Source organism: Oncorhynchus keta, chromosome 10 (genome assembly GCF_023373465.1).
Source record: "Oncorhynchus keta strain PuntledgeMale-10-30-2019 chromosome 10, Oket_V2, whole genome shotgun sequence".
Classification (NCBI taxonomy): Eukaryota; Metazoa; Chordata; class Actinopteri; order Salmoniformes; family Salmonidae; genus Oncorhynchus; species Oncorhynchus keta.
The window spans coordinates 48,072,787-48,210,559 of NC_068430.1; the positions used below are offsets into that span (position 1 = coordinate 48,072,787).

Sequence of the window (137,773 nt, forward strand, 5' to 3'; positions counted from 1 at the left end):
TTGAATACATTCCGTTGATTAACTTCTGTGTTTTGGGTCGTTGTCCTGTTGCGTCACCCAACTGTTGAGCTTCAATCGGCAGACAGCCTAACATTCTCCTGCAAAATATATTGGAAAAATGTATTCCCAAGTTTATCGTTGTCCAGGCCCGAGGCAGCAGAGCTGCCCCAAACCATGATGCTCCCTCCACCATACTTTACAGTTGGGATGAGGTTTTGATGTTGGCATGCGGTGACTTTTTTTCTCCACACAGTGTCGTATGTTCCTTCCAAATAACTCAACTGTAGTTTCATCTGGCCACAGAATAGCCAGTAGCGCTGTGGAACATCCAGGTGCACTTTCGCAAACTTCAGACGTGCAGCAATGTTTTTATGGACAGCAGTGGCTTCTTCTATGGTGTACTCCCATGAACACCATTCTTGTTTAGTGTTTTGCGTATCGTAGACTCATCAACAGAGATGTTACTCTCGGATTCTTCTTAACCTCATTGAGCATTCTGCACTGTGCTCTTGCAGTCATCTTTGCAGGACGGCCACTCCTAGGGAGAGTAGCAACAGTGCTGAATTTTCTCCATTTATAGACTTGGGACCTGTAACAAGTATCTCTGCTTTGTCTGAGTTTAAAAGAAGAACATTTTCAGCCATCCACTTCCTTAAGTCTGAAACACAGGCTTTCAAGCGAGGGCAATTTTTGGGCTTCACATGTTTCATCGAAATGTACAGCTGTTTGTCATCCGCATAGCAGTGAAAGTTAACATTATGTTTCCGAATGACTTCACCAAGAGGTAAAATATATAGTGAAAACAATAGTGGTCCTAAAACAGAACATTGAGGAACACCGGAATTTACAGTTTATTTGTCAGAGGACAAACCATCCAGAGACAAACTGATATCTTTCCGACAGATAAGATCTTAACCAGGCCAGAACCGTGTAGACCAATTTGGGTTTCCAATCGCTCCAAAAAGAATGTGGTGAGCGATGATATCAAAAGCAGCACTAAGGTCTAGGAGCACGAGGACCGATGCAGAGCCTCGGTCTGACGCCATTCAAAGGTCATTCACCACCTTCACAAGTGCAGTCTCAGTGCTGTAAAACCAGACTGAAGCTTTTCGTATACATTGTTTGTCTTCAGGAAGGCAGTGAGTTGCTGCGCAACAGATTTTTCAAACATTTGAGAGGAATGGGAGATTCGATATAGGCCGATAGTTTTTTATATTTTCTGGGTAAAGGTTTGACTTTTTCAAGAGAGGCTTTAGTGAGTTTGGTACACACCCGGTGGATAGAGAGCAGTTTATCACAGTTGAAGTCGGAAGTTTACATACACCTCAGCCAAATGCATTTAAACTCAGTTTTTCACAATTCCTGACATTTAATCCTAGTAAAAATTCCCTGTCTTAGGTCAGTTATGATCACCACTTTATTTTAAGAATGTGAGATGTCAGAATAATAGAGATAATTATTTATTTCAGCTTTTATTTCTTTCATCACATTCCCAGTGGGTCAGAAGTTCACACACTCAATTAGTATTTGGTAGCATTGCCTTTAAATTGTTTAACTTGGGTCAAATGTTTTGGGTAGCCTTCCACAAGCTTCCCACAATAAGTTGGGTGAATTTTGGCCCATTCCTCCTGACAGATGTGGTGTAACTGAGTCAGGATTTGTAGGCCTCTATGCTCACACACACTTTTTCAGTTCTGCCCACAAATTTTCTATTGGATTGAGGTCAGGGCTTTGTGATGACCACTCCAATACCTTGACTTTGATGTCCTTAAGCTATTTTGCCAGAAATGTGGAAGTATGCTTGGGGTCATTGTCCATTTGGAATACCCATTTGCAACCAAGCTTTAACTTCCTGACTGATGTCATGAGATGTTGCTTCAATATATACACACATCATTTTTTCCCTCATGGTGCCATCTATTTTGTGAAGTGCACCAGTCCCTCTTGCAGCAAAGCACCGCCACAACATGATGCTGCCACCCCCGTGCTTCACGGTTGGGATGGGATTCTTCGGCTTACAAGCCTCCCCCTTTTTCCTCCAAACATAACGATGGTCATTATGGCCAAACAGTTCCATTTTTTTTCATTAGACCAGAGAACATTTATCCAAAAAGTACGATCTTTGTCCCCATGTGCAGTCGCTAAGTCTGGCTTTTTTTAATGGCGGTTTTGGAGCAGTGTCTTCTTACTTGCTGAGCAGCCTTTCAGGTTATGTCGATATAGGACTTGTTTTACTGTGGATATAGACACTTTTGAACCTGTTTCCTCCAGCATCTTCACAAGGTCCTTTGCTGTTGTTCTGGGATTGGTTTGCACTTTTCATACCTGAGTGGTATGACGGCTGCGTGGTCCTATGGTGTTTCTACTTGCATACTATTGTTTGTACAGATGAATGTGGTACCTTCAGGCATTTTGAAATTGCTCTCAAGGATGATCCAGACTTGTGGAGGTCCGCAATTTTTTTTCTGAGGTCTTGGCTGATTTCTTTTGATTTTCCCAGGATGTCAAGAAAGGAGGACTGATTTTGAAGGTACGCCTCGAAATACATCCACAGATACACCCCCAATTGACTCAAATTATGTCAATTAGCCTATCATAAGCTTCTAAAGCCGTGACATCATTTTCTGGATTTTTCCAAGCTGTTTAAAGGCCCAGTCAACTTAGTGTATGTAAACTTCTGACCCACTGGAATTGTGATACAGTGAGTTATGATTTCACTTATAAGTCTGTAAACAATTGTTGGAAACATTATTTGTGTCATGCACACAGTAGATGTCCTAACCGACTTTCCAAAACTATAGTTTGTTTAACAAGAAATTTGTGGAGTGGTTGAAAAACGAGTTTTAATGACTCCAACCTAAGTGTATGTAAACTTCCGACTTCAACTGTATGTTCAACATAGGAGGGCCAAGCACAGGAAGCAGCTCTTTCAGAAGTTTAGTTGGAATAGGGTCCAGTATGCAGCTTGAAGGTTTAGAGGCCATGATTATTTTCAACATTTCTTTTTTTTCACCTTTATTTAACCAGGTAGGCAAGTTGAGAACAAGTTCTCATTTACAATTGCGACCTGGCCAAGATAAAGCAAAGCAGTTCGACAGATACAATGACACAGAGTTACACATGGAGTAAAACAAACATACAGTCAATAATACACTATAAACAAGTCTATATACAATGTGAGCAAATTAGGTGAGAAGGGAGGTAAAGGCAAAAAAGGCCATGGTGGCAAAGTAAATACAATATAGCAAGTAAAACACTGGAATGGTATTTGTGTCAAGAGATATAGTACTAAAGCACTTGAGTGTCTCCCTTGATCCTAGGTCCTGGCAGAGTTGTGCAGACTCAGGACAACTGAATTTAGGAGGAATACGCAGATTTAAAGAGGAGTCCATAATTTGCTTTCTAATGATCATGATCTTTTCCTCAAAGAACTTAATGAATGTATCACTGCTGAATAACACATGTGCCTAGTGAATTATCCTTGGAACTAATAAGCATATGAACTCACCAGCAGCACATAAACGCCACAATTGTAGATGTCTCTTTGCTTGGTGTGTGGTATTGTTGTCGCCTGCCAGGGAACATTGCTGAACACAAGATTGTGTGCCGGTTCTGTGGGTTCGTTCCTCAAACCAGTATCTGTTTGGGTAGGAAAACATGAATGGTTTATACATAGGCTATGACATGCTCTCCTCACAACATTCATTCATGCACCTGCATAGTGTCGCATAACACATGAATGGCTAGTCACGATTGAGACGGCATGCTTGAACGGAAATCAATAATGCTTCATAATTATCTCTTCATAGCCTACAACATATATAACATGAACACATAGGCTAATTAAGTCATGAATATGCAACTGGACTATAAAATTGACAATAGTGTCAACATTGACAGGTCAACTTAACATTATGAATAGTATGCCGGACATTGAAGAAATGGTTGAAGAATATTTTTGCCAGACCATACAATAGATGTACCCAGTGGTGGAAAAAGTACCCAATTGTCATACTTGACTACAAGTAAATGCATTAATAGAAAATTACTGAAGTAAAAGTGATAGTCACCCAGTAAAATACTACTTGAGTAAATGTCTAAAAGTGTTTGATTTTAAATATACTTAAGTAGTAGTGGTTAAGGGCGCTGTACTGCAGCGCCAGCTGTGCCACCAGAGACTCTAGGTTCGCGCCCAGGCTCTGTCATAACCGGCCACGACCGGGAGGTCCGTGGGGCAACGAACAATTGGCCTAGCATTGTCCGGGTTAGGGAGGGTTTGGCCGGTAGGGAAATCCTTGTCTCATCTCGCAGTGCGCACTAACCAAGGTTGCCAGGTGCACGGTGTTTCCTCCGACACATTGGTGCAGCTGGTTTCCAGGTTGGATGGTGCTGTGGTAAGCAGTGCGGCTTGGTTGGGTTGTGTATCGGAGGACGCATGACTTTCAACCTTCGTCTCGTACGGGAGTTGTTGCGATGAGACAAGATAGTAGCTAGATAGCAGCTAGTAAACAATTGGATACCACGAAATTGGGGAGAAAAAGGGGTCAAAATTTTAAATAAATGTTTAAAAAACTGGCAGAGGAATAAACAAAAATACTTAGTTTTATTTGAGGACCAGAGTTACGAATCCCTTTTTGGCCCGGCAGTCTAGGGGGGTAACGAGACCCGTAATATAACACATGCAAATTATAATAGTGACAAAGTAAAAGTGCAAATGAAAAACCACAGACAACTCAATTACCGTCAAACACACGGTAAAGGGGCTGAGCTGGACCTAAGACAAGAAACAAATATCCAAAAACACCCCTAGGCTAGATGAGCTAACTAACTAGACTACTAACTAACTATACAGCTATAACTAACTAAAAATACAGTGGGTGGTCCGCCCAGTTCTACCTAGTGTTCTTAGACAAAGTAGTCATTGTCTTGGTTCCCCCTTTTCCCACCAGCTAAAACAAACAAGAGAACTACCGAGAGATTGTATGACAGATATTGACAGAGAGATTGAGCTCCTGAGAAAACAACTGATTGGGGTTTTAAACCAAGGGAAAGGAAATGTGATAGGGTAAGGGAAAAGGAGGAGGTGTGTCTTAATTGATGACTGCATGTTGCCTGATTGGGGAATGATGATTGCCACCTGTGAGGGGAGAAGGAGAGAAAAGAAATACACACACACACACACACACACACACACACACACACACACACACACACACACAGGATACACACACAGAATACCTGTATCGTAACAACCAGGATGTTGACAACTGTGCCATACAGATTGCAAAATAGTTGGGAAGAGATTTTTGTTGTACTGATTCCATGGTACAGGGTGTATGAGTTGATATATAAAACAACAAAATTCAAGACTGTGCTTTACAGCTAAAATTATATAGAATTCTTGCCACCAACAAAATGTTGAATATTTGGGGCATAAAATCATCGAAGCTCTGCAGATTTTGTTGTGAGGATACAGAATCAGTAAAGACATGGGTAAATGCCAGAAGGTCCAGACCATATATTATTGGAGTGGGCTGGTAAATAAATAAATATATACAGTGCATTCGGAAAGTGTTCTGACCCCTTCCCCTTTTCCACATTTTGTTACGTTAAAAATAAAAAATAAAAATTCAATCCTCAATCTACACACAATACAACATAATGACAAAGCGAAAAAAAATGGGTTCTTAGACATTTCTGAAAATGAATAAAAATCCCTAAACCTTATTTACATAAGTATTCAGACCCTTTTCTATGAGACGTGAAATTCAGCTCAGGTGCATCCGGTTTCCATTGATAATCCTTGATGTTTCTACAGCTTGATTGGAGTCCACCTGTGGTAAATTCAATTGATTGGACATGATTTGGAAACACACACACACACACACACACACACACACACACATTAGCCAAATATCCTCTGTCAGGAGGAATGGGCCAAAATTCACCCAACTTATTGCAAGAAGCTTGTGGAAGGCTACCCAAAATATTTGACCCAAATTAAACAATTTAAAGGCAATGGTGCCAAATAGTAATTGTGTGTACGTAAACTTCTGACCCACTGGGAATGTGATGAAAAAAATAAAAGCTGAAAAATATTCTCTATTATTCTGACATTTCACATTCTTAAAATAAAGTGGTTATCCTAACTGACCTAAGACATGGCATTTTTACTAGGATTAAATGTGAGGAATTGTAAATATATTTGGCTAAAGTGTATGTAAACTTCCGACTACAACTGTAGGTATATGCATACAATCAGAGGTAAAGTGGCTGAGCAGCAGGATACAAAATAAATAAAATAGTAGCAGCAACGTTGTTAGGAGAGAGTGAACTGCTCAGTCTGAACCATGCATGAACAAAGGAATCTACAGTACCAGTCAAAAGTTTGGACACCAACTCATTCAAGGGTTTTTCTTTTCACTATTTTATACATTGTAGAATAAATAGTGAAGACATCAAAACTATGAAATAACACATATGGAATCACGTAGTAACCAAAAAAGTTTAACAAATCAAAATATATTTGAGATTCTTCAAAGTAGCCAGCCTTTGTTTGCCTTGATGACAGATTTGGACACTCTTGGCATTCTCTCAGCCAGCTTCACTTGGAATGCTAATCCATGCTTATACAGTACCAGCCAAACTTCACAGAGTCTGTTTCTGTCATGCACTTGACTTTGGTGCAGGGCATCTGATGTCCATAGCCTCTGTCGCAAAGCTCCCTGGTCTTTAAAAAAACTATACCTTTGTCTATCTGTGTCCTGTCCAGGTTGTGCTTGTATAGGCAGACCATCTATGGGAGGAAGGATGTAAGCGTTGCTCAGCAGCTGAAACCTGGTCCCGACTAAGTCTGAATGCTCCTTGGTGACAACACCAGGCTCCAGAGCATTGAAGCTGTAAAAGAGGAAATAACAATAGTTGAAGACATTACAACCTTGCATAACATCAATTCACCTCCCAAGTTTAGATAATAAGAATAACCCCATACAATGCAATAAATTATATTCACCTGAAGTGCTGTTACTGCTGCTTGATGAGGCCGACGCACCAGTCAGGGCAAACTTGGTGTGGCCTGTGATCAGAAAGTGAAGGTCCAGACTGGTGGAGCTTGTGCAGGGTCCGCCAGGTACGATACCAGAGCACAAACTTGTTCTTCTTTTGGCCACTACAGTTATCACAATTCAGGTCCACATGTTTCCCCAACTCCATAGTTGGTGAAGAAATGATGCATGGACTTGATGAATGCGCTGCTGCCTTTGTTGGATGACATGACTTCATCAATCAAGTAGTTGACTTGTGGTATTCCTTTACAGCAGACACCAAACAAGCCACACTTGCGAGGAGTTAAAAAGTAGATGGGACCTGGCTGCATAGAAGGACAGTGCACCTGCAAACAACATTAAGACAATTCATTTGAATTTGTCTCACCCCTGTCAGTCTGTCTTTACACAGCTCGGTGAAAGCCATTTGCCTGCTTCCCATATATTTCTTAATAAAGGAGGAAATGTTTCTTACGGGTTGAACAAAATCAAAGCTGACTGGTGGAGGAGAGTGAGGCTTGTTCGACTGTTGCTGAAAGACAAATTCCAGATGCATTATCATAGCCGTAATAACTGTCAGACACACCTAGCTGGCGAAGTGGAGTCTTGTTTAGACATAGCTAACTAGCAAGCTCGCCAAACAATAAACCATAATCCCAAGCCATGGCATACTAGCAATTAACCGATTTTGTCATAGCTAGCTAAAGTTAACCAAATAGGTTCAATGATAGCTAGCTAACTAGCTATAACTTGCAATGAAAACGACTTTCTGACAAATTTAGAAACGTATAATATCTGAAACTATAGCTAGACTCTTACCCGTATACAGTGGCTTGCGAAAGTATTCACCCCCTTGGCATTTTTCCTATTTTGTTGCCTTACCTGGAATTAAAATAGACTTTGTGTGGGTTTGTATCATTTGATTTACACAAAACTTTGAAGATCGAGAATATTTTTTATTAAGAAAACAAGAAATAAGACAAAGAAAACTGAACTTGAGCGTGCATAACTATTCACCACCCCAAAGTCAATAATTTGTAGAGCCACCTTCTGCAGCAATTACAGCTGCAAATCTCTTGAGGTATGTCTCTAAAAGCTTGGCACATCTAGCCACTGGGATTGTTTGCCCATTCTTCAAGGCAAAACCGCTTCAGCTTCTTCAAGTTTGCATGGGTTCTACTGGTGTACAGCAACTTTAAGTCATACCACAGGTTCTCAATTGGATTGAGGTCTGGGCTTTGACTAGGCCATTCCAAGACATTTAAATGTTTCCCCTTAAACCACTTGAGTGTTGCTTTAGCAGTATGCTTAGGGTCATTATCCTGCTGGAAGGTGAACCTCCGTCCCAGTCTCAAATCTCTGGAACACTGAAACAGCTTTCCCTCAAGAATGTCCCTGTATTTAGTGCCATCCATCATTCCTTCCATTCTGACCAGTTTCTCAGTCCCTGCCAATGATGTTCTCGGGGTGATGGGAGGTGTTGGGTTTGCGCCAGACATAGCGTTTTTCTTGATGGCCAAAAACCTAAATTTGAGTCTCATCTGACCAGAGACCCTCCTTCCATATGCTTGGGGAGTCTCCCACATGCCTTTTGGTGAACACCAAATGTGTTTGCTCATTTTCTTCTTTAAGCAATGGCTTTTCTTCTGGCCACTCTTCCATAAAGCCCAGCTCTGTGGAGTGTACGGCTTAAAGTAGTCCTAAAGACAGATACTCCAATCTCTGCTGTGGCACGGCAGAGATGCCCTCCTTGCCTGGTCCGGGAGAGCTCCTTGGTCTTCATGATGCTGCTTGCTTGGTGGTGTTGCATACTCTGGGGCCTTTCAGAACAGGTGTATATACAGTGGGGAGAACAAGTATTTGATGCACTGCCGAATTTGCAGGTTTTTCTACTTACAAAGCATGTAGAGGTCTGTAATTTTTTATCATAGTTACACTTCAACTGTGAAAGACGGAATCGAAAACAAAAATCCAGAAAATCACATTGTATGATTTTTAAGTAATTAATTAGCATTTTATTGCATGACATAAGTATTTGATACATCAGAAAAGCAGAACTTAATATTTGGTACAGAAACCTTTGTTTGCAATTACAGAGATCATACCTTTCCTGTTGTTCTTGACCAGGTTTGCACACACTGCAGCTGGGATTTTGGCCCACTCCTCCATACAGACCTTCTCCAGATCCTTCAGGTTTCGGGGCTGTCGCTGTGCAATACGGACTTTCAGCTCCCTCCAAAGATTTTCTATTGGGTTCAGATCTGGAGACTGGCTAGGCCACTCCAGGACCTTGAGATGCTTCTTACGGAGCCACTCCTTAGTTGCCCTGGCTGTGTGTTTCGGGTCGTTGTCATGCTGGAAGACCCAGCCACGACCCATCTTCAATGCTCTTACTGAGGGAAGGAGGTTGTTGGCCAAGATCTCGCGATACATGGCCCCATCCATCCTCCCCTCAATACGGTGCAGTCGTCCTGTCCCCTTTGCAGAAAAGCATCCCCAAATAATTTTGTTTCCACCTCCATGCTTCACGGGTTGGGATGGTGTTCTTGCGGTTGTACTCATCCTTCTTCTTCCTCCAAACACGGCGTGTGGAGTTTAGACCAAAAAGCTCTATTTTTGTCTCATCAGACCACATGACCTTCTCCCATTCCTCCTCTGGATCATCCAGATGGTCATTGGCAAAATTCAGACGGGCCTGGACATGCGCTGGCTTGAGCAGGGGGACCTTGCGTGCGCTGCAGGATTTTAATCCATGACGGCGTAGTGTGTTACTAATGGTTTTCTTTGAGACGGTGGTCCCAACTCTCTTCAGATCATTGACCGAGTAGTTCTGACCAGTGTAGTTCTGGGCTGATCCCTCACCTTCCTCATGATCATTGATGCCCCACGAGGTGAGATCTTGCATGGAGCCCCAGACCGAGGGTCATTGACCGTCATCTTGAACTTCTTAAATTTTCTAATAATTGCACCAACAGTTGTTGCCTTCTCACCAAGCTGCTTGCCTATTGTCCTGTAGCCCATCCCAGCCTTGTGCAGGTCTACAATTTTATCCCTGATGTCCTTACACAGCTCTCTGGTCTTGGCCATTTTGAGAGGTTGGAGTCTGTTTGATTGTGTGTGTGGTCAGGTGTCTTTTATACAGGTAACGAGTTCAAACAGGTGCAGTTAATACAGGTAATGAGTGGAGAACAGGGGGGCTTCTTAAAGAAAAACTAACAGGTCTGTGAGAGCTGGAATTTTACTGGTTGGTAGGTGATCAAATACTTATATCATGCAATAAAATGCAAATGAATTACTTAAAAATCATACAATATTATTTTCTGGATTTTTGTTTTAGATTCCGTCTCTCAAATTTGAAGAGTACCTATGATACAAATTACTGACCTCTACATGCTTTGTAAGTAGGAAAACCTGCAAAATCAGCAGTGTATCAAATACTTGTTCTCCCCACTGTATACTGAGATCATGTGACAGTTCATGTTATACTTAGATTGCATACAGGTGGACTTTATGTAACTAATTATGTGACTTCTGAAGGTAATTGGTTGCACCAGATCCTATTTAGGAGCTTCATAGTAAAGGGGGTGAATACATATGCACATTTTATTTGTATTTTTTTTAGCATTTTTTTAAACAAGTTTTTTTTCTTCACTTCACCATTTAGACTATTTTGTGTATGTCCCTGGCATGAAATCCAAATATAAATCCATTTAAATGACAGGTTGTAATGCAAAAAAATATGAAAAAACGCCAAGGGGGATGAATACTTTTGCAAGGCACTGTACATGGATGAATGCTTCCCGGCAGACTGCAACCCCTTTCATTAGTCCTGTGTCATTCCATTTTTATTGTTTCGCTTGCTTGGCCCACTGTGTCAAAGTCACTCTGATTGAGAGCAGTAGCAACGCATTTGCAGTTCTCCATGGCTAACATTATATCTTTAGAAAATACTGCAGTAGAAAGGATTATCTACACATAACGAGCAGCTCCATTTTATAGACAGATGCTACACAGCAGACCAATCCGAAACTCATCTCTCGGAATGTCCAGCCCATTCATTATCTCAGCTAATCATGGCTAGCGTGAAGGTTCCTGACTTTTTCTGTGGCTAAACCAACCAGGCTAGGAATTTAACGATTTTATTCGTATTTACAGATGGCATACAAGTTTGTTTTGTAAGCACATGAAAGTTCACATTTGGCAATTCTGCCAAAAATGTTTTTTTGATAAATAATAATAAATGTTCAAATGCCTCTCCTGTGAAGTCGTGACTCTAGTGTGACTCTAGTTTCCTGAAACGAGTCACAATTTGACAAGCACTTGATAATGCCTTGAATTTCCCAGCGGCAAACACATCATTCACAAGTCATAGGCTAATATTGTCACCATCAGACTATTTTTGATTTAATCTCGTCTTTACATATACTAAATAATATAATGACAAAGCAAAAAAACGTTTTTTTTAGAAATATTCAGACCCTTTTCTCAGTACTTTGTTGAAGCACCTTTGGAAGCAATTTCAGCCACAAGTCTTATTGGGTATGACACTACAACCTTGGCACAACTGTATTTGGGCAGTTTCTCCCATTCTTCTCTTGCAGATCCTCTCAAGCTCTGTCAGGTTGGATGGAGAGCTTCGCTGCACAGCTATTTCCAGGTTTCTCCAGAGATGTTAGAAAAGGTTCATGTCCAGGCTCTGGCTGGGCCACTCAAGGACATTCAGAGCCACTCCTGCGTTGTCTTGGCTGTGTGCTTAGGGTTGTTGTCCTGTTGGAAGGTGAACCTTCTCCCCAGTCTGTCCTGAGTGCTCTGGAGCAGGTTATCATCAAGGATTGCTGTACTTTTCTCCGTTCATCTTTCCTTCAAACCTGACTAGCCTCCCAGTCCCTGCCGCTGAAAAACATTCCCACAGCATAATGCTGCCACCACCATGTTTCACCGTAGGCATGGTGGCAAGTTTCCTCCAGACATGACACTTGCCATTTAGGCCAAAGATTTCAATCTTGGTTTCATCCGATCAGAGAATCTTGTTTCATGGCTTTGTTTTTGCTCTGACATGCTCTGTCAACTGTGGGACCGTATAGAAAGGTGTGTGTGCCTTTCCAAATCATGTCCAATCAGTTGAATTTACCACAGCTGGACTCCAATCAGGGTGTAGAAACAACTCAAGGATGATCAATGTAAACAGGATTTACCTGAGCTCAATTTCGAGTCTCAGAGTGCAGGGTCTGAATACTTACATAAATAAGGCATTTCTGTTTTTATTTGTAATAAATTCACAAATTCTAAAAACCTGTTTTTGCTTTGTCATTATTGGGTATTGTGTGTAGATTGATGAGAATTTTTATTTATTTAATCATTTTAGAATAAGGCTGTAACGTAACAAAATGTGGAAAGAGTGAAGGGGTCTGAATACTTTCCGAATGCACTGTATGTGTGAAATTGGGTTGGATTTAAAATGGACCATTATCATGCACCTGTCTCCAGGCACGGGAAAAAAATGTCATCTATGCACTTAAATAGCGACTGGAGGAAGCTATTCCTTTACTTAATTTGCATTGCCCTCCTGTTGTAAAGAGATGCATTGTACTTAATATTAGGAAAGTTGATAAATAAATATAATAGGCCTAGCATATAGAAAGCCGATGGGATCCTCTTTTTCATGGAGGCAATCACTCTGTTTTCTCACAATCTTTTATTTAAGCTTTATTTAACTAGTCAAGTCAGTTAAGAACAAATTCTTATTTATGGCCTACCCTGGCCAAGCCCTAACCCAGATGACTCTGGGCCAATTGTGCGCTGCCCTATGGGACTCCCAATCACAGCCGGTTGTGAAACAGCCTGGAATCGAACTAGGTCTGTAGTGACGCCTCTAGCACTGAGATGCGGTGCCTTAGACCGCTGTGCCATATCCTATAGAAATTTTGTGCAACATGGGCTCTCATGAAGTGTTTGATTTAGATTTCCGAAACATTTGCATTGATATCAGAGTGATTAGAGGGACAATGGAGTGCTGAGTACCAGGCAGTTAGCAAGTTTGGTAGGCTACTAATGACCATCCGCTGGCTGCATCAGCGCTTGGAGAAGCCTAATTACCATGACTAAACGGTCACGCGGAAGTTGACTGCCATCATGACTCGTGACCGCTGGTGTGGTGGTCATACGGTCACCGTAACAGCCCTACCCATAACATAATGCAGACACCACTAAGCTTGAAAATATGGAGAGTGATACTAAGTAATGTGTTCTATTGGATTTTTATTTTTATTTATTTCACCTTTATTTAACCAGGTAGGCTAGTTGAGAACAAGTTCTCATTTGCAACTGCGACCTGGCCAAGATAAAGCATAGCAGTGTGAGCAGACAACACAGAGTTACACATGGAGTAAACAATTAGCAAGTCAATAACACAGTAGAAAAAAATGGGCAGTCTATATACAATGTGTGCAAAAGGCATGAGGAGGTAGGCGAATAATACAATTTTGCAGATTAACACTGGAGTGATAAATGATCAGATGGGCATGTACAGGTAGAGATATTGGTGTGCAAAAGAGCAGAAAAGTAAATAAATAAAAACAGTATAAAAACAGTATGGGAATGAGGTAGGTGAAAAAGGGTGAGCTATTTACCTATAGACTATGTACAGCTGCAGCGATCGGTTAGCTGCTCGGATAGCTGATGTTTGAAGTTGGTGAGGGAGATAAAAGTCTCCAACTTCAGCGATTTTTGCAATTCGTTCCAGTCACAGGCAGCAGAGTACTGGAACGAAAGGCGGCCAAATGAGGTGTTGGCTTTAGGGATGATCAGTGAGATACACCTGCTGGAGCGCGTGCTACGGATGGGTGTTGCCATCGTGACCAGTGAACTGAGATAAGGCGGAGCTTTACCTAGCATGGACTTGTAGATGACCTGGAGCCAGTGGGTCTGGCGACGAATATGTAGCGAGGGCCAGCCGACTAGAGCATACAAGTCGCAGTGGTGGGTGGTATAAGGTGCTTTAGTGACAAAACGGATGGCACTGTGATAGACTGCATCCAGTTTGCTGAGTAGAGTGTTGGAAGCCATTTTGTAGATGACATCGCCGAAGTCGAGGATCGGTAGGATAGTCAGTTTTACTAGGGTAAGCTTGGCAGCGTGAGTGAAGGAGGCTTTGTTGCGGAATAGAAAGCCGACTCTGGATTTGATTTTTGATTGGAGATGTTTGATGTGAGTCTGGAAGGAGAGTTTGCAGTCTAACCAGACACCTAGGTACTTATAGATGTCCACATATTCAAGGTTGGAACCATCCAGGGTGGTGATGCTAGTCGGGCATGCGGGTGCAGGCAGCGATCGGTTGAAAAGCATGCGTTTGGTTTTACTCGCGTTTAAGAGCAGTTGGAGGCCACGGAAGGAGTGCTGTATGGCATTGAAGCTCGTTTGGAGGTTTGATAGCACAGTGTCCAATGACGGGCCGAAAGTATATAGAATGGTGGCGTCTGCGTAGAGGTGGATCAGGGAATCGCCCGCAGCAAGAGCAACATCATTGATATATACAGAGAAAAGAGTCGGCCCGAGAATTGAACCCTGTGGCACCCCCATAGAGACTGCCAGAGGACCGGACAGCATGCCCTCTGATTTGACACACTGAACTCTGTCTGCAAAGTAATTGGTGAACCAGGCAAGGCAGTCATCCGAAAAACCGAGGCTGTTGAGTCTGCCGATAAGAATTTGGTGATTGACAGAGTCGAAAGCCTTGGCGAGGTCGATGAAGACGGCTGCACAGTACTGTCTTTTATCGATGGCGGTTATGATATCATTTAGTACCTTGAGTGTGGCTGAGGTGCACCCGTGACCGGCTCGGAAACCAGATTGCACAGCGGAGAAGGTACGGTGGGATTCGAGATGGTCAGTGACCTGTTTGTTGACTTGGCTTTCGAAGACCTTAGATAGGCAGGGCAGGATGGATATAGGTCTATAGCAGTTTGGGTCCAGGGTGTCTCCCCTTTGAAGAGGGGATGACTGCGGCAGCTTTCAATCCTTGGGGATCTCAGACGATATGAAAGAGAGGTTGAACAGGCTGGTAATAGGGGTTGCGACAATGGCGGCAGATAGTTTCAGAAATAGCGTGTCCAGATTGTCAAGCCCAGCTGATTTTTTACGGGTCCAGGTTTTGCAGCTCTTTCAGAACATCTGCTATCTGGATTTGGGTAAAGGAGAACCTGGAGAGGCTTGGGTGAGGAACTACCGGGGGGGGGGCGGAGCTGTTGGCCGAGGTTGGAGTAGCCAGGCGGAAGGCATGGCCAGCCGTTGAGAAGTGCTTATTGAAGTTTTCGATAATCATGGATTTATCGGTGGAGACCGTGTTTCCTAGCCTCAGTGCAGTGGGCAGCTGGGAGGAGGTGCTCTTGTTCTCCATGGACTTCACAGTGTCCCAGAACTTTTTGGAGTTGGAGCTACAGGATGCAAACTTCTGCCTGAAGAAGCTGGCCTTAGCTTTCCTGACTGACTGCGTGTATTGGTTCCTGACTTCCCTGAACAGTTGCATATCACGGGGCTATTCGATGCTATTGCAGTCCGCCACAGGATGTTTTTGTGCTGGTCGAGGCCAGTCAGGTCTGGAGTGAACCAAGGGCTGTATCTATTCTTGGTTCTGCATTTTTTGAACGGAGCATGCTTATCCAAAATGGTGAGGAAGTTACTTTTAAAGAATGACCAGGCATCCTCAACTGACGGGATGAGGTCAATGTCCTTCCAGGATACACGGGCCAGGTCGATTAGAAAGGCCTGCTCACAGAAGTGTTTTAGGGAGCGTTTGACAGTGATGAGGGGTGGTCGTTTGACTGCGGCTCCGTGGCGGATACAGGCGATGAGGCAGTGATCGCTGAGATCCTGGTTGAAGACAGCGGAGGTATATTTGGAGGGCCAGTTGGTCAGGATGACGTCTATGAGGGTGCCCTTGTTTACAGAGTTAGGGTTGTACCTGGTGGGTTCCTTGATGATTTGAGTGAGATTGAGGGCATCTAGCTTAGATTGTAGGACTGCCGGGGTGTTAAGCATATCCCAGTTTAGGTCACCTAACAGAACAAACTCTGAAGCTAGATGGGGGCCGATCAATTCACAAATGGTGTCCAGGGCACAGCTGGGAGCTGACGGGGGTCGGTAAGCAGGCGGCAACAGTGAGAGACTTGTTTCTGGAGAGAGTAATTTTCAAAATTAGTAGTTCAAACTGTTTGGGTATGGACCTGGAAAGTATGACATTACTTTGCAGGCTATCTCTGCAGTAGACTGCGACTCCGCCCCCTTTGGCAGTTCTATCTTGACGGAAGATGTTATAGTTGGGTATGGAAATCTCAGAATTTTTGGTGGCCTTCCTGAGCCAGGATTCAGACACGGCAAGGACATCAGGGTTAGCAGAGTGTGCTAAAGCAGTGAGTAAAACAAACTTAGGGAGGAGGCTTCTGATGTTGACATGCATAAAACCAAGACTTTTTCGATCACAGAAGTCAACAAATGAGTTGTACCTGGGGACATGCAGGGCCTGGGTTTACCTCCACATCACCCGCGGAACATAGAAGGAGTAGTATGAGGGTGCGGCTAAAGGCTATCAAAACTGGTCGCCTAGAGCGTTGGGGGCAGAGGATAAGAGGAGCAGGTTTCTGGGCATGGTAGAATATATTCAGGGCATAATGCGCGTATGGTGGGGTGCGGGTACAGCGGAGGTAAGCCCAGGCACTGGGTGATGATGAGAGAGGTTGTATCTCTGGACATGCTGGTTGTAATGGGTGAGGTCACCGCATGTGTGGGGGGTGGGACAAAGGAAGTAACAGGGGTATGCAGAGTGGATCTAGGGGCTCCATTGTGAACTAAAACAATGATAACTAACCTGAACAACAGTATACAAGGCATATTGACATTTGGGAGAGACATACAGCGAGGCATACAGTAATCACAGGTGTTGAATTGGGAAAGCTAGCTAAAAACAGTAGGCGAGGCTAATCAGCTAGCACAACAAACAGCAGGTAAAATGGCGTTGACTAGGCAACTGGGCCGACAGATAAAACAAACAAGCAGAATGGAGTACCGTGATTAATGGACAGTCCAGCGTGCGTCAGCTATGTAGCCAAGAGATCAGTGTCCAGGGGGCAGCGGTGGATGGGCAGGGAAGCTGGGCTGGCGAGTGTTATCCAGGTTTTTTAAATTTTTTTATTTTAATTTTAAACTAACAATGACTAAATAGCTTGTAGCTAGTTAGCTGGTTAGCGTCTGGAGGTTCTTGAGTGTGTCATAAAAATAAAATAAAAATTAAAAGTGATAGCGATTCCGTATCACAGTGGGTGAGGCAGGTTTCCGGAAGGTATAAACAAAATAAAAATCAAAGAGAGATAGAAAGTAAATGGGTTCAGAGTGTTTGGGATGCAGTGAGTCAGATGGTTAGCAGGCCTGTGCTAACAAGCTAACAGTTCGTAGGCCCGGGCTAGACAAGCTAGCCGTTAGCAGGCCGAATTAGCAAGCAGGGAGATAGCGAGGGCTAGAGAGCTAACCTTTGGGGGACGTCGCGATGGGGTGAGTCTGTTTATTCCTCTTCTTGCAGTGATATCGACAGACCGGTCGTGGGCCCGGGTAATTGTAGCCCAGGAGTATGCTACAGGAGCTCTAGTACACTGGGTGAGCTGGAGACACAGCGTTTCAGAAAGCTTGCGGGCCTTGGCCAGCAGATGGATCTTTGGCGATGTCGCAACGAAAAAGCCTGTTGAAACCACCTCGGACGATTATGTCAGCGGACCAGTCGTGATGGATCGGCGGGGCTCCGTGTCGGCAGTAAAGGGTCCAGGCCAATTGGCAAAAGAGGTATTGTTGGGCCTCTTCGGCTAGTCGGGAGATGGGCTTAGCTCAAGGCTGATTTGCTCCATACATTGTGCTTTGTATTCAGGATAAAATGTTAATTGCTTAGCCAAAGTTTTGACAGTATTACTTTAGTACCTTGTTGCAAATAGGATGCATGTTTTTGAATATTTTTATTCTGTACGGCCTTCCTTTTCACTCTGTCAATTATGTTAGTATTGTGTAATAACTAATACTGTTAATCCATCCTCAGCTTTCTCCTATCACAGCCATTAATAACAGGCTATAAGTAACATAAAACAATCCCCATCAAAAACCTGTCAATTTACGGCTGTCCGCATCTGCGTTGGAAGGTCGCCGAGCGACAGTGGTGTTTTTGTCAGACCATGAGATATCCTGAAAATCAGCCTTCTTATGAAAACGTCTTGTAGCGTTCGAATCCTTTGGGCTACAAACTAATATGACCCCACGTTGGAAAGGGGAGACTCTCACAAACATGATAATGGTTGGTCTACGACACCAAACAGTGCCACTGGACTCTCTGACTTTAAACCATACAAATGAATGGAAGGATGGAGGTAGTTTTGTGCCAACAAAAATATATACACTGCTGAAAAAAATAAAGGGAACACTAAAATAACACATCCTAGATCTGAATGAATGAAATATACTTATTAAATACTTTTTTCTTTACATAGTTGAATGTGCTGACAACAAAATCACACAAAAATTATCAATGGAAATCAAATTTCTCAACCAATGGAGGTCTGGATTTGGAGTCACACTCAAAATTAAAGTGGAAAACCACACTACAGGCTGATCCAACTTTGATGTAATGTCCATAAAACAAGTCAAAATGAGGCTTAGTAGTGTGTGTGGCCTCCACGTGCCTGTATGACCTCCCTACAACGCCTGGGCATGCTCCTGATGAGGTGGCGGGTGGTCTCCTGAGGGATCTCCTCCCAGACCTGGACTAAAGCATCCGCCAACTCCTGGACAGTCTGTGGTGGATGGAGCGAGACATGATGTCCCAGATGTGCTCAATTGGATTCAGGTCTGGGAAACGGGTGGGCCAGTCCATAGCACCAATGCCTTCCTCTTGCAGGAACTGCTGACACACTCCAGCCACATGAGGTCTAGCATTGTCTTGCATTAGGAGGAACCCAGGGCCAACCGCACCAGCATATGGTCTCACAAGGGGTCTGAGGATCTCATCTCGGTACCTAATGGCAGTCCGGCTACCTCTGGCGAGCACATGGAGGGCTGTGCGGCCCCCCAAAGAAATGCCACCCCACACCATGACTGACCCCCCGCCAAACTGGTCATGCTGGAGGATGTTGCAGGCAGCAGAACGTTCTCCACGGCGTCTCCAGACTGTCACGTCTGTCACATGTGCTCAGTGTGAACCTGCTTTCATCTGTGAAGAGCACAAGGCGCCAGTGGCGAATTTACCAATCCTGGTGTTCTCTGGCAAATGCCAAACGTCCTGCACGGTGTTGAGCTGTAAGCACAATCCCCACCTGTGGACATCGGGCCTTCATATCACCATCATGGAGTCTTTTTCTGACCATTTGAGCAGACACATGCACATTTGTGGCCTGCTGGAGGTAATTTTGCAGGGCTCTGGCAGTGCTCCTCCTGCTCCTCCTTGCACAAAGGCGGAGGTAGCGGTCCTGCTGCTGGGTTGTTGCCCTCCTACGGCCTCCTCCACGTCTCCTGGTGTACTGGCCTGTCTCCTGGTAGCACCTCCATGCTCTGGACACTACGCTGACAGACACAGCAAACCTTCTTGCCACAGCTCGCATTGATGTGCCATCCTGGATGAGCTGCACTACCTGAGACACTTGTGTGGGTTGTAGACTCCGTCTCATTCTACCACTAGAGTGAACGCATCGCCAGCATTCAAAAGTGACCAAAACATCAGCCAAGAAGCATAGGAACTGAGAAGTGGTCTGGTCACCACCTGCAGAACCACTCCTTTATTGGGGGTGTCTTGCTAAATGCCTATAATTTCCACCTGTTGTCTATTCCATTTGCACAACAGCATGTGAAATTTATTGTCAATCAGTGTTGCTTCCTAAGTGGACAATCTGATTTCACTGAAGTGTGATTGACTTGGAGTTACATTGTGTTGTTTAAGTGTTCCCTTTATTTTTTTGAGCAGTGTATTTTCCTGAGCTTTCTTATATCTCCTAGACATAGGACATGCATTTTAAAACATTATGATTTATTTTGTAAATGTATGAATGTGTTATTCAGTATATTTCTATGGGCTGTAGTAGTAAAGGCCAAATAAAATATTTTATCAAATAACTTGCATTTTATTGTACACCCAAAGGGGTCCTAAAATTCAAAATCAAATAGCTAAATGATCCATGGTATGGCTACCTTAAAACAATTCCATATTTTAGCTTAGTAGAATTTTTACCCATCTACCAATAGGTGCCCTTGGCGAGGCATTGGAAAAGCTCTTTGGTCTTTGTGGTTGAACCTGTGCTTGAAATTCACTGCTTGACTGTGGAACCTTACAGATAATTGTATGTGATGGGTACAAAGATGGTGTAGTCATTCAACAATCCTATTAAACACTATTATTCCATGTCCATGCTTTTTATGTGACTTGTTAAGAATTTTTTTACTCCTGAACTTATTTAGGCTTGCCGTAAACATAAGAATACTTATTGACTCAATACATTTCAGCTTTTTATTTTTTACATTTTTATTTTTTATCAGTGACACAATCAAAACATTTTTAAAGCCATTTTAAATTCAGAATAACACAACAAAATGTGGAAGAAAAAGTCAAGGGGTGTGAACTTTCTGAAGGCACTGGTGTGTATACATGCATACATTCTGAGTGTACAAAACATTAAGGACACCTTCCTAATGTTGAGTTAGAGCCCCCCTTTTGCCCTCAGAACAGTCTCAATTCGTCAACAGCATTCTACAGGGATGCCTGCCAATGTTGACTCCAATGCTTCCCACAGTTGTCAAGTTGGCTGGATGTCATTTGGGTGGTGGGCCATTCTTAATACACACAGGAAACTGTTAAGCATTAAGAACCTAGCAGCATTGCAGTTGACACAAACCGGTGTGCCTGGCACTTTACTACCATACCCCGTTCAAAGGCACTTAAATCTTTTGTCTTGCCCATTCACCCTCTGAATGGCACACAGACAATCCATGTCTCAATTGTCTCAAAGCTTACAAATTCTTCTTTAATCTGTTTCCTCCCTTTATCTACAATGAAGGGGATTTAACAAGTGACATCAATAAGGGATCATAGCTTTCATCTGGATTCACCTGGTCAGTCTCATGGAAAGAGCAGGTGTCCTTAATGGTTTTTTTTTACACTCAGTGGATAGATAGATATTGAATTACACATTTTTTCTTCCACATTTTCATTACAATTCAGCTTGCTGCCATAATTATTTGGTGAAGAACAATAAAACCCTTTATCTCTCTATATATATATTTATATATATATACACACACAAACATATATATATATACATATATTTATATATATCGTGAGAAAATGAATTTACTTACACACCTTTCAAAATAAACCACTGAAAATATAGAGTATATACACATGGAGAAGAATTATCATGCTATGTGATCTATAAAGACCTTTTCCCTTGGCTGGTGGTGTTTGAGAGGGACACATTTTGAGGATAAATGCTCATTCACCCGACACAGGTACCTCTTCAGATACTTACAAAAGGTCTGATCTCTAAGCCCATAAACTATTGGACTAATAAGCCTGGGCAAAATATGAACAATTACATAGCTAGTAAACCGGATCTCCAGCGCATGTGTGGAAAATATATATAGCATCAGGCTGTCAATCAAAGGGCCTATGTAGGTGAACATGCACATTAACAACTGTACAGCATGAAGCAAGATGGTGTTGCGAGCCTTCCTGGCATCCGCATTAGCCGCCTTGGCAGTGAACATGATCCTGAAATACGTATAGAAAAGAGTGAACCAAACAACAGTCAGATACACAGCGTGGGAAATGTTTTTCTTCTCTATCAGGTACGGGTTGCGGAAAAGTGAGTCTCGGCTACAGAATATTTTGGAGTGGAAGAACTGAAGTGGTTCTGTGGCCAAGAGAATGAAAAGGTCAGGTAAAATTGGAATCGTGGCCATGATCCAAATGATGCCAATGAGAATGTAGGTCCTGCGCACTGTACATATCTGAGAATGGCGCAGCGGTATACATATAGCTATATAGCGCTCTATGGCCATGGTAGCCAGGTTCACAGGAGTATTCAAAGTGGTAAAAATGGCGATCATCAAAAGAAAGCAGCATAAAGACACATTGATTGTGAACAGGATGTAACTTATGACATGCAGGAAGACAGCAATGGTCAATTGGATCATGTCATTGATCACCAGGTGGATGAAGAGGATGTAGCGAGGGTTGACATTGAAGGTCTCGTGTTTCAAGAAGGTGTGGACAAATGTGCCATTGATGTAGTTGATGGAGATCCACAGCGCCACCACAATAATGTTCTTTGTCAAAGCCGTGACAAACGTGTCTCTGACGTTGAGAGAGACGTGTGTGACGTTGCCATCGACTGAGAAATTCATCGCTCAATAGTTGCAACCTGTAATGCAGTAGGTTAGCAATATTTGGGCTGAAATATAAGGTAAATCAGAGAGTGCTTTGTCATTTACATCCTCAAAAGTTCAGATATTTACCTCATCATCCATGAGTTTTATCATACTGCTGCTATTTCTAAATCTTGCTGTAATAATGACTTGGTTAGGTACAGTAATGTACCATCTACTCACCTTTCTAGATGTCCTCTAATCTCAAGATAAACCTGACATAATATGTGAGTCTTCATCTCTGGCATGAGTTTATATAGTATAATTTGTGTCCTGGGACTAACTTCTGACAAGGAGGGTCATTCCCTTAACACGGGCCATATTGCTCACACATACAGCTTTCCACATGAGGGTGTTGGAAAAAAAACATGATTACATGATATGGTTTAAGTGATGTTTAACTCATAATCTAATGTAACACCTTTTTCCCACTTACTTTGGCTGTCATCGATTGCCCAAGACAGATTCTTTTGATATTTTCTAGCTAAATACATTCCTTTAATTGTTTTGTTTTCTGCTGCTTGCGATTTGATAAATGATTTGATTTAATATTTGTCATTCTCACATTCAATTTCAAATCAGCATCCCTTTGAAAATAATCGGATCCCCAAATGGACACATTAGAATAGATCATTCACAGCTTGTGCATAATCAAGGGAAGGCTACAAAGCCCACACCCAAATACATTTTCATATATTCATGCTTATTGACATAGTCTAAACAAATACACTGTCTATATTCAATCTCCAATCTCCACAGTTGGATCTGTGGAGAGCCTATGCCTCTCTCGCTCAGATTTCTGGCTCACAGCCTATGAGTACATTAGATGTACATTATGTACTTATTGACCTCTGAAGAAGTCGAAGTGGGTTTAAGTTGACTCCAAATGCCACTTTAACACTATGGTTTAAACAGGTGTTATCCCTGTTACCACCAAAGTTCATCAAAATCACAATTGACATATGTTGAACATTTTGTTACATTTATTTCACCAGTTTCTTGTGGTTCCTGAATGGGGAAACATCACTGTTAATGTGTTAGTTGCTAAAGGGTGGTGACTCAAAAATATGAACTTCTGTAATAAAATTGCCAAAGTTGTATATCATCAGTGCTTTCGACTCCAAATAACACTGTGCAAGTCTGTTTACTACCTTAATTAAAGGCATTTTGATACTGTAGACCATGCACTGCTTTTATAAAGGTTACACAATATTCAGCTATGTACAACTGCTATTGTTTTGTTCAACTGTCTTTCCATACATTGCTGACATTGTTTACCGAGTGCTTAATTGCAACATGCATGTTTGCCTATGGGTTCTCTTTTCCTATTTCATTTTAAAGAGTGGAATATATTCTGTCCACTCATCTATGATTTATCACTTGATGTGATTATTAAAACAGGTATTTTTCATCCAAAATTAACCAAAACAAACTCAACCATGATGCACTTAACACCCGGTGAATATACACTGTTACACTGGTTAGCATTGAAGGTGTAGTGGGCCCCACTTCAGGACCCACAGGAGGGTCATAGTTAGGCTGATATGTGCCTGGGCTTGTGCCATCATGGCCATTGAGGCCAAAATAAATTATTTGATTGGCTGAACATTGTGCTCTTCAGCTCAAATTTCTGTAATCAAACCCAGTAAACCAACACATAACACATGGTATGAAGAGCAGCTGAATCAATACAGGTGTCTCAGGAAGTGGTTTTACTTTTAGACAGCTATATGGTATCCCCAACTTCCTTGTCTGAGCTCCTCTGTTTCTTCCGTTCACTTGGCAATATTAGACCAGACTGAGAAATTTTTAAAGGCCGATTGTTGTTGAAAAGCATTTGCATATGTTTTTCCACAGCTCCTTGTGAGAGTTGAAGGCCAGACTACCTATTGGGACAATTAACATGTCTTTTACCAAGGCTTGGGGGACCATCTGACATTTCACATTCTCCAGTCTTGGCTGGGAGTCGGCAAACACGGCAATGGAAAGGGGAGCTCCGTCCCATTAGCCTTAATTAGAAGCTACTGACAAAGGTCATCCAGGTCGGGACACTTGTGGAACGACAACATGGCATCCCAGGGACTGATTAGAACATCTATGGAGATAAGAACTGAAAAGTAAAGTATGTCTCTGTTTGCAAACAATAATGAAGGAAGATCCCACTACACATTACTTGTCAATTTAGTCCCTCGGGGGTACACCCTCAACACTTCTCAGTCCAATTACAGGGTGACTGCTCTCTGGTTGCAATGATTCTATGAGCCGGTTCAGAGTTATGAAGAAACAACACCGAGAACAGTTCAGTCTTTATTACCATCTGTGCCAGAATAGAGTCTTCAACCATTACAGAAAAAGGTTTTTCGAAAAAATACAAAAAGTACAGGTAACCAAATATAGGAGTATAAATCTTTCCTATCACATGGTCGTTTAATACAAGACTAAATAAAGAAACTAAAAGGCCCTCTTGTTCATTTACATCGCTCAGTGATATTCTCAGTCTCAAGAAAATGCAGTAAAATGCTTCAAAGATAGGGCAAATCAGTTCAACCGTAAAAGCTCACTCCATTTAAAATAAATGATAAACAGGGTGGTTCGAGCCCTGAACGCTGATTGGCTGACAGCTGTGGTATATCATACCATTTACCACGGGTATGACAAAACATGTAGTTTTACTTCTCTAATTACATTGGCAACCAGTTCATAATAGCAGTAAGGCACCTTGTGGGTTTGTGATATATGGCCAATATACCACGGCTAAGGGCTGTGTCCAGTCACCCCGCGTTGTGTCATGCGTAAGAACATATACCACACCTCCTCGGGGCTTATTGCTTAAGTAAACCACAGCAAAAGTTGGGCGTAAACTTCCCTTCCTTTGTGGTGGTATTTTGATTTCACATAATATACCAGTATATTCATGACCTCATTCAACTTCATATATAGTTACAAAGTAAGACAATCAATGTGATCTTAATTACTCATTTAGGATGTCTTTTTGGAGCTCAAATTCATACAGAACTTTCTCATCCTCTTGACAGTAATGTTTTGCTGTGATCTAGGTAATTTTGTGATGCTTGGTTTCACTTTTGTGAATCCAGGAACCCTCATTTTGTTTTCTTTACGACTCTATCATTTAGTCCTCTAAAAATATTGGATTATATTACTTTCTATGAGAAAATGCGTCTGAATTTGAAGTGGTAATAATACTTATTAATATTTTTTCCCCCCAGTTATTTACTGCTGGTATCAAACTTGCTATAAACACATTACATTAACAAACCATATAAAACATATTAAGGATAAATGGAGCACAAATAAAAACCGTCTGGTGTGACAATGGAAAAATACTGTGTATTTAAGACGCACTATGGAGACATCGCACCGGCATTTCCTGGTTGCTAAAATTCTAATAGCCTAATTTAAGTTCATAGTGACATTATAGTGTAGAGCATCATTGTACCATGTAAACCGTTGTGAAATATATTTTCCATAACCAATATTTTATTTTCAGCTGTTTGAAGATGTACAAAAATGAAAGTAAAAAGACACAAACAAAACTTTAAAACGGGAAGCATAGAACCGATCTACCAGCTTCTTAGACTTTCAATGACAGATCTATAACTCATATTTCTATGTGAATTTGGTTGGGTGCCCAAAAAGTTGCATATTGGAGCTTTATAAGCAATGGCTGTGTTTTCTAGTTGCCTGTGCTTATGTCTACATTAAGTATGGATGTGCTTGACATAACTTAAGTCCATTGCATGTCCACATTCATGCACTGAAATAAGATACTCTACATAAAATATTGTTTTGGGTCATTTACATCATGGAAAGTCGACATTGATAGGACTTTTGTTTTTACTGTTACATTCTTGACAGGAAAATTATTCTATGCTCAAAGAATCTCCTTATTCTTGTTGGGTTACTTGAATGACATCCCTCATTTTTGTGACAGCAGCTGGTTCTCCATGTCCTCCAATTGTGCAGCCATACCCGCCAGTATAAATGGGTTAAGGAAATAAACACATCATTCAATTTTATTGTCAAATGGCCTGTATGAAAAAAGTTGGGCTGAGTTTAATGATATTGTGGTGGGTAGTAGTAGAATGGGATGGCATTATCGGATTGATGTTGGGCTGAATCCTAACTTGAAAAGTTTGCACAAGATTTCGACTTTGGTATAAATTATGCATTGATGTCAGAAGATCTCTACAACAACTTGAGTTACAAACACACACACGCACACACGCACACACACACAGAGGCATTAGGATTTGGGCCTACAGTATATCACTTATGGGGCGGCAGCGTAGCCTAGTGGTTAGAGCGTTGGACTAGTAACCGGAAGGACTAGTAACCGGAAGGTTGCGAGTTCAAACCCCTGAGCTGACAAGGTACAAATCTGTCGTTCTGCCCCTGAACAGGCAGTTAACCCACTGTTCCCAGGCCGTCATTGAAAATAAGAATATGTTCTTAACTGACTTGCCTGGTTAAATAAAGGTAAAATTAAAAAAATAAATTATATGCATATTTATAAAGTATCTAAGGTAATGATAAAAATATATATATGCAGTACCAGTCAAAATTTTTGGCACACTTCAAGGGTTTTTCTTGATATTTACTATTTCCTACATTGTAGAATAATAGTGAAGACATAAAAAATATGAAATAACACATATGGAATCATGTAGTAACCAAAAAAAGTGTTCAACGAATCAAAATATATTTTATATTTGAGATTCTTCAAGGCTGCCTTGATGACGGCTTAGCACACTCTTGGGAACTGGGAACTTGGAAAAATACGAGAACTTGGGAAAAATACAAGGTCAAATCATGATGTCAGTGATCTTCAGCTCAGAAAGTCGGGGCTCTAGAAACAGGCCCGAGTTCCTGAGTTGGAATTCCGAGTTCAATGACCGTTCAAAACGATTTTTCCCAGTCGGAGCTCGTTTTTTTCCTCTAGAGTTCCCAATTGTTTTGAACGCAGCAATAATCCCAACCCATACTGATTGTCATAGCTATCCACCATGCATGTAACGGTTTTCTGGGTGTGGTGAAGAAGAGTCGGACCAAAACGCAGCGTGTAGATTGCGATCCATATTTAATCAAACAAACGTAAACACGAAATAACACAAACACTACAAAACAATAAACGTAACGAAAAACGAAACAGCCTATACTTGTCAACTAATACAGCGACAGGAACAAAGACACTAAGGACAATCACCCACGACAAACTCAAAGAATATGGCTGCCTAAATATGGTTCCCAATCAGAGACAACGATAAACACCTGCCTCTGATTGAGAACCACTCCAGACAGCCATAGACTTTGCTAGATCACCCCACTAGCTACAATCCCAATACATACACACCAAAACCCCAAGACAAAACACCCCACAATACAAAAACCCATGCCACACCCTGGCCTGACCAAATACATGAAGATAAACACAAAATACTTCAACCAGGGCGTGACAGAACCCCCTATGGTGCGGACTCCTGAACGCACCTCAAAACAATAGGGAGGGTCCGGGTGGGCGTCTGTCCATGGTGGCGGCTCCGGCGCGGGACGTGGACCCCACTCAGTTAATGTCTTAGTCCCCTCTCCTTGCGTCCCTGGATAGTCCACCCTCGCCGCCAGGCTTTTGAAAAAGTGGCGAATCGCATCTCTGCATGTCTGGCAGACATATCAGTGTGGATGACGGATCACCACCTCAAGCTGAACCTCGGCAAGACGGAGCTGCTCTTCCTCCCGGGGAAGGACTGCCCGTTCCATGATCTCGCCATCACGGTTGACAACTCCATTGTGTCCTCCTCCCAGAGCGCTAAGAACCTTGGCGTGATCCTGGACAACACCCTGTCGTTCTAAACTAACATCAAGGAGGTGGCCCGTTCCTGTAGGTTCATGCTCTACAACATCTGCAGAGTACGACCCTGCCTCACATAGGAAACGGCGCAGGTCCTAATCCAGGCACTTGTCATCTCCCGTCTGGATTACTGCAACTCGCTGTTGGCTGGGCTCCCTGCCTGTGCCATTAAACCCCTACAACTCATCCAGAACGCCTGCATCAGGGTTCATTCAGCCATCCATTTCACCAGTCTCCTTGTTTATTTTTGTGAAGAAAAAGGATGGCGGTTTACGCCCGTGCATTGAATATCGAGGTCTTAATAAAATCACAGTGAAATATAGCTACCCGCTACCTCTGATCAATACGGTTATTGAGTTAAGTCGCTCTGGATGCAGGGGCACGTTTTTTCACAAAATTGGATCTCAGGAGTGCGTACAATCTGGTGCGTATTAAGAAGGGTGATGAGTGGAAGACGGCATTTAGCACTACCTCAGGTCATTATGAGTACCTGGTCATGCCATATGGGTTGATGAATGCTCCATCAGTTTTCCAATCATTTGTAGATGAGATCTTCAGGGACCTGCACGGGCAGGGTGTAGTGGTGTATATCGATGATATTCTGATATACTCTGCTACACGCGCCGAGCATGTGTCCCTGGTGCGCAGGGTGCTTGGTCGCCTGTTGGAGCATGATCTATATGTCAAGGCTGAGAAATGCTTGTTTTTCCAACAATCCATCTCCTTCCTAGGGCATCGGATTTCCACTTCAGGAGTGGAGATGGAGAGCGACCGCATTACAGCCGTGCGTAATTGGCCGACTCCAACCACGGTAAAGGAGTTGCAGCGTTTTTTGGGGTTTTCCAATTACTACCGGAGGTTTATCCTGGGTTTTGGTCAGGTGGCAGCTCCCATTACCTCACTGCTAAAGGGGGGGGGGGTACTGTCACGACTTCTGCCGAAGTCGTTGCCTCTCCTTGTTCGGGCGGTGCTCGGCGTTCGACGTCACCGGTCTTCTAGACATCATTGATCCTTTTTTCATTTTCCATTGGTTTTGTCTTGTCTTCCCACACACCTGTTTTCAATCCCATTCATTACCTGTTGTGTATTTAACCCTCTGTTTCCCCTCATGTCTTTGTCAGAGATTGATTTGTTGTCAGTGTAGTGTTATTGTTTGTATAGGTGCGCGTCGGGTCTTCGTACCCATGTTTTGTTTGTTTGTACATTTATTGTTATGGAGCATACTTGTGGAACTTTATTAAAAGACTCCATATTTACACTCCATTTGACTCTCCTGCGCCTGACTTCCCTGCCACCTATTACACCTATGCTTGACACTTCCGTGACAACAACACTGTTGATCTCCATTTCAGAAGACTCTATAATGTCTGATTCATTGAAAATGTTTTTACGTAAATCAGGGATTTTGTCATGTTCTGATTCATTTTCAGTCAGAGAGAGTCAGCATGGCACGATTGTCCTCCAGAAAGTGGAGGGCATTTGCAACACTTTTGCACTTCTTCATGATATCTTTCACAAAAAGCCACGGTAGAAAGGATTACCTGCACATGCTACATGGCAGCACATGCTACATGGCAGACGAATCCGAACTCATCTCTCGGTATGTCCAGCTGATCCATTATCTCAGCCAATTATGGCTAGCGGAAAGGGTCCCCTTTTTTCGGGGCTAAACCAACTAGGTTAGTAATTTAACAATTGTATTCGTATTTACAGATGACATACAAGTTTGTTATTAAGGCACATTGAAAGTTCACATTTTCCGGAAGGCATTTCTGCCAAAAACGCATTTTGATCTAAAATAAATGTTTCAGTTAAAATAGTTATCCTGTGAAGTTATGACGTGCGACACGCCTATTTTCCTGAAACGAGTCACATATACAGTAATTGGTCATGCTACTACAACAGGGAAAAGACAAGCTACAAAGTGCACCTTTAATGAACAAGTGCAGCATATAGAAGGATATGTTTTGTTTTCAGCTGCTCCAGAGTGGACATTGTTGCTTGCTGGAACTCAACCAGACTCTCACAGGCACATGGGTCTTTCACCTCAATCTCTCCCTGGCTCTCCTCTGAAACACACACCATTTTTTTTACTATCTTTGTGGGGTCCATGGCAGGCAGGCAGGCAGGCAGGCAGGCAGGCAGACAGACAGACAGACATTGCCTGACTGTAGATTGTGTTCTAAAATAACATGTTCTAATGTGCTGTGATTTGTGATTAGCTTTGATCAAAGAATACAGTACCTGCACAGACATTGAGCTTGAGGTTCTCAGCTATCTGGTTGATGAAAGTGAAGTCAGTGGTATAGAAGAAGTGCTTGTCTAGTGGCTCTGAGGCAATCTCACGCAGCTCATCCTCCACGGCCTTCCCAACACCAACAGCATACATGGTGATACCTGACAAGGAGGACAACACACTATGTCACAAAAATGTTGGATGAAGTCCTAAATTGTATTTAATTGCAAGAACTGTTTTGTTGAAACAGCCAGTAACACACCAAAGTAGCGAATGGCAGCCGATTTGGACACATTTATTGTCTGTAAGTAGTATGTATTACACTTTAAAGAAAAAGTTATTAAACTGTTTTCATGTATGAACCAATTGATTCCATATTTCCTAATCATGTTATATGAGCTCTTATCAAAGCAAGATATTCTTATTTTAATGCAATCTTTGTCATTCCCTTGGTTTATGTAAACATTACTGCAGGTGCTTTATAAGTTTATGTCACTGACCTTCTTTGGCCTTCTTGGCCCACTCAGTGATGTCGTCCTGAGAGCGGCCGTCAGTGAAGACCAGGCCCACGCGAGGGATGTTCTTGCGGGCACCCTCGGCCTCCGAGAAACTGTTCTCCATCATGTGCTTGAGGGCCAGGCCCGTCATGGTGCCCTTCTCCATGTACTCCACGTTCATCACTGCCTTCTTGATGTCATCTGCCTTCTCGTACATTTTGAGGGCGAACTCTGTGCGCACGTGGCTGGAGTACTGCACTAGGCCCACTTGAGTCCCATGGGCGGAGACATCCAGGGAGTCCACCACCTGGTTGACAAACTGCTTGACTAGCTCAAAGTTCTGGGGACGCACGCTCTTGGAGCCATCAATGAGGAGGACCAGGTCAATGTTGGCCGATCTGCAGGCTGGGTGGGACATTGGGGTAATCAGGGCCCTTTTCATACAGTAACATGCCCCTTTCATTTACCATGCATGGATTGTAGGTCTTCCATAAAGCACTGTGGGATGTGCAGTTATTATTATGCATTTTACCAGATCGGCATTGTAAAAGAGAATTTGTTCTCAATGACTTACCTGGCTTAATATTTTTATTTTGCAAGAGCTGGATTTATTTGTAGGTTAAATCATTTCAGTTGCAAGGCTCAAGCCACGCCCACCTGACAATACAGCTCAGTTCAGCTTTCATTTGATTTTGTTTGAGAAGTGGATTATCGATTTGTCAAGTAATTGTCACGTCACCGATTGAACTGACAATATTCATACGATTACCTGTGCAAACCACATTTTCTCTTGGGCTTTACTATCTTGGAGAAGTGTGTAACTATGTCTCAAAAGGATGGGGGTATTGTCAGAAATCGTAGACATGGGGGTTCTATTTTTACAAAGCTAGCGCAATGATAAATCTTAGCGCTGGCGGTATGGCTATAGGTCCGGGGGTCTATCAAAAATATTTGAGCTATTATCACAGGGAATTGAGTGCAATAGCTGGCAGTGGCACGAAAGGGTTGGGTTTAACTCATTATAGGTGTGAAGAGGGCTTAAAACTCACAGGCCAATCAATGCTGTTCACTGCTTAATACGGCATGCCGTTGTCTCAAGTTCTGTAGGTTACTGACGGTCTTTGTGTTGTCTTAATTCGGCCGGGGGCATGGAATAGTCTCTTCATAGTCCATTGTGGATTGATATAGTTTAATAAATAGCAGCATACCACCCTGCATCCCACTCCTGGCTTGCCTTTGAAGCTAAGCAGGGTGGATCTGGGCCAGTCCCTGGATGGGAGACCAGATGCTGCTGGATCTGGTGCTGGAGGACTAGTACGGGGCACTCTTCCCTCCGGTCTAAGGAAATCCCAATTCCCAAGAGCAGTGAAGGGGACATTGCCCTGCGTAGGGTGCTGACTTTCAGATGTGACATTAAACAGGTGTCCCTGACTCTTTGTGATCATTTAAAAATCCCATGGCACTTATTGTAAGATTAGTGGTGTTAACCCTGGTGTCATGTCTAAATTCCCAACCTGGTCCCATTCCATCATGGCCACCTAATCATCCCACTCATTCCAAACCGGCATATATCACTTCTAAACTGATGTGTGATGAGTGTTCTGGCACAAAAATGGTTGCTGTGCATCACCCAGGTGGGTGCTATACATTGGTACATTGGTTTCCCTCTACTATGCAAAGTGCTTTGAGTACCTCAGTTGGTAGAAAATAGCTATATTAATTATTACAATAACCAGTAATAGCAACACTGAAAAACATGGTTTTATATGATTGAATATGTTTGGCGTGTATTTGGTAATCGGACAAGAGTCGCTCTTTGGAAATGGGGATGGATACAAGCCGACTGGAGTAGCCTATGCACTGCAGGTATGCCTATGTGAAATGTAAATAATATATAAGGATAATATTGATGGGGATTCTAAATCTGACAGTGAAGGACATGTTTTGTTTCCAAGGCAACTCGTTGGAGGGAGCATACGACGTGGCACTATATACAGAGGAGAAACACGATGATATCCTGAGAAGGGCAAGAGCAGTGGGAGGTGAGAGGCCGATGAGCCACTATGAAATAACAAGCCTGGTGAAGAACAACTTTAGGGTTGTAACTGTCAACATTTACAACCCATATGTTAAGGACGAAGAGGTGAGGGCCTTTCTGGGGAGATACATGGATAACGTCTCCTCAGCAAGGCACCTCAAAGACTCCCTTGGGTTTTGGAATGGGAGGAGAGGCTTCCAGGCACTCCTCAGGGAGGACCCAAAGGGACATGGTGGCTACCTCCATCCTCCTGCTATGTTCTCCCTAGGGGCTGACAGGGGGACGTTGTTTTATGCACGTCAGCCCCCATTTTGCAGGCTCTGTATGGCCTACGGCCACATATTCGCTTCATGCAGCACAAGAAAATGCAGATTTTGTGGATCTGAGGAACACGAGGCGAGGGATTGTGACAAGCCTAAGACGTGCCATGGGTGTGGCTCGTCAGCACACCTGTCGCGGGGGTGTTATCACCGGTAGATATGGAGCAGGGGAGCATCGGGTGAGTCTCCTGGTTGTTTTTTTTCTGTCTGGGTTTAGAATTTGAGTGTATTACATGTTTTTATTTGATTCTTTCATGGGGTCTAATTTTACTTTTGTTAGTTTAAATGTAAGGGGTTTAAGGGATTTTGTTAAGAGGAGGGCGGTTTTTAGTTATTTGGAGGGTGTGGGGTTTGATTTTTGTTTTTTACAGGAGGTTCACCTGAGTGATGGAGGGGATGTTAGTAGGTTGAAGAGGGAGGGGGGTGCACTCATCGGGGGTAGGGATTTTGTGTGGGCACAGGGAGGTAAAAGTGGAGGATTCTTTTGTGGTAATGCAGGGGAGGGTTATAGGGGTGGATGTCACGATAAGGGATTGTACATTTAGATTAGTGGTGGTGTATGGGCCACAGGTGGTGGCAGACAGGAGGGAGATGGTGGACTGTCTGACGCCCCTGTGTGTCACAAATAGGAAATTAGTGATAGGGGGGATTTTAATACAGATTTAGGAATAGGGGGGGATAGCGGTGCAGGCGCCATTGCCGGGCTAATGGCTTGCCATGGTCTGGTAGATGGTGGTCTGCACACTACTCCGAAAATGGCCGGTCCTACATGGCGCAACTCCAGGGGGGTTGAATGGAGGCTCGACTATATTTTTGTACCCAGGTCTTTGGGTAAGTTGTCTGGGCGGCTGTTGCCTGTTTTCTTTTCGGATTACGACGGGGTGCTCCTGCAGGTGGGGTCGCCAGTCTGCCTCTTTGGTAGGGGGTACTGAAAGTTAGATCGGGATGTGCTGGAGGAGCAGGCTTTTGTTGACGGGTTTTATGGTTTCTTTTGGAGGCTTGAAGGCCTTAATTAATAATTAGTTTAATTGAACTCGAATACGAGGCAGGCAACCTCGGCGGGTCGTTTGACTGGGAGAGATCCACAACCCTAAAGGCGCAGCTCAGGGAGTTGCAGGAGCGGAAGGCTCGAGCTTTCCTGGAGCGTGCGCATAGTGGCTTTCTAGAACATAATGAGACTTGTTCTGCTATGTTCTTTAAGTCGGTTAGGGCCAGACAGAGTAGGAAGGTAATGCATGGCGTTAGGGAAGAAAATGGTAGTATAGTTAGAGAACCAGAGGATATGGTCAGGGTGACAACTGATCATTTCCAAGGTTTATTTAAGGAAAGGGAAATAGATGTAGAGCAGGGAAATGTGTTTTTAGAACATTTGTCCAGGCGGTTGCCGGAGGACAACAGAGAAGTGATGGAGGCCCAGATCTCACTAGAAGAGGTTGAGAGCGCTCTTAGGAGGATGGGAAAAGGGAACGTGCCTGGGATGGATGGGCTGCCGGCTGAGTTTTATCTCAAGTTTTGGGGTATACTTGGACCAGTGGTCCTCGAAGTCTTGAAGGCCATCCTTGAGACGGGGGTCCCGGGGGATCAATGGCTGTTGGTGTGCTGTCACTTTTACATAAGAAGGGAGAAGTAACAGACCTTGGCAACTGGCGGATATTCCATATTCCAAAGGGATATTCCATGTCTGCTTTTTTTCATTTTCACCAATAGGTGAAATGAGTTATTTAAAACTTAATTATTCTGTCAATATAATAATAAACATACAATAACAGTCTAAGGTTTGGAAACACCTACTCATTCAAAGGGTTTTTCTTTATTTGGACTATTTTCTACATTGTAGAATAATAGTGAATACATCAAAACTATGAAATAACACATATGGAATCATGTAGTAATTAAAAAAGTGCTAAACAAGTTTACATACACCTTAGCCAAATATATGTAAACTCAGTTTTTCACCATTCCTGACATTTAACTCATAGGGAGGCTGCGAATTTTCGCAGCTTTTTGTTAAAAATCGTGCAACATTTCAAAGTCCTGCTACTCATGCCAGGAATATAGTATATGCATATGATAAGTATGTGTGTATAGAAAACACTCTGAAGTCTCTACAACTGGTTAAATCGTGGCTGTGGCTATAACAGAACGTGTTTAGGAGTAAAAATCCCTGGTAAAACTTTACCAAACACAAAAAGAATATGAATCCGCCAGTCGATGTATTGGCTGCAGACAAAAAACGAGGCCCCCAGTACAATGCCTACAGCTTCCACACGATGTCGCCAGTACTGGCATTTTTTGCCTGCTTTATCCTTGGTTAGATGACGTTAGGGCACTTCCTTTCTTGGGGCTCGCCCCAGGATGTTGTGAAATTGAAAACATGGACGATGATTTCAAGACTTGCTGCTATCGAATACAGATCGCCCCGTGATCAATTTGATAGATTATTAACGTTTATTAATAACTAAAGTTGGTTTAGAAAAGTAGTTTGAAGTGATTTGTAAAAGTTTATAGGCAACTTTTGTAATTTTAAAAAGTGACGTTGCGTCTTGTAAAAGGGAATATTCCTGGATCAGACCGGTCTTCAGAAAACGACATTTTGGCTATACAATGACGGATTTAATCGGGAAAAATACCCAATTGTGATGTTTATGGGATATATAGGAGTGCCAAGAAAGAAGCTCGTCAAAGGTAATGAATGTTTTATATTTTATTTCTGCGTTTTGGGTAGCGCCGGCTACCGCAAAATCTGTTGTTTAGGTGAAGGTCTGGTATTCTGGGGGTGCATGCTATCAGATAGTAGCTTCTCATGCTTTCGCCGAAAAGCATTTTACAAATCTGACTTGGTGGCTAGATTCACAACGAGTGTAGCTTTAATTCAGTACCTTGCATGTGTGTTTTAATGAAAGTTTGAGTTTTATCGAAAACTATAGGTGGCGCTCTGAAATTTCCGCTGAAATCCCTAAGATAACTTATTAATCCTAGTAAATATTCCCTGATTTAGGTCAATTACGATCACCACTTTATTTTAAGAAAGTGAAATGTCAGAATAATAGTAGAGAATGATTTATTTCAGCTTTAATTTATTTCATCACATTCCAAGTGGGTCAGAAGTTTACATACACTCAATTACTATTTGGCAGCATTTCTTTTAAATTGTTGAACTTGGGTCAAACGCTTCCACAAGCTTCCCACAATAAGTTGGGTGAATTTTGGCCCATTCCTCCTGACAGAGCTGGTGTAACTCAGGTCAGGTTTGTAGGCCTCCTTGCTCGCACACGCTTTTTTCAGTTCTTTAGCTAAATAGCCCAGAATTGTAGCCTACTCCCGACCATCACGTTGTACAGCGCCATATTTTCTGTTCCATCCCAACGGAAACCCAGAGCAAAATTTCTTAATCAGTCCCATATACTATGTTTTTACAAAAAAAGGTTTTCAATTCTCTTGTACAGCCACTATTGAAGGCTGTCAAATGCTTCTCAAAGATGCCCTCTGGTGGTCAAACTAGCACTAACTAGCATTCATGTTACCAGTGGGTGGCACTTAAATAACGTGCCATAGAATTATGCGGACCACGCAAGCTTTGCTGCAGTACGCTGCAAATTTAAAGGACGAACCACTGTAGTCATCCTTTGCCTTGATGACAGCTTTGCACACTCTTGGCATTCTCTCAACCAGCTTCACGAGGAATGCTTTTCCAACAGTCTTGAAGGAGTTCCCACATATGCTGAGCACTTGACTGATTATGCTTCACTCTGGGGTCCAACTCATCCCAAACCTCAGGTGTGTTTTGGGTCATTGTCCTGTTGAAAAATAAATGATAGTCCAACTAAGCACAAACCAGATGAGATGGCGTATCGCTGCAGAATGCTGTGGTAGCCATGCTGGTTATGTGTGCCTTGGATTCTAAATAAATCACTGACAGTGTCAACAACAAAACACCCCCACACCATCACACTCCTCCTCCATGCATCACAGTGGGAACCACACATGCGGAGATCCTCCGTTCACTGACTCTGCGTCTCACAATGACACGACGGTTGGAACCAGAAATCTCTCATTTGTAATTATCCGACCAAAGTACAGCTTTCCACCAGTCTAATGTCCATTGATTGTGTTTCTTGGCCCAAGCAAGTCTCTTCTTCTTATTGGTGTCCATTAGTAGTGTTTTTTTTGCAGCAAAATCGACCATGAAGGCCTGATTCATGCCGTCTCCTCTGAACAGTTGATGTTGTTACTTGAACTCTGTGAAGCATTTATTTGGGTTGCAATCTGAGGTACAGTTAACTCTAATGAACTTGTCCTCTGCAGCAGAGGTAACTCTGGGTCTGTCACGACTTCCGCCAAAGTCGGTTCCCCTCCTTGTTCGGGCGGCGTTCAGCGGTCGACGTCGCTGGTCTTCTGCCATCGCTGATCCACCTTTCATTTTCCATTTGTTTTGTCTTGTTTTCCCACACACCTGGTTTACATTCTCTCATTACATGACGTGTATATAACCCTCTGTTTCCCCCATGTCTGTGTGGAATTGTTTGTTGTTAAGTGTATGTGTATTATAGACTGGTTTGCGACGGGTTATTTCAACCTATATTTTGTTTTTCTGGGTGCAGTCGGTTTTGCCTCATTAAACTGCTCCGGTTATTACCCAGTTTTGCTCTCCTGCGCCTGATTTCCCAGCAGCCATACGCACCTCTTACAGGGTCTTCCTTTCCTGTGGCGGTCCTCAAGAGAGCCAGTTTTTCATAGCGCTTGATGTTTTTTTGTGACTGCACTCAAAGTTCTTGAAATGTTCCAGATTGACTGACCTTCATGTCTTAAAGTAATGATGGACTGTCGTTTCTCTTTGCTTATTTGAGTTGTTCTTGCCATAATATGGACTTGGTTTTTTACAACAACTGATTGGCTCAAACGCATTAAGAAAGAAATTCCACAAATTAACTTTAACAAGGCACACCTGTAACCTCTCTGGGATATGTGGGACGCTAGCTAAATGCAGAGCGCCAAATTCAAATAAATTACTGAAATTAATCAATGAATCAAACTTTCATTAAATCACACATGCAAGATAGCAAATTAAAGCTACACTTGTTGTGAATCCAGCCATGAAGGCTTTTCGGCGAAAGCAAACGATGCTATTATCTGAGGATAGCACCTCCGTAAACAAAGAGAGAAACCATATTTCACCCTTGCAGGCGTGACACAAAACGCAGAAATAAAAATATAATTCATGCCTTACCTTTGCCGAGCTTCTTTTGTTGGTACTCCAATATGACCCATAAACATCACAAATGGTCCCTTTGTTTGCATAATTCCGTCGATATATATCCAAAATGTCCATTTATTTGGCGCGTTTGATAGAGAAAAACACTGGTTCCAACTTGCGCAACGTGACTACAAAATATCTCAAAAGTTACCTGTACTTTGCCAAAACATTTCAAGCTACTTTTGTAATATAACTTTAGGTATTTTTTAACGTAAATATCGATAAAATTGAAGACGGGATGATCTGTGTTCAATACAGGAAGAAAACAAACTGTAGCAATGCTTTCTGGTCACGGTCCTCCATCTAACAGTACACTTCAAGTGACCCTCGTTCAAGGATGGCCGTACTTCTTCATTACACAAAGGAATAACCTCAACCAATTTCTAAAGACTGACATCCAGTGGAAGCGATAGAAACTGCAAGAAGGTCCCTTAGAAATCTGGATTCCCATTGAAAACCCATTGAAAAGAGAGTGACCCCAAAACAAAACAAAATCTGAATGGTTTGTCCTCGGGGTTTCGCCTGCTAAATAAGTTCTGTTCTACTCACAGACATGATTCAAACAGTTTTAGAAACTTCAGAGTGTTTTGTCTACTAATAATATGCATATCTTATCTTCTAGGGATGAGTAGCAGGCAGTTGAATTTGGGCATGCATTTAATCCGGATGTGAAAATACTGCCCCGTCACCAAGAAGTTAATTGAAATGCATTCCAGGTGACTCCCTCATGAAGCTGGTTGAGAGAATGCCAAGAGAAGAATGTCAAATATAAAACATTTTGAACACTTTTTGGGTTACTACATGATTCTATGTGTGTTATTTCTTAGTTTGATGTCTTCACTATTATTCTACAATGTAGAAAACAGTAAACACAAAGAAAAAGCTTTGAATGAGTCGGTGTCCAAACTTTTGACTGGTACTGTTAAAAGGCCATATGTGGTTTAAAAACATTTGTATCATTTCAAAGAAGAAACCATTACATTTGACATTCAACTGAATGTCTGAAATCTCACTGAAATATATAGATTCCATAGATTTACTCTCATTATACTATTGTTAATGTGCTATAATACAGTCCAAATTTGAAGGATTATTTCAAATTCAAAACGAGTTGAGTATTTTACTCCATTATGCAGCTATTCCATTTACAGAACTTTATTTTTGACCTTTTATCAATTTTGACGACCTTTGCTAATTTCATTTCTGGAGCACGTTAGAAACTGTATCCAAGATACTACAGAGAGTCAACTGAATAGAAGTAGTTGTATAGAGCTATTGCATCCAGGGGTGTATTCATTATGCCGATTTGGTTGCAATACATCTCTTAAATGGAAGCAAATGGAACGAAACCGGACCTCGCTGAATTTGTTCAATAGAAACTCTTGTTTTAGTACACAACTGTTTGAACTAATGATTAAACCTCTGGTGAACCACATGAGATGTACACTCTTAGGAAAAAAAGCTGCTAAGTATAACCCTTTGCAGAGAGTTCTACCAAGAACCATTTTATCTTTGAAGGGTTCTTCCTAGAACCCTCTATGAACAGTTCCACCAGTCTTATTAGCCTTCAACATTCAACTCTCTTAGTGATGAGTCATTTGCGAATGAACACTGTTTTTGAACAGATCTTTTTGGTGAACGTCGGGAACCGACTCGCATCTGTGAAAGAGCTGTTCATTTGGTTCGCTGATTTGCATACTGCTACTACTGCTTTTTGAGCTCCAGACAATGACTTTCTGTAGATAAGTTCTGTGAAGATGGTAATTCCTCACAGCAGGAACAATAGGCAGTGAGAAGAGAGCCTTATTATGGTCCATGCAACATTTTTGCAAGCTATCTAATTTCATCAGGTAAAATGTATTTGTACACAGATTTCATGATCTGACATAATGATAGGCAACCTTTTAGGCTTTACACTACAAATGAGTTATTTTTCATGGTTTTTCATACATTTTTAAGCACTGCTGAATGACGAGCCGTTTGGGAGCCAAATGAATGCCTCATTTAGGTGAGCAGAGCCAAAAGATCCGGCTTATGGAAAATATTTTGAATGCCCATCAATACTCTTTATGACAATACCTTACATATATCATAAGGTATTTATTTGAGGGCCTTGTTATACCCTAACAGTGGTCAAACTCCTGGTTTACAACTCCTGGTTTACAAATCACATTACGCTGGCATGTAAAGTGATGAGTAATTCTTATTGGAATCCAGCCAGAGTCAGGATATCCAATAATTGGAACTTTCAATCACCCACAACATGCATTCAGAATGACTGCCAGGGTAGGAAAGACTATCTAAAGCATCTAAACTGGTACAACCATCTAAGTAATGGGTGTAATACATCAAACTCCTAACAGGTTGGATCAGTTTAGAAAAATGTATGTTATTTATCTTTGTGTAGCATATTATTAAATCAACCAACCAATGTACACTACCGTTTAAACTTTTGAACACCCAGTGGCCCATGGGGCGACGCATAATTGGCCCAGCGCCGTCTGGGTTAGGGGAGGGTTTGGCCGGCAGGGCCATTCTTGTCTCATCGCGCACCGGGCGCAGTGCACGCCGACACAATGGTGCGGCTGGCTTCCGGGTTGGATGGGCATTGTGTTAAGAAGCAGTGCGGCTTGGTTGGGTTGTGTTTCGGAGAACAACCATCATCTCTCCCGAGTCCGTATGGGAGTTGCAGCGATCAGACAAGACTGTAACCACTACCAATTGGATACCACAAAATTAGGGAGAAAAAGGGGGTGAAAAAAAAAGTTATAGGTAGAACCCTTTGCTTTAAAATGCACCCTTGTCTTCCAAAAAGGGTTATTCAGATGAGGAGAAAGAACCATTTTGGAAGTGAGGGTGTTAACATTATTGTATTTAGTGGGTGTGTGAAGTATACTTACTTCGGCAGCCCTTGCCATCCTCCGCCAGTAGCTGTCCCTCAGGGCAGATGCAGTAGTAGGAGTCTGGTGTACTGATACACTGGTGCTCACAGCCATGCTCCACTGTGTTACACAGGTCTGTGGAGGGACAAACACACGGACACTCTGACAAACTGGGGGGCAGTGGACGAGAAGTGTGTGGTGTCATAGGTCCAGTCCAGGATCGATGGAACGCCGTGAGGGACAGCACAAGGATGCCGTTATTGGTACCATTCTAAAAAGCTGATGCTAACAACGTGCACATTTTATACAATGTCTAATGTGGTTACTAAAATCCAATTTGGATATATTTGGCTATTTTTGCAGCATAATATTTAGATATTATATATTATATATTTAGATATTATACATTTAGAAGCACAAGCATTTCGCTACACTCACATTAACATCTGCTAACCATGTGTATGTGACAAATAAAATTTGATTTGATTTGATTTGATTCATTGTCCTTTTCGGGTGTAGAATCTTTTTTGCTAAATGCTCATTCCATTTGTAAAAGCTGAAAGCATAGATAGCCAGTAATTGCATTCTGGTTACCAATGCAGTTAAAAAGTAACTAGATAGCATAAGAGAAAGATAATGTTATTTGATTGTGACCAACAGCATAGGTGTTTATATAATAAACAGACCTTTTTTTCTAATAGTATTTGTATTGTTTTGAATACTTTAGCTGCTTTTGATTGAGCTGACTTGGAGCACTTGAACTGACATAGTGCCAAAAGTGCAAATGTCGCCCACCTGGCATTCCAATCATGCTCAAAGAAAAAACATACTATTTGAACTCAGATCAGAAATATGAACAAAGTCCTGTTGTGTGCAAGTAATAAGGAATAAAAATAAGACCTTTAATCTTCAAAACCTATTTTCAAGTGTATGTTAATGCTGGGTCTCAAGCTTGATAAACACGGAATAGTACATACTTTAGGTTTATTGCGCTTGCAATGTTCACCGCAAATCTCACCCAGCAGCTGCCTCAAATATTCTGCCCCTAGCTACAGTAAATATATTCTACTGTTGGGCTTGATGATGGCCTCACTAACTTGTGCAGGTCTTCTTGTCATCGTGGAGCTTAAAGCCAGCGCTGCAGTCACAGGTGAAGGCTCCAGGGGAGGGGATACAGATCTGCTCACAGTCATGCTTCCCCTCAGCACACAGGTCTATCACTGGGTCATACAAACAGAGACACTGATTATTGCTTGAAGGGAAGGTTGTAGTTTCATATCTGGGCTTCCTCAATGGTTTGGCCTGATGATGGCTTCACTAACTTGTGCAGGTAAACTTGTCATTGTTGAGGGTGTAGCCAGTCTTGCAGTTGCAGGTGAAGGTGCCCAGAGAGGTGATACAGATCTGCTCACAGTCATGCTTCCCCTCAGCACACAGGTCTATCACTGTATTATAAAAAACAGAAACACTGATTACTGTTGAAGGGAAGGTTGTGGTTAATGCCCAGAGTACTATTGTTTGAGACTTTCTATACCAACTTGGGCTCTCAAGTATTCCTAAGGAAGACACGATCATTCATCTTGGGGATTTTATTGCCAGTCGGCCAGGACCACAACATTTGGAGAGGAATGATTGGGAAAGAAGGTGTCAGCAAACCAACTCAAATAGAGTTATTCCCCTAACCAAATGTGTAGAACATGATCTCATCACCAACACATTCTTCCATCAGAAAAAAAACAAATATCCTGGATTTATACCCACTCTGGCATATCATTGACCATGTCATTGTCTGAGGCAAGGAACTATTTAAACCGAAGTACAACCGTTGAGACGGAGATCCTCAACCAAACCCTTCAGCGAATCATAAAGGAAGACCTAGGAAAACCACTTAGGAAGGAGCAGGTACAAAATGCCACCAAGAAGGTGCTCTTTCTTACACCACATACATGCCCTGCTTCTGAAGATCTGGCACAAGTAGAGAATTCCCACAGAACTCAGATTGTTACCATCTTTAAAAAGGGGGACAGGAATATTTGTGGGAACTACATAGGCATCTATGTAGTATCTTCCTACTGTCCACCACTGGGAACATACTTAAATCACATACTGGCCAACTGACTCCAACCCCTCCCACAATCACAACGAGGCTTTTTCCCATCCAGAGGCACAACGGACATGATTTCCACAACACAACAACTGCAAGAGAAAAAGCAAACACTTTACTTCACTTTTTTATAGATCTTACAAAAGGATTTGACTATGTAAAATATCAGCTGCCCTGAAAAGCTCACCAGGGTACTGTGACTTATGCATAACAACTTCTGCATGTCGTCAACACTGATCCTTTACAGTGGTGCTAAAATGGAACCCTTCAAGATGGAAACTGGGATGAAACGGCTGCATCATTGCCCCACCCTTTTTGCAATCTTCATTGCTGCCATCCTTCACTTCACATGTAAGATCTGTCTCAGGAAGTCCCAATCCTGTAAAAACATTCAGCAGATTCTTCAACCTAATTAAAGTCAAGGCAAACAGCAAATTCACTTCTATTATGGAGCTCAAGCTTCAAGTGTTATTAGTCGTACAGGATACACATGGTATACACCGTCCACTGAAATGCTTACTTCTTGACAATACAACAAAATTAAGAAATAACATATAAGAATACGAACAAAGTAAATGGCTAAGTAGAATATTATTTTTTGCATAAAACGGAAGGCACAATTGGGATTAGAGGGCATTTTTTAAATTGTGCAGCATTGCTTGTAGGAAAACTGTCTCTGAGCCTGTTGGTGTCAGACCTCATGCTTCGATACTGTCTGCACGGCGATAAGAGAGTGAACAGCTCATTGCTGGGGTGTGTACTCCTTGATGATGGGGGGCATCCTCAGGCACAGTTTCAAGTAGATGTCCTGGATGGGTGGGAACATGGTTCTAGTGATATTACCGGGCTGTCTTCACCACCCGCTGGAGGGCCTTGTGGCCGTGGACGGAGCAATTCCCGTACAAGGCTGTGACGTAACCGGTCAGGATGCTCTCAATGTGCAGCGGTAGAATTTGGAGAGGACACGGTGTTGGCATGCTGAATTTCTTCAGCCACCTTAGGAAGTAGAGATGCTCATGCGCCCTCTTACAAGAGTGGTGGACACAGATGAACTTAAAACGGCTGACTCTGTACTTGATGTGGATTGGGGCATCATTTGTTTTGCTGACATTGAGGGAGAGGTTGTTGTCCTGGCACCACAATGATAGTTCAATTACCTCCTCCTTATAGGCTCACTTGTCATTGGTTATCAGGCCTACAACCGTGGTGTCGTCAGCCAACTTGATGATGGAGTTGGTGTCAGCCTGGGGTCTGCCCGTCAGGAAGTCAAGGATCCAGTTCCAGAGGGTGGTGTCCAGACCCAGGGCTCTGAGCTTGGTGCTGAGCTTGGAGGGAAAATAGTGGTGAATGATGAACTGTGGTCAATGAAAAGCATTCTCACATAGGTGTTATGGCCATGTGAATAGTGATGGAAATGGCATCTTTTCTGGATCTGTTGGAGAGATAGGCAAATTGGAGTGGGTCTGTTTGTACATGATCCAGCAATAAAGACTGCTTCCGTGCAAGAGGATTTTTGTTGGCTAATGATCTTGTACAGTTCGCCTTGGTGTTTGCTTGTGGCGGTATGTACACAGGTGTGATAACACGTGAATTCCCTCTGCATTTAGTGGGGTCGGCATTTCAGCATCAGGAACTCCAGGTTCGGAGAACGGGAGCTCGAGATATTTTCAACTTTGTTTTACCAGGAATTGTTGATGAAGAAACATACCCTACTCTTACCAGAAGCCGCAGTTCGAACGATAAGGAAAAGGGAAAAGCCATCTGGTTGAATAGCAGTCGAGTGTATCGTCTGTAAGTCAGGTCTCTGTAAAAACACATCCTTCTGTGATTGAAGCCTTGCTCTGAGTTCAAAGTATTTTCCAGCGACTGGACATTGGCCATCAGGATACTTGGAAAAGGAGGCTGTGTAGCCCGTCCGACTAGCTTGGAGACCCCTTTTCTTCCTCTTCTTCATCCCCAGTGTTGCCTTTGGTCATCTTGTTTAACAGCAACATGTAAGTCCGCTGTGCGGTGAACAAAGGAGCAAACAAAGTATTTTATTTGATTTTTTAAAAGCCATAAAAAAAGCAATGTCGAGCAGGAACCGAGAAGACGCGCACCCTCCTCAGAGCCGCCATATGTCTCCAGTATGCACATGACAAAGTAATGCCTACCCACTTTAGAAGAAGACTTTGCAAAGACGTACACACTCCTGGGTCTGGCCCTGAACAAAAAAAAGACACAAATCATCCACTAAGCCCCACTAGACAATACAACACCGGTGACAACAATACTTCTTGACAATACCAGACTACAAAGGTCACAACAATATATGTTGACAATACCAACCGTGTAAATGTGGATCACTTTCGATACCTTGCCAACTTTCTCTCCTCCAAAGCTGACATAGACGTGAAAATACACCACCTCCTAAAATGTGTCAGTGGAGCCTTTGACAGACATGGGAAATTTGTCTTTGATGATTGTGATATCTAAACTAAAGTCCTCATTTACAAAAGCAGTAGTTCTCTACACCCTACTGTATGGGGATACCTGCACCAACTCCTGAAACGGCTCTTGTACTCCCAGCTTAACATAGGGCAGTGGGGCCCGCAGGACGATAGAAAAATCACTACAAGCACAAAATCAGGACCAACCGGAAAAAGTTCCCCATCCACACCGCTAGCTAGGAGGGCATTTACGTTGGACAGAATCACAAGTGAGGAAGACCATCCACATTCCTACAAGATCTCGGCTGGATCGCGGAAGATGAGTGGCAACAACGTAATGAGAGCTTCATCATCCACCACCATCACACACTGCAGCAGAATCTGTATCTCTCGGATTGGCCTTCAGCCGTCTAACGACCCAACAAACAGGACCCAATAGGAGGACAATTATTCTCAACCCACATGGTAGACTAGCCATCCTGGAAAATGTGCTTGCTCTTTTTTTGGCTTGTTACAGGCTAGATCAAACAATGATGGGGTGACACAAAGTTAGGCCAGATACATATTTACATTTGGATTCTTAAGGAAATGTTCAGTGGGTTAAAAGGTCAAATCTGGTGAAAATGGGAGTAATGGAAATAGTCATAGATTTCTGTTAAATATCCAGAAATTCACAACAAAAACTTAGTGGATTGTCAAACAAACACTTAGACTATGGAATGGATGCATTTCTAGTTACTTTTCTTGAAGTTATATTTAAGGCATGCAGATATACAGAAAGGATAAATTCAGATGTTTTCAGCTATAGTTGTGGTCTGTAACACCACCAAGGACCCTTCTCAGATGATGTAGAGTCTCTGAGAAAACTGTGGGAGACCCCACTAAACCAGGATAATTTTTCCTCACAATAATCTGACTTTCTGGGCCAGAGATATTGAAACTGTAATTTCTTATTTAATCTTTATTACGACAGGGACAGACAACAATTTCACAACAATCCTCCAACAACAATTTGAAATGCCCTAGAGCAGGCATTCCCAAACTGGGGTACAACGCGTAATGCCGTCGAGGGTATGGCAAATTAAAATGTGATCCATAAAAAGAAAAAAAATCTTCACATTTTCAAACAGTACATCTATGTTTTCCAACAGGGATATACATTTGGGTGAGTTTCTCACCTTTCACTTCCAAAAATAAAATTAAACCATCTTGTGTTCAGCGAATAACAACACAATGTCAAATACAGGTAGGAGCATATTGTCACATTTTTTTTAAATTGAGAGACGAGCTTAGTTTTCTTCACTGCCCATAATTTTCACTTGTCTGACTGCTTGGATGATGACGAGTTTCTCACACAACTGGACTATTTTGGGTGAGGTTTTTTCTCGCCTGAAGGATTTGAATTTAGGATTACAGGGACTCTCCGCAACTATATTCAATGTGTGGGACAAAATTTGAGGCTATGATTAAGAAGTTGGAGCTCTTTTCTGTCTGCATTAACATGGACAGCACACAGATCTTTCCACCATTGTATGTTTTTTTTGTGTGCAAATTAATTCAAGCTTATGGACACTGTCAAATGTGATATAGCGAAGCACCTGAGTGAGTTGGGTGCGCAATTATGCAGGTACTTTCCCCGAAACGTACGACACAAACAACTGGATTCATTATCCCTTTCATGCCCTGCCTCCAGTCCACCGATATCTGAATAAGAGAGCCTCATCGAAATGCAACAAGCGGTTCTGTGAAAATGTAATTTAATCAGAAGCCACTGCCAGATTTCTGGATAGGGCTGCGCTCAGAGTTTCTTGCCTTGGCAAATCGCACTGTTAGGACACCGATGCCCTTTGCAACCATGTACCTATGCGAGTGTGGATTCTCAGCCCTCACTAGCATGAAAACTAAATACAGGCACAGACTGTGTGTGGAAATGGATTTAAGACTGAGACTCTCTCCAATACAATCCAACATTGCAGAGTTATGTGCATCCTTTCAAGCACACCCCTCTCATTAACCTGTGGTGAGTTATTCACAATTTTCTATGAAAAAAAACAGGTTTTATACGCAAGATGGATAAATAAAGAGCAAATGATTGATTATTATTATTTTTGCCCTGGTCCTATAAGAGTTCTTTGTCACTTCCCATGAGCCGGGTTGTGACAAAAACTCACACTCATTCTTATGTTTGATTATTATTATTTTTGCCCTGGTCCTATAAGAGTTCTTTGTCACTTCCCATGAGCCTGGTTGTGACAAAAACTCACACTCATTCTTATGTTTAATACATGTATCGTATAGTGTGTGTGTGGCAGGCTTACAATGATGACAAAGAACAACATTTGAGAGTGTGCTGACCCTGGTGCTAGAGGGGGTACGCAGCTGGAGGTTGAATGTTTGAAGGGGTACGGGACTATAAAAAGTTTGGGAACCACTGTCCTAGAGTCACCCATTCCTTACATTTAAAGTGTATTGTAGTTAATTCCACACAGAAGGTGCAAGGACATGAAAGGAAAATCAGCCTCTGTCTAGACACAAAAGGAGTCTCCACAGATAACCAACCCTATGAACAGGTTTGATAACTTGTCATTTTAAATCTTAACAGTGATGTTAGGTGAGTCTGAAGTTTGTGGAGCAGGGCTTTGTAAACAAAAAGAGCGTAATGGTGTAATCTACAAGACTTCAAAGAGGTCAAGCCAACCTTTTGGTAAATAATACAGTGATGAGTAATACAACTGTCTCCTGTGATAAGTCAAAGAGCGCTATAAAAAACGGCATCCAAGGTTAAGAGTCGAGGCATCTGCACGTTGATAAATAGTATCACCATAATAGAGAACAGGTAGAAAGGTTGACTGCACAATCTGCTTCCTGCTGACTAAAGAGAGACAAGATCAGTTAATGTAAAAAGGCCCACTTTAAATCTTAACTTCTTCTTCAAGCTCAGTCGTACGTTTTTTTAAAACAATAAATCATTGCCAATCCATATACCAAGGTATTTGTATGCAGGAACTCGTTCGATTATAGAACCATCCCACAGGTAATGATGTAATCCATCGGAGACAACTTGAAAACAACATGTATTTAGTTTTATATCAGTAAGGGCTTCCTGCACATCTCCAAAATTGGACTGTAGCCTTGTCACAGCCAGGTCAGCAGCTGGGGCAATTGTGTACATAATAGTATCATCTGTATTTTTTTTACAGATCGACCAATAGCATTTATATGAACAGTGAAAAGAACAGGTCCTAGTATCGACCCCTGCGCAACAGCTTATGTATCTTAAGAAATGTGGACTGTCAATCACGATGGCCTGAGTTCTGTCACTAACATAGTCATTAAATCCTGAACAGAGCTCAAGCCTATTGAGGACAACTTATTTCAATAAAATAGCATGATGAACAGTATCAACAGATTTTGACAGGTCCACAAACACATTTTAAATCATTGACAAGATCAAAAAAAGTGGTTGCTATAATAGTGCTATGCGGATTGGTTTACATTCAAAATACATTTCTCAGATAAAAAAAGAGCAAAGTTGTACATTTACCAAGCCACAGATTCTGAACATATTACTGAAGATATAAACAGACTATTTAATCATACAAACATACTTAGAGTATGGAATAAACATATTTATAGGTACTTTTGTCATAATTATCCTTTAAGTTATGCAAAAACACAGAAAAGGCATATTTCCATATTGTTGGTCAAACATGGACATAAGCTACCAAAAACCTTTCTCCCCTCGAATTACTGACGTTGTAGATCCCCTCAAACTACTTAGAAAGACACTTCTGAACAACAAGCACTTTACCTTGTGAGGATCTGACATTTTGGGCCAGAGATATTGGAACTAAAAGTGTAAATGCAGTCAAAGTTTATTTTTTTTAGGTAGATGAAGAACAATTAAAGAAGGATTTTCAGTCTTGAGACATGGATTGTGTATGTGTGCCGTTCAAATGGTGAATGGGCAAGACAAAATATAAAAATGCCTTTGAACGGGGTATGGTAGTAGGTGCCAGGGGGCACCGGTTTGTGTCAAGAACTGCAATGCTGCTGGGTTTTTCATGCTCAACAGTTTCCGTGTATATCAAGAATGTTCCATCACCAAAGGACATCCAGCCAACTTGACACAACTGTGGGAAGCATTGGAGTCAACATGGGCCAGCATCCCTGTGGAACTCTTTCAACACCTCATTCCCCCTCAGGAGACTGAAAAGATTTAGCATTGGTCCTCAGATCCTCTGCAGCTGCACCATAGAGACACCTGACTGGCTGCATCACTGCCTGGTATGGCAACTGCTCAGCCTCTGACCGCAAGGCACTACAGAGGGTAGTGCGTACGGCCCAGTACATCACTGGGGCCAAGCTTCCTGCAATCCAGGATCTCTATACCAGGCGGTGTCAGAGGAAGGCCCTAAAAATTGTCAAAAACTCCACCCCTGTAGTCATAGACTTTTCTCTCTGCTACTGCACGGCAATCGGTACCTGAGCGACAAGTCTAGGTCCAAAAGACTTCTTAACAGCTTCTACCCCCAAGCCATAAAATTCCTGAACAGCTAATCAAACACCAACCTGACTATTTGCATTGACCCCCCTTACACTACTGATACTCTCTGTTTATCATCAATGCATAGTCATTATAACTCTACATGTACATACAGTATTACTACAACTAACCGGTGCCCCCGCACATTGACTCTGTACTGGTACCCCCTGTATATTGCCTCGTTATTGTTATACTACTGCGCTCTTTAATTACTTGTTACTTTATTTTTATGTTTTAACTTACTAACCAACAATGCAGTTTAGAAAAATAAGTGTAAGTAAATATTTCACTGTAAGGTCTACTACACCTGTTGTAGTAGGCGCATGTGACAAATACAATTTTATATCATTAATTATCCTTATGACACATACATACACATACAGTTGAATGAACCAGACTGTGGAGGTCTACAATTTTTTTCTGAGGTCTTGGCTGATTTCTTTTGATTTTCCCATGATGTCAATCAAAGAGGCACTGAGTTTGAAGGTAGGCATTGAAATACATCCACAGGTACACTTCCAATTGACTGAAATTATGTCAATTAGCCTATCAGAAGCTTCCAAAGCCATGACATAATTTTCTGAAATGTTCCAATCTGTTTAAAGGCACAGTCAACTTAGTGTATGTACACTTCTGACCCAATGGAATTGTGATACAGTGAATTATAAGTGAAATAATCTGTCTGTAAACAATTGTTGGAAAAATTACTTGTGTCATGCACAAAGTAGATGTTCTAATTGACTTGCCAAAATGACTAAGTGTATGTTATCTTCGACTTCAACTGTACATTTAGAAAGATAAGTCATTTCAAGGCTTATTCATACTGTTTTGTTGAATAGGAAATACATCATAAAATATTTTCATATTTTAAAAAAAAATCATATTTTTACTGTGTACTTGAGCTTGTGTCCTCAAACGTGACTATACCTCAGCAATTTATTAACATTTTTACCAGAAAGGTGAGATTTGACCTTTCTTGGAGTATTCAGCAGTACTAGTTATCAGTGGTGGAAAAAATACTCAAGTGTCATACTTGAGGTAAAGTAAAGATAACTTAATAGAAATGACTCAGGTGAAAGTCACCCAGTAAAATACTACTTGGGTAAATGTCTAAAAGTATTTGGTTTTAAGTATGAAAAGTAAAAGTATAAGTATAAATCATTTCAAATTCCTTATATTAAGCAAACCTGACGACACTGTTTTCTTATTTTTTATTTATATACGGATTGCCAGGGGCACACTCCATAACTCAGACATCATTTACAAACCAAGTATTTGTGTTTAGTGAGTCTGCCAGATCAGAGGCAGTAGGGATGACCAGTGTATGAATTGGACCATTTTCCTGTCAAATTATGAGTACTTTTGGGTGTCAGGGAAAATGTATGGAGTAAAAAGTACATTATTTTCTTTAGAAATGTAGTGAAGTAAAAGTAAAAGTTGCCACAAATATAAATAGTAAAGTAAAGAAGAGAGACCCCAAACTACATAAGAAAAATTACTTTAAAGTGCTATTTAAGTACTTTACACCACTGCTAGTTATCCTTTATGGCCCTTTCATGATAAACAATTACTTTTGGGGATTACTTAGTGTGGCGTCCCAGTTATGTGGCCGGGGAAAGCCACTGTTTTGAGTGTCAGCCACGTCCCACAACCCGCAATGTTGGCGGCAGCAAGCTAGGCTACAGGGCTACGACCACACCTGAGGTCACTCGGCCTCGTTAGGCTACAATGCACCTGGGGAAATTTAAGTGGCTGCTTTAGTTTAGCACAGGGGCTGGACGCCAGAGGCTGAGCTCTACGGACATTTGTTTGAAGCCCTGGACATTGTGTTCTCCACAGGAAGAAGTGACCGGTCTACAAGTTAAGCTGGGTAGCAGCCCGGCCAAGTTTTCTTTAAAGTTAAGGCTATCACCAGGTTCAGTTAAGTGGAGTGGGAGAGTTTTGTTTTTTTGTTAATGTTTGAGAACCAGATTTGTGAACCTTTTTATTTTGAATAAATATGCTAGCCTAGGTTAAGCTGTGTCCCTGTCATTGTTCCTCCTCATTGCCTTCCTACCAGCCACGCCTATTGAGTCATTCCAGTAGATTACATTTTCAATTACATTCCGGGTGTATTGAACCAACATGGATTAACTTTTAAACTGGGTTAAATCAAGGTTTATCTATTTCTTGTTGCACCAAATTTTAAACCTAGTTTTAAATGAATCCTTCCTCTAATCTAAGTTTACACCTAGATTAATTTTAAGCCTGTTGCTCAATTAATAAAAAAATATACATAAACTTAGATTGCCGATTCATTCTAAACTGCCACTTGAGGGGTTTAACTGATCAAATGGCAGCATATCTACTGTGGAGAGACCAAAACGAGTTCCTCAGAGAATAATTAGAAACAGGTTGAATCCTGTAGTGTTTTATGATAATTAACTCATTATTAGTAGGCTATTTACATGACCATTTTGTGCAGCAATTGAATTGGAGTTTATGATATGCCCAGCCTTGGTATGAATAATGTTATGCAACATGCTATAACGGGCCTGATAACGGTAACATTGTAGTGAAGTAGCATTAACATTAGTTTTTATGTGCATTATAGGCATTGATATTTACCAGTTATTTATGCTTGCTAAATATTGTTGGGTCAAGTTCTCTGTCGTCATCATAGGGGTTATGGAGAGGGCAAACTTGCTTGGGAATCATCTCGCATGTCTTCTGGGTGATAGGATTAATTCCCTTGGACGTAGGCCCCCCTCCGGCTCCAGTTTGAAATAGCCCCCCCTCTCCACTGCCGCATCCTTTTTGGCTTCCACTTTTAATTTATAAACTAGCGAGCTAAAGTTAGCTAACAAATTCGTTTTCTGTCTAGTACTGGCAAATAATGGATTTGATTTCAAATCAGCCAACCCTTGAGAACCTTTCACGATGGAGTTGCAGTAGTTCTAACATTACATTGTTATTGTTTTATCAAGAAACAGCAACTTTGTGGCCTCATTTGTCAAGTAGGCTAGCTACTTAGTTTCAACTCACAGAATACCTCATATTGGTGTAACATGTCACTAATCATAGTTTAAAATCGTTATTTATAGATTTACTGACCCAGATTTAAAATTAAGTGGTGCAACACAGCTCTGATTAATTATAAACCTAGATTTACAAAACCTAGATTAACTCTAATCGATGTTGGTGCAACCCATTCTTGATTACATTTAACTGGTTTAAGGTACTTGCTGAGACCTGCAGATATCACCATAATCCACCACTGATGTAAAAGTGCTTTGAATAAGATCCTTTCTGACTGACATTGAAAAACAAGATTTGTTCCTAAAATAAAAAACACATTTCAATTTCAGTTTCTTCAGCATACCAATGTGCTGTTTAAAATTCAGCTTTCATCTAACCAAATCCCAAGAAATTTATAGGAGGTGACCCTATTAATTTGCTGGCCTTTTAGAGTTAAACTCTTCAAGTGATTCCTATCTACTTTCAGAGAAGAGAAAATCATATATTTAGTTTGCGTTAAGCACCAGTTTCAATTCGGGAAAGTTGCTTTTGAACAGCATCAAAAGCCAACTATCCTGAAAAGCCTTCTCAATATTACATGTGCTAGAATAAATAGTGTCATCAGCATACAGATGGAGATTTGCTAAGTCAACAGTCTTCCATATATAAGTTATATACAGTGTAAAAAGGATCAGACTTAAAATTGAGCCCTGGGGAACTCCTTTCATAAGCCTTCGAAACGCCGATTTAATTCCCTGCTGTGCTAAACACTGTTCTGCCACAAAAAAAGTGTTAGAACCAATCCAATTCTTCAACACTTAAACCAAAATGTTTTTGTCTACACAACAGCAGGGCAAGGTCAACAGTGTTGATAATTAAATAAAAAGTGAAACCGTGATGTTTCTTGTCCTGAGCATCTTGAATATCACCTATAACTTTAGTTACCGCAGTAATGGTACTATGCTTGGCTCTAAAACCGACTGGAATTGAGAACTTATAAAAAAAGTCTTTCAACTGTCAGTTCACCAGGTTGTCCAAAACCTATTTCAGTGCAGACAGTTTTGATATGGGACGATAGTTATCCAACTGGGACGGATCTCCAACCTTATGTAAAAGTGCGTTCCAGACTTTTGGAATTGTATTATTCATCAATGAAAGATGTTAATATATGAGTGAGAGGGGCATCAAATATTTTTTTTTAAATAAGGGGTAAATTCCAGCTACTTTAATATCAATAGATTTGAGTGCCTTTACAACTTCTGAAAACTCAATCTCGGTATAATGAAATGGATGAACCGTAGGCCGGCAGGCGGCAGTTTCATTCACAGCCTCATTCGAGATGTTAGGATGGAGTTCAATTATCAAATAAATGCCCAGCCTTAGCTAAATTCTCGTAAAAAATATCAAGCAGTTGATTCTTGTCTGTCACTTAATGGTTTTCCATAATTTTGTCGGGTTATTGAGGTTTGCCTTGGTAGATTCGTAATAGAAGTTAGATTTCCATTTCCGTATTAACAAGGTGTACTTGTTTCTCAGTACCCTGAATAACTGCCATTCAGCCTGGCAGTTACCCTTTTTGGCTTTAGCCCATTTGTGTATTTTGTTTTTGGATCAAATCAGATAATTCCTCTGTAAACAAGGGATTGTCTCTACCTCTTACCCAGTACTTTTTGAGAGGGGCATGTTTATCACAGATACTAGAAAACATGGAATGAAAATAGGAGAATGCCTCCTCTGTCTGGCAGAAACAGCAATCCTATCCCAGTTGCATGCGTAAAGTTCATGCAGGAAGGCCTGCTTACAGAACTGCTTAAAATGTTGTTTGACCATGTACCGAGGGAGCAGTTTAGGGATTTTAGGGTCTCTAATGCAAGCAACTGCACAATAATCTCTTAAATCATTAGGGAAAATACCAACGGCCAAGTACTTATGTGGATTGTTATTTAGAATAACATCAATAAGTGTTGACTTGGATATGTATTTTGGATTGGGTCTTGTGACTGCATTTATCAATGAAGTAAAATGCAATGTTTTGCACAGTCCTCTTGTGGCCTCGGAGTTTGGAGAGAACCAGTCCCAGTTTAAAAAAAAAATCGGCCATGAGAACCATTCCAACCCCCACCCCCCCCACAACCACGCTGTAGTTTAGCCAGAGAATCCAGAGATTCTTCTTTTGCAGATGAAGATCTATAACATCTTATTAAATCTAAGCTCACAGCTTTCTTTCTCAGCAAGGTGCATTTTTTTGCATTGCAACACAGAAAAGCTGTAGCCAGGAACATTGACTTATGGTTCTCTAGAGCCTGAGCTGAATCAAGACATCAAGACATCTCCTAACTTTCAGTCCTCACTCGGTTGTAAACACAAATTGCATCCTAGTACCTAGTGAAAGCTGATGGTGAAGGTGAAGGTTCCAGGGGAGGGGATACAGATCTGCTCACAGTCATGCTTCCCCCCAGCACACGGGTCTATGGCTGTATCATACAAAGAGACAATCACAGTTGCTGTTAAGTCAGTAACTGCTGAAACTTAACTTGACCTATCCTACATGCTCACAATTTCTGACTCATTTCCCATTGATATATACAAGAACCAGACCCAGTTACAGCTTACCCAGTTACATGCACTTCAATTCCAAAACTACTACCTTATAGACACAAGTGTAAGGGGATAAAGAATATGTACATAAAGATATATGAATGAGTGATGGTACAGAGCGGCATAGGCAAGATACAGTAGATGGTATTGAGTGCAGTATATACATATGAGATGAGTATGTAAACAAAGTGGCATAGTTAAAGTGGCTAGTGATACATGTATTACATAAGGATGCAGTAGATGATATAGAGTACAGTATATACGTATACATATGAGATGAATAATGTAGGGAACATTATATTAGGTAGCATTGTTTAAAGTGGCTAGTGATATATTTTATGCACTTGACTGACATATATACTGAGTATACAAAATATTAAGAACACCGGCTCTTTCCATGACATAGCTTTCACCTGGTCAGTCTATGATATCTTATTGGATGTCACTTGTTAAATCCACTTCAAACATTGAAGCTGAAGGGGAGGAGACAGGTTAAAGAAGGATTTTTAAGTCTTGAGACAATTGAGACATGGATTGGGTATGTGTGCCATTCAAAGGGTGAATGGGCAAGACAACATATTTAAGTGCCATTGAACAGGGTATGGTAGGTGCCAGGCGCACTGGTTTGTGTCAAGAACTGCAATGCTGCTGGGATGCTCAACAGTTTCCCGTGTGTATGAAGAATGGTCCACCACCCAAAGGACATCCAGCCAACTTGACTCAACTGTGAGAAGCATTGGAGTCAACATGTTCCACAGGGATTCTGGCCTACTTTTGACACCTTGTAGAGTCTATGCCCCCAAAAATGTAGGCTGTTCTGAGGGCAAAAGTGTGTGTGGGAGGAGTGCAACTCAATATTAGGTATATTCAGTGTATAGTTCATTAATAATAATACAAAATGATTAAATTGGCTCATTTCTAGCCCCATTGACAGCCTATACCTTTACAGGTCTTGCCATCCTCGTTGAGAGTGTACCCTGGCAGACACAGGCAGTGGAAAGAACGAGGGGAGCTCTCACAGAGGTGCTCACAGCCATGGTCAGACTCCAGGCACAGATCCATCCCTGGAACCCCAGCAGACAAGCAACAATTCAACCTTTAATCACTCTCATCATATTGGGATTAGGAAATATAAGGAAAGTTCCCAAAAGCTAGTGATGCTCTTGTGAGAATTAGATGCTTGATATTGTGCTAATAAGCTTTGAAAGTCTCAAGTACGAATACAAACCTTTGTGGACACTGGCGATCTTGACACACTTCAGCAACAGTAAAGTGGGATTTGTAAATTGGGATACTACGGTTGGAATAATAAATTTGATTTATCATGGAAACTGAGTAATGTTGATAATTGCTTATATTGTGCATATCGCTGAACATACACAGTACCAGTCAAAGGTTTGGTCACACCTACTCATTCAAGGTTTATTTAATTTTTTACTATTTTCTACATTATAGACTAATAGTGAAGACATCAAAACAACACATGGAATCATGCAGTAATATATATTTTTTTAAACAAATCAAAATATATTTTATATTTCAGATTCTTCAAAGTAGCCACCCTTTGCGACAGCATTGCACACTCTTGGCATTTTCTCAACCAGCTTCAGGAGGTAGTCACCTGGAATGCATTTAAATTAACAGGTGTGCCTTGTGGAATTTCTTTCCATCTTAATGCGTTTGAGCCAATCAGATGTGTTGTGACAAGGTAGGGGTGGTATACAGTCTTTTACCAAATAGGGCTACGTCTATATTATTGCAAGAACAGCTCACCTCATTTTGCAGCCCAAATGAATTCTTCAGAGTTCAAGTAACAGACACATCTCAACATCAGCTGTTCAGAGGAGACCGCGTGAATCAGGCCTTCCTGGTCGAATTGCTGCAATAAAACCACTACTATAGGACACCAAGAAGAAGAAGAGACCTGTTTGGGCCAAGAAACACGAGCAATGGAAAATTTGTCCTTTGATCTGATGAGTCCAAATTTGAGATTTTTGGTTCCAACCACCGTGTCTTTGTGAGTAGGTGAACGGATGATCTCCGCATATGTGGTTCCCACCGTGAAGCATGGAGGAGAAGGTGTGATGGTGTGGGGGTGCTTTGCTGGTGATACTCAAGGCACACTTAACCAGCATGGCTACCACAGCATTCTGCAGCGATACGCCATTCCATCTGGTTTGGACTTAGTCCCACTATCATTTGTTTTTCAACAGGACAATGATCCAACACCCCTCCAGGCTGTGTAAGGGCTATTTGACCAAGACGGAGAGTGATGGAGTGCTGCATCAGATGACCTGGCCTCCACAATCACCTGAGCTCAACCCAATTTAGATGGTTTGGGATGAGTTTGACTGTTGAGTGAAGGAAAAGCAGCCAACAAATGCCCAGCATGTGGGAGAGCCTTCAAGACTGTTGGGAAAGCATTCCTCATGAAGCTGGTTGAGAGAATGCAAAGAGTGTGCAAAGCTGTCATCAAGGTAAAGGGTGGCTGCTTTGAAGAATCTAAAATCTAAAATATATTTTTATTTATTTCACAGTTTTGATTTTTTCACAATTTTTCTACAATGTAGAAAATAGTAAAAAATAAAGAAAAACCCTTGAATGAGTAGGTGTGTTCAAACTTTTGACAATAATTCGATAATATCGCTTATCGACCCAACCCACCGCAGAGCTTGTCCTGGAACTGCAGGCCAAACTGGTAGATCAGGTCAAAAGACTCCACCAGGAAGACATGGTCCTCGATGGGCGGCGACGCCATAGCACGCAGCGAGGTCATATCCGCCCGAGCAACGCCCACCGCATAGATCTCGATTCCCTTGTCTCGAGCCTCGGCTGCTACCTCCGCCACCCGGTCCTGCGGCCGCCCGTCCGTTACGATGACGGCCACATTGGGCACCTTGGGTCGGTCGCCCTCGGCTGCCGTGAAGGCATGGTTCATGACGTACTTGATGGCCAGGCCCGTCATGGTGCCCTGCGCCAGGGGGACGATCTCATTGATGCCTTTCACCATGCCCTGCAGCTTGCCATGGGTCTTGAGAGAGAATTCGTTCTGGACCTAGAGTAATAGAAATATGCAGAGCATCAGTCACCTCTTCATATGCAGGGTTTGCATGTCTAGCTATCTCTATTTAGGTGCAACTGAGTCTTCACCAGTGGCATTTAGCCTTTACAAGAACTACAACTGGAAAGGGAAGCCAAGCTAAGAATTCATCAAGAATGATCTTCCCTTTCCAAGTGTAGTTCTTCACTAATGTGTATAAACAAAAGGATAAATTGTGAAGTTGATAAGAGGTTGTGGACCTGGCTGGAGTACTGCACCACGCCCACTCGGGTGGCATTCGCCTCCATGTCCAGCGTGTGGATGATGTCGATCATGAACTTGCGCATGGTCTCAAACTCGTGGGGCCGCACACTTCGAGAGCTGTCAATAATGAACATGAGGTCCACTGGGCCAGACTTGCACTTCTGCTCCGGTCCTGGTTTAAGCGAAGTGAGAATGTGTGAAGCCAGAGTGGGAAATCATGAATATCACATTAGCTACGGCATAAGCAGACAATTAAACAGTAGTTTTGTATTAATTTCAATAACTTCCTTGCAACGCCAGTTCTCATTTTGATGTATTCTTGGAATAAAATATAAAATGCAAGAAGCAATTGAAATGTGGGCTAAACTGCAATCCATTCATGGTCTTTTTATTACTTCACAGTTGGACTCGGCTAACCTTCGTTAGGCCTAGCCACAGCCATGGTGGCCAAGGCTAGCAGGACAGACACACAGATACACAGCTGTCTCATGTTCAGGGGGCTGGGAGCCGGACCTCTCGGGCTGAGTTTAGGCAGGCTTCACACTGCACCGCAACGAGAGAACACAGAACAAAACAGGTCATCGAGAATACTTTACCACCAGCACATTCCTGCGATAAAAACCATGACACCAATCAGATGGCGGAGGCACAGAGGAGTAATTCCTATCCTAATAGACGGCTGCACACAGGACTAATGTGCGAAAGGCATGCTGTCAATTCAAAAAAAGCATTATAAATGAAACAGTCCTGAGAGAGGTGTCCAGGTGAAATGTATCGTTATCGCTCAGATTATTGTACTTTGAATAGTAGTCATTCATTGGCCCCATGTTGGTCAATTTGTGAATGCCTAATGGGAACAACTTCCTCAGAGAGCGTAGACAGACATCACAAAGACAACTGTGCCATGTGCTTTTCCTACTTGGCAGTGAAGTTTGAGTGAAGGAAACATTAAACCAATGCCAATTGACATGAGCTGGCAAGCTCTCTGTTATGAAAATGGATGTCAAAGCCAACAGACTAAGTTCATAGATAGCAAGAGAGCGATATAATGAAAAGAGGGATACAGCAAAATAAAGTGGGATGGAAAGTAATCAGGTTTCCATCCTACTCTAATTTTTTCAAATGTCAACAAAACAAAAAGACGCTAGACAAGGTGGGATCTTTTTGTGTCGGTAAAATTAATTATGCGAGAAATGTTGGTGGAAACGCTTTCATGCACAAATATTGATTTAACCATCATATCGAGTAAACTTGATGATATGTTGTATGGTCCTCCCACTACGACTTGTCGAGAAAGCATGCAGTTTATTTGGCTACAGATGAGGTGCTGAATATTTGCACGAAATGTAGAATGTTTACACGAAAATCTGTCACCAATTGACAGTCGTGAAGAGGACCCGACAGAGTACGACAAAGTCTATTCCCCCACAGGAGACTGAAAAGATTTGTCATGGGTCCTCAGATCCTCAAAAAGTTCTACAGCTGCACCATCGAGAGCATCCTGACTGCTAGACCGTCGGGAAGAGGACCCGACAGAGTACGACAAAGTCTATTCCCCCACAGGAGACTGAAAAGATTTGTCATGGGTCCTCAGATCCTCAAAAAGTTCTACAGCTGCACCATCGAGAGCATCCTGACTGCTAGACCGTCGGGAAGAGGACCCGACAGAGTACGACAAAGCCTATTCCCCCTCAGGAGACTGAAAAGATTTGTCATGGGTTCTCAGATCCTCAAAAAGTTCTACAGCTGCACCATCGAGAGCATGGTTGCATCACTGCCTGGTATGGCAACTGCTCGGCCTCCGACCACAAGGGTCTACAGAGGGTAGTCCACAGACCCACTCCAAAAGGCTTTCGGAGCCATCATCGACTCAGTGGTTTTTGTCCAACATGTCTCTGGACCTACTCACTGTCACAGTCATACACTGGACCTAGTTTTGTCCCATGGAATAAATGTTGTGGATCTTAATGTTTTTCCTCATAATCCTGGACTATCGGACCACCATTTTATTATGTTTGCAATTGAAACAAATAATCTGCTCAGACCTCAACCAAGGAACATCAAAAGTCGTGCTATAAAATCACAGACAACACAAAGATTCCTTGATGTCCTTCCAGACTCCCTCTGTCTACCCAAGGACGCCAGAGGACAAAAATCAGTTAACCACCTAACTGAGGAACTCAATTTAACCTTGCGCAATACCCTAGATGCAGTTGCACCCCTAAAAACTAAAAACATTTCTCATAAGAAACTAGCTCCCTGGTATACAGAAAATACCCGAGATCTGAAGCAAGCTTCCAGAAAATTGGAACGGAAATGGCGCCACACCAAACTGGAAGTCTTCCGACTAGCTTGGAAAGACAGTACCGTGCAGTATCGAAGAGCCCTTACTGCTGCTCGATCATCCTATTTTTCCAACTTAATTGAGGAAAATAAGAACAATCCAAAATTCCCTTTTGATACTGGCACAAAGCTAACTAAAAAGCAGCATTCCCCAAGAGAGGATGGCTTTCACTTCTGCAGTAATAAATTCATGAACTTCTTTGAGGAAAATATCATGATTATTAGAAAGAAAATTAGGGACTCCTCTTTAAATCTGCGTATTCCTTCAAAGCTCAGTTGTCCTGAGTCTGCACAACTCTGCCAGGACCTAGGATCAAGAGAGACACTCACGTGTTTTAGTACTATATCTCTTGACACAATGATGAAAGTAATCATGAACTCTAAACCTTCAAGCTGCATACTGGACCCTATGCCAACTAAACTACTGAAAGAGCTGCTTCCTGTGCTTGGCCCTCCTATGTTGAACATAATAAACGGCTCTCTATCCACCGGATGTGTACCAAACTCACTAAAAGTGGCAGTAATAAAGCCTCTCTTGAAAAAGCCAAACCTTGACCTAGAATCGGCCTATTTCGAATCTTCCATTCATCTCAATTTTTTTTTAAAGGCTGTTGCGCAGCAACTCACTGCCTTCCTGAAGACAAACAATGTATACGAAATGCTTCAGTCTGGTTTTAGATCCCATCATAGCACTGAGACTGCACTTGTGAAGGTGGTAAATTACCTTTTAATCACATCAGACCGAGGCTCTGCATCTGTCCTCGTGCTCCTAGACCTTAGTGCTGCTTTTGATACCATCGATCACCACATTCTTTTGGAGAGATTGGAAACCCAAATTGGTCTACACGGACAAGTTGTGGTCTGGTTTAGATCTTATCTGTCAGAAAGATATCAGTTTGTCTCTGTGAATGGTTTGTCCTCTGACAAATCAACTGTAAATTTCGGTGTTCCTCAAGGTTAAGTTTTAGGACCACTATTGTTTTCACTATATATTTTACCTCTTGGGGATGTCATTTGAAAACATAATGTTAACTTTCACTGCTATGCGGATGACACACAGCTGTACATTTCAATGAAACATGGTGAAGCCCCAAAATTGCCCTCGCTAGAGGCATGTGTTTCAGACATAAGGAAGTGGATGGCTGCAAACTTTCTACTTTTAAACTCAGACAAAACAGAGATGCTTGTTCTAGGTCCCAAGAAACAAAGAGATCTTCTGTTGAATCTGACAATCAATCTTAATGGTTGTACAGTCGTCTCAAATAAAACTGTGAAGGACCTCGGCGTTACTCTGGACCCTGATCTCTCTTTTGAAGAACATATCAAGACTGTTTCAAGGACAGCTTTTTTCCATCTATGTAACATTGCAAAAATCAGAAACTTTCTGTCCAAAAATGATGCAGAAAAATTAATCCAATCTTTTGTCATTTCTTGGTTAGACAACTGCAATGCTCTACTTTCCGGCCACCCGGATAAAACACTAAATAAACTTCAGTTAGTGCTAAATACGGCTGCTAGAATCCTGACTAGAATCAAAAAATTTGATCATATTACTCCAGTGCTAGCCTCCCTACACTGGCTTCTTGTCAAGGCAAGGGCTGATTTCAAGGTTTTATTGCGAACCTACAAAGCATTACATGGGCTTGCTCCTACCTATCTCTCTGATTTGGTCCTGCCGTACATACCTACATGTACGCTACGGTCACAAGACGCAGGCCTCCTAATTGTATTTAGAATTTCTAAGCAAACAGCTGGAGGCAGGGCTTTCTCCTATAGAGCTCCATTTTTATGGAATGTTCTGCCTACCCATGTGAGAGACGCAAACTCGGTCTCAACCTTTAAGTCTTTACTGAAGACTCATCTCTTCAGTGGGTCATATGATTGAGTGTAGTCTGGCCCAGGACTGTGAAGGTGAACGGAAAGGCTCTGGAGCAACGAATCGCCCTTGCTGTCTCTGCCTGGCCGGTTCCCCTCTTTCCACGGGGATTCTCTGCCTCTAACCCTATCAGTCACTGGCTTACTAGGGCTCTTTTATACCGTCCCTAGGAGCGGTGCGTCACTTGAGTGGGTTGAGTCACTGATGTGATCTTCCTGTCTGGGTTGTGCCGTGACGGAGATCTTTGTGGGCTATACTCAGCCTTGTCTCAGGATGGTAAGTTGGTGGTTTAAGATATCCCTCTAGTGGTGTGGGGGCTGTGCTTTGGCAAAGTGGGTGGGGTTACATCCTTCCTGTTTGGCCCTGTCCAGGGGTGTCATCGGATGGGGCCACAAGTGTCTCCTGACCCCTCCTGTCTCAGCCTCCAGTATTTATGCTGCAGTAGTTTGTGTCGGGGTGCTAGGGTCAGTTTGTTATATCTGGAGTACTTCTCCCGTCCTATCCGGTGTCCTGTGTAAATCTAAGTATGCTCTCTCTAATTCTCTCTTTCTCTCTCTCAGAGGACCTGAGCCCTAGGACCATGCCTCAGGACTACCTGACATGATGACTCATTGCTATCCCCAGTCCACCTGGCCATGCTGCTGCTCCAGTTTCAACTGTTCTGCCTGTGATTATTGGACCATGCTGGTCATTTATGAACATTTGAACATCTTGGCCATGTTCTGTTATAATCTCCACCCGGCCCAGCCAGAAGCGGACTGGCCACCCCATATAGCCTGGTTCCTCTCTAGGTTTCTTCCTAGGTTTTGGCCTTTCGAGGGAGTTTTTCCTAGCCACCGTGCTTCTACACCTGCAGTGCTTTCTGTTTGGGGTTTTAGGCTGGGTTTCTGTACAGCACTTTGAGATATCAGCTGATGTACGAAGGGCTATAGACAGTGCCTTGCGAAAGTATTCGGCCCCCTTGAACTTTGCGACCTTTTGCCACATTTCAGGCTTCAAACAAAGATATAAAACTGTATTTTTTTGTGAAGAATCAACAACAAGTGGGACACAATCATAAAGTGGAACGACATTTATTGGATATTTCAAACTTTAACAAATCAAAAACTGAAAAATTGGGCGTGCAAAATTATTCAGCCCCTTTACTTTCAGCGCAGCAAACTCTCTCCAGAAGTTCAGTGAGGATCTCTGAATGATCCAATGTTGACCTAAATGACTAATGATGATAAATACAATCCACCTGTGTGTAATCAAGTCTCCGTATAAATGCACCTGCACTATGATAGTCTCAGAGGTCCGTTAAAAGCGCAGAGAGCATCATGAAGAACAAGGAACACACTCGATCCCTCCGATGTCAACAACTACAGACCAGTATCCCTTCTTTCTTTTCTCTCCAAAACTCTTGAACGTGCCGTCCTTGGCCAGCTCTCCCGCTATCTCTCTCAGAATGACCTTCTTGATCCAAATCAGTCAGGTTTCAAGACTAGTCCTTCAACTGAGACTGCTCTTCTCTGTATCACGGAGGCGCTCCGCACTGCTAAAGCTAACTCTCTCTCCTCTGCTCTCATCCTTCTAGACCTATCGGCTGCCTTCGATACTGTGAACCATCAGATCCTCCTCTCCACCCTCTCCGAGTTGGGCATCTCCGGCGCGGCCCACGCTTGGATTGCGTCCTACCTGACAGGTCGCTCCTACCAGGTGGCGTGGCGAGAATCTGTCTCCTCACCACGCGCTCTCACCACTGGTGTCCCCCAGGGCTCTGTTCTAGGCCCTCTCCTATTCTCGCTATACACCAAGTCACTTGGCTCTGTCATAACCTCACATGGTCTCTCCTATCATTGCTATGCAGACGACACACAATTAATCTTCTCCTTTCCCCCTTCTGATGACCAGGTGGCGAATCGCATCTCTGCATTTCTGGCAGACATATCAGTGTGGATGACGGATCACCACCTCAAGCTGAACCTCGGCAAGACGGAGCTGCTCTTCCTCCCGGGGAAGGACTGCCCGTTCCATGATCTCGCCATCACGGTTGACAACTCCATTGTGTCCTCCTCCCAGAGCGCTAAGAACCTTGGCGTGATCCTGGACAACACCCTGTCGTTCTCAACTAACATCAAGGCGGTGGCCCGTTCCTGTAGGTTCATGCTCTACAACATCCGCAGAGTACGACCCTGCCTCACACAGGAAGCGGCGCAGGTCCTAATCCAGGCACTTGTCATCTCCCGTCTGGATTACTGCAACTCGCTGTTGGCTGGGCTCCCTGCCTGTGCCATCAAACCCCTACAACTCATCCAGAACGCCGCAGCCGTCTGGTGTTCAACCTTCCCAAGTTCTCTCACGTCACCCCGCTCCTCCGCTCTCTCCACTGGCTTCCAGTTGAAGCTCGCATCCGCTACAAGACCATGGTGCTTGCCTACGGAGCTGTGAGGGGAACGGCACCTCAGTACCTCCAGGCTCTGATCAGGCCCTACACCCAATCAAGGGCACTGCGTTCATCCACCTCTGGCCTGCTCGCCTCCCTACCACTGAGGAAGTACAGTTCCCGCTCAGCCCAGTCAAAACTGTTCGCTGCTCTGGCCCCCCAATGGTGGAACAAACTCCCTCACGACGCCAGGACAGCGGAGTCAATCACCACCTTCCGGAGACACCTGAAACCCCACCTCTTTAAGGAATACCTAGGATAGGATAAAGTAATCCTTCTCACCCCCCTTAAAAGATTTAGATGCACTATTGTAAAGTGGCTGTTCCACTGGATGTCATAAGGTGAATGCACCAATTTGTAAGTCGCTCTGGATAAGAGCGTCTGCTAAATGACTTAAATGTAAATGTAATGTAAATGGAACACACCAGGCAGGTCCGAGATACTGTTGTGAAGAAGTTTAAAGCTGGATTTGGATACAAAACGATTTCACAAGCTTTAAACATCCCAAGGAGCACTATGCAAGCGAAAATATTGAAATGGAAGGAGTATCAGACCACTGCAAATCTACCAAGACCTGGCCGTCCCTCTAAACTTTCAGCTCATACAAGGAGAAGACTGATCAGAGATGCAGCCAAGAGGCCCATGATCACTCTGGATGAACTGCAGAGATCTACAGCTGAGGTGGGAGACTCTGTCCATAGGACAACAATCAGTCGTATATTGCACAAATCTGGCCTTTATGGAAGAGTGGCAAGAAGAAAGCCATTTCTTAAAGATATCCATAAAAAGTGTTGTTTAAAGTTTGCCACAAGCCACCTGGGAGACACACCAAACATGTGGAAGAAGGTGCTCTGGTCAGATGAAACCAAAATGGAACTTTTTGGCAACAATGCAAAACGTTATGTTTGGCGTAAAAGCAACACAGCTCATCACCCTGAACACACCATCCCCACTGTCAAACATGGTGGTGGCAGCATCATGGTTTGGGCCTGCTTTTCTTCAGCAGGAACAGGGAAGATGGTTAAAATTGATGGGAAGATGGATGGAGCCAAATACAGGACCATTCTGGAAGAAAACCTGATGGAGTCTGCAAAAGACCTGAGACTGGGACAGAGATTTTTCTTCCAACAAGACAATGATCCAAAACATAAAGCAAAATCTACAATGGAATGGTTCAAAAATAACATATCCAGGTGTTAGAATGGCAAAGTCAAAGTCCAGACCTGAATCCAATCGAGAATCTGTGGAAAGAACTGAAAACTGCTGTTCACAAATGCTCTCCATCCAACCTCACTGAGCTCGAGCTGTTTTGCAGGGAGGAATGGGAAAAAAATTCAGTCTCTCGATGTGCAAAACTGATAGAGACATACCCCAAGCGACTTACAGCTGTAATCGCAGCAAAAGGTGGTGCTATAAAGTATTAACTTAAGGGGGCTGAATAATTTTGCACACCCAATTTTTAGTTTTTGATTTGTTATAAAAGTTTGAAATATCCAATAAATGTCGTTCCACTTCATGATTGTGTCCCACTTGTTGTTGATTCCACAAAGAAATACAGTTTTATATCTTTATGTTTGAAGCCTGAAATGTGGCAAAAGGTTGCAAAGTTCAAGGGGGCCGAATACTTTCGCAAGGCACTGTAAATAAATGTGATTTAGTGCATACGGCCCAGTACATCAATTGGGCCAAGCATCCTGCCATCCAGGATCTCTATACCAAGCGGTGTCAGAGGAAGGACCTAAAAATTGTCACTGACTCCAGCCAACCTAGTCATAGACTGTTCTCTCTGCTACCCCATGGCAAGCGGTACCGGAGCGCCAAGTCTAGGTCCAAAAGGCTTCTTAACAGCTTCTACCCCCAAGCCATAAGACTCCTGATCAGCTAATCAAATAAAATAAAATAACAATTCTTTCAAAAACAAGGACATTTCTAAGTGACCCCAAACTTTTGAACAGTAGTGTACATATTATCTTGATTAACCCCCTGTAAATAGCCTCTCTTCTATTATTTTCTGATGCTCTTTAATTATTTGTTATTTTTCAAATTTTTACTTGACTGCATTGTTGGTTTAGTAAGCATTTCACTGTATGGTCGACACCTGTATTCGGCGCATGTGACAAATACAATTAGATTTGATTTAGTTCGAGCAAATTAAGGGGTAGACAGACAGAGGTTTATTAGGACAGACAGGAAGATGGAGAGATCAGGACCTCGCTAAGAGCCCACATCCAGCTGAGAGAGACCCTTATGCATTGTGATCTTGATCCAGTGACCCAGTGCAGAACTCTAGAAGTGTGTTTCAGTAGCCTCCTTCTGTAAGTGCATGTGTGCAGGTACAAAGATGCCGAAGTGTGTCCCACTACTACCTAACTAACACAGCAGTGCCCATACTACCAGGCCCCTATTCTCACAGGTCACACCACAAATACACTGTAATTATGCATTAAGAAAAACATTCAGTGCACTTTACTATTCCCCTGTTAATCCACTGCACTAAATGGACTGATACAGTGTCTATATGGGTGGTGGAATTCTACATTATATAATGGTATAAGTTTTGAATTGCATACAGTATAATATCTAATTGGATGTTAAATACTGGAGCAGTAATCAAGCAATTATAGCACAATTGACAAAAGAAAAAGAAGACCTAGCCTACTATATTGAATGAAAATATGAACGCAACATGCAACAATTTCAAAGATTTTACTGAGTTACAGTTCATATGAAGAAATCAATCAATTGAAATGAATGAATTAGGCCCGGATCTATGGATTTCATATGACTGGGAATACAGATATGCATCCGTTTAAAAAAAATGTACCTCACAATGGGCTTCAGGATTTCATCACGGTATTTTTGTGCGTTCAAATTGCTATCGAAAAAAGGCAATTGTGTGTGTTTTCTGTAGTTTATACCTAATCCGTACCATAACCCCACCACCACCATTGGGCACTCTGGTTCACAACGTTGACATCAGCAAACCACTCGCCGACACGACGCCATGCACATGGTCTGCAGGTATGAGGCCGGTTGGATGTACTGCCAAACTCTCTACAATGATGTTTGAGGCGGTTTATGGCAGAGAAATTAACATTAAATTATCTGGCAACAGCTCTGGTGGACATTCCTGCAGTCAGCATGCAAATTGCAAGCTCCCTCAATTTGAGACATCCGTGGCATTGTGTTATGTGACAAAACGGCAGATTTGAGATTGTCCATTTATCGTCCCCAGCACAAGGTGCACCTGTGTAATGATCATGCTGTTTATTCAGCTTCTTTATATGCCACACCTGTCAGGTGGATGGATTATCTTGGAAAAAGAGAAATTCTCACTAACAGGGATGTAAACATATTTGTGCACAACATTTGAGAGAAATAAACTTTTGTGCGTATAGAAAATGTTGTGTTTGTATTTTTGTTCAGTGTCGGTATGAAAATGAACTGATTGAACTTTGCATACGATTCTTCATCACATGGGAGTAGCTAAAGTAGTATGGAAGAAGATATGTACAGTTGAAGTCGGAAGTTTACATACACCTCAGCCAAATACATTTAAACTCAGTTTTTCACAATTCCTCACATTTAATCCTAGTAAAAATTCCCTGTCTTAGGTCAGTTAGAATCACCACTTTATTTTAAGAATGTGAAATGTGAAATTAAACTTGGGTCAAATGTTTCAGGTAGCCTTCCACAAGCTTCACATGGTAAGTTGGGTGAATATTGGCCCATTCCTCCTGACAGAGCTGATGTAACTGAGTCAGGTTTTGTAGGCCTCCTTGCTCGCAGGGGCTTTTTCAGTTCTGCCCACAAATTTTCTACAGGATTTCCTCCTAACATAACGATGGTCATTTTGGCCAAACAGTTCTATTTTTGTTTCATCAGACCAGAGGACAATTCTCCAAAAAGTAGATATTTGTCCCCATGTGCAGTTGCAAACGGTAGTCTGACTTTTTATGGCGGTTTTGGAGCAGTGACTTCTTCCTTCCTGAGCGGCTTTACAGGTTATGTCGATATAGGACTCGTTTTACTGTGAATATAGAAACTTTTGTACCCGTTTCCTTACATTGTCACAAGGTCCTTTGCTGTTGTTCTGGGATTGATTTGCACTTTTCACACCAAAGTACGTTCATCTCTAGGAAACAGAACGCGTCTCCTTCCTGAGCGGTATGACGGCTGAGTGGTCCCATGGTGTTTATACTTATACCCATGGTGTTTCCAAACGCCTGAAGGTACCACGTTCATCTGTACAAACAATAGTTCGCACAGATGAACGTGTTACCTTCAGGCGTTTGGAAATTGTTTCCAAGGATGAACCAGATTTTTCTGAGGTCTTGGCTGATTTCTTTAGATTTTTCCATGATGCCAAGCAAAGAAGCACTGAGTTTGAAAGGTAAGCCTTGAAATACATCCACAGGTACACCTCCAATTGACTCAAATTATGTCTATTAACCTATCAGAAGCTTCTAAAGGCCATGACATCATTTTCTGGACTTTTCCAAGCTGTTTAAAGGCACAGTCAACTTAGTGTATGTAAACTTCTGACCCACTGGGATTGTGATACAGTAAATTATAAGTTAAATAATCTGTCTGTAAACAATTGTTGGAAAAATTACTTGTGTCATGCACAAAGTAGATGTCCTAACCGACTTGCCAAAACTACAGTTTGTTAACAAGACATTTGTGGAGTGATTGTAAAGAGAGTTTGAATGACTCCAATCTAAGTGTATGTAAACTTCTGACATCAACTGTACATTCTTTCTGCAGCTTTCTACAGCTCTTCTGTGAAACTTTTCAAAAACCATGTGGCATATGTTGCTGACGAGCCCAAAATAACAGGCTTAGATGTCAGTGCTCACCGTTGGGGAGCAATGCCACTAATGCAACTTCCATACTTCCCTTACACCGGCCCCCATATGCCCTGAGTTCACAGTAAACTATCAGTTCTACTGTGTGGGTTGAGGCTCCCTGGAAGTGCACACTACTTTTATTCTGGTTTCCAACTTGATATAAAACACAGGTGTCTAATTCTCTGCCATTTATTTTCAGAGACACACCACTCAACTCTTAATGCAATTTTAAAAGCTACTGCATAGCTGTTAGACAAGCACTCGCTGTCTGGTTGGACGTCACTCTTGTCTTTGGGCAACCTCTTGCTATCTCCTGCAGTGTTTGCGGAAGCAAGAGGGGTGTGAGAACCCTGTACCTGAGAAACAGGTGACTATCTCGCAATACAAACAAACGGAGACACAGACACACTGCCACTGGAATAAGAGATCCAGAATGGAGAAAGGGGTGAGGGTAACAGTAACACACTACCATTAGCGCTAACACACAGTATCCATATTAGTGAGTCACAGTGAATTCACAGGCAGAGCTGTATTGAATGGAGCGGAGTGGCTTCTCCGAGGAAGTAAAGCACAGTAGCAGCAGAACCCCTGTTGTTGGGACATTCATGGTGTAGCTACAAAAGGACTTCCTCTTTTCAGGTTTAGCACTGCTACCAGACCATGCAGAGCCTCGTCGGGGAGACAGAAACTGGGGAAGAGAGGCGAGAAGGTAAGTGAACCAGCTCCAGAATAAGCCACATAGAAGGAGGAATGGATAAGCCAGATGGGTTGCCCAAAAAATAAAACAAATGAAGGTCATTGTTTTGCGTTTTCCCTGTAATCATCAAGATCAGGATTTGTGAGGACTGAGCTATCCCTAGATCTGTGCCTAAGAGCAACGTCTACCTGCGGCTAGGGGAGATGAGAGGGGGGAAATAAGGAGGGGGATATGGAGGGAGAGAGTGGGCATGCTGCGAGTTAGCTGTAGGCCCACATTTCTCTATGGGATATCTGTTTATGCTCTACATAGAAAAATCTGCTTAACCCGAAGGATGTCCAAGATATTAAGTCCTGACAGTTAAAACATTCTTCACAGTTTGAGTTTGACAGGGAGCTCAGGCACAAGGGAGAGGCTGAAAGAAAGCAAATGAGGAAGTGACAAGGTAGAGGGGAGAGAGAGGTGGGAGTGGAATGGGGAGAGAGGGAGGAAGAGACCGGGAAAGTGAGCGACACCTTCGGGAATGAGTGAAGAGAGCAGTTATGTGGCTGATAGGGAGTTGAGTGACAGCTTGAGCCCATATTCAGATTAAGACACAGCAGCTTCTTGTTCTTTCTCGATTGGAAGCAGATGTGGACTTTGCTACTGTTAGCAGTTTCTCCTGCCTCCTAACCTCCTCACCTCCAGGCAGCCACTGTGCACCAAGCAAATACAGCCAGTCAGCACCCTCCACATAGTCTCACTCTACAGTACACAATGTTGAGTTGGTTACCAGATGGTAAAGAAGGCATTTTTTGAGATGTTGGTTTGTTGTATATTATCCTGTTTGATGGTCGTTTTGAAATATTGCATTCCTACTAAATAATATAGTGTAAGCCAAGTGTTGTTTAAGGTATATGTTTCAATTTAATAATAGCATTTCATCAAATTAGATTGGCAAATACTGATTTTTCTAATTCCTCAACATCCCCAGGAACTCTCCAAAAGACAACCATCTAGTCCAGCATAAACAGATATAGTCTACCAGCAACTACTGCTACTATTTCTACTACTACAAAACATATGTCATATCAATTAAGTTTGACTTTCATAATACACTCTTAGAAAAAAGGGTTCCAAAGGGGTTCTTCGGCTGTCTCCATAGGAGACCCCTTTTGGGTTCCAAGTAGAACTACTTTGCGTTCCAAGTAGAACCCTCTGTGGAAAAGGTTCTACCTGGAACAAAAAGGGTTCTTCAAAGGTGTGGGGGACAGCCAAAGAACCACCTTAGGTTCTATATAGCACCTTTTTTTCTAAGAGTGTATGGCTCTGTATAAATGAGCTACACCTCAGGTCTAGACTGCATTTTGGCAACTTATATTACTACCCTATGGTGGCAAAATCAGAAACGACATTAGAACACCTAAAAAAAAATCCCACAGCGGCACTAATGAAGGATCAGACAGGCATTTCCTCACTGGGTCATGTTGCCTGGTTAACCAAGCGATTTATTAGCCTATAGACGAGTAGCAAAACAAAACACATGTTTGTTTTCTTATTTTAAATATACACTGATCTATATAGACGGAGACAGACTCAGTGAATACTGACAAATGACACAAACGCACTCTCTCCATTACATTTTCAGCATCATTGCAGACAATGGATTCCTTGGACACCGCCCACACGTACCAACCCTGGGATTCGCTAACTCACCTGGCGACGGTGCTGGGTAGGACAGAACCTCGGCCGCCGGAATGGAACAGGTACTGCGGTAAATGCGACTTCCACACACACGAAACTCCCACTGTGACTCACAAAATGTCTGTGCAAAAGCAGTGGTATCCAAGCCTCTCCAAAGTCACCAAGCAGGGAAAAATGAGATCGTCCTTTTATGTTGTGCGGTTGTTAAGCCTGGTCTCAATAATTATTTTGTCATGGAATGAAGGAGCCGAAGCTCGTGCAGGTATTAAAAACCAGGGAATGAGAGTTGAAGTGTAGACCCCACCCACCTTTGAAATATGAACAGCTGGGGACGCATGCCAGGACTGGGATGCTCTTGTGCCTTATGTACAGTGTAGAATAGGCTACAAAAAATTGAGCTTATTACGTTAGTAAATAAAAGTTGGGTACACTTAGCCATTGTTGGAAAAAGTACCAAATTGACATAAAGATACGTTAATAGAAAATTACCCAAGTAAAAGTGAATTTAACCCAGTAAAATACTACTTTTGATTTTATTTGATTTAAAATATACTTAAGTATCAAAAGTACATGTAATTGATTAAATGTACTGAAGTAACAAAAGTAAAAGTATAAATAAGTACTTTTAGTTGTCACAGAAAATGTATGGAGTAAAAAGTACATTATTTTCTTTATGAATGTAGTGAAGTAAAAGTAGTCAAAAAAATATATAATTAAAGTGAAGTACAGATACCAAACAAAACTTTTGAAGTAGTACTTGAAAGTATTTTTACTTAAGTACTTTACACCACTGCATTTAGCATTAATAAAATGTGTAGCATTTATGGCATTTCGAAAGTTGTAATAATAGACTGCGCTTTTTATAATCAACAACTTAACAATAACAACAATAAAAGTACATTTGCATAGATTTGGCTTAGTTTGTGTGACTGCTGGGGTGTATTAAGTCCTTATGTGAGCATGGTGGGAAATACCAGTACGTCTGTGCTCCTGACACTGTGGAGAATGTCTCATTTTAAACCCCTGACACAGTGAAACCAGGGTCAAATAAGAGCCCCAGTCACCTCTTATAGGGGTTATCCGCTGTTGAAACAATAACAAAGCATAAGCACTGTTTCGGGGAAAAGCTGAAGGATGAGGCTGGAAAAAAGTAACCACTCTCAAATTCATATATGGATGCCAAAACTGACCATTCATGATCTCAAAAGTATAATTTTCACCATGTTTTGAGGCTATACAGTGTTTACATTTACTTTTATATTGGATTCTGATTACCGAATGACAGTTATGTATAGGTTTTATAGGTTATATTAATAGAATCAATGGGTACAAATGATTAATGAATGTCCAAAAATGGATATCGCAACTGCGGATTGGCCGTTTTAAAGCCTAAAGGAATGGGGAAATGACAGTGAAGTTAGTGTGTCAATTCTATGAGACATTTTAACATCAATAGCTATGTCTATAGAAACTGAGGCCAGCATATAAAACTGAACATATTCCACTGGTACAGTCAGTGGGAAAACTTGGGTGTTTTTAATTGTTTGGCTTATGGGTTTGCCAGTGATTGACAGTTGTTATCCAGTGTGTTCATGTCCCAATTGTATTATACTGATCTGCTATCTAAGCACTCATCTTGGATTTTCTCACAGTGTCTTTGATTGTCTAGTTTGACCTCTGGGAATTTACAAGGAACTCTTTCACTTAGGTCGTCTGCACAATAGCCTCAGCAAGAGTGTGTCAGTACCAATTATGGGTCCTCCATCTTCACAACCGGTGTCCTTGGTTTATTTTCCCTCTTATCCGTCTATATGTCCACCCTACCACTCGTATCAGATAACCTTTTCAACACACCACATTATAAGAGCACATTCTATGGCCCTAGCCCCGTGGTTAATAAGAAAATAGTGCTCTCTCTCTCTCTCTCTCTCTCTCTCTCTCTCTCTCTCTCTCTCTCTCTCTCTCTCTCTCTCTCTCTCTCTCTCTCTCTCTCTCTCTCTCTCTCTCTCTCTCTCTCTCTCTCTCTCTCTCTCTCTCATTATTCCTTAGAACATTTTTATTAATTTTATTGTTCATTTAACCCTTATTTTACCAGGTAAATTGACTGGGAACACATACTCATTCACAGCAACGACCTGGGGAATAGTTACAGAAGAGAGGAGGGGGAATGAATGAGCCAATTGGAAGCTGGCGATGATTATTGGAAAGAGAATTCTCAAATCTTTGTTCAGAGAGCTGTGCAGTGCTATTTAGTTAGTCTTTGTTCTGATGGCAGCATGTTGTTAATTAAGCAAGAACATTTTGGACATTTTGTAAAAACAAGTGTTTTATATCTCGTCACCTTATGGGTGAAGGAAGATTTAATGTATAAGAACAGAATATATTGCAGATGATTTCTATTCTGGTTAGACAGTTTGCTCTGTTCTGTGATTGGAGTAGTACACAGCGTTGTACGAGCTCTTCAGTTTCTTGGCAATTTCTCACATGGAATAGCCTTCATTTCTCAGAACAAGAATAGACTGATGAGTTTCAGAACAAAGACTTTGTTTCTGGACATTTGAAGCCTGTAAATCAAACCCTGATGCTGACGCTCCAGACACTCAACTAGTCTAAAGAAGGACCGTTTTATTGCTTCTTTAATCAGGATGACAGTTTTCAGTTGTGCTAACATAATTGCAAAAGGGTTTTCTAATGATCAATTAGCCTTTTAAAATGACAAAATGGATTAGCTAACACAACGTGCCATTGGAACACAGGAGTGATGGTTGCTGATAATGGACCTCTGTACGCCTATCTAGATATTCCAGTAAAAATCAGCCGTTTCCAGCTACAATAGTCATTTACAACATTAGCAATGTCTACACTGTATTTCTGATCAACTTGATGTTATTTTAATGGACAAAAAACAAGGACATTTCTAAGTGACCCCAAACTTTTGAACGGTACTGTACATATTAACTCAATTACCCCCCGCACATTGACTCTGTACCGGTACCCCCTGTATATATCCTTGCTATTGTAATTTTACTGCTGCTCTTTAATTATTTGTTACTGTTATTTTGTATTTTTTCTTAACACTTAATTTTTTCTTAACTGCATTTTTGGTTAAGGGCTTGTATAAGTAAGCATTTCACTGTTGTATTCAGAGCATGTGACAAATAAAATGTTATTTGATTTGATCACTCCATGGACTGTGTACTGAAAGGAATGCAATTATGTCTGTTAGCAAGAGGATCAAGTGTGTGTGTGTGTGTGTGTGTGTGTGTGTGTGTGTGTGTGTGTGTGTGTGTGTGTGTGTGTGTGTGTGTGTGTGTGTGTGTGTGTGTGTGTGTGTGTGTGTGTGTGTGTGTGTGTGTGTGTGTGTGTGTGCAAGAGAGAGAGTAAGAGAAAGTGAGAGCTTTTACTGTATCCCGTAGTCTAGTAGAGAAGAGGGTTCCTGCCACTGCATTGTTCAGGAATTAAAACATCCACTTTCTCTCTTCTACCCGTATGCACACCTAACATTATAGTGGAAACTATCTTCAGCATTTTGTTGTATACATTGTAACCTTCTTCCTTTGCCAGGTACCTATATTACTCCTTTGGGAATATGATTAATAATAGCATAGTGGGTCCAGAATATCTTGGAGTGAAGGCATGTCAATTAAAGGGATACTGCAACATTTTGCCTATTAAGCCTTTTTTCTACTTACCCAGAGTCATCATTCTATCTGTTCTGGTAGACTTCCAGTCATTGGGCTAATGCTAGTTAGCAATGACTTGCGAAACTACCTTCAACTTCCTTCAAACTGCATACAGGTACATAAAAATGGTACCCATGAGTTCATCTGACGCTGGGTGAGTAGAAAAGGGGAATAATTGCCAAAATGTCGCACTATCCCTTTAAACCCACACTTCCCGTCAATGGCAATCAAGAAAGAAAGTGATAATAGTTTTTTATAATGGTAGGCTAATTTGTTCTTTTACTTTAATATGTTCACCTAAATCAATTATGGGATTGTATAGCTGTTGAAATGATCGGGAAATGATGGCAAAATCTTGAATTCTGAGTAGTACTCTACATTTTAAGAAATGTCAAACATTTTCGTAATGTCACTCTTCTAAAAGAGGAACAACAATGCAGAGTTTGTCTCTTTTTAATTGATTTTATATTCATTCAGCAGATTGGACCAAAGTTTCTCTCCAATGCCCAGAGTGACCAGGGAGTCAGTGAGACAGTATCTGCAGTTTCCCCCTGACCAATCTGTGCGAATACTCCATGCAAAGGTCGCCCAGAAATCATATGGCAATGAGAAACGGTAAGTCGACAAGGCCCAATAGACTTAACATGGTCATGTCATCATGACACATGTGTAATTGAGTTAAGAACGTAACGTAACCTCACTCCACAGCTAGCTTGAAATGTCTTCAATGGAGCTATTCGCATGTTGAAAAGCGGGTGGTCACGTGTGTTTTACGAGGTAGAGGACCCTTGTTCAAGCTCAGTCAGAGGAATGTTAAGGGGGGCAGCGCTATATGCTAAGCTAGCACACTGATGTCGGTGATACATGCAGGGAGTTTATTGGGTTAGATTGTCAGCAAACTAGCCTTAGCCAGATTGCAGTTGCTTGTTGTATGGTATGAAGGAACATTGTGTGTCTACATACAATAGGTTCTTCTGCCCTCCTCCTTGTGTTTACATCAGTGGCTCAGGATGGAAACTGAAACAAGATGTTTTGAATGGTGAGCCCGAGGATACATGTTCCCCCACACATTTGGCATTTATTTATCCAGTAAGCAATTAAAGTACTGTACTACATGATCTGATTTAAGCTCTGTAATCCTACCCAGCCACTGGTGCAGGGGACTCCTGCTACAGACTCTATGGTTATATGGGCCTGGACAGCTCCTGTGTGACCCAGGCAGACACCTCCAAACTAGCCTTCGAGGACCTGCCTGATGCCAGGGTGAGAGGGGGAATCGAAATCAAAATATATCAAGGTGAAAGGGGTCTCCCATTTTATGACAAACACATGGCCTCCTGTGTTTCCAGCCCAACCTCAAGACTCAAGACAGGGCTGGGGAGTAACTGATTACATGTCATCTGGTTACAAAAAACCTGTAACTGGAATCGGTATATAATTTGATTTGTTTCAAAAATGTTTGGTTACTACATGATTCCATATGTGTTATTTCATCGTTTTGAAGTCTTCACTATTATTCTACAATGTAGAAAATAGTATAAATACATAAAAACCCTAAAGGAGTAGGTGTGTCCAAACTTTTGACTGGTACTGGTGTGTATATACAGTTGAAGTCTGAAGTTTACATACACTTAGGTTGGAGTCATTAAAACTTGTTTTTCAACCACTCCACAAATTTCTTGTTAACAAACTATACTTTTGGCAAGTTGGTTAGGACATCTACTTTGTGCATGACACAAATAATTTTTCCAACAATTGTTTACAGACAGATTATTTCACTTATAATTCACTGTATCACAATCCCAGTGGGTCAGAAGTTTACATACACTAAGTTGACGGTGCATTTTAAACAGCTTGGAAAATCCCTGAAAACGATAATGGGAAAATCAAAAATCAGCCAAGACCTCAGAAAAAAATGTGTAGATCTCCACAAGTCTGGTTCATCCTTGGGACCAATTTACAAACGCCTGAAGGTACCACGTTCATCTGTACAAACAATAGTGCGCAAGTATAAACACCATGGGACTACGCAGCCGTCATACCGCTCAGGAAGGCCGGAGTCGCCTATTCACTGTTGACGTTGAGACTGGTGTTTTGTGGGTACCATTTAACAAAGCTGCCAGTTGAGGACTTGTGCGGCGTCTACTGGGGAGCTTTTCTTTGTCTACACCCATTCAGCATCGTTCACACCCTTTTCAGCTTTAGCTTATACCCATCTCTTTAATGATTCACATGTGAGGCTATGTACTAAACAACCAAAAATGTCAAGACTAAAGGCTGGTTTATTCTAGGGGTGTTCGTAAATTTTAATCTGGAGTGCCAGAGTGTGCCCTGGGCATTCGTAAATTCAGAGAGTTGTCAGATTGGCTGTTCGTAAATTCAGAGCGCATACTGGACACAGGCTGAAATGTAGGGTTGATCCAAGCGTTCTGACCCAACAATAGCAGTCAAGCACCCAAGCTAACTGGCGGGTGTTGGCTCGCTAGTTCCAGACACAAATGAGAAAACAGCTCACTCTGACCATTTTACTTGCCTTAGCAAAGCTGGTTAGGCTGTTTTTATGTTATCCAGTTATCCAGTGACTGCAACTGTGCTGCTGGCAACAATTTAATTACACTTTTTTACCAATGTTTACTGACACTGGCCATATTTAATGGGTATTGAGTGTTCGTAAATTTGTCAGTTATTCTGTGCTTTTGCACACTCAGACAAGAGTGCTTTGAAATCAGAATAAATAGCCAGAGCGAATTTACCAGCTCCGTCTATCGACAGTTGTCACAGTGACATCATAAAAATTATATTGAAATAGGTACTTGCATAGTGGAGTCTTGTTTAGACATGGAGCTAGCTAGCTAAACAATGAACCATAATCCCAACTCATAACGTTACTATCCTGCATGAATTTGCAGGTAGCTAACCAACCAGGTTCAATGTTAGCTAGCTACCATTAGGCTATAACTTGCAATGCAAATGGCTCTGAGATACAAATAATATTAACGACACAGACTATACACTGACACAGATCATACACAAATTACGGACACAGACCATACACGCCAGCCAGCTAATGTTTGGTAGCTAGCTAACAGTACACTTTAACTTCAAAAGAAAAGTACTTTCTGACTAAATTAAAAACGTGTAATAGCTAGACTCTCTTACCCTACATGGATGAACGCTTCTCCCTCTCTGTCATGGATGCCATGGGTGCCCTTAGTTAGAAGATGTAATCTAGATGTTTTATACAACAGCCTTCTGTGTGTTCTCATTTCGAATCAATCTGCATATTTGCAATCAAACACCAGAATTTTCTCCATCTCCTTAGGTATCATACTCTAATTCCACCAGGCATTCCAATGATTTCAACTTGGTCCTCCAGAAAGTGGAGAGCAACTCTTATGCAGTTCTACTATGTGATATCTTTCAAAAAAGATGCGTTAGAAAGAATTACCTACACATACTGACCAGCTCATATTATAGACAGAAGCAGGCTACATGGCAGACCAATCCGAACTCATCTCTCGGCATGTCCAGCCCACTCATTACCTCAGTCAATCATGGCTAGTGGGAGGTTGCTGTCTTTTTCCATGGCTAAACTAATCAGGCTCATAATTTATTAAATATATTCATATTTACAGATGGCATACACATTTGTTCACATGTTCCAGAAGGCATTTCTGCATTTTGATTTTTTTTTTAAGTTTACATTCAAAGGGCGCTCCTGTGAAGTAGTGACACATGGTATACGCCTAGTTTACTGAAACTAGTCACATATGGACAGTATATAACATTCTATTGGTTGCAAGAATGTTGTATAATCATTTAAATTGAAAAAGTTTTGAATCTGGCGTCGTTTTGTTTATCAGTTTATAAACTATGTGCCATGTAATTGGTACATCGAAAATATCTTCCCAACTATTTTGCAATGTGTACTCTGTTTCTTTTTTTGTCCTTAAATGAAACTGGTATACTTTTTTAGTTATCACAATTTTCTTTAAAGAATTTTGGTCTTTAATGCAGAGATGACAAACAAGTTCCTAACTTTCCCCCCCTTCCAGTTTCCTCTTTCATTTTTGCAGTAATGCTGCAATTATTTTTCGATAGAGCAGACACTTCCATAGATTTTTGTTAGCTTTGTGTGACATAACTCCACCAGTCCTATTTATGATATCATTTACAAATATTATACAGTTTTTAAACATTTATTCCCAAAATATGTTTTATCAATTAGTATATTTGAGTTTAACCATAATATTTTTTTGAATATTTGTTCCATCTTTTCTGGTTGATTAAACTAAAATTGCAACCAACTTTCTGTTGCTTGTTTTAAATATAGCGATATTTTGGAAATTATTTCAAAGTGAGAGGTTGAAATCTGAATAAAGGGAAAAAGTCCATTCATGAGCACAGGGGGAGCCATTCTTACTAATCTACTAGAGAACCATTTTGCATTTAAGTATAGATTCTGTATTACTGAAGCCTTTAGTGAGAGGTCTCATGCTTTAATATTTAATCATTTCTGCCCTCCGAATTAATATTCATTATATAAATAGCTCTGTTTAATTTTGTCTAGCTTGACGTTCCAAATAAAATTGAATATTTTTTGCTCATATAACAAAAAATATAAAAAATGTTTTTAGGTGTACGCAGGGCCATAAGCAAAGAGCTAAACTAGGATATGAGTTAATCAAGGTGATTTTTCTACAAATAGATAGCTATTTTCCTTACATGGTAGAATCACATTTATTTTTGCTAACTTTATATTTCTTTCTTCTGGGATATGAATACAGGGTATGTCCACTTCACCATCAGACCATTTAATTGGTAAACTACACGATAATGTGAAAGTTCAATTTTTTTTGTGATCCAATGCGTAATATAGTACACTTATTATAATTTTATTGTAATCCAGAGAGGTTAGAACAATTATCTAAATCCTCTATGAGGCTGTGGAGGGATCCAAATTGTGGATTTAAAAGAAAACATGAATCATCAGCGCACAATGACACCTTTTCTATTTAAGCCCTGGATTTTTAGCCCCTTGATATTATTGTTGGATCTGATTTTAATAGCTAACATTTCAATTGCCATAATATGATATGCCAGTAGTGGACAACCTTGTTTTACTCCTCTTGACAATACTTTCCTAGAAGTAGCCATTATTTACTATTTTTCACCTAGGGTTACTTATATAACTTTAACCCATTGTATTCAAGGCATTTATATATACATTCCAGTCGTACTTTATCAAAAGCCTTTTCAAAGTCAGCTTCTTAGATTTGTTTTCCATGACAGATCTATAAGACACATTTCTATTTGAATTTGATTGGGTCGCCCAAAAAGTTACATATTGCAGCTTTAAACACTCTCAAAATCATAGACAGAGCTATGGATGCAAGGACTGACTATCCATGATATAATAATTATAGTTTTAACCATGTTTTGGTTATATAGTGTTTCACTACATTTATTTTGTTTACAAACATTGGAGTAAAACAAGCTTGTGTTCTATTTTGGGTTCTGATGGGCTACAACAGTTGAAGTAAGTAACTGTAAGTATGAGGCACTTCTGAATGTTTGCTTTCTCTTTTATAACAGATGTTTGCCTGCGCCAAGTCCCTGTACATCTCTGACACAGACAAAAGGAAGCACTTTCGCCTGGTCCTCAAGCTCTTCCTTGGTAACGGGCAGGAGATTGGCTCCTTCCTCAGTAAGCTGATCAAAGTTATCTCCAAACCGTCCCAGAAGAGGCAGTCTATGAAGAACGCTGACTGTGAGTGAAAGGTGATCCTAAGGTGCCACAATCCCCAGGGTCACGGTAGGACTAGAGTGGAGGTGCAGGTTGCCACTCCCTCATTAGGCCAGACATGTGTCCTTATGATCCAGGAGCACACACTACGAGTCCAGTTGTGTTGACATAGTGGTCTCCTACCCCTTGCGAGATCCAAAGGAAAGGCGCCAGAGAGGTTTGACAGCTGAGATCAAAAGTGGGGTGACATAGTGTGCACTGTGTGCGAAAGGAAATTGTCATGCTGCATCAGTCATTAATGAGAATGGTGTATGCTTATTTATGGGCTTATTTGTGGTGTGTATTTATGTATTTAAGGTAGGGAAATGTGACATATGCGCAACATGTGGAAGTGAAATGTATTTGTCATGCTGCATACTACGGCTATGTGTGTTTGTGTGCGCATTCGTGTGTGTACACATATCTGTATGTTTTCGTGTGTATACATTTGCAGTGTGCATTTCCACGGGGTCGAGGGTGGCTCTATTCAACCGCTTGCGGTCCCAAACGGTCAGCACACGTTACCTGGCCGTAGAACGAGGGGCCTTTGTAGCCAGTGCCAGACAGTGGACTGCATTTACAGTCACTCTAGGTATGAACGTTTGTCTGAACCACTGTCTCTCAGTCCTCCATCTACACACTCTCTCTCTCTCTCTTTACTGCTGTGGGCAGAATGACTTGTCAGAGCCCTTATGAAAGGAAGAAGTAAATCTTCTAGCTGGTGGTAATGCTGGGACAATATTTGTTTTCCATCATGAAATAAAAAAACATCTGCTAATACATTCCAAGATGGATTTTCAACCTTTCTCTGATTGGAATCTGATCCCCAAAACTAAGATCAAGCTCACACCAGAAGTAGACTCCATAGGCTCATCTGTTTTTCATGTTTTCATCCTACTGCTATTCATTCACTTACATTGTTTTAACTCTATCTGTCTGTCTGTCTGTCTGTCTGTCTGTCTGTCTGTCTGTCTGTCTGTCTGTCTGTCTGTCTGTCTGTCTGTCTGTCTGTCTGTCTGTCTGTCTGTCTGTCTGTGTGTGTGTGTGCAGTGGATGACCAGCATGCTGACTCGGAGGAGTTCACGGTGTGTGAGGGATTCATCTGCTACGGCTGTGTGGTTCAGCTGGTCTGCACTGACTCTGGGGTGGCCCTGCCCCCCATGGTAAACACACACATGCAATATAATCGGATATCACCTCAATGGTACCATTATGCTGGAGACCTTGATAGCTGCAGTAGTCTGAAGTCTGACCACCTTAATTCCACTGTATTTCATAATTGGGGTATATAATAACGTGTTATAGTTTTTCCAGATGTTATATGGTTTGCTGTACAGCAGAATTCTATTGTTATTGTTGTCTTACTCATTTCATAGGATGGGATTATTTTCAACCCTTCATGGCAATTTGCTGTTCAGACCCCTTTCACGTACTCCCAAATTGGTGTTTGAATAATACAGCTGATGGTTTAGAGTAACATTCACCTACATTGTACACATATACATGTTATTTAAGGTGAGGCAATTTGCTGATTTTCTTTTTTTTTGCAGAGGCTATTTAAACTCTAGAGCGCGCTCCACCACGTTTACTGTGTTTGCTTACAGTTTGGTTCAGCTCAGGCCTTTGGAGGGAGCTGAAATAGTGCTAGCCCACAGTCGTGCTGAGACTACTCTCTCTGGTACACTCTTAGACAAAATGGTTCCAAATGGGTTATTTGGCTGTCCACATAGTTCTCCTGTGAAGAACCCTTTTTGGTTCCAGGTAGAACCCTTTGGGTTCCATGTTGAACCCTCTGTGGAAAGGGTTTTACATGGAACCCAAAAGAGTTCTACCTGGAACCAAAGAGATTCTACCAGGAACCAAAAAGGGTTCTTCAAAGGGTTCGCCGATGTGGACAGCCGAAGAACCTATTTAGGTTATTTTTTGTCTAAGCGTGTAGCTCAGGACCAGCCAGGGGTTATCTATAATGGGAAGATGATACATTGGCTTTCCCTGGCAGGAATCATCTAAGCCATCATCTAAGCCATGTTATTAACAAAGCTATCATGTTGTACATAGAGGTCCAGTTGATTTTAAAAAGAGATTAAGCCAATTATGTGTCTTATTGGAATATAGATTCCATTAGATTCCTCTCATACTAGTACATGTATTTCTTATTGTCGCTGTTTATTTTTATATTTATTTTTATAGAGAGGAGGCCAACGATGTGTCAAAAGGATGATGGATTCCGTTAGATCCTTGTTGTTTTTGGATTCCCTCCAGGTGATCCGCAAGGTGAACAAGCAGCACGCCATCCTAGATGTGGACGAGCCCGTCTCCCAGCTTCACAAGTGTGCCTTTCAGTTCAAGGACAACAGCCAGATGTACCTCTGTCTGTCTAACGAGAGAATCATACAGTACCAGGTTAATATGACCCAATTCACACGATTGTGCCGACCCAAACCTGTGCTTGCTCTCTTCTCATTATGCTTTTCAACACGGTCCCTGCAATAGTGGGTGGTATTGGGTATTGGCTTTGCTCGGTTTGACTCAGTAGTGTAAGAAGCCCTCATGAGAGGTAAAATGTCACTTGTGGGACATGATGATACATGTCCATGCTATAACACTCGCTAGCACTCGCAATCATTATTTAGCCCAGAATTAGGTCACATACCTAAATTAGTAGCTAAGGGATAGTGTCACTGAACCTATTCCTCTGGCCCTGGGTTTACGAGCAGGGTTCAATGGGAATGGGGCATGGAGGAGTTAACTTTTTTAACTTGGGTCTTCCCAGGTCTCATCCAGTCTGAGGGAGCAGAGCAGAGAGGTGCTGAACGATGGATCATGTTGGACCATCATCGGTACAGAGGCAGTGGAGTATACGTTCTGTGAGGGCCTGGCCTGCGTTCAGGGCGCCATCAGCCCAATACCTGTCATCACAGGACTGGAGGTGCGGTCTTAACACTACTGAAACTGACAAAAAAAATCAATTCAGGAACAAGGAACTGCAGAGATTCAAATCAGCCTTGTTTTCTGTTCCTGTCAGTACGACAAATTTTTTTTTTTTTAATGTAAATTGCACACAGTAACATTTAAGAGATGTGGATGGGGGAAAATGAGTACTGTAAGAGTACTGTACAATAATACAGTACTAAAACTACTACTATTGGTAGACTCCCCTTGTAGGTATATCATTCCAGTTTACAGAATAAGAAGTGTGTGTGTGAGGGTAGTAAAATAAGTTTAATGTTGATATGATGGTTTGATTGAATTAATGTTGAATGTGTCCTTTTAGGTGAATGGTGGAGGACACGTAGCCATGCTAGAAGTAAATGGAGAAAACTTTGGCCCCCATCTGAAAGTTTGGTTTGGAAATGTGGAGGCAGAAACTATGTTCAGGTACATTTTAAATCTCACAAGTAACTGTTCTTGTTCTATAATCAAGTAAATGCAATGCCTCAACCAGACCAGTGTGGTGTCCTTACAAAGGAGGACACATATAAAATGCACAGTGCAAACTTGTTGTTTCAATTATAGGCTTAATGGCCCTCTGGCCTACTTTAGTTTGTCTTGCTTAGTTGCTTTTTATGGCACTTCCAGGTGAACGTAGACTTACAAGCACGCCAAAGAACACTTGGAGAGGCCCCAGTCATATTTAAAACTTCCGCTCTCATTCATTTTTACCACATGAACTCCAGGTGGTACATGGGACAGCACAAGTATACAGGACTTTGAGTTACATTTCAACAAGGCCGTTAGAACTTGGTTTGTAATAAAACATTTCTGAAATGTACATTTGGAGGACATTTTCCCATCGGGCTTGGCCGTAGGATTACAATGCAGCCCCAGAAGCTTGACCCAAATATGAAAGTAGCCATTTTGTGATGTACATAGGTATTCAGGTACATAGGTATTCCGGGTCTTTAAAGGGGCAGTGCGGTTAAAACATTTTTTCCCCCATTTCCACACTATTGAGGTCAAAATTACACTCTGAAATTGTGAACGTGCCTTTTTTTGCTTAAGAGCTGTTTGGAAAAAAAGGCCAGGAACTTTAGTTCATCTTTGATTTGCATTTCTCCCACTGCCGGTCCCGCACGATCAAATTGGTACTCCTCATGTTGACATGCACAGGAGAGAGGTAGGTAGTTATGCATGGCCAAAAGCATTTAGAGATTGTACGTTAGATGTTGGCTACAAGGCAGCAATTGTTTGTTTGCACTTCCACTTGTTTGTCTTCCATCAGAACAATCACTTTGTCTGGTTTGGCATATGCACAGCAAACTTCAACAAGTTAGCTAGCTAACTACACTTACACCAGCCAGTGAATTTGCAGCTGTCATCGTCTTTCAAGGTTCTGTCCCATACATATAGCATCCGTGAGCAACCTTGAAGAAGTAAGTTTCTAAATAGTTATTCTTCTACCTACTTATTATTATTACTATTAAAAGTAAAGAACATGATAATGTGGTTCTAGCTACTGGCCTTGACCGCAACTAGGATAGCTAAGTAGCGACTGACATAGGTACCTGTAGCTAGCTACATACAAAGTAATGTCAGAATCATAAAGGGGAAACAAGTCAGACGTTGCCACCCACAATGTAAACAATGTTCCCACATAGCCAGCTACACTTTTCCCCTATTTCTGGGACTCAGCTAGCTAACGTTAGCTAGTTAGTTAGGTAACGTGATTAACACCGATTCGTACACATTTGCGCAACCGCTGCATTTAAACGAGGCTGCAATGAAAACTAATGTAGCGACTGCATTGGCATCAAAATGCGGTGTGAATTATGTTTCGATTCAAGCGTTGATTGACATGGTAATGGACCAATAATATTGGAGTAAAGTTGTAAAAACTGACCCCTCTGACGCTGTATGTTAAATTGTGACGTGTCACAACGTAATGTACGGCATGCATCATGAAACTCATTCTGTGTCATACAGCCACTTTCCACCAGGTGTAGCCCTTTTCTCAAACTAAAAACAAGAAATTAGCAATGGTGATTGTAAAGTTAATTACTTGTTGTGAGTTCATCAATCAATCAATTGTTAGTTTTTTGTGTAATCATTGCGAGCCATCATGACTCTAAATCCTGTCAGCAGCAGTTTAATTGTGAAGATCAATTTAGCGCTGCCCTAAAAACCCTATTCAAATTCGACACAAACCTTCAAATAGGTATGTAATGAGACATTATATAGTGTTTTATATACATTTTAGAGGTGATAAGTTGGACAAATCGGGTGAAAAAAGCAGTTTTCCCACACAACACTCTTTCACTATTACGCAGTAGCTTCCCCACCCACCATTTTAAAAAGACCCGGCGGAGCTCCATTGCCTTCAATCATGCAGAGATGGGCAGCATGAAGGTGTCGTCATTGATTTTGCTGGCAAGGGGAGAAATTGTGCTTTACAATGGTATTCATATAAAAGTTGACCTGGAAGTATTGTTTTTGGGCGCTAAAATAAGGTCAAATGTACGGAACAGCACAATGTACAAAATGTACAAAACTTATACTATAATACTAGGATACTGACGAGACATTTAGCTATATTAGCGATTCTGACATTCCTTCATTATGTACAGGTACCTAAGTAAATGAACTCATGTCAGTATCCTACGGTCGAAGCTCGCTCGCTACCTTGCTAACTGGATCCCCATAGAAAGTGTAGGCTGGAAATGTTACAGTTTACATTGTGGGTGGCAACCTGACTGTCATTGCCGCCATTCCCAAACGCTTCACCAGATGTGAACATTTATAAAATAAAAATGTGTCCCTAATTTTAATACAACCGTTAATAGAATGTGGTTGTGATAAACAGAGGGCTTTCTGTTTTTGTCCTGCAAATGTGGCTCTAATTTTTAAATGGTTGGAGCTATAAGCTTATTATGACCCCATTCCTGTGGAACCTAAGATTCTTAGGAACACAAGCTGTGTAGGACTTGTTAGAGAAGAGAGTGGACAGGACCAGGCATAATCAGACTGGGGGAAAAAAGCACCGCAATAATTTTCTACACAGAACATCATACACAATTATTGCCAGGTGATTTTCTTATCATTTTCCAATATCTTTCTGAATCATTTCAGTCACTTCAAACCATACTTCATTTAGATTGAAATACTGTCAAAGTACTTTAAAACTGATTTGTAATAACAGGCCTTCATAGAGATAAATAACTTTTTTTACTTTGGCAATTGATGGGGTAACTACTTAGCAATAACTATTTTTATGTCACCACATTCTATACTGACCAAAAATATCAACGCAACATGTAAAGTGTTGGTCCATTGTTTCATGAGCTGAAAAAAAATATGCCACAAAAGCTTATTTCTCTCAAATGTTGTGCACAAATATGTTTACATCCTTGTTAGTGAGCATTTCTCCTTTGCCAAGATAGTCCATCCACCTGACTGGTGTGGCATATCAAGAAGATGATTAATTAAACAGCATGATAATTGCACAGGTGTACGTTGTGCTGGGTTAAACACAAGGCAACTCTACAATGTGCAGTTTTGTCACAGCACATTGCTGCAGATGTCTCAAGTTTTGAGGGAGCATGCATTTGCTGACTGCAGGAATGTCCACCAGAGCTGTTGCCAGATAATTGAATGTTAATTACTCTACCATAAGCCACCTCCAACTTTATTTTAGAGAATTTGGCATTACGTCCAACCAGCCTCACAACCGCAGACCAAGTGTAAACACGCCAGCCCAGGATCTCCACATCCGGCTTCTTCACCTGCAGGGTCATCTGAGAGCCCCCTGGACAGCTGATGAAACTGGCTTTGCACAACCAAAGAATTTCTGCACAAACTGTCAGAAATCGTTTCAGGGAAGCTCATCTACATGCCAGTCCTCACCAGGGTCTTGACCTGATTGCAGTTCTGCATCATAACTGACATCAGTGGGCAAATGCTGACCTTCGATGGCTACTGGCGCGCTGGAGAAGTGTGCTCTTCACGGATGATTCCCGGTTTCAACTGTACAGGGCAGATGGCAGACAGTGTGTTTGGCGTTGTGTGGTCGAGCAGTTTGCTGATGTCAACGTTGCGAACAGAGTGCCCCATGGTGGTGGTTGGGTTATGGTATGGGCAGGCATAAGCTACGGACAATGAACACATTTGTATTTTGTCAATGGCAATTGGCAAAAAAAATGAGATCTTGAGGCCAATTGTCGTGCCATTCATGCGCCGCAATCACCTCAATCAACCACCTTGGTCTTAGGGGTCAAGCCAAATGAATTCAGCCTCCTGAGGTTGAAGAGGCACTGTTGCATCTTCTTTACCACACTGTCTGTGTGGGGGACCATTTCAGATTGTCAGTGATGTATATGCCGAGGAAATTATTGTATGTTGCATTTATATTTTTGTTAATTGTATAATTAATGGTAAGGTGTAAGAGGGCAGTGAATATTCAGTTTCAATTTAGCAAAATGATGGTATGGATATGAAAGTGGGTCAGATGTATTGCAGCTCATAGTTTGTTTGTCTGTCCCCCTGGTCCAGTGTGGCTCAGCTTGAAGAGCAAGGCGCTTGCAACGGCAGGCTTGTGGGTTTGATTCCTACAGGGCACCAGTACGAAAAAGTATGACAATGTATGCCCACACTACTGTAAATTGCTCTGGATAAGAGTGTCTGCTAATTGACTCAAATGTAAATGTCTATTTATTTCTGCAGACAAGCTCCCAAACCCATCCAGGATGGGTTCCCTTAGAATCTTGGATGAAAAAAACTAGAGTGGCCCCTTTCCATTGGCAATTTCTACTAAGTCTGTCGAAGGGCATGGCTTAGGCACTACATGTACTAAAAATAGTCATATATATATATATATAGCCCCATGTTCTGCTATGGGGACAAAAGTTATATACAGTACCAGTCACATGTTTGGACACACCTCCACATTCAAGGGTTTTTCTTTATTTGTATTATTTTCTACATTGTAGAATAATAGTGAAGACTTCAAAATGATGAAATAACACATATGCAATCATGTAGTAACCAACAAAACAGTTAAAAAATATATATTTTTTATTTTATTTGAGACTCTTCAAAGTAGCCACCCTTTGTCTTGATGACAGCTTTGCACACTCTTGGCATTTTCTCAACCAGCTTCATGAGGTAGTCACCTGGAATACATTTCAATTAACAGGTGTACTGTGTTAAAAGTACATTTGTGGATTTTTTCCCTTGGTTACATCATTGCTGCAGGGAGGTATTCAACCTGTCAGTTGGAGCTGGACCCTGATGTAACCAAGGGCAATGACGTAATCAAGTGAAAAAATATTGGAAATGACTGTTAAATTCTGTTCTGATCTGCCTAGCACCGCTGCTGTCCTATATTCTCAACACTTGTCACTTGAAAATATGCACTCTTGAGCAAGAGTTTCTGTGAATGTTTATTCTCAGCCAACCACAGACCCCTCAACACGCATGTAGTGGGCGTGGGGAAAGCAACAACACTTGATTCTATTTGGAAATGTCACAATATCAGTCAAACTGTAGCTGTACTATCAACACTAGCTGTAAATCATAATTTGGATGGCCTTTCTATTGGTAATGGCCTTTCTATTGGTAATGTTGATTCAACAACCATTTATCTCATGATCTATGAAGTTTATTATGTAGGCAGGCGTATGTAGTGTACTAGTAGGCCGAGTGCAAGGGAAACAGAAAATATAACCTGAATTTAAAAATGGCATTGATATTGGTATAAAACACTTAACCATTGACTTGAGGACTCAAAACCCAAAATTAGGGACGTGACTTGACTTGAGCTCTGGGACTTGACTTGAGACTTGCCCATTGTTACTTGGGACTTGACTTGAGACTTGCCCATTGTTACTTGGGACTTGACTCGAGATCCGAAGGGTAAGACTCGAGACTTGCTTAGGACTTGCTAAATTGTGACTTGGTCCCATCTCTGCTATTATTTGTTTCAAAACTGAAAATGTTTGCCCAAGCTTCTTGGAGAACCCATGGCGATTAAGCCCGGGATTCAATCCAGTTAACGACTTGAAGACAGCGCTAAACTTTTAAAGACAATTTCAATTGCAACAATGTGCACATTCCCTGTGGGTCCGGTGGATGTCAGCTCGAGCTGAAATCGCTGCAGTCCATTGTTTCTCTGTCTTTGAATCCTGGCCTAAAACCCTGTCTAATCTAGTATTGGTGAGACCATAAGCAGTCTAATCCTTCAAAAGAAGCACGTTTTGATTAACAAGTTGAATCCAAAAAACATTCAGATTTTCTTCTAAACAACTCTGCTTTAATTCTAATTTAAACCACAACTTATTTAGCAATAAGCGATCGGGCCTGGAATCTACAACAAGAGCTGCCGACTCACCTCTCTATTGTGTCACTGCAGGTCACCAAAGTCCATGCTGTGTGTGGTTCCAGACGTCTCCGTGTTCAGTGGGGAGTGGAGATGGCTGCGGCACCCCATCACCGTACCTCTGTCCCTCATCCGTCTGGATGGTCTGATCTACAGGAGCACCTTCAGCTTCACCTACACCCCTGAACACAACACCCCCCCGCAGGCCAGAGGGGCACTGCAAAATGCCCCAGAGTCTGACACTCTCATAGACTTCATCCACCAAGAGTTCACACGCACCAACTTCCACTTGTTCATGCAGAACTAGCTAGTAGGGCTGGATTATGATTCTTTACCCTTCTCCTGAGGTGTGCACTCATTCACTCCCCCTCCTGCATTTTTTTAGAGTGCTTTTTATGTCCCTCAGGAATTATGTATGTACATGTTGCTAAACACTCAATTGAACAGTTGGATCACATACATACATAGTGCTCCTGAGGCTCCCGAGTGGCGCGGCTGTCTAAGGCACTGCATCTCAGTGTTAGAGGTGTCACTACAGACCCTTATTCAATTCGAGGCTGTATCCCAACCGGCTGTGATTGGGAGTCCCATAGGGCGGCGCACAATGTGCCCAGCGTCATCTGGGTTAGGGTTTAGCTGGGGTAGGCTGTCATTGTAAATAAGAATTTGTTCTTAACTGACTTGCCTAGTTAAGGATAAATAAATACATCTATGCAGTAAAGTTACTAAAGTTATTTGTTTTCTCTGTAAATCCCCATTTTGGCATGTCCCAAGTCATGTACGTCCAACTTCTAGGAAGAATTTAACCCACTTAACCCCAAGATTTCACCAAGTTTTCACTATCATTTTCAAGCCCTAGTTATTTTGTTGCTTTGGGAAAGAAATTTCAAACGATTTTTTACTTGTATAATGTGGTTAGTAATTGATGTACATGTGTCCCTCAGGTGAGATGTTTCTACTCTTTTTGGACATTTTCTGGTACACGACAACCCTGTTACCCATAGAAATGTATTAAAAAGTAATAATTTTTGTTAAGGTTGCATAAAATTGCACCCCCCCCTGCACACAAAAAGCTCCCATTCCCCCTGTCACAAGGGGAGATATTGCTGATTTAAGATTAAATCCACAACCCTTTTACGGTCAACCCTGTAGCTGTAATAGACATTTTGTAGTAATCTTTCTTTAAATGTAACCTTTTGACAAGGAAAGCATGTTTATTAAGACATAATAGGACATCTACTTTGTGCATGACAGTGCTCTTTATGACAGTGTTAAAATTAGGTGAAATAAATAGTTATTTTTGACAAATTACACTACCCAAAAGGCACTCTATTTGTGAAATGACACAGCAGTACTTACTGCATCTTCATTACAATGGTATTCTCTTCACATCTTCGGTAAGGACAGGAGAGGCCTGTGTACAAACAACTGTGACATGTTGCTTAAAATATGTACAGTTGAGCTTGGAAGTTTACATACAACCTAGCCAAATACATTTAAACTCAGTTTCACAATTCCTGATAATTAATCCTAGTAAAAATGTATTCCCTGTCTTAGGGTCAGTTGGGATCACAACTGTATTTGGCTAGGTTGTATGTAAACTTCCAACCTCAACTGTACATATTTTAAGCAACGTGTCATACTTTTGTACCTGAAATGTCAGAATAATAGTAGAGAGAATTATTTATTTAAGCTTTTATTTCTTTCATCACATTCCCAGTGGGTTAGAAGTTTACATACACTCAATTAGTATTTGGGACCATTGCCTTTAAATTGATTCACTTGGGTCAAACATGTCGGGTAGCCTTCCACAAGCTTCCCACAATAAGTTGGGTGAATATTGGCCCATTCCTCCTGACAGAGCTGGTGTAACTGAGTCAGGTTTGTAGGCCTCCTTGCTCGCACACACTTTTTCGGTTCTGCCCACAAATGTTCTATAGGATTTAGGTCAGGGCCACTCCAATACCTTAACTTTGTTTTCCTTAAGCCATTTTGCCACACCTTTGGAAGTATGCTTGGGATCATTGTCTATTTGGAAGGCCCATTTGCGACCAAGCTTTGTGGTCCTTCTGTAGCTCAGTTGGTAGAGCATGGCGCTTGTAACGCCAGGGTAGTGGGTTTGATTACCGGGACCACCCATACGTAGAATGTATGCACACATCACTGTAAGTCGCTTTGGATAAAAGCGTCCGCTAAATGGCATATATATATATATAACTTTAACTGATGTTGCTTCAATATATCCACACAATTTTCCTGCTTCGTGATGTCATCTATTTTGTGAAGTGCACATGTCCCTTTTGCAGCAAAGCACCCACACAACATGATGCTGCCACCCCTGTGCTTCATGGTTGGGACGGTGTTCTTCGGCTTGCAAGCCTCCCCCTTTTTCCTCCAAAAATAACGATGGTCATTTTGGCCAACAGTTCTATTTTTGTTTCATCACTCCAGAGGATATTTCTCCAAAAAGTACAATCTTTGTCCCCATGTGCAGTTGCAAACCGTAGTCTGTCTGTTTTATGGCCGTTTTGGAGCAGTGGCTTCTTCCTTCCTGAGCGGCCTTTCAGGTTATGTTGATATAGGACTCGTTCTACTGTGGATATAGATACTTTTGTACCTGTTTAATTTTCACTTTTCACACCAAAGTCCATTCACCTCTAAGAGACGGAACGCGTCTCCTTCCTGAGCGGTATGACGACTGCGTGGTCCCATGGTGTTTATACTTGCGTACTATTGTTTGTACAGATGAACGTGGCACCTTCAGGCGTTTGGAAATTGCTCCCAAGGATGAACCAGACTTGTGGAGATCAACAAAAAAATATTCTGAGGTCTTGGCTGATGTTTTTTTTCTTTTTTTCCATGATGTCCAGCAAAGAGGTACTGAGTTTGAAGGTAGGCCTTGAAATACATCCACAGGTACACCTCCAATTGACTCAAATTATATCAATTATCCTATCAGAAGCTTCTAAAGCCATGACATCATTTTCTGGAATTTTCCAAGCTATTTAAAGGCACAGTCAACTTGTATGAGTCGTCCCGCTCCGTGGCTCGACGACTCATTGCGAGCTCACAGAACAGGGCTCCGGGCAGCCGAGCGGAAATGGAGGAAAACTCGCCTCCCTGCGGACCTGGCATCCTTTCGCTCCCTCCTCTCTACATTTTCCTCCTCTGTCTCTGCTGCTATAAAGCCACTTTCTACCACTCTAAATTCCAAGCATCTGCCTCTAACCCTAGGAAGCTCTTTGCCACCTTCTCCTCCCTCCTGAATCCTCCCCCCCCCCCCCTCCTCCCTCTCTGCAGATGACTTCGTCAACCATTTTGAAAAGAAGGTCGACGACATCCGATCCTCGTTTGCTAAGTCAAACGACACCGCTGGTTCTGCTCACACTGCCCTACCCTGTGCTCTGACCTCTTTCTCCCCTCTCTCTCCAGATGAAATCTCGTGTCTTGTGACGGCCGGCCGCCCAACAACCTGCCCGCTCGACCCTATCCCCTCCTCTCTTCTCCAGACCATTTCCGGAGACCTTCTCCCTTACCTCACCTCGCTCATCAACTCATCCCTGACCGCTGGCTACGTCCCTTCCGTCTTCAAGAGAGCGAGAGTTGCACCCCTTCTGAAAAAACCTACACTCGATCCCTCCGATGTCAACAACTACAGACCAGTATCCCTTCTTTCTTTTCTCTCCAAAACTCTTGAACGTGCCGTCCTTGGCCAGCTCTCCCGCTATCTCTCTCAGAATGACCTTCTTGATCCAAATCAGTCAGGTTTCAAGACTAGTCATTCAACTGAGACTGCTCTTCTCTGTATCACGGAGGCGCTCCGCACTGCTAAAGCTAACTCTCTCTCCTCTGCTCTCATCCTTCTAGACCTATCGGCTGCCTTCGATACTGTGAACCATCAGATCCTCCTCTCCACCCTCTCCGAGTTGGGCATCTCCGGCGCGGCCCACGCTTGGATTGCGTCCTACCTGACAGGTCGCTCCTACCAGGTGGCGTGGCGAGAATCTGTCTCCTCACCACGCGCTCTCACCACTGGTGTCCCCCAGGGCTCTGTTCTAGGCCCTCTCCTATTCTCGCTATACACCAAGTCACTTGGCTCTGTCATAACCTCACATGGTCTCTCCTATCATTGCTATGCAGACGACACACAATTAATCTTCTCCTTTCCCCCTTCTGATGACCAGGTGGCGAATCGCATCTCTGCATGTCTGGCAGACATATCAGTGTGGATGACGGATCACCACCTCAAGCTGAACCTCGGCAAGACGGAGCTGCTCTTCCTCCCGGGAAGGACTGCCCGTTCCATGATCTCGCCATCACGGTTGACAACTCCATTGTGTCCTCCTCCCAGAGCGCTAAGAACCTTGGCGTGATCCTGGACAACACCCTGTCGTTCTCAACTAACATCAAGGCGGTGGCCCGTTCCTGTAGGTTCATGCTCTACAACATTCGCAGAGTACGACCCTGCCTCACACAGGAAGCGGCGCAGGTCCTAATCCAGGCACTTGTCATCTCAAGTCTGGATTACTGCAACTCGCTGTTGGCTGGGCTCCCTGCCTGTGCCATTAAACCCCTACAACTCATCCAGAATGCCGCAGCCCGTCTGGTGTTCAACCTTCCCAAGTTCACTCACGTCACCCCGCTCCTCCGCTCTCTCCACTGGCTTCCAGTTGAAGCTCGCATCCGCTACAAGACCATGGTGCTTGCCTACGGAGCTGTGAGGGGAACGGCACCTCAGTACCTCCAGGCTCTGATCAGGCCCTACACCCAAACAAGGGCACTGCGTTCATCCACCTCTGGCCTGCTCGCCTCCCTACCACTGAGGAAGTACAGTTCCCGCTCAGCCCAGTCAAAACTGTTCGCTGCTCTGGCTCCCCAATGGTGGAACACACTCCCTCACGACGCCAGGACAGCGGAGTCAATCACCACCTTCCGGAGACACCTGAAACCCCACCTCTTTAAGGAATACCTAGGATAGGATAAAGTAATCCTTCTCACCCCCCTCCTTAAAAGATTTAGATGCACTATTGTAAAGTGGCTGTTCCACTGGATGTCATAAGGTGAATGCACCAATTTGTAAGTCGCTCTGGATAAGAGCGTCTGCTAAATGACTTAAATGTAATGTAAATGTATGTAAACTTCTGACCCACTGGAATTGTGAAACAGTGAATTAAGTGTAATAATCTGCCTGCAAACAATTTTTTGAAAAATTACTTGTGTCGTGCACATAGAAGTCCTAACCGACTTGCCAAATCTATAGTTTAACAAGACATTTGTGGAGTTGTTGAAAAACTAGTTTTAATGACTCCAACCTAAGTGTATGTAAACCTCTGACTTCAACTGTAGATAATGAAGCATAAGCATGCATGTCTCAGTTAAGCTCGGAGAGAAACACATTTTTTGACAACATAACTTTTTTGGCAAGTATGATTTCCCAAACCGTTTTTTAATAACATGCCATGATGAGGCCATGGTGTGTTAATCTATAATCCAGAGGATGCCTGTCATATTTGTTAATCTCAACATGAATAATTTATCGCTCCATTTATTCAAAGTAGTGGATGGCAGCGACAACAAATCAAATCAAATCAAATCAAAGAGTTTAAATGTGAAGGTTTTGCTAACCTTGTGAATGCAAACAAATTATAAAACAGGGAAATGTAGCCTACACACAATAGCTGGCTGGGCCGGAAAGTTTTCCTCTAGTGGATTTTTATTCCTTCATTACTACTGATATGTGATTGAGGTAGAAATATTAGATGTAAATTATAACCTTTAAATGATTCCAGTGCTTCAGACATTTTTCACACGTGGCTTTATTTAGCTGCACTTTTACTGGACCTTTAAAGGTAGTAACTCTTTAAACGTAATGGGATAGTTCAGCGAAATGATGTGCTCAGATATTTGTTTCCTTACCTCGTAAGCAGTCTGTGAACTTGTCTAATTAGTGACTGCAATCCACACTTTGGTTTTGACAGAGAAGTCACTGCCAAGAAACGCTAATGTTCGGGTGAAAAACGTTATTTTACTCAGCCTAGAGTTTGTCTGAAGTTACACATCACACTATTCCAACAGTTTGACTGTTTTGGAATAAAATGTTTTATATATTTAAACATCCTTTGTATTGCATGCTTATTGATGTGTTATTATATTATATATTATATATTATTATATATTATATATGCCATTTAGCAGACGCTTTTATCCAAAGCGACTTACAGTCATGTGTGCATACATTCTACGTATGTTCTAGGAGACAATGTCTACCAATGGCATGCCCATTTTTTTGTGAGAAATTACACTGGTCACGCAAAACATTTTCTAATGTATTTGTAAAGTATAAATAGCCCACACTCGATTAGGCCACGCAAGACTGTCAATGGTGGGTGTAGCTGGTGCATGGAAGTCAGGTCGCAGGAGAGCAGAGTTGAGTGAAAACGAAGCACTTTACTGAGGCAAATAGTAAGACCAGAACACAACAGAGTCACCAAAACCAAATGCCCAAAACAAGTAAGGCAGCACAAAGTACCACAAACAAAATAAAAAGTACAGGCTGCCACAACACACTGGCGCTAACCAGCCGGAAGCGTGCCAACCTCGACAATAAACAATACCCCACACAGACATGGAGGGAACAGACGGCTAAATACGCATAGTAATGATGATGAGATGTAAACCAGGTGTGCAGGAAAACAAGACAAAATAATGGAAAATGAAAAGTGGAGCTGCGATGGCTAGAAGATCGGTGATGTCGACCACCGAACGCCGCCCGAACAAGGAGAGGGACCGACTTCGGCAGAAGTTGTGACAAAGATTGTAAATTGTTTATAAGGACCAATATCAAGCATTGTATAAATGGAGTAATGATTAACAAATGCTAAAAAAAACTATGTACAAATCCATTATGAATGGTTATTACGTGGAGTTATTAGAAAGTGCTACAGGTGTAGGCTCTCTAGGAACTAGATTGTCTGGAGGAGCTGATTGTCTGAAGGGAATAGAGACGTGCCTTTCTTCCTTTCATCATTAACAAGACAAACATGCGTGAGAGGAGGCCAACTATGTCACGCCTTGGTCATTGTATTTTGTGTTTTCGTTAATTGTTTGGTCAGGCCAGGGTGTGACATGGGTTTATATGTTGTGGTTCGTATTGGGTTTTTTGTATTATTGGGATTACGGCTGAGTAGGGGTCTTGCATAGGCTTGGCTGCCTGAGGCGGTTCTCAATCAGAGTCAGGTGATTCTCGTTGTCTCTGATTGGGAACCGTATTTAGGTAGCCTGGGTTTCGCTGTGTATTTCGTGGGTGATTGTTCCTGTCTCTGTGTAGTTTCACCAGATAGGCTGTAATAGGTTTCACGTTCCGTTTGTTGTTTTTGTATATGTTATTTCATGTATCACGATCTCTTCATTAAAGACATGAGTAACCACTACGCTGCATTTCGGTCCGACTCTCTTTCAACAAACGAAGAACGACGTTACAAACTAGCTGTGGTCCCCCTAAACTGTTTAATGTGTTGAAGAATTAAGAACTCCTCAAACCCGCAACATGAAAAGGCCCTTCTTGCACTTGGGTCTTTCTATAAACTAGGGTACCAGACTGGACAACTTGTTACAACTGTTAATAAGTCATTGATAATAATCAGCCAATTTTTTTCATGTCATTCCATTAGGATGTAAGGGGGAATCATAGCTATTTTCAATATAAATGTATTTAAAAACCTATGTTTAACCCTTTAAATTGTGTGACATAAAACAGTACTTTTCTGTCCTTGCATTTATGGCAGTGTAAGTTGTTGTTATATCATATATTAAGCATTAATCAGTTGTAACGGTTCTCTTGGTGTGAAGGAGAGTCGGACCAAAATGCAGCGTGTAGATTGCGATCCATGTTTTAATAACACAAATCTAAATACAAACACTACAAAAAACAATAAACGTAACGAAAACCAAAACAGCCTATACTTGTGTACACTAACACATAGACAGGAACAAGGACACTAAGGACAATCACCCACGACAAACTCAAAGAATATGGCTGCCTAAATATGGTTCCCAATCAGAGACAACGATAAACACCTGCCTCTGATTGAGAACCACTCCAGACAGCCATAGACTTTGCTAGATCACCCCACTAGCTACAATCCCAATATCTACACACCACATACAAAAACCCATGCCACACCCTGGCCTGACCCAACACATGAAGATAAACACAAAATACTTCGACCAGGGCGTGACATCAGTTAAATTAGACATTGAACTTGAACCCTGTAAGAATCCTGGATCTAGCTGTCTGAAAGTTTTTTCTATTGCGATCTCAGAAAATGTAACTACACTGCTCCAAAAAATAAAGGGACCACTAAAATAACACATCCTAGATCTGAATGAATGAAATATTCTTATTAAATACTTTTTTCTTGAAATAGTTGAATGTGCTGACAACAAAATCACACAAAAATTATCAATGGAAATCAAATTTATCAACCCATTGAGGTCTGGATTTCACACTCAAAATTAATGTGGAAAATCACACAACAGGCTGATCCAACTTTGATGTAATGTCCTTAAAACAAGTCAAAATGAGGCTCAGTAGTGTGTGTGGCCTCCATGTGCCTGTATGACCTCCCTACAACGCCTGGGCATGCTGCTGATGAGGTGGCGGATGGTCTCCCGAGGGATCTCCTCCCAGACCTGGACTAAAGCATCCGCCAACTCCTGGACAGTCTGTGGTGCAACGTGGCGTTGGTGGATGGAGCAAGACATGATGTCCCAGATGTGCTCAATTGGATTCAGGTCTGGGGAATGGGCGGGCCAGTACATAGTGGTATCAATGCCTTCCTCTTGCAGGACCTGCTGACACACTCCAGCCACATGAGGTCTAGCATTGTCTTGCATTAGGAGGAACCCAGGGCCAACCGCACCAGCATATGGTCTCACAAGGGGTCTGAGGATCTCATCTCGGTACCTAATGGCAGTCAGGCTACCTCTGGCGAGCACAATAAATGCCATCCCACACCATGACTGACCCACCGCCAAACCGGTCATGCTGGAGGATGTTGCAGGCAGTAGAACGTTCTCCACGGTGTCTCCAGACTGTCACATGTGCTCAGTGTGAACCTGCTTTCATCTGTGAAGAACACAGGGCGCTAGGTGTTCTCTTGGTGTTCTCTGGCAAATGCCAAACATCCTGCACGGTGTTGGGCTGTAAGCACAACCCCCACCTGTGGACGTCGCCATCCTCATGGAGTCTGTTTCTGACCATTTGAGCAGACACATGCAGATTTGTGGCCTGCTAGAGGTAATTTTGCAGGGCTTTGGCAGTGCTCCTCCTGCTCCTCCTTGCACAAAGGCGGTCCTGCTGCTGGGTTGTTGCCCTCCTACGGCCTCCTCCACGTCTCCTGATGTACTGGCCTGTCTCCTGGTAGTGCCTCCGTGCTGGACACTACGCTGACAGACACAGCTAACCTTCTTGCCACAGCTCGCATTGATGTGCCATCCTGGATGAGCTGCACTACCTGAGCCACTTGTGTGGGTTGTAGACTCCGTCTCATGCTACCACTAGAGTGAAAGCACCGCCAACATTCAAAAGTGATCAAAACATTAGCCAGGAAGCATATGAACTGAGAAGTGGTCACCACCTGCAGAACCACTCCTTTATTGGGGGTGTCTTGCTAATTGCCTATAATTTCCACCTGTTGTCTATTCCATTTGCACAACAGCATGTGAAATGTATTGTCAATCACGGTTGCTTCCTAAGTGGACAGTTTGATTTCGAAGAAGTGTGATTGGCTTGGAGTTACATTGTGTTGTTTAAGTTTTTGAGCAGTGTATAATATAGTGTAACTATAATATTCATGTCTCCTTATGTTACGCGGTGAAAACAGTTTTCATGGGCACATAAATCCAAACTAATAAATGTGATGGCAAAATGGATTGCTTCTAACCAAAAGAGTCACCATACCTCGATGGTTAAAACCTAAATCAATACTGCCATTAAACGTGGTTCTTCAATAATTATGTATAATACTAATGGATACGCATTTGGTGTCCAGCTGATTAGTTACTCCGTGATTTCCACACATCCTCATCTGATCCAGGAAGGAATTTTCCGAATGACAGTCAAGTGACAAACAGCTGTTGTGATACCGCATGTAATGCATCAACAGCCCATGGTGCTGGAACAAAGGTGTTTGTGACGAATGTCCAGAATATTTTGGTGTCTCATTCGTTACACCAGTGAGGACAGTTGTGCCTGGATCCACGTTGGATCTAATATCCATAGTGAATTGCGGTTGATCATCTGTTGTAGGGGCTTGTTAGATTTAGCAGAGAAAGCATCAAGGTAATGTGCTCATGTTTTCATATGTTTTTGTATAGGTGGAGTTACAGGTTAATCTGCATATATTCACAACTATTGACCTTACCTACTGACCACACACCTACTTACCAACACTACTGATGAGTACTGACCACAACTACACAACTACTGATCACACAACAGCTGTACTACACAACCACACAACTATTTACGTCAACTACTGACCACAACCACACACTACTCACCAGACCTACTAACCACAACCACACAACTACTGACCACACAACTACTGATGCACACAACTACTGATGCACACAACTAAGGATCACATCCACAGAACTGATGACCACAACCCCACAACTACTGACCACAACTACAAAACTACTGCCAACAACTACGAACCACAACTACTGACTACAGCTACTGACCATAACCACAATTACTGAACACAACTACTAAACCACAAATACTTACTACAACTACTGACCACAACTCCGATCACAAACACAAAATTACTGACCACAACTACTGACCACAACCACACAACTACAGACCACAAAACTACTGACCACACAACTATTGAACCACACAACTAATGACCACAACCATACAACTGCTGACCACTACTCCTGACCACAACTACCGACCACAGCTAATGAACTAAACCAAACAACAAATTAATACAATTACTAAACCACGACTACTTACCACAACCACAAATCTATTGACCACAACTACTGACCGACACTGAACACAACTACTGACCACAAACACACAACTACTGACCACAACTAATGAACTACACAGTGCTGTGGAAGCTATGTTTATTGCCAGCAGCATACCACCCTGCATCTCACTGCTGGCTTGCTTCTGAAGCTTAGCAAGGTTGGTCTTGGTCAGTCCCTGGACGGGAGACTAGATGCTTCTGGAAGTGGTGTTGGAGGGCCAGTAGGAGACACCCTTCCTCTGGTCTAAATATATATCCCAATTCCCCAGGGCAGTGATCGGGGACATTGCCCTGTGTATGGTGCCGGCATTCGGATGGGACGTTAAATGGGTGTCATCACTCTCTGTGGTCACTAAAGATCCCATGGCACTTATTGTAAGAGTAGGGGTGTAGTAAAACGCCAAATGGATCTACCTCCTGGTCCTCTTCCCCCATCTTACCCACCAACGGTAGAGACAGAGATGACCTCGCCTACCGAAATACTGGATGGGGCACAGCCACTAGAAGACGACTCAAGCCAACCAACTACTGAACCTGACTGGTGTCAGGAAGAATCACCCTCTGCCTCAAGTGACACCTCTGGATGGGAACAGCTGATAGACTCATTGCTGATAGAGTGAGGGCACTGTCATAAACAGAGGCCCATATGCGCACTGTAAGAAAAGTGTTTCCTCATTGTTGCTAGAGTAATGGGCTCTGTCATAACCAGAGGCCCATATATGCACTGTAAGAAAAGTATTTCCTGTTGTAAGATATGTCATCACCCTCTCTGCTCTGGGGGAATGGGAGGAGCAGCAGATCGGGTGCAGAGAATCAAAAGGTATATAAAGAGACATTTGCCATTACTTTGGGGCTGACTTTTTATTATATTATTATTATATTATTCTTGAATTCTGAATTCATTTAGACAACCATTTGACTTCGGGTAAATTGACACCTGACTCAAATTACTTAAAAGATTCTAACTTGTTGGATCTGAGAAGTGACTCTCCGATATACCGTTTAACTATTGACCAGTTGTTTTGTCGCTTTGCGCCAGGCGCGTGGGTGCTGATGCAAATATATCCAGAAGTGTTCTCCGGAACCTCTCGATTGAGCTCAGCATCTCGACCTTGTTGCGGGCCACTGACACTGCGGTAGTTCAACGGGGTTGAGAGCCACTCTAGACCTTAAGGTTATCCCTTGCTTTCTCTTATGGATGTCTGAATTGACCCTGTGATTTTGCGCCAGGGTGTTGATGCAAATATATCCAGAAGTGTTCTCCGGAACCTCTCGATTGAGCTCAGCATCCCGACCTCGTTGCGGACACAGACTTTTTTGTATTCCATTTGGGGCAGGGAATCACCAGCGGGTTCTCTCATCCAGTCCAAACTTGAATCTCTCAATTTAGTAAAGCACCGACTCCAAGTCAACCTCTCAGCCAGTAGAGGGGAGTCGCTACTAACTAAATTCTATAAGAACTCTGACCGATTGAAACTCTGCTCCTGATCTTGTGGGTCTCCTCGTCATCTCTCAAAGGTAATTAAATAACTATTATAAGTATTTAATATAGAGATAAGTGTTATCATTGTGCCAGGCATTTTATAAGAGCATTAAGTCAATTGCATGTTTTTGATTAACGCTGTGTGTGACCGAGTAACAATTGTGTATTTTGAAGTGTGTTTGATTGTAAAAGACAAAAAACAGAGTGTTTTCAAAAATAAACGGTAGTCTTATTTTGTCTCGAGTAAACGGTTCTCTCAAAGACAGTTAACGGCACGGGAGATAACAACTCTGACACTCCCCGCTACCGGGACACTGGAAACGGAGATCAGTACTCTATGACAGAATGAGTTACTATTAAAAGACAAAGAGGAAGGTGTGTCCAGTAGTGATTCATTTAATTGTCTTATCGATCTATCTAAGTTTTATTTTCCAAGCGATACATAGCCGACGGGCAGAGTAGTGAGACTAAGTTGACTAAAGGTCCTCACACTTTAAACTAGATACATCACAGAGGGGAAACACTCAACCACAGGGAAATCATATAGAGACTGGTAGGACTAGTGCTTAATAATAACTCAAGGACCAATTAGTGGTGAAACAAAGAGTCTAGAGGATAAAGGTGGGGTTCACACATCCCAGCTAGAGCTAGACCGTTGAGAGTGACAAGGCAAAAGACCTCTCTACGCGGAAAACGCTTCGATATAGAAAGAGAGGCAGGGCTACGCGAGCGGTCCTGGTTATACCGAGATAACCTGAAGTACCTATAGTGCCCTGTCCAATCCAGGGAACGGGACGCTAACCAACTCTAGCAACCCCGCTGCCGGCCAAGGGGCGGGGCTGAAGGTTTCGTATCGCGACAGGGGTGTTAACCCCAGTGTCCTGGCTAAATTCTCAATCTGGCCCTCATACCATCACCTGAATGAATGAGCCAATTGTAATCATCCCCAGCTTACAATTGGCTCAATCATGTCCTCTCCCCTTTAACTATTCCCCAGGTTGTTACTGTAATTAAGAATGTGTTCTCAGTCAACTTACTGGGTTAAATAAAAAAAATCTAAATTTACACTCTTGTCCGGGACAATATTGTGTTCCAATGTGCTAATTGAGTTCCAATGCGCCAATTGTTTGCTTGCGGAGGATTACAGGAGTGAGGATGCTATCCTTAGCAAGCAAAAGTCAATTCTGCGTGAACTTATGGGGAAAACGCAAACTGGAACGTTCTCAACTCCTGTGGCTGGACGTTGCTTGAGCTTGATGGATGTATCCCCTTCTTGTCATCTGTCCCTATCCGGGTGGCCTGTGCTACCTGGAACTTGTCTGCCAAGGAAGTCGGCTTCATCTGCTTCTCCTCCTCCATCTTCTAGTGGAGTAGACGGAGAACAGTAAGAGGATTGTTCCAATCAGTGCTGGTCCCATGTCACAAGTCGTGGAAACCGAAGGCAGTGGCATCCTGCTAAATGGAGTAGAGTGTCTGAGAGAGGTCTGGAGCAAATCGACATGAAGAACAACTTTGCTGCCCTGGTGCCTAATCTACCAGTGCCTTCTTTACTTGGACTGCCTGTGTCTGCGACAGCTATGCTGACTCTAACAGCGACTTTGTCTTTGAGTTTGGCTCCTTTCCCTCTCTCTGGGTCTGACGGGGCTCTGCCTGCTGTGGGAGGACTGGACCTATCACTGGGAGCTGCGGGAGTATGCTATCCTGCTTCTTGTGGGCCCGTGAAAGGTTCCACAAATTGTGTGAGCTGCAAACGGCAACTAGTGCCTGCAACCTGGTTCAGGTTATCAGTCAACCTACCAGGGTAGTTACAAACAGCACAGGAATTAAATCATCAACATGTATTGATCACATATTTACTAATGCTGCAGAAATTTGCTTTAAAACAGTATCCAAATTCATAGGACGTAGTGATCACAATATAGCAGGCATATCTAGGAAAACCGAAGTTCCAAAGGCTGGGCCTAATGTAGTGTACAAGAGGTAATACACAGTTTTGTAGTAACTTCTATGTTGTTGATGTAAAGAATATTTGTTTTTCTGTGGTGTGTATTGATGAGCAACCAGATGCTGCACTTGACATATTTAAGACATTGCTTATTCCAGTTACTAATAAGCATGCACCCATTAAGAAAATGACTGTAAAAACTGTTAAATCCCTGTGAATGGATGAGGAATTTAAAAATGGTATGGTTGAGCGGCAAAAGGAATGGTAAATAAGTCTGACTGCACAATAGATTGGCAAGCATACTGCAAATTGAGAAATTATGTGACTAAACGGAATAGAAATAATAAACAATACTATGAAACAAAGATACATTTTATAAAGATTGATAGTAAAAAGCTTTAGAGCACCTTAAAATGTTGGGCAAAAAGGAAAACTCAGATCCAAAATTAATTGAATCAGGTGGCTCATTCATCCCAAAACTCACTGAAATCGCATATTACTTTAATAATTTTAGATCAGCAAACTAAGGCATGACATGCCAGCAGAAAATGCTGGCACAACAAATCCATGTATAACTGATCAAATTATGAAAGATAACAGTGTAATTTTGAATTCCGTAAAGTGAGTGTGGAAGAGGTGAATCTTTATTGGTCTATCTACAATGACAAGCCACCGGAGTCTGACAACTTGGATGGGAAGATTACTGAGGATAATAGCGGATGATATTGCCACTCCTATTTGCCATATCTTCAATCTAAGCCTACTAGAAAGTGTGTGCCCTCAGGCCTGGAAGGAAGCAAAAGTCATTCCGCTACCTAAGAATAGTAAAGCCACCTTTACTGGCTCAAGTAGCCGATTAATCAGCCTGTCACCAACCCTTAGTAAACTTTTAGAGAAAAAAACTGTTTGACCAGATACAATGCTATTTTACTGTACACAAATGGACAACAGGCCATATGAACAGTCTCAACGAAACAATTGCCTTGTGTGTGGTGATAAAGTATGTACTGACGTTTAAATTCATATGTTCCTTTCCCCCTTCTGAGAATGAATTGCATTATGTGAAAGTTTTGAAACTAAGTCATTTTCTATTAGGTTGAGACTTAGTATCAAAAGGGAGGTTATGCAATGGAAAATTACAGAATTAGTCATGCTCTCCTGTGTTTTACTGCTTAAAGAATAGTCTTTTGTTTTATGCTAGTGTTTTTTCTAACCTGATACAAACTTGTCTTGGTGTGACTTAATCATAAGACTGGGCTTACAGCTAAAAGCCGTTTGGGTGCAACTGTAGCATGTGACATCCCGTGGGATTACTATCTACAGAAAGTCACAAGTATTGAACCTTGCAGAAAGGGGTACAATATAGTGTTTGATGTTGTGGATGCAGTTAGACGGTTGAGCCCTCGGGTTATCAACCTTGTGCTATCTTAAAGTCTGCACAGACAACTAATACCTTTTACACACTATCTGCTGACTGCCATGTACACAGGAAGGGGTTGTATTTTCACTATTAAAGCAGAGACCCGGTTATGTTTGTTAAGCTGTTAAGCCCTTCTTGGTTATGGTTGATTGCTTCATTTTTGCTAATCTTATAAAATTGTTGTTTGAATGAATCTGCAGTCTCTCTCTTCCTATAGAATTTCTCAGACACCAATCAGCCTGTCACCAACCCTTAGTAAACTTTTGAAAAAAAATGTTGTTTGACCAGATACAATGGTATTTTACTGTAAACAAATTAACAACAGGCTTTTAGCATGCTTATAGTGTAACGGATGTGAAACGGCTAGCTAGTTAGCAGTGGTGCTCGCTAAATAACGTTTCAATCGGTGACGTCACATGCTCTTAGACCTTGAAGTAGTGGTTCCCCTTGCTCTTTTGTGGAGCGATGGGTAGCGATGCTTCGTGGGTGAATGTTGTTGATGTGTGCAGAGGGTCCCTAGTTCGAGCCCGGGTATGGTCGAGGGGACGGACTAAAGTTATACTGTTACATAGGGAAGGACATTCAACAAGCACGGCACTTACACAAATGACTTATGATTGACTGTTTTGTTAGACGTTTGTGCAGCTTTTGACTTTATTGATCATAGTTTGCTGATGAAAAAACTTACACTACCGTTCAAAAGTATGGGGTCACTTGGAAAATGTCCTTGTTTTTGAAAGAAAAGCAACATTTTTGTCCATTAAAATAACATCAAATTGATCAGAAATACAGTGTAGACTATTGTAGCTAGAAACGGCTGATTTTTTATGGAATATCTACATAGGAGTACAGAGGCCCGTTATCAGCAACCATCACTCCTGTATTCCAATGGCACGTTGTGTTAGATAATCCAAGTTAATCATTTTAAAAGGCTAATTGATCATTAGAAAACCATTTTGCAATTATGTTAGCACAACTGAAAACTGTTGTCCTGATTAAAGAAGCAATAAAACTGGCCTTCTTTAAACTAGTTGAGTATCTGGAGCATCAGCATTTGTGGGTTTGATTACAGGCTCAAAATGGCCTGAAACTCATCAGTCTATTCTTGTTCTGAGAAATGAAGGCCATTCATTGCGAGAAATTGCCAAGAAACTGAAGATCTCGTACAGTGCTGTGTACTACTCCCTTCACAGAACAGCTCTAACCAGAATAGAAAGTGGAGTGGGAGGTCCCGGTGCACAACTGAGCCAGAGGACAAGTACATTAGTGTCACAAGTCCTCAACTGGCAGCTTCATTAAATAGTACCCACTAAACACCAGTCTCAACGTCATCAGTGAAGAGGCGACTCCGGGATGCTGGCCTTCTAGGCAGAGTTCCTCCGTCCAGTGTCTGGACATCTTAATATTTTCTTTTATTGGTGAGTCTGAGATATGGCTTCTTCTTTCTCTCCCTTTTTCTTATTTGGCTAAGGTGTATGTATAAACTTCCAACTTCAACTGTTGATTCAATGGTTGTAAAGATGGGGAGAGGTCTGTCCGTAATAAAGAGATGCTCTGCTTTTTTGACACCACACTCCAAAAACCAGGTTCTGCAGGCTCTAGTTTTGTCTAATCTTGATTGTTGTCCAGTCGTGTGGTCCAGTGCTGCAAGAAAGACCTAGTTCAGCTGCAGCTGGCCCGGAACAGAGTGGCACGTTTTGCTCTTCATTGTAAATCAGAGGGTTGATACAAATACTATGCATGCTAGTCTCTCTTGGCTAAGAGCTGAGGAGCGACTGACTGCATCACTTCTTCTTTTTATAAGAAACATTAATGTGTTGGAAATCCTACATTGTTTGCATAGTCAACTTACACACAGCTCTGACACACACACTTACCCCACCAGACATGCCACCAGGTGTCTTTTCACAGTCCCCAAATCCAAAACAAATTCAAGAAAGCATAGAGTATTATATAGAGCCCTTATTGCATGAAACTTCCTTCCATCCTCACATTGCTCAAATAAACAGCAAACCTGGTTTCAAAAAAACAAATAAAGCAACACCTCACGACTCAACGCTTCTCCCCTATTTGACCTAGATGGTTTGTGTGTATATTATATATTTATATATTTATATATATATATTTTTTTATATAGTTCTGACCTTGAGCTGTTCTTGTCTACTAATGTTCTGTATTATGTATTATGTCATGTTTCATATTTTGTGTGGACCCCAGGAAGAGTAGCTGCTGCTTTTGCAACACCTAACGGGGATCCTAATAAAATACCAAAAATACAAAATCTGTTATTAGCTAGCTAGCTAGCTAGCTAATTTGACGTGGTTCATCAATCAATGTAGTTTATCATGTCTGTCAGCAGCCATCGTAATTAAACAATCTTAAATACAATGTTAAAAAGGGGTTAAGGTTAGCTAACGTCACTAGGTAGGCTTATGTTGGTTGAATATTCGGTCTTCTTACCACTATGTTTGGACAAGTGTACAAAGTTTCTACCGGTAGCTTGCAAAGTTAACATCAGCTGACAGTACATCAGCAAATGCGCCCTTCTGCTTGACAGGCAGAGCCCTCAAAGGACGGGAAATTAACCTAAACCCCTCAAACCTGTCAGGCACATATACACTGAACAAAAATATGAACGCAACATGTAAAGTGTTGGTCCCATCTTTCATGAGCTGAAATAAAAGATCCCAGAAATGTTCCATACGCAAAAACATTATTTCTCTCATATTCTGGGCACATATTGTTTTACATCCCTATTAGTGAGCATTTCTTCTATGCCAAGATATTCCATCCATTTAACAGGTGTGGAATGTCAAGAAGCTGACTAAACAGCATGGTAATTACACAGGTGCACCTTGTGCTGGGGACAATAAAGGGCCACTCTATGTGTAGTTGTCACTCAATACAATGCCACAGATGTCTCAAGTTTTGAGGGAGCATGCAATTGGCATGCTGACTGCAGGAATGTCTACCAGAACTGTTGCCAGAGAATTAAATGTTAATTTCTCTACTATAAGCCACCTTCAATGTCATTTTAGAGAATTTTTTAGTAGGTTCAACCAGCCTCACAACCACAATCCACATGTATGGCGTTGTGTGGACGAGCAGTTTGCTGATGTGCCCCATGATGGTGGTGGGGATATAGTATTAGCAGGCATAAGCTACAGACAACAAACACAATTTCATTTTATCGATGGCAGGTTGAATGCACAAAAATACTGTGGTGAGATCCTGGGGCCCGTTGTGAGATCCATTTTTTAAATACGGTGGCCAATATTGAGAGATATCGTGATGCAACCTCACATATCTGAAATTATATGATCAATTGATGTTTTACTGATCATGAAAAGCATGCAGTTACTTGCTGTATAACTCTAATTGAGCTAAATGTGTGTTATGGTTTTCCATGGAATAATCGGAAATGTGTAGTTCTGACAATGCTCTTCTAGATGTGATGATATTACAACCAAATAATTCACATTTATTTAAAGATGCACTGTGTAGAAATCACTCAATTTCCTGATTGCTAAAATTCTAATAGTTCGCCTAATTTCAGTTTGTGACCAAATCAGCAGATAATCATACCACCTAAACGCTGTGAAATATACTTTGCATAACTAAAAATATAGTTTTTTTCAGCTGTTTTAAACTGGTGTACAAAACAGAAAGCAAGAGGCAAAAACGACATTTAACAACGGAAAGAATAGAAATATCGCATATAGATCAGAACTACCTCTCATTAGACTTGCTTTCAATAAGTGACTATAATTTATTTATAAATATGTGAATATGGTTGTGTCGCCCAAAAGGTTACATATTGCAGCTTTAACAATCCCTTAAAGGAATGGTTCATCCGTTTTGAATGTAATACTGTTGTTGTGCATCTCCGAGTGACGTTCTATCGAATCGCTGGGTCATTGCACTTCGCTCTGCAGGTTGTATAACTTTTTCATTACATTTCATTATAGTACAACGGTTGATTTGTCTAATCTTAGCAATTCTTCTTAGCTAGCTACATAGCCGTCCTTGTATCAGAGATAATTGCATAATTATCGTATTTCGTCGCCCTAACGTAGCCTTCACTGCTATTCGCCCAGGAGCTAGCAAGCGCTAGCTAACGCACACAGATTAGCATCACTGTAGTGCTATTCACTCAACTGTACGACTTGATTAGTCTAGTGTTAGCTAGCTACATAGCTGTCTTTGTTTCCAAGATAATTGTGTAGTTTAGTGTGTGTAGCCTTGGAGTGATTATCTTAATTCACTGAGGTTCGCTAGCCAGCTATTTGTCGTCCTTAACGTAGGAGACTCTGCTAGCTAGCCAACAGCTAACAGCTAACAGCTAGCCAACAACAACCCGGTCGCATTCCGCTCGCTCCACAGTTAGTATCACATTTTCATTTCATTTCATTACAGTACAACGGTTTGATTTGTTTGATCGTAGCTAGCTACATAGCCGTCTTTGTTTCAAAGATAATTGTGTAGTCTAGAGCGATTTCCTAGGTTAGCTAGCCAGCTATTGTCGTTCTTTTAACGCAACGTAACGTAAACAACACTGCTAGCTAGCCAGCTAGCCCCGATTAGCAGCACTGTAGAAACTATTACACTCAACGGAACGACTTGATTAGTGTAGTGTCAACAACGCAGCCACTGCCAGCTAGCCTACTTTAGCAGTACTGTATCATTTTAATCAGTTTAGTCAATAAGACTCTTGCTACGTAAGCTTAACTTTCTGAACATTCGAGACGTGTAGTCCACTTGTCACTCCAATCTCCTTGCATTAGCGTAGCCTTTTCTGTAGCCTGTCAACTATGTGTCTGTCTATCCCTGTTCTCTCCTCTCTGCACAGACCATACAAACGCTCCACACCGCGTGGCCGCGACCACCCTAATCTGGTGGTCCCAGCGCGTACGACCCACGTGGAGTTCCAGGTCTCCGGTAGCCTCTGGAACTGCCGATCTGCGGCCAACAAGGCAGAGTTCATCTCAGCCTATGCCTCCCTCCAGTCCCTTGACTTCTTGGCACTGACGGAAACATGGATCACCACAGATAACACTGCTACTCCTACTGCTCTCTCCTCGTCCGCCCACGTGTTCTCGCACACCCCGAGAGCTTCTGGTCAGCGGGGTGGTGGCACCGGATCCTCATCTCTCCCAAGTGGTCTTTCTCTCTTTCTCCCTTACCCATCTGTCTATCGCCTCCTTTGAATTCCATGCTGTCACAGTTACCAGCCCTTTCAAGCTTAACATCCTTATCATTTATCGCCCTCCAGGTTCCCTCGGAGAGTTCATCAATGAGCTTGATGCCTTGATAAGCTCCTTTCCTGAGGACGGCTCACCTCTCACAGTTCTGGGCGACTTTAACCTCCCCACGTCTACCTTTGACTCATTCCTCTCTGCCTCCTTCTTTCCACTCCTCTCCTCTTTTGACCTCACCCTCTCACCTTCCCCCTACTCACAAGGCAGGCAATACGCTTGACCTCATCTTTACTAGATGCTGTTCTTCCACTAACCTCATTGCAACTCCTCCAAGTCTCCGACCACTACCTTGTATCCTTTTCCCTCTCGCTCTCATCCAACACTTCCCACACTGCCCCTACTCGGATGGTATCGCGCCCCCAACCTTCGCTCTCTCTCCCCCGCTACTCTCTCCTCTTCCATCCTATCATCTCTTCCCTCTGCTCAAACTTTCTCCAACCTATCTCCTGATTCTGCCTCCTCAACCCTCCTCTCCTCCCTTACTGCATCCTTTGACTCCCTATGTCCCCTATCCTCCAGGCCGGCTCGGTCCTCCCTCCCGCTCCGTGGCTCGACGACTCCTTGCGAGCTCACAGAACAGGGCTCCGGGCAGCCGAGCGGAAATGGAGGAAAACTCGCCTCCCTGCGGACCTGGCATCCTTTCACTCCCTCCTCTCTACATTTTCCTCCTCTGTCTCTGCTGCTAAAGCCACTTTCTACCATTCTAAATTCCAAGCATCTGCCTCTAACCCTAGGAAGCTCTTTGCCACCTTCTCCTCCCTCCTGAATCCCCCCCCTCTCTCTCTCTGCAGATGACTTCGTCAACCATTTTGAAAAGAAGGTCGACGACATCCGATCCTCGTTTGCTAAGTCAAACGACACCGCTGGTTCTGCTCACACTGCCCTACCCTATGCTCTGACCTCTTTCTCCCCTCTCTCTCCAGATGAAATCTTGCGTCTTGTGACGGCCGGCCGCCCAACAACCTGCCCGCTTGACCCTATCCCCTCCTCTCTTCTCCAGACCATTTCCGGAGACCTTCTCCCTTACCTCACCTCGCTCATCAACTCATCCCTGACCGCTGGCTACGTCCCTCCCGTCTTCAAGAGAGTTGCACCCCTTCTGAAAAAACCTACACTCGATCCCTCCGATGTCAACAACTACAGACCAGTATCCCTTCTCTCTTTTCTCTCCAAAACTCTTGAGCGTGCCGTCCTTGGCCAGCTCTACCGCTATCTCTCTCAGAATGACCTTCTTGATCCAAATCAGTCAGGTTTCAAGACTAGTCATTCAACTGAGACTGCTCTTCTCTGTATCACGGAGGCGCTCCGCACTGCTAAAGCTAACTCTCTCTCCTCTGCTCTCATCCTTCTAGACCTATCGGCTGCCTTCGATACTGTGAACCATCAGATCCTCCTCTCCACCCTCTCCGAGTTGGGCATCTCCGGCGCGGCCCACGCTTGGATTGCGTCCTACCTGACAGGTCGCTCCTACCAGGTGGCGTGGCGAGAATCTGTCTCCTCACCACGCGCTCTCACCACTGGTGTCCCCCAGGGCTCTGTTCTAGGCCCTCTCTTATTCTCGCTATACACCAAGTCACTTGGCTCTGTCATAACCTCACATGGTCTCTCCTATCATTGCTATGCAGACGACACACAATTAATCTTCTCCTTTCCCCCTTCTGATGACCAGGTGGCGAATCGCATCTCTGCATGTCTGGCAGACATATCAGTGTGGATGACGGATCACCACCTCAAGCTGAACCTCAGCAAGACGGAGCTCCTCTTCCTCCCGGGGAAGGACTGCCCGTTCCATGATCTCGCCATCACGGTTGACAACTCCATTGTGTCCTCCTCCCAGAGCGCTAAGAACCTTGGCGTGATCCTGGACAACACCCTGACGTTCTCAACTAACATCAAGGCGGTGTCCCGTTCCTGTAGGTTCATGCTCTACAACATCCGCAGAGTACGACCCTGCCTCACACAGGAAGCGGCGCAGGTCCTAATCCAGGCACTTGTCATCTCCCGTCTTGATTACTGCAACTCGCTGTTGGCTGGGCTCCCTGCCTGTGCCATTAAACCCCTACAACTCATCCAGAACGCCGCAGCCCGTCTGGTGTTCAACCTTCCCAAGTTCTCTCACGTCACCCCGCTCCTCCGCTCTCTCCACTGGCTTCCAGTTGAAGCTCGCATCCGCTACAAGACCATGGTGCTTGCCTACGGAGCTGTGAGGGGAACGGCACCTCAGTACCTCCAGGCTCTGATAAGGCCCTACACCCAAACAAGGGCACTGCGTTCATCCACCTCTGGCCTGCTCGCCTCCCTACCACTGAGGAAGTACAGTTCCCGCTCAGCCCAGTCAAAACTGTTCGCTGCTCTGGCCCCCAATGGTGGAACAAACCCCCTCACGACGCCAGGACAGCGGAGTCAATCACCACCTTCCGGAGACACCTGAAACCCCACCTCTTCAAGGAATACCTAGGATAGGGTAAGTAAGGGTAAGTAATCCTTCTCACCCCCCCAAAAAAAAAAAAAAAAAAGATTTAGATGCAAGTGGCTGTTCCACTGGATGTCATAAGGTGTATGCACCAATTTGTAAGTCGCTCTGGATAAGAGCGTCTGCTAAATGACTTAAATGTAATGTAAATGTAATTGCATATTTTCATGTATATCTGAAGTATTGGCGTTCAAGCAGGCAGACATCCGGGCGGTATGAAGCAGCGGCGTGATAAAGTCGCTCTCACTACCCTGGAAGTTAATAGGAATGCGGCTTTTAGATCCTAAAACGCATTATCATACATGTCAGAATTCAATAATAGCCATGTCATAAATCGTTTATCATATTTTTGCGACATTCCTACCTCGAGGAATTTCTCGTTTAACAGTGTGTCGAGCACGTTTCCTATTTGCCTGCCTCTTTAGGCCAAGGTGCATTGCATGGTGCCGTTGCCAGGGATATTATAGAAAGGAATCCAGACTGTCAACCTAATCGCGTTCACGTTGTCATGCAGTTGCTAAATTAATCGTCACGCAATCCCATCTCAAAATCAGTGTATATGTCGCGAAACGTCCCCATTTTCCCTCGAACGTATGTAAATGTAACGATTCCAGAGCTATACAGTACTACAGATAGCAAGCAAGTTAATTATCCCACATCCCGGAAAATATTTATGTTGTACTTCTTGTTGAAATTCGGGCTAATGTTTTTTTGATCTAGCGCCCAAAAGACTCCAATTCGAAACTTGGAGAACGTTTCATTAACGTAGAATGGGAAACGTTTCCCATCTCCTCAAAAGTATATCTGCAGTTGCGAATGTTAAGAGTGCAACTCGAGTGACATTGATCTGCAGGTTGAACATGGTGAGATTGTAGACCCCTACATTGATAGTGCAGTTTGTTTCAAGCTATTTTAGAGCCAACTAGCTACGTTACATGCTGATATTGTCTTTGGTGTTGTGTGTGGCAACGCTTGCTTGCTAGCTAGCAAGCCAGGCCACAGAGGGAGCTTTGTATTGTCGATTTGAGTTGCAACTGATTTCCACAACGATTTTCCATGCTGCTACCAACCTTACAGCCAAAATTAAAAATGTGTTCACAAAAAAAGATTCTCACGGGTTATTTGACACTGTAAATTACAGGACGTTTTTTTCCCTTTTAAATGGCATGATTGTATTGGAGCTGGGTGTCCCCTCACACACACCAGGCAAATCTAACGCTCAGCACCTTGACATTTTAATGATAACGACCTATAGAAATCCCCTATCACACAACTGGTTTCCATCCAATTGGCGACAGACTTTCATGTGTATATTATAAACCCAATGTAAAGAAAATGTGCATTTTCCCACCAGACTGAAAACAGATAAAGATAGGATAAAAAGCAGTGCGTGATGACGAATTGCACACATGTACTTTCACTTACGTTTTCATGTACGAAGTAAAAGTTCAATGTGTTCCCATTGCATTTTCAACTCTACCTCTAGTTGTCGTCACAAAAACGGTTGCATTAAATAGCAAATAGGCCTACTCTGATCTTGGCACTTGTGCTCTAGCCAACAGTTTATAGATACATTGTGGGTAGGCTAGTGTACATGAGATTGTGAAAACTGCAGTCAAGCATCGATAATGTCTCCACAATAAGACCCTCAATATTTATTGGAAAGGGGCATCAGGCTCACCACCCTGGGAAGTTATTCATATATTTAATCTATAGCCTAATAATAAACATGGTTTCCCTGAGTCTTAGTGTGAGGACCACACACATTATCACATGACTACAAGCGTAACGTCGCATTTCTCACATAATTGTTTTTACCCAACACAAAAACATCCCATGTCAAACAAATTCTGTTACCATTTAAAAAATGTAAAGTTCTAGTTTCCATCACAGCTGTCATGATTGTTTTATTATAGTACAACTTTTACTCACATGACTTCAACTGAAATGTAATTTTTTAAATGCTGATTCTGTTGCTAAACATTTTTTTGCTAAAGCTTTCTGATTGCTTCGGTTTGGTTCGTAAAATGGTTTCCGTTGCAAGACGTAATGAACACACTCCCGGTATTCTTTGGGAATGAAAGCATTGTTGCATTCTTATTAATAAAAAATGTTTCAAAACAGTTTATCACAATAACACAGATTAATCATAATGAGGCACTGGCACCAATAGAGAATAATTTATTCACGAGAACATAACCGCAGTGTTCGATGAGTAAATCACAGAGCTGGAACATCAGACCAGGAATGCACAATGGGACATCAGCTGTAATACAGAAAGGGACAGATCATAACACATAACACAATGCAGTATTGCAGCTATAACATTGACACATTATTATAAAACCATCCACTCATGGTCCAAGAGCACTGCAGCATTCTTTTATCCTCCTTGTTAAGGTTAGCGCCAAAAACACTTGGCTCAACAAATCGTTGAGACCTTGTTTATCAAATTCAAGGGCTTATTCAGTACATTTACATTTAAGTCATTTAGCAGACGCTCTTATCCAGAGCGACTTACAAATTGGTGCATTCACCTTATGACATCCAGTGGAACAGCCACTTTACAATAGTGCATCTAAATCTTTTAGGGGGGGTGAGAAGGATTACTTTATCCTATCCTAGGTATTCCAACAATACAACAACAGTAGGCAACAATGTTCTGAAACATTTTAGAAACATTTGCACACTTACAGGACAAGTTGAACATTTTGACAAATGTTCTGATTTGTGCCTACAGAACACAACCGAGGTGTGCCAATGTGGGGCTGGCTGGGACAAAAGCTTGCACCCACTGCAGCCCTCCAGGACAAGGATTGAAGAACACTGGCCTAATAGATAGATGAAATGATGCCTCATTGGTTGCAAAATACTCACAGGGGTTTATTTGCCAGTTGGCCTGACACTTTCAAAAACGCCAGCGTCCCTCATGTTGTTGAACTCCTTTGTGGTGTCATATTGTTTGTAGAAATCGGCATAGGCCCGTTTCCTGGGCTCTGTTACACCATACTGAGAAGACAAAGACAATATTACCTCATCAGAAGGAAGTATTTACTTATGAATACAAACACATGCCTGTTGCTGATTATATCCATTCAATGTGACAAATTCCATGATGGACTTTAACCATTCCATTTCAAACTTCTCTCCCCAGGGCTTTTCCTACATCGAAAATGTTAAGGTGGCCACCTTGCTGAAATCCCGGGCCACCTTAAACAAAAACATGATTGTCAGCTGACCTTGAAAGCTGCTGCAGCCACCAATGACAGAGCGAAGGCAATGGGCAAATGGAACCGCAGACGCTTCCCAAGGAGTCCTCGCATTGCAGGCTTAGCCAGAGACATTGTGGAATTCCTGGAGTTCAGAAGAGAAATGGCACATAATTGACTTGCGTTCAAGTACAACAATGCTGCTTTCAGAAATGTCCTTATATCAAGAAATATATTGGTTGTACTTAAGGTCACACTTAAGTTGATTGTAATGACTTTGCTGTGAGGTGAAAATTAAATCAGGCATTTAGCTGCGTGACCAACATCCAAGTCACATTTGGATCAATCCCAAGTGGTAGCTAGCAGATTCCCCTTCAAAAGAAAGGACACCAATCAGATTGGCAATTCAGAAAAACATGGTTGAATATCTCCATCTGAAGCTGGTGATGCTATTGATATTGGCTAATGTGATCCATATATATTGTATGTAAAATGCCTCTATTTAGAAATAGCTAGCCATACTTTTTCTAATGGGCTATATCAGTCTAGCCAATGTGTGTGCTGGTACAGAATGCTACATTCGTTAACTACTGGCAGCTAGTTATGTCAATAGTTGACTTACTTACCTACCTACCTTAGTGTCACAATTTCAGAAAACCATCAAAACTATCAATGTCATGACTCAAATGTAAAATGTAATGCTAACAAGCTCCTTAGCTAGCTAACGTAGGTCCTTCTACCCTGGCCATTGGGTAGATGAGCGCTGTCGGCCGCTAATATTTGTAAAGAAAAGAAAGTCAACATAATTAGCTAAATGTTAGCTGCAATTGGCTAGATATATATACATGTGTATTCTGACAGATAAACTACTACACCCACAACATTGAACAGATAGGTTTAGCAAACTTAGTTTGTTGCTAACGGGTAATGTCGACAATTACAAATTGACCATGTAAGGAGAGAATCATAACATTTAAACAACTAAGTATATATTGTCTGTACATGTTTCATAGAAAGCATTTGGTTTCACATTTACTAAATACTTACAATAAGCACTCACGACCTTCACCAAAATGTGTTAGTCCACCTCTGATGCGTTGATCTTTCGGATTTATGCGCATGGAATATTTATTCTTCTTTAAATTTGTATTGGCGGATCGCAACCAACTGAAAGGCGCATACACCGCCACTTACTGTGCTGGAGGTCGGTCGGTTTCCCTATTCATATTCACAGATATGGTAGTGAGAGGAAGCCCACGGGCAGTTGTAGAAGATGGAACCGGAAGATGAATTTTGGCCTACATTCTGCAAATGTTCTCATTGATGAAACATTTGATCTGTTCCCAAAACAGACATATGCAGATGTATGCTAGAACGGGTCAATAGGCTAATTCGTGTTTGGCTCTGCCCACCTCCTTGCTTGTTCTGCCCACTATGACTAATCTGTTCCCATTGGAAACGACAGGCTATCTTGGTTTAGTTATGAAAATCTTTGACGTTGTGGCACAAAAGGGAAAGGGAAAAGGGACGGGTGATGGAAGGAATTGGTTTTGCAGAGGGATTATCTTGGTTTGTACTAGAAACATTAATGGAAACAAAAACAAGCTTTTTGGTCTTAATTTAAAGGTTATGGTTAGGCATATGGTTAGCAGCCCTAATGATTCCTGCTTATATTCTTTATGGTACAATAAACTAACATAAAATATTTAAAAAAACATTAAATATATCAGTATACCTGATGATGACATTGCTCTTGCACACGGTTTTTTACTGGCATCAATGACTCAAGGTGTATAGACCATAGAGGTATAATATTAATTAGAGACTGTGTCCAAGATATCCGACCTTGTTTTCAAGGTAATTTACTGACATTTGCATAGGCCGATTCATGAACCTTCTAAATCCAGGGTTCATCCTGTTTATACCGTCCAACATCCCATGAGCGAGCAGCACGATTAGCTATGTAATCATTACGTCATCCAAAAACATGGCAGATATTGGATGAATATAAGATCTTAATATCGTCGGTGTGAGTGATGAAAAAAAAAATCATTGCCTCCGTGACAATTATTTCAATATTTCAACGGATGTTTTGTGCACAAAGCTGATGTTTTATTAGGAATTTTAAAACTTGACTTCTCTATGTGGCCGTTTATGGAAATTGAAGCAAAACTGTAAGTGCAGTCTAAACCGTGCTTCTAGACTGGAAACCTGGCCCCTTGGTATAGACCAGGCCCCCAGTGTCTGGTCTGGAGAGTGAAATCATGAGCTCTTGCTGCTAGCAGTGCTAAAAGCCCTGTTCAGCCCTAGAAAATACATGTAAATGACTATCGTCAGAATGGCCAACCCCCCAAAATTACACGTATTTTGGGCAATTAAAAAAATATATGATCAAATTCGTTCCACACAGTGAATAATTTAAAAGTTCGCTAAAAATAGAGATATTTTTTAAAATAGTGATCCATTCTGGCTACTACATTTAGTCACACAGGAAAAAATAAAAATAAATGTCACACAGGACCACGGGCTTGCGCCCTCATATGCACGCTTTTTGCATGTGTCGCTCAGGCAGGGTGAAAATAACTACATCGACCATGATCCTTTGCTAGTTACGGCCACTTTCACCATGATCCTTAGCAATGTTTTTGGTGCCATTCAACCCCATTCAGCAATATGGCACGTTTCAAATTCAAATACTTCCGGCATCATGCGCCATCAGCGCTATAACTAACTACTGGTTTTAATGTCTATCAGAGGAGGCTGTTGAGGTGAGGACAGCATATAATTATGGCTGAGATGGAGTAAATGGAATGGCGTCAACCACATGGAAATCACATGTTTGATATGTCAGATACCATTTCATTAACTCCATTCCAGCAATTATTATGAGCCGTCCTCCCCTCAGTAGCCTCCACTGATGCCTATGGTATAGATAGTGGAGACTAGTTGAACAATGAGTGGTGATTATTTTTGTAGACTGAGTCAAGTACTGTAAATCTTCAACGTGAAGTTCCATCCTTAAATTACATTTCATAGATTAATTCAGACACTACACTGGTGGCAGTGAAGGTACCCAGCGAGTACAAAACATTCTGAGCTTGGTGAGAGCGTGGTTATCCTATAGTTATTTTGCATATAACCTTCCCACAATGTTCTGGGAATGGTGCAGGATACCCAGCTAGCACATACTGAGAACCATATCTACTTCAGTATCAAGTTTCCTACAGGTTTCCTCATGGTTCTATTTAAAGTAATGTTCTCATTGTTCAGAGCATGTTAAGAAACAATGTTCTTTTGTGGGAATTTCAGTACTTCAGTATAACAAAACAACAAAACCCTGCAAGCTCCTGCACATCATCTCTTTGTTAACAGGGATTGTGTCAATTCAGAACTTGCACAGGACAGTTTACAAAATTGTCCATTTAAATAAATGTTGGCAATTTATTAATTACTACCTTTAGCTAAGATTACATAGTTAATCCAGAGATTCTAACCTTTGCCTTGATTCGTCAGTCTTGTCTAGATCATTATGACATTTATAGTTCTTTATGATAGCCACATTAGCAGCTAATTAGCATTTCATTTTTTGGGAGGGTAAATACAGGCAGATATATTGATAAAACTCACCTTGTCCTAGAGACTTGTATCAAAAGGTCATGCCAGGGTAAGCCTACACGAAACACAGCCCTTTTTTTAAAGTGTTTCTAAAATCCCCTATGGAAAAATTAATGGTGGAAAAATGATTGGAACCATTTCCCTTCTAGACCGCTAGGTTTTATTGGTATTAAGACTCATACTGTGGTACTCTATAGGGCCTGGCTTTTGTGCGAGTTCTACCCCACATTTCAATCAACCCAACCTGAGAACGAACTGGCCTGATAATTCCTGGCTGTTCCTGTCCCCAGTCCACCTGGTCATGCTGCTGTTCTGACTGCAGCTGGACCCCTGTCCTGACTTTACTGGGCATGCTACCCTGCTGAAAAGTCATCCGACTTTAGAATCTTCAAGTGTTGTGAGTTTTTTGTCGGACATCATCTGTTGTCATTCATCCAGCATGGATGACTTCTATTGACAAAGTATTAGCTCCATCGAAATTCTCAGACACAAAATCCCAATGTGCCAATGGCTTAACAGTGCTGTCACAATGCATATGATGTAGGCCTATGCATTTGTAGGCCAATTAGCTAGCACATTTGGTTCCTTGGAGATTATGGGAACAGATGTTTTTGGGTTTCCATTGGTTCTGGGAATGAAGCCATATGTTTCCTGACAGGTAAAACTGAACTTTTTTTAAAAAAATATTCTGAGAACAGAAATGAACATTTAGCCTGTTCTGGGAACGTACATTTTTAGATTGCAGGGAGGTTCTGATAATATTTCACTATGGTTCCCTGAAAGTTGTCCAGGTTTTATTCACGTTCTGAGAATTAAAATGATAGGTTATTTGAAGGTAATTAAATAATGTTCAGAGGACATTCTCCAAATGTTATGAGTGTTTTCAATGACATTTAAAGGTTATTTGGAGGTTTTTTCATAACTTTCATTGAATGTTTCAATAAGACTTTTAATAACTGTGGTATCCAATGGAACGCCGTTTGGGTCTTTGTGTGTCAAATAACACTATTTGACGCATCAAATAACACTATTTGACGTGTCAAATAATATGTAAACTATATGCAAATGTTGGCCAATCACTATATGTAAAGCTTCTCATTCATCATCACCAACAAACGACTAAGTCATGTCGAACCTTGAAAACATGAGAGACTGCTTTTTAAGTTTTGCCAGCTAAGTGCAACCACCTTTACAACCACCCCAGGAGGATTGTGTGGTTCAAAGGTAGGATTAATTCTGGTAGGTTAGGTAATACCTGGTAAAAACCAACATTAACCGGCACAACACAATTACGTTAGCTTGCTAATGATTGCAACAGCTACCGTGGGGTGTGCGAGTATGGACGGTGTCGATTATGCTGAGTGTCATTATTGTCATTTTTATAACATTTGCACATGTCAGATTTCAATCGTTCAGGAGACAGAATAATGCTGGAGTCCAAAGGCGGAAAACCTGGAGAAGCAGGTTGATAACTATGAGGGTTTGCCTGATCGCTAACCCTACCATCCAGCAGCTGAACAGGATAGGTACATTTTCCCTATATCCATGTAGTGCATGAGGCAGAGTGCGATGCACAGTGCTTGTTTTGTAAGTAAGCTAGGTGTGACTCTATCTTGTGATTAAACATAGACTTGTTCTAGGTTATTTTACTGATTTAAAGATTATGGACGATTTCCCTGTTTTATATTAGGATACTTTTTATAAGATTGAAATCATGTTTCCGTATCACAGTATCTTTAGAGTATCCTGTGAGGGAGATCAAAGTGCCCTATGGTCAGGAGGAGAGCAGCTTCTTGAAGGTTTTGGGGGAAACATTCCCCCAGATAAATCCAAATGTAGAGGCCTTTAAGACGTCTCGCTGGGCAGCAGAAGAAAAAGTACCCAGAGGCAAACACGTGTGCTGTCACACTAAGGCTCCCTCTTCATAGCACCTACAATGCCTTTAGGGAATTCATGAACTCTGGTATTGTGAATTCCCCACATTTCGGTGTTGTATAAAAACATTTTTACGATACATAATTGTATCTAGTAGCACTAAACTACAGTAGCAATTGAGTGTTTGAAAATGTAACTGCACTTTAACATTTAAGAATGATCTACTTACATCTGCTGTATTGTTTGTACAGTGCATTCGGAACGTATTCAGTCCCCTTGACTTTTTCCACATTTTATTATGTTACAGCCTTATTAAAAAATGGATACAATCATTTTTTCCCCCTCATCAATCTACACACAATACCCCATAATGAGAAAGCAAAAAGAGGTTGACATTTTTACAAATGTATAAAGAAAAATGTAATATTACATTTATGACCCTTTACTCAGTACTTTGCTGAAGCAGCTTTGGCAGCGATTACACCATAGAGCCTTTTTGGGTATGACGCTATATTTTTTTTTATTTAATACATTTTAGAATAAGGCTCTAATGTAACAAAATGTGGAAAAAGTTAAGGGGTCAGAATACTTTCCAAATGTACTGTATTTCTATATTGGCTTTTTATTGTTCACTTAATGATCATTAAAATTAAATTATACAATCTATATTGCTTGTCTTGGTGTTAATGTTGTTTTTTTAGAAACACTTTACTGACACTTCACTAATAACTGTGATCTTAGATATCTCTGTTTATATACACTAGGGTGGGTTCTCTAGATTTTTGTATGTCTAGGGTTTTTTGTATGTCTATGTTGGCCTGCTGTTTATCGTTGTCTCTGATTGGGGATCATATTTAGGTAGCCTTTTTTCCCCCACTTTCTGGTGTGGGAACTTGACTATGTGTAGTTGCCTGTCAGCACTATTTTGTATAGCGGCACGTTTCGGTTGTGCTTTGTTGTTTTGTATAGTGAGTTTCAGTTTATTAAAATATGTGGAACTCTACACATGCTGCACCTTGGTCTCATCATTATGACGAACATGACAATAACCAATATCCGTTGCTGATATTGACTGAAGTTCTGCTGCCACATTGCAGCCAACTCATCCAAATCTGATCATTTGATGTCCTACATTAAGAACAAATTAACTTCAGCCATTATCATTTAATTAGAACTACATGAAATAAGGCTTCTCATCCCCTGCATTAAGTGACAGCTCCACTTTGGGAACTGCACCTTCGTAGTGACTTATCGACTTTCAAATGCATTGATCTAAAGAACTAGATCCATTAGTCCAAGGAGAGCTACCTGTAGGTTTTCACCTCAACCCTGTTCCTGGAGAGGTACCCTCCTGTAGGTTTTCAATCCAACCTCAGTTGTAACTAACCTCTAACTTATTAAGCAGGTAATGATTAAAATTAGGTGCACTAGATTAGAGTCGTAGTGAACCTACAAGATAGTAGCTCTCCAGGAACAAGGTTAGGATAACCAACAAGTAATCTCACTAACAATTCCAAAACTACTGTCTTATACACAGTGTAAGGGGATAAAGAATATGTACATAAGGATATATGAATGAGTGATGGTACAGGGCAGAATACAGTAGATGGTATCGATTACAGTATATACATATGAGATGAGTATGTAGACAAAGTAAACAAAGTGGCATAGTTAAAGTGGCTAGTGATACATGTATTACATAAGGATGCAGTCGGTGATATAGAGTACAGTATATACGTATGCATATGAGATGAATAATGTAGGGTAAGTAACATTATATAAGGTAGCATTGTTTAAAGTGGCTAGTGATATATTTACATCATTTCCCATCAATTCCCATTATTAAAGTGGCTGGAGTTGGGTCAGTGTCAATGACAGTGTGTTGGCAGCAGCCACTCAATGTTAGTGGTGGCTGTTTAACAGTCTGATGGCCTTGAGATAGAAGCTGTTTTTCAGTCTCTCGGTCCCAGCTTTGATGCACCTGTACTGACCTCGCCTTCTGGATGATAGCGGGGTGAACAGGCAGTGGCTCGGGTGGTTGATGTCCTTGATGATCTTTATGGCCTTCCTGTAACATCGGGTGGTGTAGGTGTCCTGGAGGGCAGGTAGTTTGCCCCTGGTGATGCGTTGTGCAGACCTCACTACCCTCTGGAGAGCCTTACGGTTGAGGGCCGAGCAGTTGCCGTACCAGGCGGTGATACAGCCCGCCAGGATGCTCTCGATTGTGCATCTGTAGAAGTTTGTGAGTGCTTTTGGTGACAAGCCGAATTTCTTCAGCCTCCTGAGGTTGAAGAGGCACTGCTGCGCCTTCTTCACGACGCTGTCAGTGTGAGTGGACCAATTCAGTTTGTCTGTGATGTGTATGCCGAGGAACTTAAAACTTGCTACCCTCTCCACTACTGTTCCATCGATGTGGATAGGGGGGTGTTCCCTCTGCTGTTTCCTGAAGTCCACAATCATCTCCTTAGTTTTGTTGACGTTGAGTGTGAGGTTATTTTCCTGACACCACACTCCGAGGGCCCTCACCTCCTCTCTGTAGGCCGTCTCGTCGTTGTTGGTAATCAAGCCTACCACTGTTGTGTCGTGATGACGGAAGTGAGTGCTACGGGGCGGTAGTCGTTTAGCTCAGTTACCTTAGCTTTCTTGGGAACAGGAACAATGGTGGCCCTCTTGAAGCATGTGGGAACAGCAGACTGGTATAGGGATTGATTGAATATGTCCGTAAACACACCGGCCAGCTGGTCTGCGCATGCTCTGAGGGCTAGCTAGCTAGCTAGATAGCTAGCTAACATTAAGTTAACGTTACCTGGCTATTGGTGGTTGAAGTCCATCTCTTCTGTTCGTGAGCAGCAATCTGGTGCAATCAGAGGTGGTAGATTTACAATTTGTGAGAAATTGGGCAGCCATTGCTAGCTAATTTTACCTCGGAAGAACAGAAGTTGAGTGAACGTCTTTCATCAGTACCTGAGAATTGGGCGGAGTCCAAACAACCTTTATGCAAATGTGATCATCAGTGACAAAATCTATGACTCATAGCATACATATCGTTGCATCGTTGTGACATATGAAATACGAGTGAGAGTGTAATCAATGTGTAATAACTACGTACAAAATGAATTAACGTGTTAAATTATGTGACGTGGAGTCATATTCAGGTCCTGATTGGTAAAGAAGCTTATTTGACGTGACAAATTGTGTTATTTGACGTGTATCTTTTTGACACGCAAAGACCCAAACGGGGTTCCATAGTATCCCGCCCGGGAGGTCTACCCCGGGGGTTGGTGATAGAGGTGCAGCGACGTTGGGAGTACACGGCCTGGCCACCCGACGCTGATGGCCCCAAGTAGAGGGGAGAGGGTCAACCAGCCGTGCATGCCACATAAAGGGAGCACCATGGCACCCACAAGGAGGCCAGAGAGAGAGGCAAGGAGTGAGCCTACGGAAGGGAACGAAGCTCACAGAGCCGAATCTATGAAGGGCTGAGCCAAACTTAAGTTATTTTATTATGTTTCTTTTGTTCCCTAGTAAAGTTATGTTTTCTGACTAGAACTTCCCGGTGTTCATCTGTGCACGCTCAACCCAACACCCCACAATTTACCACATAACACTGTTTGGGTTAACTGTTTTAAACTCGAAGCACAGATAGGACACATGGAAATTCATTCGCTGAGGCATTAATCAGGAAAACACTTTTTTTATTTATTGTGGCACAGAATCAGTGAGATTCGACCTGATCTTCTGTGCTCTATCCATTAAATGTTGTCCTAGATGTCTCTAGCGGGAACTCAGCATCTCTCCTCCAGGCCGTAACCTTCCCAATCAACCAGGTACTGGAAACCCCTGCCCCGTGGTCAAACACCTAGGAGAAGTTTTACCGTGTAGGCACGGATGGCCATCAAATCAAATCAAATCTATTTATATAGCCCTTCGTACATCAGCTGATGGCTCAGGTCCTCTGAAAGAGAGAATTAGAGAGAGCACACTTAAATTCACACAGGACACCGGATAAGACAGGAAGTACTACAGATATAACAAACTGACCCTAGCCCCCTGACACAAACTACTGCAGCATAAATACTGGAGGCTGAGACAGGAGGGGTCAGGAGACACTGTAGCCCCATCCGATGATACCCCCGGACAGGGCCAAACAGGAAGGATATAACCCCACCCACTTTGCCAAAGCACAGCCCCCACACCACTACAGGGACATCTTCAACCACCAACTTATCTTCCTGAGACAAGGCTGAGTATTGCCCACAAAGATCTCCGCCACGGCACAACCCAAGGGGGGGTGCCAACCCAGACAGGAAGATCACATCAGTGACTCAACCCACTCAAGTGACGCACCCCTCCTAGGGACGGCATGAAAGAGCACCAGTAAGCCAGTGACTCAGCCCCTGTAATAGGGTTAGAGGCAGAGAATCCCAGTGGAAAGAGGGGATCCGGCCAGGCAGAGACAGCAAGGGCGGTTCGTTGCTCCAGAGCCTTTCCGTTCACCTTCACACTCCTGGGCCAGACTACACAATCATATGACCCACTGAAGAGATGAGTCTTCAGTAAAGACTTGAAGGTTGAGACCGAGTTTGCGTCTCTCACATGGGTAGGCAGACCATTCCATAAAAATGGAGCTCTATAGGAGAAAGCCCTGCATCCAGCTGTTTGCTTAGAAATTCTAGGGACAATTAGGAGGCCTGCGTCTTGTGACCGAAGCGTATGTGTAGGTCTGTACGGCAGGACCAAATCAGAGAGATAGGTAGGAGCAAGCCCATGTAATGCTCTGTAGGTTAGCAGTAAAACCTTGAAATCAGCCCTTGCCCCGACAGGAAGCCAGTGTAGGGAGGATAGCACTGGAATAATATGATACATTTTTTTGGTTCTTGTCAGGATTCTAGCAGCCGTATTTATCACTAACTGAAGTTTATTTAGTGTTTATCCGGGTAGCCGGAAAGTAGAGCATTGCAGTAGTCTAACCTAGAAGTAACAAAAGCATGGATACATTTTTCTGCATCATTTTTGGACAGAAAGTTTCAGATTTTTGCAATGTTACGTAGATGGAAAAAAGCTGTCCTTGAAACAGTCTTGATATGTTCATCAAAAGATAAATCAGGGTCCAGAGTAACGCTGAGGCATTCACAGTTTTATTTGAGACGACTGTTCAACCATCAAGATTAATTGTCAGATTCAAAAGAAGATCTCTTTGTTTCTTGGGACTTAGAACAAGCATCTCTGTTTTGTCTGAGTAATGTACAGCTGTGTGTCATCCGCATAGCAGTTAAAGTTAACATTATGTTTTCGAATGACACCCCCAAGAGGTAAAATATAGAGTGAAAACTATAGTAGTCCTAAAACAGAACCTTGAGGAACACCGGAATTTACAGTTGATTTGTCAGAGGACAAACCATTCACAGAGACAAACTGATATCTTTCTGACAGATAAGATCTAAACCAGGCCAGAACTTGTCAGTGTAGAACAATTTGGGTTTCCAATCTCTCCAAAAGAATGTGACACAAGGAGGAGGGGGGTGGGCCTGGCGACAGAAGACAAAGAACAGTGATAGACAGGCTTAATCTTAGACACGTGGAAGGTAGGGTGAATACGGAGGGTACGGGGTAATTCAAGACGGACAGCAGTGTAACTCAGGACTCTGGAGATGGGAAAAGGATCAATGAAACGAGGGGACACTGGAGTTGGTCTTGAGAATAGCCGCCCTGGCTCATCTTCTGGTACGTCGACAGCGGCGGACAAACATCTGGGTCGATGTTTGTACTCTGACCTCCTGCTCTTGTTCAGGAGTGGAGGCTGATACCCCATGGAGCACTCAAAAGGGGAGAGTCCTGTGGCAGAACTGGGAAGAGTGTTCCGGGCATACTCCACCCAGACCAGTTGACGGCTCCAGGTAGTGGGGTTGGTTGAGACCAGGGACCTTAAGGTGGTCTCCAGGTCTTGGTTGGCTTGCTCTGACTGACCTTTAGTTTGGGGATGGAATCCGGATTACGGGCTGGCCGATGACCCTATAAGGGTGCAGAATGCCTTCCAGAACTGAGACGGGAGCCCCAATCGGGAGACCATGTCTACCGGGAGTCCATGGATCTGGAAGACATATAGCATCATAAGCTGGGCAGTCTCTAGTCTCTAGTTTGGGGAGAGGGATGAAATGGGCGGCCTTGGAGAACTGGTCGACTACCGTCAGAATGACAGTGTTGCCATCAGACGGAGGGAGCCCAGTGACAAAGTCCAGAGATATATGAGACCAGGGACGATGAGGAACTTGTAGTGGCTGCAGGAGGCCAGAATGAGCTTGTGGGCCACCAGAAACATTGTCGAAGGCAGGCTAGTGTACGACGGGACCCTGGGTGACAGGTCAGCCTGGAGGAATGAGCCCATTCCAGGAACCGGGACCAGACTGGATTAGGGACAAACAGCCGGTTAGCCGGGCCTCCTTCAGGTCCAGGCTGGGAGTGTTGTGCCTCACGGACCAGGTTCTCAATACCCCAATCCACAGTGGCAGCAAGGCATGAGGTAGGGAGAATGGTTTCAGAGGTTGAGGTTGTGGCAGAGGAACTGTATAGGTGGGAGAGGGCATCAAGCTTCACATTCTTTAACCCTGGGCAGTAGAAGATGGTGAAGTTAAATCTGGTGAACAGGAGGGCCCACCGGGCCTGCCTGGAGTTGAGGCGCTTGGCTGTACGGAGATATGCCAGGTTTTGGTTTGGTTGGTCCAGACCAGGAATGGCTGTTCTGCTCCTTGCAGCCAGTGCCTCCACTCTTCTAATGCCATCTTCACCGCCTTGGGTTCTCGGTTGCCAACATCGTAGTTCCTTTCAGCAGGATTGAGACGATGGGACAGGAAGGCACAGGGATGAAGCTTCTGGTCCTGGGCAGATTGCTGGGACAGGATGGCCCCCAATCCAACATCTGAAGCATTCACTTCCACCACAAATTGACACGAGGGGACCGGATGGATGAGGATGGGTGCTGTTGTGAACCGATGCTTCAGGTCCACAAAGGCTTTGTCAACAGCTGGAGACCATTTGAATGGTACCTTGGGAGAGGTGAGTGCCGAGAGGGGGGCCGCCAGGGTGCTGTAGTCCCAAATGAAACGGCGGTAGAAGTTTGCAAAACCAAGTAACCGTTGCAACTGCACCCTGGATGTTGGTTGAGGCCAATCCACCACTGCTTTCACCTTTTCAGGATCTATCTGAACATTCCCCTCAGCAATGACATATCCAGAAAGGTGATGGTAGAGCGGTGGAACTCACACTTCTCAACTTTCACGAGCAGTTGGTTCTCCAGGAGGCGCTGAATGACCTGTCTGACATGAAGAACATGTTCTTGTGCAGTAAAGGAAAAAACAGAATGTCGTCAAGGTACAGGAACACAAACCGGTTTAGCATGTCCCGGAGCACATCATTGACCAAAACCTGGAAAACAGCGGGGGTGTTGGTGAGTCCAAATGGCATGACCTGGTACTTCAACACTGGCTGTGTTGAAGACCGTCTTCCACTCATCCCTCTCGCTGTATGAACCAGGTGGTAGGTATTTCGAAGGCTGAACTTTGATAATATGGTAGGCCTCTGGAGAGGTTCAAACACCGAGGAGAGGAGCGGTAGGGAGTAGCGATTCTTGACAGTAATGTCATTAAGCCCCCAGTAGTCAATGCACGGATGCAGGGTCTTGTCCTTCTTCTCCATGAAGAAAAAACATGTGCCGGCAGGAGATGCAGATGGACGGACTGCCCCAGAGGCCAGAGACTCCTCTATGTACTCCTCCATAGCTTTGGTCTCTGATCCAGACAGAGAACACAATCGACCCCAAGGTAGTGTAGTGCCTGGGAGAAGACCAATGGCACAATCATAAGGACGGTGTGGGGGAAGGGAAGTAGCACGTGCTTTACTGAACACTTTCAGAAGGTCAAGGTAGTCTGTGAGGATAGCACAGACATCTACAATCTTGTTAACATCCTGAGGAAGATGACTTGAGGAAGGATGTGCTACTTGAAGGCAGTGAGAATGGCAAAATGGGCTCCAACCCAAGATGGAGCTTGTGGTCCAATCAATCATCTGATTGTGTTTTTGAAGCCAGGAAAATCCCAAAACAACCAGAACATGGGAGATGGAATGAGGAACTGTATTGTCTCACTGTGGTTACCAGAAATCCGTAATTGAACGGACACAGTACTACGGGTGACTTCCCCTATATAGTGGCCGTCCAGTGCCCTAGCATCCATGGGCACAGAGAGAGGCTGAATGGGAATACCAAGCTCCGAAGCTATCGTGGCATCCATAAGATTTTCATCAGCCGCATAGTTAATGAGCACTCGGAGAGACTTAGATTGGTCTCCCCACAGCAAAATCACAAAAAAAGATGTGCAGGTGATGGGAATTAGGGAACCCAATCTGGCTCACCAGAGTACTTGTACCCACCAGAGACAAGGGTTTCCTAACAGGGCTGGTAGTTATATAAGGTCCTGCCCCTCCACAGTACAGACAACAGCCTACGTGAGCGTTCCCCAACTGATAATCTAGCTCTTCACAGTTGCATAGGCTCAGGAGTATCCAACTCATCCATCGTTGATGATTCTCAGGGAACCTCGGTTGTCTTCGGCTCTCCTTGGAAATACACACTTTGGGGATTTCCGGATTCCTTAGGACGAGTGCCAGCATCAGACAAACAAGTGTTCCCAAGGCCCGACCTCCATGAACTCTCAGCGGCCAATGTGCAAAAATCTACTGCATAGTCTGCCACACTATGGGAGTTCTGATGTACCTGCAGTAGTTTCCAGACATTAGTTTTATTAAATACACCATCTTCGATTGGTCTGACGGGAATGAAGAGGGCTGGAGTTCGGAGATGAGGAAGCACTGGGAAAGGAACGGCCGGCAGGCAGGTACCAGAATCGCCTGCATAACGCTCCGGAGGAGGTAAGCGGGGTTCTCGGGGAGCCGGAGTAGGTGGACTAAATCCACCAGTAGTAAAAAGGTTACTGGGTGGTTGGGAGGTCTCAGAGGGGACGTGCTGCCTATGAGCTGATTCACAGATTTGCTCCATTATAGCCTTGAACCCTTGGTCGTGGCGTTCTGTCAGGGAATGCAGCCCTTCCAAAAGGCTCTGAAGCAGCTCCTCATGCCTCCCAATGGTGGTACCCTGCAGGGAGGCAGTGTGACGGAACTGGTCCAAGTCTGCTGGGTCTGTCATGGCCAGTTCGTACTATAAGGACACAAAGGGAGACCCAAATGCAGACACAGGAAGCAGATGGTTGAGCGCCGATATTTATTAATCCAAGGGGTAGGCAAAAGGTAGGTCGGGGACAGGCGAGAGTTCGTAAACTGGGTCAGAGTCCAAAACAGTACCAGACGAAAGGCAGTCTCGAGGTCAGTGCAGGCAGGGGTTCAGTAACTAGATCATAGTCCAAACAGTACAAGGTGATAGGCAGGCTCGAAGACAGAACAGGCATACTGGTCAGGCAGGCGAGTTCGGAGTCAGGACAGACAAGGGTCGAAACCAGGAGGACTAGAACCAATAGAGACTGGGAAAAAATAGGAGCAAGGAAAACTGCTGGCTGACTTGGCAAACAAGATGAACTGGCACAGAGAGAGGAAACACAGGGATATATACACCGGGGATAATAAGCGACATCTGGAGGGGGTGGAGACAATCACAAGTACAGGTGAAACAGATCAGGGTGTGACAGCCCCAGGTCATGATTAGTTGTGCAGTGTAATGTTTAAGCGTCCACCTGATGAGGTCATACATGTTCTCCTGGGATTATTTAAAACGATTTGGAGTGAGGGGGTTATACTCTTCTTCTTGGAAATGTGCAGTAATCTGCAGAAGCTCCTCAGAGGAGGAAGGGGGGGGACCATCCTCTAAAACATAAAAAAGTTATCCTTTTTAGATGAAACTATACTAAATATATTCACGTCACCAAATAATTGATTAAAACTGTTTTGCAATGAAGGTCTACAGTAGCATCATGGTGTAGCCGGAGGACAGCTATCTTTCATCCTCTTCTTGGTACATTGACTTCAATACAAAACCTAGGACGCTCGTTGTTCTCACCCCCTTCCACAGACTTCCACAGTAATTATGACAACTTCCGGAGGACGTCCTCCAACCTATCAGAGCTTTTGCAGCATGAACTGACATGTTGTCCACCCAATCAAAGGATCAGAGAATGAATCTAGTACTGAAAGCACACGCTACAGCTAGCTAGCACTGCAGTGCATAAAATGTGTGTCACGTTCTGACCTTTATTTCCTTTGTTTTGTCATTATTTAGTATGGTCAGGGCGTGAGTTGGGGTGGGCAGTCTATGTTAGTTTTTCTATGATTTGGGGACTTCTATGTTTCGGCCTAGTATGGTTCTCAATCAGAGGCAGGTGTCATTAGTTGTCTCTGATTGAGAATCATACTTAGGTAGCCTGGGTTTCACTGTTTGTTTGTGGGTGTTTGTTTCCATGTCTGTGCTTTTCACCACACAGTACTGTTATCGGTTTTCGTTCGTTCCATGTTTATTGTCTCCCTGTCCGGCGCTGCCGGAGTCATCCTTCACCCCGGCGCTGCCGGAATCTCCCCTCCATTCGGGACCCATTTCTAGGGTCCCCAGTCCGAGGTCGGCGGCGAGGGTCGCCGTGTTTAGGATGCCACGGAGGCAGACAATGGACACTTACCACGCCGCATATTGGTCCTCCGATCCTTCTCGCCTCTCCTCTTCAGATGAAGAGGAGGAAAACCCTTACAATGTGATGAATAGTTGACTCAAAGAGAGGGAAAGACAATATTTGAACAGTTTTGAACAAATTAATTGAAGGAGAAGCAGGTTTCACTTAATGTTTCTTAGCTAGCAAATGCATCTGGCTAGTTTAGTTACTCAAACACTTGGCTCAAACAGAGGGATGCTATATTAGCTAGCTGGCTATGACTATCCAACACAACACTGGAACTCTTCCAAACCAAGGTAAGCTTTTGGTTTTATTAATTTATTGCCACCGGGGCCCGCCGGTGTAACTGCTTATTGACTATACAATGTAACATTACTGCATGATTGTAGCGGGTTGACTAGCGCATTAATTCTATTTTCTATGATGACTAGGACGTTACTTTAGCTAATATGGGGACAACGATGTAGGCTATGTGTAGAGGTTATGACTTGGTTTGGAAAGGTTTTTTCGCCTGGTCACATACAGCTGATGTGTTGTTCATTGAAGTCCACAATCGAAGGGAAAAGGTGAGAGGAGGAGAGTGCAAAGATGCAAGAAGAAATACAACGTGGCTGCTATGAAAGTGAACTGTGTTTGAGTGATCAGGGGTGTATTCATTCCCACCAATTCTGTTGAAAAACATTTCTTAAACGGAAGAAAATTAAACGAGGATAAAAAAATACCTGAATTTGTCCAATAAACTCTCGTTTGCAACTGTTGGACTAATGATTACACCCTAGATAAGCTAGATGCAGGCACGAGTATGAAAGGCGGAATTGAATGTGTCACTGTCTGTCCATGTGTGTCACGACTCCTACCGAAGGTGGCTCCCCTTCCTGTTCAGGTGGCGCTCGTCGTCACCAGCCTACTAGCTGCGACTGATCCCTTTTCCCCCTTTTCTGTTTATTAGTTGCACCTGTGTTTAGTTAGGATAATTGGTTGGGCTTTATTTACCAGCCGGCCCTCCTGCTGGTTGTGCGGGATTATTTTCAGTGTACGGTTGTACACGACTGAAGGTGTGTATTTTGCTGTACTGTTTAAAGTTCCCCTTGTTTGGGGCGTTTGTTTGGGTTGGCGTCGTTTCGCCGGTGTGGTGTATTAAAAGTAGTGCTACCCTGAACTCTCTGCATCCTGCGCCTGACTTCTTCCTCCACTACACCCCGGGCGTTACAATGTGTCACTGTCTGTCATCTTAAAATGTCTCTCGACCTGTGTGCACCTACATTGTAGTACAGGTACAAGGAAAATTAGAGTATCATGTAGTAAGTAGCCTAAACCTATCAATGTTACATTGAACTGGGTGAATGGAATATGAATAACAGTCATCCAACGTGCTGTAATAGAAATAAGGCCATGCTCATGACAAAACAATTCGTCCTCCTACTGGCAGTAATATTACCTTTTGTAAAGCCTGGTAAAGACCCTTCATGTGCTGGTTGTTAAACCGATGGAAAAGATTGTCATATTTCCTGGAACTAAAAAAAAACACATTTTAATTTAACTAGGCAAGTCAGTTAAGAACAAATTCTTATTTACAATGACGGCCTACCACGGCCAAACCTGGACGACGCTGGCCCAATTGTGCACCGCCCTATGGGACTCCCAGTCAAGACCGGATGTGATGCAGCCTGGATTCAAATCAGTTACTGCAGTGACACCTCTTGCACTGAGATGCAGTGTCTTAGACCACTGCGCCACTCGGGAGCCCCATAGAGATTTATTGAGTCAATGTCAAAGTGGATTCTGTACAGGTAGATCAACTTCAGTGATCAATGAAGTTGGAAAACTCTGGTTATGAAAGAAGTAATGGCTACTGTCTTTTTTGACATTGAAAACCTTGTGACACTATGTGGAGAGAAGGCCTACTTATTAAGATGGAAAGACTTGGTATTGGTGGGAGATTATATACCTGGATTTTGGCATTCTTATTTAATCACTCTTTTCGAGTTAAAATAGGATCTATTTGATCTGAACCACATTATTAATCACAATGTTGAACAAAATAGGACCGATAGCACTGCCTTAAGGAATACCATTGTCAACTCCATAGTTGGCGAAGTCTTGCGCTATGTTCTTCTCGAAGAATAAAGTTGCTGATAATCTACAGTTGTTTCTGTACGGACAACAGCCTGTGGGGAGGGTTTCTAAGTACAAATATTTGGGTCTATGGTTCAATGAGCGATATATGGAAAGATAATGTCATAAATGTTGAAACAAAGTGTAAGAAGGTGGTGAATCTTATGCGCTCAGCCTCTGGTTATGAATGGGGTGCGACAGACATTCGTTGATGGATGTTTTATAGAGCTCTGATTAGGACGACAACTGATTACGGGTGTATAGTTTATGGAACAGAGGTGAAGACTAGGCTTCAGAGGCTGGACAGAATCCAGTATATAGTGTTATGTTTGTTCCATGTATAATGACAAACCGGGCATAGGTTTAACTACTTTTAATAAACAGCTAGGAACATACTTGTGTAGCCATGCAGGGCTACTTCAACTCCCCCACCCTTACATAGCTTGCTGGGTAACGTAGTCTTAATG

General features: G+C 42.4%; 4 protein-coding genes across 7 annotated transcripts; 1 reads left to right on the plus strand and 3 right to left on the minus strand.

Moving 5' to 3' along the window:
• Positions 1–20,571: 20,571 nt before the first annotated feature.
• Positions 20,572–22,476, minus strand: LOC118389539 (odorant receptor 131-2-like). The gene has a single exon (XM_035779438.2). It carries the CDS (start codon positions 22,461–22,463, stop codon positions 21,474–21,476), a length of 990 nt encoding a protein of 329 aa, XP_035635331.1. The 5' UTR covers positions 22,464–22,476; the 3' UTR covers positions 20,572–21,473.
• Positions 22,477–24,778: 2,302 nt separating this feature from the next.
• matn4 (matrilin 4) lies at positions 24,779–73,687 on the minus strand. 2 transcript variants are annotated; one of them, XM_035778455.1, is made up of 12 exons: positions 73,442–73,687; positions 59,973–60,098; positions 59,552–59,727; positions 58,916–59,306; positions 57,193–57,315; positions 42,900–43,022; positions 42,675–42,797; positions 41,596–41,712; positions 31,087–31,488; positions 30,595–30,747; positions 30,315–30,419; positions 24,779–26,480 (listed from the first exon to the last, which is right to left on the minus strand). In XM_035778455.1, the coding sequence occupies exons 2-12, from the start codon at positions 60,043–60,045 to the stop codon at positions 26,422–26,424; spliced, it is 1,845 nt and encodes a 614-aa protein (XP_035634348.1). In that variant the 5' UTR covers positions 60,046–60,098; positions 73,442–73,687; the 3' UTR covers positions 24,779–26,421. The 2 variants fall into 2 exon arrangements, with proteins under 2 accessions (XP_035634348.1, XP_052383194.1); XM_052527234.1 differs by lacking the exon at positions 42,900–43,022.
• rbpjl (recombination signal binding protein for immunoglobulin kappa J region-like) lies at positions 71,461–93,516 on the plus strand. Of its 2 annotated transcripts, none has more exons than XM_035778456.2 (12): positions 71,461–71,758; positions 73,374–73,491; positions 77,590–77,727; positions 78,081–78,151; positions 78,260–78,375; positions 82,708–82,882; positions 83,352–83,489; positions 83,948–84,060; positions 85,160–85,300; positions 85,671–85,826; positions 86,172–86,275; positions 92,241–93,516. In XM_035778456.2, the coding sequence occupies exons 1-12, from the start codon at positions 71,710–71,712 to the stop codon at positions 92,512–92,514; spliced, it is 1,593 nt and encodes a 530-aa protein (XP_035634349.1). In that variant the 5' UTR covers positions 71,461–71,709; the 3' UTR covers positions 92,515–93,516. The 2 variants fall into 2 exon arrangements, with proteins under 2 accessions (XP_035634349.1, XP_035634351.1); XM_035778458.2 differs by having other exon boundaries at positions 77,593–77,727.
• A 24,479-nt stretch (positions 93,517–117,995) lies between these two features.
• Positions 117,996–120,255, minus strand: LOC118388892 (cytochrome c oxidase subunit 6C-1-like). 2 transcript variants are annotated; one of them, XM_052527237.1, is made up of 5 exons: positions 120,088–120,158; positions 119,286–119,412; positions 119,071–119,185; positions 118,709–118,840; positions 117,996–118,097 (listed from the first exon to the last, which is right to left on the minus strand). In XM_052527237.1, exons 2-4 carry the CDS (start codon positions 119,345–119,347, stop codon positions 118,715–118,717), a joined length of 303 nt encoding a protein of 100 aa, XP_052383197.1. In that variant the 5' UTR covers positions 119,348–119,412; positions 120,088–120,158; the 3' UTR covers positions 117,996–118,097; positions 118,709–118,714. The 2 variants fall into 2 exon arrangements, with proteins under 2 accessions (XP_052383197.1, XP_035634352.1); XM_035778459.2 differs by lacking the exon at positions 119,286–119,412 and having other exon boundaries at positions 120,088–120,255.
• Between the last annotated feature and the right edge of the window lie 17,518 nt (positions 120,256–137,773).

Excerpts from the sequence above, each read along its gene's own strand:
- LOC118389539 (XM_035779438.2), bottom strand. The coding sequence starts at position 22,463 with ATGAATTTCTCAGTCGATGGCAACGTCACACACGTCTCTCTCAACGTC.
- matn4 (XM_035778455.1), bottom strand. The coding sequence starts at position 60,045 with ATGAGACAGCTGTGTATCTGTGTGTCTGTCCTGCTAGCCTTGGCCACC. Across the intron at positions 59,728-59,972 it reads TGTGGCTAGGCCTAACGAAG|GACCGGAGCAGAAGTGCAAG; the intron begins GTTAGCCGAGTC and ends CGCTTAAACCAG. Across the intron at positions 41,713-42,674 it reads TGACAAGAAGACCTGCACAA|ACCTGTGTAACACAGTGGAG; the intron begins GTTAGTGAGGCC and ends GTCCCTCCACAG.
- LOC118388892 (XM_035778459.2), bottom strand. The coding sequence starts at position 120,161 with ATGCGCATAAATCCGAAAGATCAACGCATCAGAGGTGGACTAACACAT. Across the intron at positions 119,186-120,087 it reads GAAGGTCGTGAGTGCTTATT|GAATTCCACAATGTCTCTGG; the intron begins GTAAGTATTTAG and ends TCTGAACTCCAG. Across the intron at positions 118,841-119,070 it reads TGGCTGCAGCAGCTTTCAAG|TATGGTGTAACAGAGCCCAG; the intron begins GTCAGCTGACAA and ends TTGTCTTCTCAG.
- rbpjl (XM_035778456.2), top strand. The coding sequence starts at position 71,710 with ATGCAGAGCCTCGTCGGGGAGACAGAAACTGGGGAAGAGAGGCGAGAA. Across the intron at positions 71,759-73,373 it reads TGGGGAAGAGAGGCGAGAAG|CATCATTGCAGACAATGGAT; the intron begins GTAAGTGAACCA and ends TTACATTTTCAG. Across the intron at positions 82,883-83,351 it reads GTCTATGAAGAACGCTGACT|TGTGCATTTCCACGGGGTCG; the intron begins GTGAGTGAAAGG and ends ATACATTTGCAG.